The following is a 140,214-nucleotide window of genomic DNA, read 5'->3' as shown; positions in this document are numbered from 1 at the left end:
TAAGGTGTGCAGGGATCCCTCATGAGGTGTGCAGCGGGGTTACATTTGAGGGGGTGTTTTACTCTTCTCAGCACAGCAAAGGGTCACTCGGTCGAGGTTTTGCAAAGCTGGCAGAAAGCCTCTTGCAAAGCCTTGGGCCCGGTCTGTGGGCACAGTGGGCAGGCGGAGCCCATCCCCTGGGGCCAGGCCGGGCTGCTCAGGCCGGGCCGGGCTAGGCCAGGCTCGGCCCCCCCCCGGCCCCGGCAGGGAAGGGCCGCGGCCCTGGGCTCTGATGAGGCTGCTGAGCTCCGCCCTGGCCCTGTGCTGCAGCCCAAGACATTTACAGCCAGGGCCGTGCAACGGGGCTGGATCTTGTATGAAATGGGCCCTCAGCAAGGAGCTGCTGGGCCTCCTGGCTGTGTCCCTTTGTGCTCCCAGTGCTTCTGGTCTGCTTGGGCTGGGAAACTTGTCCATCATGCCTCTGTGTCTGTTTCCTGTCATTCCAATGCACAGCCCTTTCCCGCTGCTTGGCATTTAAATACTCGGATTATTTTATTGGATAACTTACATCTTGCACTTCATGATGGTATCGGTAATAAATGAAAAGGCCAAATCATGGATAATAACGTTAATTTTTATTTTCGGGACTGAAATATGGTCTCAGCCACAATCAAAGGGACAGCGTCAAGCCCGGTATTGGTGATGGGTGAACCCTGATCCAACCTCTATCGCATGGGATCCCCTCCATTCACGAATGTCATCTCTGTTGGGCAGGTTTTATACAGCTTTTTCCACCTGAGGCAGAGGTTCCTCTATCCTTTCCCTTGCTTCACATATGCATGCAGTCTCCTTTTTCTGTGCAGGGCTGGTCAATACTTTTTCTGGGAAGTGATGAATGCTAATACTGAGTTAGGGGTACCTGGATTGCTATCATGTTTGAAGATACTTACCGAGTATTTATTGCTTTTGGGTGTTTCCTGGATAGTCCAGGGAATGGCTCATCTCCATACTAGCAACATCCTTTCGCTTGCTAAGTAGGCTCTCTTCCCTTGCTGCCATCTGGGGTTTCACAACTTTGTGTGGCCGTCTATGCCTTAACTCTCTGTGGTTTTAGGCTTTAAACATTTTTGTTACAGACACAATTTTATTCACAACTTTTTTAAAATGTATATTTTATATAAGCATGAATTATCTTATACCACATATTACAATGACATTAAATTGTGCAAATTAGATTCTGTTCTATCATGCGTTTCTGGAACACATTTCCAAGCCTTCCAGCTGCAGAACAAGGGGAGTTGTCTCTGGCTTTCATGACAAAATTGGCAGGTTTTTTGCAATTCCAGTCCTTAAGAAACAACTTTTTGTGTGCATTAACATTCGAGGGGCTGCTTTCAAAGACAGATAAAAACCCACAAAGAACCAGCAAACCTGCCAAACAACATACTAAAAAAAAGGACTTTTTCATGCAGCTGGGAGAAGCTGCAGCCAGGCCAGGCTGGGAAACAGCCCTGCTGGGCGTGGAGGCAGCAGCGGGGCAGCCAGGCTGCCATGGATCCTTTCCTGCTCTGCCGGGCACGGCGTGTCCAGATGTGCAGCCAAAGCCCCCGGCTTCTGAGCCCCAGGACAAGGCTGAGGGAAATGCACCCACCACGCTGGCTGTCCACATCACTCCATTTTCGTTCCAGATGTTGGGATTTCTTCAGGGGTTTACTAGCTCCTCCAGGTTTGTTCTTCCTTCTCAGGGGGCCTTAAGAGAAGTGTTATAAATGATCAAATTGAGAGCCAAACTTCCAAGAAAATTTAGCAATGATTTTTTACTTTGTCAGTGAGACCGATTTTCGATAATCAAAAAACACCACAGCCAAGGGTCAGCGTCGGGCCCTGGTTCGGCGCTGGGTGAACACACAGATCTGACCCCCGAATGTCAGAGTCTCCCCTGTTCAGAAAAGCTTCCTCGAGCAGCAAGTTCATTCGCTTTCTTGGGTAAAACTGCCCATTGCCGAGTGCCCATTGCTATCCTGAGGGAAAGTTTGGAGGGGACCAGCTACTAGGTGGTTCGATGAGTCTTTCGCCCCCAGACCCGGGTGGGACGACCGATTTGCACGTCAGGGCCGCTACGGACCTCCACCAGAGTTTCCTCTGGCTTTGCCCTGCCCAGGCATAGTTCACCATCTTTCGGGTCCCAGCACGGACGCTCACGCTCCACCTGCCCGGCCCCGCGAGGGGTCGGCGGGCGAGATGGGCCGGTGGTGCGCCCGGGGCTGCCAGGCGCGACCCGCGCCCCGGGATCCCACCTCAGCCGGCGCCGCCAGCCCTCACCTTCATTGCGCTGCAGGCTTTTGACAAGGGCCCCTGACACAGGGCACAGCGGGAAGGGATCCATGGCAGCCTCGTGGCCCCGCTTCTGCTTCCACGCCCTGCAGGGCTGTTTCCCAGCCTGGCCTGGCTGCAGCTTCTCCCCAGCCTCTGCAGGAAGGCATTGGGCATCAGCTCACAGGGAGCCCAAACTGCACCACAGACCATGCACACCCTGAGATCCCCTGCAATTTCCCAGTCTCCAGGCAGATCAGGTGTAGCGGCTTTTTCGGTGAGGGAGGGCCCTGGCCCAGCCCCTATAACCTGGCCATTTTCCTGATCCTTATCTATGACTTGACAAGTATTGTCTCCTGAAGCTGCCACCTCCTGGAGTGTTTCCATTTGATCCATTTGTCCTTTTTCCTTTCTCAAGCGATGGAGCAAAAATCCATGCAGATGGGGCCATATCCTATAGGAAGCATTGGCTTTGGGCCAGACTCTGATGCAGAAAAGGAGGAGATGCCAGACATGGGCACAGGTACAGGAGGCAATTGCTGTGCTGGGCTCATCCCTTGGCAGGGCTCTGTGGCAGCAGCTTTTCCCCCAGGGCCTGCCCTTGCACGGCACAGCAGCAGCCAAAGCTGGAGGTGCCTCTGGAGGCTTGGAGGCCTCTGGAGCTGGTTCACAGCCCCGGGGAAAGGGACTCGTGCACCAACGTCCCTCCCGCTGCAGCTGCTCCGGAGCCGGCCCGGAGTGCCCAGAGGCCCAAGGCACAGGAGCAGCCCCGAGCAGGAGCCCTGCCGCGAGCCCAGGGCCAGAGCCAGCCTTGGCTCCCGACTGGGCAGGGGCTGCACTGGGTCCTGACAGGGCCTGACTCTGTCCCCTGGGGCTGGGGGAGCTGTCATGGGGCAGGGAGGGCCAGGGCTGGCAGTGGCTGCTCAGGGATGGGTTTGGCCCGTGTCCCTCCAAGCAGCGACTGCCCAAGCAGCTGTGCTGCCCCCGGGCTCCCCTCCCGGCCTGCTGGGCTTTGTTGGGTGGCATAGCCTGTGCCAAGGGGCGGCAAGGTGCCTGCAGGCCCCAGCTCTGGGGGAAAGGGAGAACGTCCTGCCCGCATGCACCGTGCTGCCAGCTCAGCAGTGCAGCACAGCATGGGCTCACGCTCCCCTTTGCTCCCCCAGACGTTGTCACTGAAGCAGGAATATATGCCCCAGATCCAGTGCGCCTCCCAAGAATTCTCTGCCCCCAGGATGCGTGCAGGAAGTGTATGATAGGCACAGTGGTGATAGTGTTCACTGTGCCACTTGTGCTGATAGGCTGCTATCTTGGCATTCACAAGCTGTATGAGATCAGACGGTCAGTTGCTGATTTTTCTCCACACTTTTCTTATAACTTGATCCATAGCATTGGTAGCCTGACTCGTAATCATGCTGCTGTGGAGTTGTGGCCAGTCCATGGTTGTTCAAAGAACCCTCTGCTGAGGGTTCTGCTGCTGCCCAGAGCTTTCATTAGCCTCTTAATTGCTGGGCCTTGTCCTGGGGGGCCCGCTGGGGCTGCAGCCAGTGCTGGCTCCCAATGAGACTGCCTGGCCCAGAGCAGCGCTGGGGGCACAGGGCAGAGGCACAGCAAGGTTGGGAGGAGAAAGAACAGGGACGAGATTGCCCTTGAAAGGCAGAGGCGCTCTGGGGCCCGCTCCTGGCCAGGGAGCCTGCCCAGAGCCGTCCCCTGCTCGCTGGGGCCTTGAGGGGCAGCTGGGCAGCTGGGCCAAGCTGTGCCAGCAGCTCCAGCCGTGCTGGGGAGCCTTGCCAGCTCTGTGCTCTGCTGTGCACGAGGCTCTCTGTGTGCCACTGGCAGCTGGGGCCTCAGCCACCTCCTCTCTCCACAGTCGCGCTGCTGCACCTCTGTAAAGCAGCTGAAGGACAGTGGCAGGAGCTCACACCCAGATAACTTGAACAGCTCCTCGAGCAGTGATGAGAACCTGGGTAGCCCCATCAGAAGCCCTCAGAGGACAACCACAGAACAGCTGCCATCTAGGAGGAAACAGCCTGTGGAAATCCCAGTGACACCTCCGCTCCCTGCAGGAATCCCTGAGCCTCCTCCGCTCCTCAGTGAGATCTTCAATATGACTCCACCCCCTCCCAGTCCATCCTAACCTGTGCCACGACCCTAAAACCAGTTCAGCACCTTCCATACCCAGCTGAGTCCAACCACGTCCCACACCTCCCAAAATCATCTGACCTGTCCTCCAAATGACACTGAAGGTGCTTCCCTCTGCCACCTCCCGTCTCCATTCCAGAGCTTTGCCCAGGTCTTCTGTTGCAATAAAGAGATGGAGCTGTCAGCCCAGTGTCCTGGTGGTAGCAGCAGCAAAGCCCCCCCGGCAGCAGCACAGGCTGAGCTCCATGGACAGGAGCAGCCGTGGATGGCCACGGTGTGGGCAGGCAGGAGCCAGGCAGGGGCTGCTGTGAGCAGAGGCGGGGCCCCGAGGGCTGGGGGAGCCCATGCTGAGCGTGCCTGGGCTGAGGGCACATTTCCTTGCCTGGCATGATCTGGGCCTGGAGCTCCTCCAGTGGCATGCCCAGGAAAAGAGGGAAGCCATCAAGAGCATCTCCAGTGACACAGTCTGACCAGCAATGCCAGCAGGCAAAACAAAGTTTTTGCTGAGCAGTGGCCCTTTGATGAAGCAAAATATTTACAATCAGGTCAGTCACATTTGTTCAGATGGGGGTACACTCTTGGGAAACAGCTGAGGCCATGAGGTCACAGCAGGCTCAAGGGTCACAGCAGGCTGAGATCACAGCAGGCTCTGAGGTCACAGAGGTCCCAGACCCAGTGGTTGCACAGCAGCACGAGGAGCAAGCAGTCAGTCCTTGAGCACAACTGTTACAGCAGCAGTGGCGGTGGCAGCAGTGGCGGTGGCAGCAGTGGTGCTGGCATTGGGACAGCGGTGTCAGGACAGCGGTGGCAGCAAGAGCTGCGGGACTGGCAGAGGGCAAGGCACCATGGCCCTTGCTCTGCGCCTCTTCCTCCTGCTCCTCCTGGCCGTGGCCCTGCCTGCCAGGGCTGCCCAGGCTGCTCCGCTGCAAGCGCGGCGAGCAGGTGAGCCGGCAGCCTGGCTCCCCTTTGCCGGGACAGCGCTCCCTGCTCCCCGGGAAGCGCTGGGGATGGTTTTCCCCAGGCCTTTAGGGAGGGTTTTCATCTGGGGGAGGGAGAGAGCCTCCATGGGCCTGGGACTGGCCCTGTTTCCTCTCTAGGGATGTGTCACAGGGCCTGCAAAGAGGGTGGAGAGTGACCAGGAGCCAGCCCAGAGCTCTCCAGGCCCCTGTGCAGCTTTGGCCTTCTCCATTGACATCTGGCTCCCATGGCCTTCCCGACCCCCTTGCAGGGCCCATTTCCCAGAGGCAGAAGGGGATGCCAGCACATCATGGAAATAGCTTGGGTCTTTGCTCCCTTCTAGATTTGGATCATGACTTTGATGATTTGGAAGTCTTGTTGAATGATACTTTGAATGCCTTGAAGAATTCTGGAGGCAAGTTCTGAATTTCCCTTTTTACTGACATAATAATCACTGTCCAAGTGGCAAGAGCTCACTCATCTGCCATTTTCCTTAAGGTTAAGTCAGGACTGAAGAATTCTGAAATCTTGCTCTGCTCCCTTTTGGAGCCCCTAGTGATCCCACAGGGTCGCTGTCAGTGGGAGGAAGGAGCATTTAGCTGTCCATCCTCCTCCCGTGTGCAATGGCAGTGTGTCCTTCCGTGTGCTCTGTGCAGCCATGGAGAACAGCAGAGAGGGCAGGGGCCAGACCCAGAGCTGTGCCCCGGGGCTGAGCCTTGCCTGCAGCCTCAGGATCTCCCGCAGTGCCACAGGAGCTGTTTTGTCCTGCCTTTCTTTGCAGCTGAACCTGTGGGTGAAGGTGGTGCAGCTTCCCAACCCACGTCCAGGATTGAGCCTCTGGGACATGGTGAGGGTAGGTCAAGGCCTTTCCCCCTTTGAGAGCTGCCACCTCAGAGCCCAAAGCTGGGCCAGGGGGGCATGGCTGCAGGTGCCAGGAGAGAGCCATGCACGTGTGTGCCCTCGCCCTGCGCGATCCCCTCACGGCTCCTGCGGCTCAGTGGTGCCCGTGCAGCTGAGCAGAGATGGCAGAAGCTTCTGTGGCTGTTGAGTTACAGGGGTGTCTGCAGGGAGGACTTTTCCTGCTCCTTTGCTGATTCCGACAGAGAAGCCTGGCTCCCATCGCAGGGGTGAGTAGTGTGTCCCTGTGATGCCACAGGCTGAGCCCTGCTTTTGTGAGATCCATTCATGGGAAATAGGAAATATTTCTCTTAAGGTCCCCTGAGAAGGAAGAACAAACCTGGAGGAGCTAGTAAACCCCTGAAGAAATCCCAACATCTGGAACGAAAATGGAGTGATGTGGACAGGCAGCGTGGTGGGTACATTTCCCTCAGCCTTGTCCTGGGGCTCAGCAGCCGGGGCCTTTGGCTGCACATCTGGACACGCCGTGCCCGGCACAGCGGGAAGGGATCCATGGCAGCCTGGCTGCCCCGCTGCTACTTCCACGCCCTGCAGGGCTGTTTCCCAGCCTGGCCTGGCTGCAGCTTCTGCCCAGCCTCTGCAGGAAGGCATTTGGCATCAGCTGACAGGGAGCCCCAGCTGCAACATGGGCCTCAGATCCCCTGCAGTTTCCCTGTCCCCATGCACATCTGAAGGGGCAGCTGTTTGGAGTACCGAGGGCCCTGGCCTACTGAAAATGCTGATAGAGATTTCCTGATTGTTAACCATGTCTTTGACAAGCATTGACTCCTGAAGCTGCCACATCCCCAATGGGGAACAGCCCCACCTGATCCAGCTGTCCCTTTTCCTTTCTGCAGAGATGGAAGGACAGTCTGTGCAGAAGGATCAGTTTCCCAGTGGAAGCAGTGGTTCATTGACAGCCTCTGCTGCAGGAAGGGAGGCGATGCCCGGCCCAGTGCCAGGAGGTAATTGCTGTGCCTCTGGGCCTGAGCCCTGCTGAGGCTTGAGCTGCCCTCTCTGCTGCTTGGCACTGCGGGCACAGCCCGGACAAGACTGGCACAGCCCAGAGGAATTATCCCGAGCAGCCTCAGGGCACTCAGCTACTGAGCTGTCCTGCTGGGCTCCCTCCGTGGGAGACACGTCCCGAAACCTGGGAGTGGCTGCACGGGGTGCCCATGGTGGGGAAAGGGCAGAGGGGGAGAGCAAGGCTCCAGTGGGTCCTGAGAGGGTCTGGCTATGTGCCCTTGGGCTGGGGGATTTGTCCCAGGGCAAAGAGGGATGCAGAGATAGAAGAAGGTAGGAAGGGAGGGAGAAAGGGCAGGAGGGTCAGAGGGACAGGGGGATTACTGTGGCACTGCCTGCTGCAGTTTTCCCAGTGCTATAGCAAGAGTTGCAGCTGTGGGAGTGAGAGCACCCAGAGTCCAGGGCAGTTTCAGCTCCCCCAACCAGGGATGTCACACAGGGCATGGAAAGAGGGTGGAGAGTGACCAGGAGCCAGCCCAGAGCTCCCCAGGCCCCTGTGCAGCTTTGGCCTTGTCCACTGACATCTGGCTCCCACAGTGTTACCCGACCCCCTTGCAATGCTCATTTCCCAGAGGCAGAAGGGGATCCCAGCACACCCTGAAATTGTTCTCATCTGTGCTCTGTTCTAGATGAGCTTGCTGCAAAGGCTTCTCCATTAGATTGGTTGAATATAGTTTTGAAGCCGTTGGAGCCTCCTGCAGGTATGTTCTCACTGTCCCACCAGGGAATAATTGTTGACAACCTGGCAGGAACCTGGTAACAGAAGCTTCTGTGGCTGTTGTGTTACAGATGTGTCTGCAGGGAGGTCTTTTCCTGTTCCTTTACTGATTCCTACACAGATGTCTGGCTCCCATCGCAGGGGTGAGCAGTGTGTCCCTGCTGACCCCACAGGCTGAGTCCTGCTTTTGTGACATCCATTCATGGGAAATGGAACCATGTTTTTTGAAGGTCCTCCAACAGAAAAGAACAAAGCCCCAGGACACAAGAAACCCCATGAGCCAAAGAACGTCCTGAAAGAAATGGTGACAGAACTGCAGAAAGGGAATGGTGAGAGCGTTTCCCTCAGCCTTGTCCTGGGGCTCAGCAGCCGGAGGCTTTGGCTGCACATCTGGACACGCCGTGCCCGGCACAGCGGGAAGGGATCCATGGCAGCCTGGCTGCCCCGCTGCTGCTTCCACGCCCTGCAGGGCTGTTTCCCAGCCTGGCCTGGCTGCAGCTTCTGCCCAGCCTCTGCAGGAAGGCATTTGGCATCAGCTGACAGGGAGCCCCAGCTGCAACATGGGCCTCAGATCCCCTGCAGTTTCCCTGTCCACAGGCAAATCAGAAGGGGCAGCTGTTTGGAGTGCCGAGGGCCCTGGCCTACCCAAAATGTTGATAGGGATTTCCTGATTTTACTGATTGTTAACCATGTCTTTGACAAGCATTGACTCCTGAAGCTGCCACATCCCCAGTGGGGAACAGCCCCACCTGATCCAGCTGTCCCTTTTCCTTTCTCCAGAAGCAGATGGAGAGTCTGGGCAGAAGGAAGCATTTCCTGGAGGAAGCAGTGGCTCATTGGCAGCCTCTGCTGCAGGAAGGGAGGCGATGCCCGGCCCAGTCCCAGGAGGTAATTGCTGTGCCTCTGGGCCTGAGCCCTGCTGAGGCTTGAGCTGCCCTCTCTGCTGCTTGGCACTGTGGGCACAGCCTGGACAAGACGGGCCCAGCCCAGAGGAATTATCCCGGGCAGGCTCAGGGCACTCGGGTACTGAGCTGTCCTGCTGGGCTCCCTCTGTGGGAGACACGTCCCGAAACCTGGGAGCGGAAACCTGGGAGAGCACCCAGAGTCCAGGGCAGTTTCAGCTCCCCCAACCAGGGATGTCACACAGGGCATGGAAAGAGGGTGGAGAGTGACCAGGAGCCAGCCCAGAGCTCCCCAGGCCCCTGTGCAGCTTTGGCCTTGTCCACTGACATCTGGCTCCCACGGCCTTACCCGACCCCCTTGCAGTGCTCATTTCCCAGAGGCAGAAGGGGATCCCAGCACACCCTGAAATTGTTCTCATCTGTGCTCTGTTCTAGATGAGCTTGCTGCAAAGGCTTCTCCATTAGATTGGTTGAATATAGTTTTGAAGCCGTTGGAGCCTCCTGCAGGTATGTTCTCACTGTCCCACCACGGAGTAATTGTTGAAAACCTGGCAGGAACCTGGTAACAGAAGCTTCTGTGGCTGTTGTGTTACAGATGTGTCTGCAGGGAGGACTCTTCCTGACCCTTTGCTTATTCCTACACACAAGCCTGGCTCCAAACGCAGGGGTGAGCAGTGCATCCCTGCTGACCCCACAGGCTAACCCCTGCTTTTGTGGCATCCATTCATGGGAAAGGGAACCACTTTCTGTTAAGGTCCTCTGAGAGGGAAGAACAAAGCCCCAGGACACAAGAAACCCCATGAGCCAAAGAACATCCTGAAACAAATGGTGACGGAACTGCAGAAAGGGAATGGTGAGAGCATTTCCCTCAGCCTTGTCCTGGGGCTCAGCAGTCGGGGGCTTTGGCTGCACATCTGGACATGCCGTGCCCGGCACAGCAGGAAGGGATCCATGGCAGCCTGGCTGCCCCGCTGCTGCTTCCACGCCCTGCAGGGCTGTTTCCCAGCCTGGCCAGGCTGCAGCTTCTGCCCAGCCTCTGCAGGAAGGCATTGGGCATCAGCTGCTACACAGCCCAAACTGCACCAGGGATCCCCTGCAATTTCCTGGTCCCCAGGCACATCCTGAGGTGTGGCTGCTTTGAGGAGGGAGGGCCACAGGCAGCCCCAAGGGCCTGGGGGATCAGGATTTCCCTGGTCCTTATCCATGTCGTGGACAAGTATTGCCTCCTGAAAGGCCACCTCCTGGATGTGCAGTGATTCCATCTGATCCCACTGAGCCTCTTCCTTTCTCAAGGGATGGACAGAGGGGCTCTATGGAAGGCGGCATTTCCTGCAGGAAGGGAGGCGATGCCAGGCCCAGTCCCAGGAGGTAATTGCTGTGCCTCTGGGCCTGAGCCCTGCTGAGGCTTGAGCTGCCCTCTCCTCTGCTTGGCACTGCGGGCACAGCCCGGACAAGATGGGCACAGCCCAGAGGAATTATCCCGATCGGGCTCAGGGCACTCGGGTACTGAGCTGTCCTGCTGGGCTCCCTCCGTGGGAGACACATCCCGAAACCTGGGAGCGGCTGCACGGGGTGCCCATGGTGGGGAAAGGGCAGAGGGGGAGAGCAAGGCTCCAGTAGGTCCTGAGAGGGCTTGGCCATGTGCCCTTGGGCTGTGGGAGCTGTTCCATGGGCAGGTGGGCAAGCAGGAGGGAGGGACAGAGGTTGGGAGCAATAGCTGTGGCACTGCAGATTTCCCCAAGCATTTAGTGAGGGTTTCCTGTGTGCGAGTGAGAGAGCCCCAGGGCTCTGGGCTGCTCCAGCTGCCCCCTCCAGGGATGTTGCACAGGGACTGCAAAGTGTCTGGAGAGTGACCAGGAGCCACAGGCTCCCACAGCCTTACCCACGCCCTTGCAGATCCCAATACCCCAAGGCAGAAGGGGATCCCCGCACACCATGGAAATGGTTCTGTAGGATCTGTGCTCCCTTCTCAATTGGGATCATGACTTGGATTATTTGGAAATGCTGGTAAATGGTGGTTTGAAGACCTTGCCAGATGCCGGAGAGAAGTTCTCAATGTACCCTTCCTGACAGAATAATCAGTGTCTATGTGGCAAGAGCTCACTCATGTGCCATTTCATTTAAGTTCCTCTGAAGGTTGATCAGTTCTGGAAAACTTGGCCTGCTCCCTTCTGAAGCCCTGAATGATCCCACAGGATCGCTGTCAGTGGGAGGAAGGAGCATGTAGCTGTCCACCTTCCTCCCGTGTGCAATGGCAGTGTGTCCTTCCGTGTGCTCTGTGCAGCCATGGAGAAGAGCAGAGAGGGAAGGGGCCAGGCCCAGGGCTGTGCCCCGGGGCTGAGCCTTGCCTGCAGCCTGAGGATCTCCTGCAGTGCCACGGGAGCTGTTTTGTCCTGCCTTTCTTTGCAGCTGAACCTGTGGGTGAAGGTGATCTGAATTCCCAACCCACATTCAGGATTGAGCCTCTGGGACATGGTGAGGGTAGGTCAAGGCCTTTCCCCCTTTGAGAGCTGCCACCTCAGAGCCCAAAGCTGGGCCAGGGGGGCATGGCTGCAGGTGGCAGGACAGAGCCATGCACGTGTGTGCCCTCGCCCTGCGTGATCCCCTCACACCTTCAGCTCAGGCCTGGCAGCTATGTGGAGGAGGGTGGGTCCTGGCCCAGCCCCAAAAGGCCAGATGGATTTTAAATCTTATCCACATTTTTGATAAGCATGATGTCCTGAAGATGCCACCAAAAGAAATCAGGAATTGTTCCATCTGATCCAGCTGTCCTTTTTCCTTTCTCAAGTGATGGAGCAAAAGGGAGGACAGAAGGAGGTGTTTCCCCAAGGAAGCAGAGGCCAATTGGCAGCCCCTGTTGCAGGAAAGGAGATGCCAGACATGGGCACAGGTACAGGAGGTAATTGCTGTGCTGGGCTCATCCCTTGGCAGGGCTCTGTGGCAGCAGCTCTTCCCCCATGGCCTGCCCTTGCACGGCACAGCAGCAGCCAAAGCTGGAGGTGCCTCTGGAGGCTTGGAGGCCTCCGGAGCTCGTTCACAGCCCCGGGGAAAGGGGACTCGTGCACCAATGTCCCTCCCGCTGCAGCTGCTCCGGAGCCGGCCCTGAGTGCCCAGAGGCCCAAGGCACAGGAGCAGCCCCGAGCGGGAGCCCTGCCGCGAGCCCAGGGCCAGAGCCAGCCTTGGCTCCCGACTGGGCAGGGGCTGCACTGGGTCCTGACAGGGCCTGACTCTGTCCCCTGTGGCTGGGGGAGCTGTCACGGGGCAGGGAGGGCCAGGGCTGGCAGTGGCTGCTCAGGGATGGGTTTGGCCCGTGTCCCTCCAAGCAGCGACTGCCCAAGCAGCTGCGCTGCCCCCGGGCTCTCCTCCCGGCCTGCTGGGCTTTGTTGGGTGGCACAGCCTGTGCCCAGGGGCGGCAAGGTGCCTGCAGGCCCCAGCTCTGGGGGAAAGGGAGAACGTCCTGCCCGCATGCACCGTGCTGCCAACTCAGCAGTGCAGCACAGCACGGGCTCACCCTCCCCATTGCTCCCACAGGTGCAGCCGGCCCCACCACACGTGTTCCTGATTCCCAGAAGGGGCTCGGAAGGGGTTTCTGTAAGGGAACAGGCTGCTGGATAGGAGTAATTGCAGGCCTGCTTGTTTTGGAGCTTATCTTCATCTTATGCTGTGTCCAAATTTGGACTTACTGGAAGAGAAAAGGGTGAGTGTTTTGTTCATCTTTCCCTCAGACAGCTTATTTTGAAAGTCTAATGTTGTAGACAGGAAATGTACCCAGAGAGGCTGTTGTGGAGTTGTTGCCAGTCTGTGATTGTCCAAAGAACTCTGCTGAGGGTTCTGCTGCTGCCCAGAGCTTTCATTGGCCTCTCAATTGCTGGGCCTTGTCCTGGGGGCCCCGCTGGGGCTGCAGCCAGTGCTGGCGCCCACTGAGGCTGCCTGGCCCAGAGCAGCCCCAGGGGCACAGGGCAGAGGCACAGCAAGGTGGGGAGGAGAAAGAGCAGGGACGAGATTGCCCTTGGAAGGCAGAGGCGCTCTGGGGCCCGCTCCTGGCCAGGGAGCCTGCCCAGAGCCGTCCCCTGCTGGCCGGGGCCTTGAGGGACAGCTGTGCAGCTGGGCCAAGCTGCGCCAGCAGCTCCAGCCGTGCTGGGGAGCCTTGCCAGCTCTGGGCCCTGCTGTGCACGAGGCTCCCTGTGTGCCACTGGCAGCTGGGGCCTCAGCCACCTCCTCTCTCCACAGGAGCGCCTCTGCAGCTTCAGAAGAACGGCCAGATAACTCAGCCAGGGGGAACTGGACCGGTCATCTCGCATCTCCGTGCCCCTGTCCATTGTCCCTTCCAAGGCTGCATTATAAGCTTATTACTGGGGAGATGCTGCTGCCACCATCACCCAGAGCAGGAGTCTCTGTCCCCAGTGGTGCTGGCCCTGGTGTCCAGCCAGGCCAGCAGGTGCAGGCCTCCTGCCAGGGAATGGCCTGAGTCCAGCAATATTTTTGGCCTTCATCTCAGGTGTCTCTGTGCTACCACCAGTGCTGGCGGAGTTGCTTGTCTGGGCACAGCCAGGGCTGGGCAGGCAGCAGCTGGGCACGGGGCTCCTGAGTAAAAGCAACCCCATTTTGTCTTCGTTTTCCATTTATACACAGCAGAAGATTTTAGAAATATTCAGAAACATTTTTTGTAGAAAAATATCCCCAAATATTTCTTCCCCTTTTTCCCATTGTAGTTTAGGATTTTTTAAAGTAGTTTTAGAATTCTGAAAAATTTGGAACACTTTTACACTTGCCGAATAAAAAATAAAACTGCATTTAATTGGTAATCTTTACTCTTAGAAGAACTAAGTCATCACAAGACACCCAGCCTACTGGAGAGGCTCTTTTCCCTCTGGAGATTTCTACCTAGTGACAACAACGGACTTAAAACCCTTTCCCTGATATTTTCTGGGATTTCTGACAAGCTCATCTCTCAGTCTTCTGAGGCAAACTTTGAGCACGGAGGGAATTTCCTGCTGTGCAGGAGGGTCTCTGTGTGCCAGCTACCACTTGGGCCTTTTTTGCAGAGATAAAGGAAACTCCACAACTTTGTGAAAGTTGTAAAGCCGGTATGTTTATTACAGTGCTGGATGCGTGTGGAGATTCATCTCCTTAAACGTCACGCGTGCCTCTGGGAACTCCAGATCCTTTTTTATCCCCCTCTCAAATACATATGCATCCAATTTCACAATAGGTTCATATGTATTCATTTTTACAAATTTGGTGTGACATTTACTGCTAGTTAATCTTTATCAGAAAGAATTCCTAGGTCAGGTTGGCCTGTTCTCATAGCAGTTCCTCTGTCTCTCTGTCCCCCCCTTATCTCTGTCCTTCACTGAAGCAGTTTCTCTGAGCCTAGGCTTTTTACCAGAACAGGCAGTCAGACTAAACAGCTATGTTTTCAAACTACAGACTTAACTCAAAGATGTACATTTCACCTAAATCAAAATGGATTTCTACTCTGGAAAATTTCTACTCTGTCTCTTTTCCCCCCTTTCCTAGAAAATAAGAAAATTCTTTTACTTAATGCAAATCCCTACGACAATAAGTGTCTCTTAATGCTTTACCATGTACGTTTGATAAGGAGGTTAACACAGCTGTTTGCTGTAGTATTCTCCAATTTCAAATTAGCAATGTAATGGATAACCCTAAACTTACTCCAACTAATATTAACAAAAGTACAATGGGATGACACAACTTATTAAGGATTATTGCAGTTGGTGACCGCCCAAAGATCACATCCCAGCAGTGATGATCTGCATTTTCTTTTATTCTTTGCAGAATTCTGGTTATTTCTTTTGTATCATGTTGGACAGTAATTAAGGTTTTCTCTGCTTTCTGGAATTTCCTTCAAGATCTCCAGTAGGTCTTGGTGCTTAATAATTGTTTTACCAATGTAAGGTCCATCCCAGTAGGAGTAGGTGATAGTCTGTGTTACATTGTGTAATTGGTTTTAATCAACTGGTGGGATGTCACTGGGGCCACGTACGAAAAATCACACCCGATAATCTTAACAACATTACAAATACAAAAATTTAAATTATTTCTGCTAGACAAAATAACATTGTTGTTATTAATTTTTACAGCAGCACAAGCAGTTCTCAAGCACGCACAACCTTTACCAGTATATACGCGCACAGTTTTCTGATCAGTGACTGGATGAATCTCAAAGTGGCAAATACTCTGTTCAGTGTCTAGACACACATCTTGGGCATTAATAGTATTGCTTCCACAAATGAATCCTAGTTGTTCCCTAGTAATGCAGGATTCTAAGTTTACTGTTTGCCACTTTTCATTCACCTTTCGTGCCCACACCCTATGTTCTGAAGGGTAGAGCACAGTTTTTTCATGATTTAATCCTAGTGCAATGGTGGGGTGGATGACATAAACGGTGGCTTTATGTATGGTAAGCACAAAGGCAGTGGCCACATTAGAAGCAGGATCATAGGTGACATTTAGCATAGTCCACCAGGATTGAAACTTCCTTTCAAAATCAATCACATTATCCCAGACAACGTTCCGTATTTCAGCTGGAAAATTACCTTCACCCCCTTCCCGTATGATCAGAGCTGCTGTTGCCTGTATCTCTAACTGTGCTTGTATACAACGGAAAGCTAAAGACACATTATCTTGAACTGTACTAAGTGCTTCTACTATTAACTTGTGGTCTATGTCCCTGGTCTTTTCTCACTTTGGCAGTACTTTTGAAATCTGCCACTGGCTAGTTCCTAATGCCAATAGAGATGACTGTAAAGGCTGCTTCAATTTTGCTAGGCCACCTGCTGCAGTGGCCAGCTTATTCATCAGTATTTCTGAATCAATTCCATTTAATACTCTCAATCCTTTCCTTAATATCTCAGTTAGATCTTTTCTTATTCTGCTCCTGAGGTATACCTGTCTTTGTAACCACGTTGTCCAGCCCTCAAAGGATGTTCTCAGGAAAGAGGAGCAGGCTGGTTGGATTTTTGAGATGTTAATTTGCATTAGCAACTCAACACGTTTGAGAGACCATTCTGGATTGAACAACAGTTGTTTTCACTTACATTCTTCACTGCGTAGGGGCCTATTTCATACACTTCAGGTTCAAGTTTGGGTTGGGTCTGAACTATTTGATTACTAGTGTGGGTTGTATAAGGTCCTGCTGTTGTAAAAAGTGCAGTGTCTATTCAAAATTTAAATGAGAGCTTGATAGCATCTCGAGCTTAAAGGCAGGTCACTTCTACAGGCTGTATCAAGGTGAAATTACACCAACAGTCAGATTCACTTAGGCTATCACAAACTTCTTGGTGCCTGTATACGGGGAGGTTGAGACACTAATTTCACCTGGTCTCTCATAAGCCGTCCCATTGACTACCTAGCGCTCGCTTTGGATTTCTTCTCTCTTGATCTCTTGAAGTGTCTACAGTTCTCATTCTTGCCACTCTTGCTCCTCATACACCTGATCTTCATGAATTACTACAGTGGATAGGTTTAGCTCTTCTATCTCAGAAAGTTCTCTCATGGATTTAGTATACAGATTAAAAGCTTGGGACCAAAGCCATTCAGCATCGCTTTGAATAGAGGTACTCTCTAATTCTAAGACTCTAGTTATAATTATATACAAAACAATTCTGTAAATGAAATGACAAACTACCCCTGGCTGCAATATACTCATTTTGCCTGAGTAAGTTTTAATCTCAGTTCATTGTTTCTTGATGACACTCTCTAAGGGGCTTCTGGGGCTTTCTTCACTCGAGAGTGATGGATCCAGGCATTCTGCTCCTTGATCTTGATTGCGGTGAAGGTGGTGAGAAGCACTTGCAGTGGTCTCTCTCACTGTGGTTCCAAAGTCTTTTCTGCAAGAGGCTTAACATGTACATGATCTCCAGGCTGTATGTTATGTACTGGTCTATCTAGTTCTTTGCTCCGAGTTCTAGCCACGTGTTTCTCAATTTCTCTGAGCTGTTTGCTTAAAGCCACCATGTAGGTGCCCAGTGTTATCTCTCCAATGTGTGTGGACATTCTCTTTTGTATTCCCCGTGGTCTTCCATAGAGTATTTCAAAAGGACTCAGCTTTTCTTTAGCTCGAGTTTTAGTTTGAATTTGCAATAGTGCCAGTGGAAGAGCTTGGGGCCAGGGTAGATTAACTTCCTTCCCCAGTCTTACAATCTCCTGCTTAATCAAATGATTCATTTTCTCCACCTGGCTGCTTGATTGGGGGCGGTATGGAGTGTGAAGTTCTCGATCTATGAATCTATGCCCAGGTGGCTAGTAAACTGTTGCACTATTTTGGAAATGAAATGTGATCCTCTATCTGAGGATATTGTGGCTAGAGCTCTGAAGCATACTATTATTTCTTGTAATAATACCCCGGTCACCTCTCGAGCTTTGACAGTTCTGGTGGGGAATGCTTCTGGCTACCCTGAAAATGTATCTGTCAATACTAATAAGTACAGATACCCCCCTTTCCTTGGGTGTTCTGAAAAGTTAATTTGCCACTACTGTCCAGGCCCATGGCCTCTCTTAATTTGACCGCTGTCCAGGTTTAGAGCAAATTTGGGAGAGAATCCCCCAAAGGAGCTCCGGTAGGAAAGCAGATCCAATTGGTCCCTCCCCCCAACTGGTCCAGGAAGAAAATACCTCCTTGGAGAAAGGTGGAAAAAACCTGTTTATTAAACAATAAAACCTAAACAATATCAAACAATAAAATCCCTTGCCACTCCAAAAGAGATGACAAACTGAGAAAGTCCCTCCCCGGGTTGCAGCTCAGCTCACTCAGGCTCTGATCAGTCCCTCCGGTGCTGGAAATGTCGCAGGCCAGGCCCGGCCCGGTGGGCCACAGATGCAGCTGCCGGTGCTCCCCTGGGTGTTCAGTCCAGAAGTCCAGAGCAGGTTTCAAGAGGTCCAAGGAAAAGGGAAAAAAACAAAAGTCCAGGGAACTTCTTTGCCTCAGCTAGCTAAAACTAACTAAAAGCAAAAGAGAGCTCTGTCCCGCTGTCTGTCCATCTGCAGACAACAACAGTCCAGGAGCAGGAATGTGGAGGAGTGAGGGCAGTGTCTGAAAAAAACTGCCGCTTCTTCTCTCCCCCCCCTTCACTCTCTGGAACACTCTTAAAGGTGCAAAACTTATTATTCAACATAAACAGAATGAGACGATTGGGAATAAAGCATCATATAGTCAACCCAGGACATTCCACCCTTTACCCCCATATCGTCTGCTTACTACTAAAACTAATATAAATTCTAACTCTACAAACACATACATTATACATCCATTATACAGCTATACACTGACAATGGTAATAACATTCAGCAAACAGTGATATTTACACATAGGTTTCACCCAACAATCAGGTCTCCCTGAGGTACACATCGTGTTCTTCTATCTTTTTGCATTATCCACCATGTGCAACCTGGTCCCCGAGCAAAAACAACCCCACAAATGGGTTTGTCTGTATTCGAGGCAGAATTAATCCAAACTGTCTTCCCTAACAAACCTCTGACATGCACCACTGGGACTTTGTCTCCATCTACTCTATGCAAAGGCTCAGATTGGGCAGGGCCCACTCGGTGAGTAGAGCCTCGGGTGTTAACTAACCAGGTGGCTTTTGCCAGATGCTGCTCCCAGTTTTTGAAAGATCCCCCACCTCATGCTTTCAATGTGGTTTTTAACAGTCCGTTGTACCTCTCCACTTTGCCTGCAGCTGGTGCATGGTAGGGGATATGGTACACCCACTCAATGCCATGTTCCCTAGCCCAGGTGTTGATGAGGCTGTTCTTGAAATGAGTCCCATTGTCTGACTCAATCCTCTCAGGGGTGCCATGTCTCCACAGGATTTGCGTTTCCAGGCCCAGGATGGTGTTCCGGGCCGTAGCATGAGGCACAGGGTGGGTCTCCAACCATCCAGTGGTGGCTTCCACCATGGTCAGCACGTAGCGCTTGCCCTGGCGTGTCTGGGGCAGTGTGATGTAGCCAATCTGCCAGGCCTCCCCATACTTGTACTTGGACCACTGCCCACCGTACCATAGGGGCTTCACTCCCTTGGCCTGCTTGATGGCAGCACACATCTCAGAGTCATGGATGACGTGAGAAATACTGTCCATGGTTAGATCCACCCCTGGGTCTTGTGCCCACTTACAGGTGGCATCCCTGCCCTGATGGCCTGAGGCATCATGGGCCCATCGAGCTAGGAATAACTCTCCTTTATGTTGCCAATCTAAGTCTATCTTTGACACCCCTATCTTTACAGCCTGATCTACCTGCTCATTGTTTTGGTGATCCTCATTGGCTCTAGTCTTGGGAACATGAGCATCTTCATGGCAGACCTTCACAGGTAGCTTCCCTACCCTGGTAGCAATGTCTTTCCACTCATCAGCAGCCCAAATTGGTTTCCCTCTATGCTGCCAGTTGGCCTTGTTCCACCTCTCCAGCCATCCCCACAGAGCGTTGGCTACCATCCATGAATCATTATAAACGTAGAGCTTTGGCCACTTCTCTCTCTCAGCCATGTCCAGGGCCAGTTGAACAGCTTTGAGTTCAGCAAGTTGGCTTGATCCACCTTCTCCTTCAGTTGCCTCTGCCACCTGTCCTGTGGGGCTCCATATGGCTGCTTTCCACTTCCGGTTCATTCCCACAATGCGGCAAGAACCATCAGAAAAAACAGTGTATCATGTATCTTCTGCTGGCAGTTGGTTGTATGGTGGAGCTTCTTTAGCCTGTGTCACTTCTTGTTCCCCTTCATCAGCAAGACCAAAGTTTTCACCTTCCAGCCAGTTTATTTCTGGAATCCCAGGGCGATTCAGGTTTCCAATATGGGCGCGCTGTGTGATAACAGCAATCCACTTGCTCCATGTGGCACTGGTGGCATGGTGCGTAGAGGGAACCTTTGCTTTGAACATCCACCCCAGCACCGGTAGTCGGGGTGCCAGGAGGAGTTGTGCTTCCATGCCTATTACCTCTGAGGCAGCCTGGACTCCTTCATAGGCAGCCAAGATTTCTTTCTCTATTGGAGTATAGTTGGCTTCAGACCCTCTGTAGCTTCGACTCCAAAATCCCAGTGGTCAGCCTCGAGTCTCCCCAGGCACCTTCTGCCAAAGGCTCCAGGACAAGCCATGGTTCCTGGCTGTAGAGTAGACCACGTTCTTCACCTCTGGTCCCATCCTGACTGGGCCAAGGGCTACTGCATGAGCGATCTCCTGCTTGATCTGGGCAAAAGCTTGTTGCTGCTCAGGGCCCCAGTGGAAAGTGTTCTTCTTACGGGTGACCAGGTAGAGAGGGCTCACGATCTGACTGTATTCGGGAATGTGCATTCTCCAAAAACCGATGGCACCTGGGAAAGCTTGTGTTTCTTTCTTGCTGGTTGGTGGAGACATTGCTGTGATCTTGTTGATGACATCGGTGGGGATCTGACGCCATCTGTCTTGCCACTTCACTCCCAGAAACTGGATCTCTCAGGCAGGTCCCTTGACTTTACTCTTCTTGATGGCAAAGCCGGCTTCCAGCAGAATCTGGATGATTTTCTCCCCTTTCTCAAACACTTCTGCTGCTGTCTTCCCCCACACAATGATGTCATCAATATATTGCAGATGTTCTGGAGCCTCACCCTTCTCCAGTGCAGTCTGGATCAGTCTATGGCAGATGGTGGGGCTGTGCTTCCACCCCTGGGGCAGTCGGTTCCAGGTGTACTGCACGCCCCTCCAGGTGAAGGCAAACTGAGGCCTGCATTCTGCTGCCAGAGGAATGGAGAAAAATGCATTGGCAATGTCTATAGTGGCGTACCACTCTGCTGCCTTGGACTGCAGCTCGTGCTGGAGTTCCAGCATGTCGGCACAGCAGCGCTCAGCTCACTTCATTCAAGGCACAATTGTCCACAGTCAATCTCCATTTTCTGTCAGAATTGCACACAGGCCAAATGGGGCTGTTGAAGGGTGAGTGGGTCTTCCTCACCACCCCATGGCTCTCCAGCTCACGGATCATTTTGTGGATGGGGATCACAGCATCTCGATTCGTTCAATACTGTTGGTGGTGCACTGTTGAGGTGGCAATTGGTACTTGTTGCTCTTCCACCTTCAGGAGACCTACTGCAGATGGATTTTCTGACAGTCCAGGCAAGCCGTTCAACTGCTTGACACCCTCTGTCTCTATAGCAGCTATTCCAAATGCCCATCTGGGTCCCTTTGTGTCTTTGAAATACCCACTTTGGAGGAAGTCTGTGCCCAAAATACATGGGGCCTCTGGGACAGTCACAAGAGGGTGTTTCTTCCACTCATTTCCAGTCAGGCTCACCTCAGCTTCCACCAAAGTAAAATCCTGTGATCCCCCTGTCACACCAGCAATAGAAACAGACTCCGTCCCCACATGTCTCGATGGGATTAATGTACATTGCGCACCAGTGTCAACCAAAGCTTTGTATTCTTGTGGTTCAGATGTGCCAGGCCAACGAATCCACACAGTGCAAAAACCACGGTTTTCCCTAGCCTCTACCTGGCTAGAGGCAGGGCCCCTCTAAGCCTGGTTATCCTTCTTTCCCTGGGCATATGCCTTGGAGGGTCCTTCAAGGGGATCAAAAATATTGTCATTATCATCATATGTGACAGTTTGGTTACTGGCCACTGGAGCTGCTTCCCTTTTGGAACTTCCTCTCTGAGTCTTCAGTTCATGCACCCGTTGTGCCAGAGCAGCAGTAGGTTTTCCGTGCCATCTCCCCATGTTTTCTCCACAATCACACAGGTAGAACCACAGCTCAGCTCGTGGGGTGTACCTTCTCTCTCCATCTGGGGAACGTCTGCCTTGGATACCAGAACCTCTGATCTGTACTGCCGAGATTTGGAGAAAGCCCTCTTTAATCTCCTCCCTCAGTTTCTTGTGACCCTCCTCCATCTTGTCTTCTAATTTTTGCAGACATGTTTCCACCATCATTCCTTGGTCAATGACAGGATCCTGTGACGGGGATCCCAAATGCCTCGCTTCAGTGCCATCCAGAATTGTAGCCTCGCCTGCAGCATCCCAGAGATGGACTAGCCAACTAATTATGGATTCATCAGGTCGTCTGGTGTAATCCTTAGGCCACGAAGGTCCTTTAGGGAATAAGACTCAATATTGGCTTCTGATGCTGTGTTAGTTGCGTTAACTTTGGCTTTTGTATCAGTTGGTGTTGAGGGTCCTTCCCCTGGATCATCATCATCAGTCACTGGCCGATTGGTTTTGCTTGTGTGCTTTTTTCCTGCAGCAACTGCCAGTGGCTTAGGCTCACTATTTGGTTTAGCTGCTGGCTTCAAGCCTGGGGTGACTGTGGTAGCTGCTGCTTTATCTCCCTGCCCCCCTGCCTCTGTCTGCTGCCCTACAGTATCTAACAGAGTGCAATAAGCATAGGCCAGGGCCCAGCTTATTGCAGTTTGCCTTTTCTCCTTAGAATCATCATGGCACTTCTCTTTTAGGTATTTCCCCACCTCAGCTGGGTTCTGAATTTTTTGCCATGGAAAATCCTAGTCTACAGGATCAGAAAATTCCTTCAGGGTTTGGCCTATATTTTCCCATTCTCCACATCACTCAGGATTTTTCACGCCTGCATCTGCTTCAAGGGTCAAGGGTCTCACCAACTGCTCTGGATATCTCAGCCCTCATTCTAGAGAAGCTGCAGACCATATAGAGGAAGCTTACCAGATTACCAGAAAGATGGTCTCTTTAACATTCAGGGGAAACTGAACATTCTCAAAAAGTGACATAACAGATCCAAAGGAGAAGAAGGAAAGGAAAGGCTGAAAAGCCTTATTCCCGGCTCCTCCTCTAACAGACTGGGTGCTATTACTAATAAATTCCCAAAACATACTACTGGAATTGGGATGCAGGGTAGGACGAAGAAACCATAAACAATAAATATTGTAAACAGATGCCAGTATCTTGGTAAACACTTTATAAATCATTATCACCAAGGCCAGCACAAAAGCTATTCCAATCCGTACCCCTCTACTGCAAAAATGACATGTTATGGACAATAATCCTAGTGACCAGAAAGGTACTGAAACCTCAAAAAGGTCTAGAGCCCAGAGCCACATGAAGGCCTCCACCCCAAGAGACATTACGAATTCAAGCAGCATGGCTACTGACTGCTTTAACTCACTAAAGAGCGAGCACAACCAACACACAGTCAATAGAGCTTTTTTCCACTTTTTGAGCCACGCATTGGGCGCCAATAGATGTATTTGTCCAGGTTTAGAGCAAATTTGGGAGAGAATCCCCCAAAGGAGCTCCGGTAGGAAAGCAGATCCAATTGGTCCCTCCCCCCAACTGGTCCAGGAAGAAAATACCTCCTTGGAGAAAGGTGGAAAAAACCTGTTTATTAAACAATAAAACCTAAACAATATCAAACAATAAAATCCCTTGCCACTCCATAAGAGATGACAAACTGAGAAAGTCCCTCCCCGGGTTGCAGCTCAGCTCACTCAGGCTCTGATCAGTCCCTCCGGTGCTGGAAATGTCGCAGGCCAGGCCCGGCCCGGTGGGCCACAGATGCAGCTGCCGGTGCTCCCCTGGGTGTTCAGTCCAGAAGTCCAGAGCAGGTTTCAAGAGGTCCAAGGAAAAGGGAAAAAAACAAAAGTCCAGGGAACTTCTTTGCCTCAGCTAGCTAAAACTAACTAAAAGCAAAAGAGAGCTCTGTCCCGCTGTCTGTCCATCTGCAGACAACAGTCCAGGAGCAGGAATGTGGAGGAGTGAGGGCAGTGTCTGAAAAAAACTGCCGCTTCTTCTCTCCCCCCCCTTCACTCTCTGGAACACTCTTAAAGGTGCAAAACTTATTATTCAACATAAACAGAATGAGACGATTGGGAATAAAGCATCATATAGTCAACCCAGGACAACTGAGTTTCGGCCTTGCGGTATTTTTGGGGTTAGTCTGGAGGCAAGGATATCACTGTTCGTTTACTGAGTAATAGTGGCATATAAATTCTTGGCACTGATTCTTTCAATCAGATATGCATTTCAGAAAGCCTGTGGAAACTACTACTTAAAAGTCAACACTTTATTTTGATGCACTCTGTATCACTGGCAGCCTTGGTCATTCTGGGAAAGGAGCCACACTTTATAAAAGCTTTTAAGTAGTTAGGCCCCAGTGTGTTTTCTGGTGCTCTTCTTTCTTTCACTAGTGATCACAAAAATGGGAAGGGATTACTGGCTCTCTTTCAATGGCAGCCCACCCCTTGTGGCTGCATGTCTCTTTTGATTAGTATTATTATATTTTGGCTTACTTTTGAGGGAAATCTGTCCATAATTCCTCCACTTTTTGCTGCTTTCTTTGCCTCTCCATGCACTAGCTCATTTCCTTCATCCAATTCTGAGCTCACTCTCTGGTGTGCCTTAATATGCCTTTTCAGGCAGCTGAACTGCTTCCAGCAGCTGGATTGTCTCTTCTTTTTCTGTGAGGTTAGCAGTCCCCTCTCTTTCTAGATGGCTCCATGTGCATGCACGACTCTGAATGCATGCCTCGAGTCTGTATAGATGCTTATTTTCTTTTCCTTTTGCTGTTTCTAAGGCATGGGTCAGTGCATTTATCTCGGCCTTCTGTGCAGAGGTACCTGTTGGTAAGGGTCCAGACTCTATTACTTCTCTGCAGGTAGTCACTGTGTATCCAGCATGTCGCTTTCCACTGGCAACGTGGCTCCTCCCTTCAGTGAACCAGGTCTCTGCATGGTCCAGAGGAGTGTCTTTCAAGTCTGGGCACCTGGAGTAAGTAGCTTCAATGATCTCCAGGCAATTGTGGTGTACTGCTTCTCCTTGATTTCCACCAAGAAAAGAAGCTGGGTTGACAATATTAGTCACCACTATCTCTACATCATCTTGCTCTACCATGATGGCCTGGTATTTCAGGAACTTCTGTGGTGAAAGCCAGAGGCCACCCTTTACTTCCAGTACTGTGGACACTGTGTGGGACACTAGCACAGTCATTTCTGTCCCAGGGTAAACTTGCGGGCCTCTGGAATATTCAGCACGACTGCTGCTACAGCCCTGAGGCAACCTGGCCATCCCTTGGCTGTTGCATCTAGTTGCTGGGAGAAGTCAGCAACTGCCCTCCGGTATGGACCCAAGTCCTGAGCCAATATTCCCAGGGCAATTCCCTGTCTTTCACGGGAAAACAGAAAGAATGGTTCACTTACATCTGGAAGTCCCAAAGCTGGAGCTGACATGAGGGCACTCTTTAGCTGCTGAAAGGCCCGTGTGCGTTCCTTTGTCCACTGGAGATCTCTGTTTCTATCGGCAATAAGAGCATAGAGGGGTCTGACGAGCAGTCCATAATTATAAACCCACAGCCGGCACCACCCTGCCATGCCTAAGAAGGTTTGGAGTTCCTTTATTGTCTGGGGTTTTGGGGTTTGGCATATGGCTTCCTTGCGAGCCTGCCCTAAAGTCCGTTGCCCAGCACTCACCTCGTACCCCAGGTAGATGACTTGCTCTTTCACTGCCTGTGCCTTTTTCTCTCATACTCTGTATCTTTGGAATCTTAGGAAATATAAAAGGCCTACTGTCCAGGCCAGTCATGCTTCTCTCGTCTGAGTGGCTACTAGAAGATCATCCACGTACTGCAACAGCCTCCCTTCTTCCTGTGGAGCTTCCCAGGACTCTGGATCTTTGCAAGTTGTTCTCTAATCGGAGTGGGGAAATATTTTGAAGCCTTCAGGCACATGGGCCATGTGAGCTGGGTTTTCCACTGCTTTTAGGGCTTTCTCATTTGATTGCAGAAATTTTCTGGCTGGCTTCATGGAGGCAAAAGAAGGCATCTCTCAGGTCTAAAACAGGTTAGCTCAGGTGTTAAACAAGTTAGGAAAGTGTATGGATTTGCTACTACAGGGTATAAATTTTTGTTATCTTACGGACAGCTCTCAATCTAGTACTATCAATTATTGGGCTGATTTCTTCCCTACCTTCTTTTTGAAGGAATACTACTTAATTCTCACTGGTTGACTTCTTTCTTTAAGCTTGATTACTATGGGGGGGCATTTTTCACCTTCCCTGGTACAGCAGAGGCCTATACCCCCAAAAATACTTATTTACTTATTCTAATATCTCTTTACTAATGTCTTTTTTAATTTCAATTGCTGTTAATGTTAAGCTTAACATCTGTATAACATTTGCCTCCAGAGTAACCTCTCTATTTGAGAATGTTTAGTGAATTGGTCATATACAAAAGCTTCTAAGTACACATGTTACTTTAAAGGTTTGCAAAAGTATGCCTTCTCAGTCTGGCCAATTGTTCCCCACACTACAACATAAACATTCTCCACAGGTACTAAAGCTTTATTTAAAACTGAATATATGGCCTCTGTATCAACTAAAATTCCATCCTTTTCTTTTCTTCTGGTCTCACTGCCTCTTGCAGAGGGGTCTGTTACCTCCTAGTTCTGGATGAAATTGAACGGCCAGGAGGGGGATGGGTGTGAGTGGGCATACCTTTGGACCTGAGTCCTCTTCCCTTTTGGGGAGGTCGTCTTTATCCTTCCTCCCTTACCTTAGGAGGAGCCTTTAACGAATCATATGTACTCAATTTGCAAATTGTAATTGCTTTGCGTTTCAGCATGATAATCTTTGTCTGACTTCATACATTGCTATCTTACGCTGCATGCTGAACAACACGTTTGATTTGCCTTCTCTTTGCTTTGGTTTTTTTTTTTTTTTTTCTAAGAGCTACACTAGTAGGTCAGAGGGAGCTCTGAACCCACAGTTACTCTGCTATTCTGGGTGATTTTTTAAAGCAAAAAACACATCAGCATACGGGACTTTACCTTCTCATTTTAAAACAGCATTAACTGCAATAAGGTATTATAAATCTTTTCATTGTCTGAGCCGCCCCTACTGGCAGCCTTCTCCCAGTGAGCTCTTTTCAAAAGGGGCTAGTTCAGGAACCTCTTTACTCTGGTTAGTTCTCATTATCTCCTTCTCTCTATACTATCTTGTTTCTACCCAAGCCTCACAGTGTTTTTTCTCAGTTTTTCTTCACACACAGACCTCCAGGAGGCAGGTATCAGATGTGATTCTCACACATAAGCTTTAAGATCTCAGGTTCTGAATTGGCTTGATCAGCAACCTTTAATTTATACTTAAGACACAGAACAGTAATACTAGTGCCTCTCACAAACTCTGCATTGCATATAAGGTGCCAGCCTCTCAAAGCACCAAAAACTCACGGGAATTGCCTGCAGGCTATCCCGTTTATCACTTTGGCGTTTATCACTTAACCTCTACGGCAGGTTGTTCTCAGTCTAAACTTACTATATTACCCACTGAAGTCCCATAAACTCATTCATCTCTTCTATCTAAACTCTGTTTTACAAAATCTCAGTCTTTTCTAGTTCTCTTCTTACACAATCTAATTAAAGCATTGTTTCTACTGACTGTTTCTACTTTCCTGCCTTGCAAAAGGCTGTGCTCGTTACAGCAAAAACTCTGATATGCCTACAAACACAGACACACAAACACACAGCTCTTATCTCAAATTCACTAGAGCCAGGGCTTGAATTGCTGTGGGGGGGAATTATTGGAATTCCTTTAATCCGCTTTACCACAGTTAAACATAAATCACCATACCATAGTTCTTCTGTGTAAAAGGCTACACTTGTTGCAAAGAAAATCTTAAAATCTCCACAAACACCACTATACAATCCAAGACTCAAATTACTACAATGTGGGGGAAGAACTACACAAAATCACTGGGAAAGGGCCTATCTCTCAAAGTGCCCACTTTTCTCAACACAGCACAGCATACAATAATTCAACATTTACCCACATCAGCTTTCTCTGGACTCAATCAAAATAACAGCGCACAGTAAAATTCCAGAGGTCAAGTCCAAACTACCAGGGCAAAGAAACTCCCTGAGCTCGTACTCACGGTTAAGATGTGCCAAATCTACACAAATCACCACATTTAAACACAATAAATGTCCTCACTGATGCTTCTCCACTTGTTCTACTTCTCCGCGGGGCACTCCCTGCCCCCAGAGCCTGCCTCAGCCGGCGCCTCAAGCCTCACCCGGCCGCTTCTAACACGGGTAGAACTCACCCCTCGCACCATGGGTGAACTCATTGTTCGCTCTCTCTTTCATACGCCACACACTCGCACGATTACAAACACATTAACATTAACCACGCAATGCATTGACCATACAATGATACAGTGTCCAGACCCCACACAGACACACAGGTTCACTCAACCCACCCTCAGGGTTGCTAGCGGCCCCTCTATCAGAGGGTGAACCCCTGTCTCTAGTCCAGCCACTCAATTGGCTGCAAGCACAGGCTGAGCACTCAGATGTCTCTGAGTGACTTATTCAGCCATCCTATCTCTCTTTTCCCTCTGGGGCCCTTTGATATACATACCGTATTCCCCGCACAGCAGCAGGTCCTTGTCTGTCTCCGCAGCAGGCAAGCCGAGACAAGTGGCGCTCCTCCGGGAAAATCCCGGGGCACGCCTTGGAGGTCCGTCTATCCCTTCTGCCCCTGTGGGGACAGAGACGGTCCCATCTGGGTCACCAGAATGTTTTGCAGAGATAAACAAAACTCCACAACTTTTGTGAAAGTTGTAAAGCCGATATGTTTATTACAGCGCTGGACGCATGCGGGAATCCTTCCCCTAAAATGACATGCCTACTTCTGGGAACTTCAGGTCTCTTTTTATCCCCCTCTCAAATACATATGCCTCCAATTTCACAGTAGGTTCATACATATTCATTTTTATGAATTTCGCTTGACGTTTGCTGCTAGTCCTTCTTTATCAGAAAGAATTCTTAGGTCAGGTTGACTTGCTCTCACAGCAGTCTCTCTGTCTCTTTCTATCACCCTCTGTCTCCCCGCTCTTAACTCTGTCCTTCACTGAAGCAGTTTCTCTGAGCTTAGGCTTTTGCAGTCAGACTACACAGCAAGCTACATCCTTAAAGATGTAAATTCTATGTAAACAAAAATGGATTTCTACCCTGGAAAATTTCTACTCCCCTCACTCCCATGGCTTTACCCATCCCCATGGTAGTGACAAGTGACAAGTTCCCTAAGGCACAAGGTAATTCCAGCACACCATGGAAATGGGTCTGATCTGCACTCCTTTCTAGATGAGGGTGCTGGGTCAGCTTCTCCAGGAGCTGCGATGGAAGATGGTTTGGAACCCTTAGGAGCACCTTCATGTAAGTTCCCAACTTTCCATCAAAGAATAATTATTGTCAACCCGGCAGGAACCAGGTGACAGAAGCTTCTCTGGCTCTTGAGTTGCAGGTGTGTCTGCAGGGAGATCTTTTCCAGCTCCTTTGCTGGTCACTGCTCCTAAGCCCAGCTCCCATTGCAGGGGTGAGTAGTGTGTCCCTGCTGACCCCCCAGGCTGAGCCCTGGTTCTGTGGGATCCACTCCGGGAGAAATGGAAATAATTTCTCTTAAGGTCCTCTGAAAGGGAGGAACAAACCAACAAAACAGAATAAGCCCCTGGGGAATCCAAACAACTGGACCAAATCAGGAATGAACTGTAGAGATGCCGTGGTGGGTGCATTTCCCTCAGCCTTGTCCTGGGGCTCAGCAGCCGGGGGCTTTGGCTGCACATCTGGACACGCCGTGCCCGGCAGAGCAGGAAGGGATCCATGGCAGCCTGACTGCCCCACTGCTGCTTCCACGCCCTGCAGGGCTGTTTCCCAGCCTGGCCTGGCTGCAGCTTCTCCCCAGCCTCTGCAGGAAGGCATTGGACATCAGCTGACAGGCAGCCCAACCTGTACCCCAGGCCATGCAAACCCAGAGATCCCCTGCAATTTCCCAGCCTCAAGCAGATCAGGACAGAGAAGGGAGGGCCCTGTGGCAACCTCAAGAGCCCTGGCCTTTCCCTGATCCTTATCCACGTCTTTAGTAGTACTTCTTGAAGAGGCCACCTCCCCAGTGGGGAATGAATGGTTCCACTTGATCGAACTGTCCCGTTTTGTTTCTCCACAAATGGACCAAAAGGCTTTGCTGAAGGCAGCACTTCCTGGAGGAAGCTGTGGCCTGTGCCAGCCACCGATACATGAAGGGAGGAGATGCCAGACAGTGCCACAGAAGGTGATTATTGTGCCAGGCGCAGCAGTGACTGCCCAAGCAGCTGTGCTGCCCCCGGGCTCTCCTCCCGGCCTGCTGGGCTTTGTTGGGTGGCACAGCCTGTGCCAAGGGGCGGCAAGGTGCCTGCAGGCCCCAGCTCTGGGGGAAAGGGAGAACGTCCTGCCCGCATGCACCATGCTGCCAGCTCAGCAGTGCAGCACAGCACGGGCTCACGCTCCCCATTGCTCCCACAGACGTGGTCACTGAAGCAGGAATATATGCCCCGGATCCAGTGCGCCTCCCAAGAATTGTCTGCCCCCAGGATGTGCACAGGAAGTGCATGATAGGCACAGTGGTGATAGTGTTCACTGTGCCACTTGTGCTGATAGGCTGCTATCTTGGCATTCGCAAGCTGGTTGAGAAGAGACGGTCAGTTGCTGATTTTTCTCCACGGTTTTTTATAACTTGCTCCATAGCATTGGTAGCCTGACTCGCAGTCATGCTGCTGTGGAGTTGTGGCCAGTCCATGGTTGTCCAAAGAACTCTGCTGAGGGTTCTGCTGCTGCCCAGAGCTTTCATTGGCCTCTTAATTGCTGGGCCTTGTCCTGGGGGGCCCGCTGGGGCTGCAGCCAGTGCTGGCGCCCACTGAGGCTGCCTGGCCCAGAGCAGCGCCGGGGGCACAGGGCAGAGGCAGAGCAACTTCTCAACAGTGTTTGGGCAGCACAGTTCAGGACAGGACAGTGCTTATTGAGTAGCTCATGTAAAGTTTCATGGCAACAGTGCTCTTGCAGGATAAGCAAATTTGCTCCAGTTCAGTGTTAAAAGAAATCCAACCTGATGAAGGTTTGGCTTTGGCCGTGAGACTTTGCTCTTTGTGTGAGCCCTGTTCTGGATTGATTCCCAATCAGTCTTGGAGCCAGTTTTGGGTGAAGGCTCATCCCAGCCCTGAGCCTTGGCAGTTCTGGCCTCAAAGGGACAGCTGAGGCTGCACTGCAAATGACTGGGCTCCATTATCAAAGGGCTTTGAGAAATTTAAATTACTGTGTTATTTCTAAGTGGTTTTGTTTATGAAATTCATTCACTTTTTCTAAACTTAGTTTTGAAAATAACTTCTTTTCCTGTGCTTTTTCCAGTTATTTGATATAGTGAATTATGCCATGATTATCTCATGGCTGAATTAATAGACTGTAAGTACTACAAAATGAAAAAATTTTATACTCTTCTGTCTGTGGTATTCACATGCCCTCTGAACACAGAGAATCTGTGAGAGAAGCAGACAAAAGAATGATCAAAGCAATTCTTATCTTATTTGCCACTTCTGTGTTTGTGCTCATATGGAATGTCTTCTGGAGATTGTTTGCCCAAGGTCATTGCTTGATTGATTCTGGCAGAATTGTTTATGTTCAATAGCCTATCAGGTCCAAGCTTTGTCCAGACTCTCGGGAGACAGTCAAGAGTTTTTTAGTAGTTAGAAGTTAGTATAGTATAGTATAGTATAGTATAGTATCTCTCTAATATAGTTGTAATGTAATATAGTATAGTTTTATTAAGGCAGGTGTTGAGCATTCCAAAGCCTTGGAATCAGATGCCAATCATTCCCAGATTTGGGGTTGCCTGATACTCTATGTCTTTCACAGACTCATGAAACTTATTTTGTTTGATGTGACCAACAGAAGAGTTTTGCTTTGCTTTTAATTCAAACAAGCAGCAGAGCTGGAACCTGTTGAGAAGAGTTGCTTCACAGCTAAAGCAAACAGCCAGGCTTCTTGTTTTCCAGCTCTGGGCAGGAAGACCAAAATCTCTCAGCAGTAAATACTCCAGACAAGTAACTGCTATAGACTAGGGATTTGGGCTCTTTGCTCCCTAAGCCCTGAGTTCCTCAGAGCTGCAGCTCCCTGTTCTCTTTGCAGACAGGGGCTGGCTATGGATGACAGTCACATCTCTGGCCTGGTGCACACCAGGTCCACACAGGAGCTGAGGGATCACCCTTGCACACCCCATCCTGGAAGAACCGAGTTCATTGATGAATCTGACACGGTTTGATGCATGGCAGCAAAAGAAGGCAAAATAAAGGCTGGAATTGGTACCATTCCAACTGCTTTTCATTTTGTCATGTGTAATGCAGACAGGAACTACAAGTTTCCTATTCATGCACAATTTGCTGTCTGAGAGTGAAACAGAGATTTTTGAAGTTCACCTTAGTTAGCAATATGAATTAAGCATTTTAATTTTAGCTTGTAGAATTATGTGCTGAATTTTAACCTTTTATTTGAGAAGCCTCTGCCATGATACAAAGGGCATAGGAAAATGCAAATATCTGAAGCTTCTTGCATCAAGAACACAACTGGGAGAAGACCTAGGGATGCAACAAACTCAGATAAAGGGACTCCTCTGTCTCCAAGCTGATCAAGGCTGACAGAGGTACTCAGATAAGCCCCAAGGGACCAAAGCACATGCGCAAAAGAGAAAAGTTCAGAAGTTCAGTCATGAGGAAGACCACAATCTTCGGCCTCAGAGATCACTGAGAGACCCCCGTGTGACCACCACAAGGCATGCCCAGATTACCATGCGAGGCGAGGACAGGCAGGGCCAGGGGTTGAATATGCATGGCAAGGTTGTGCAATGTAATGAATATGGAACATCTTTGAGAATAAAGATGTGGGTCACACCAAGGCTCAGGGCACAAGTTTTCATGAGAGCTGTCTCGCTTGTGCTGGGTGCTGACAATACATACCCACTTCACAACTACATCAGACTGTGGAGTCATTTATTCCGCATATTGCCTAAAGAACACTCAGTTCTCAAAGTCACAGGGCCTTGAAGGTCTGTGTCTGAGATGACTTTAAAAACAAATACAACCTTCATGTGCAACACCTGTCTATCAACACTTCACAATACAAATGACAAGCTGATTTTTGCTGTTAAGTGGATAAAAAAACCCCAAAAAACAAAAGCAAAACTGTGACCAAATAAAACAGGAAAACAAAACAACCACCAAGAAAAACAAAAAACTAAACCAACACAAAAATCCCCACAAATCCAGAAAAAGATAAAAATCAGGTGAAGGAGGCAGAGATCCAAGAGCAACAAATGGGCAGAGGAACTACAGAACTACAGAAAGGACAGACAATAAGAAAGAATGGATAATAAGTGGCTTTGGCACCAAGGCACCCAGGGGATCTGAGATACTGTTCTCACCCTTCTGAAAACAATCTGACATCAAAATAAACTGAAATACAATGATAATGATTCTGATAATGGGAATCTCCATGTTTAGCTTTCATAAATCCATTGTGTGTGAGTTCTGTTTTCCTTGTTAAGTCAGATCATCTGGCAAGGGCGCTTTTCTGTCCAAAGAAAGACACTGCAGTGGAAAAGGTGGCCAGCTGGAAAACATTAAAAACAAGAGCTACAAATAAAGTAGTGTTTAAAAAATATGTTTTTTGGTAGGTTTGCTGTTTGTTCATGGGGATTTTGTCTGTCTTTGAAAGCAGCCCCTTGGATGTTAATGCACACACCGAGTCCTTTCTAAAGGGCTGTCTTTGCAAAAAACCCTGCCAATTTTATGATGCAAGACAGAAACAGACTCCCTTGGACTACAGCTGGAAGGCTTGGAAATGTGTTCCAGAAAGTCATGGTGGGACAGAGTCTGATTAACACAATTTAATGTCATGAAGTGCAAGATTGTGAAATACCAAGCTGTGTTATGCGTCAGGTACATACAGGCAACGTGTGTATCTGTCATTGTGATATGCGTAGAAACCAACCATGGGACAGTTATAAAGACAAATTCTAACCATAACTGAGGAAAGTAAAGCATGGAAAAAGGCCTTTGAACCTATCTTTTGTTCACAATTAGCCTTTAGAAGTCTTAAGTTGATTTAGGAGCATTTGAATTAAAGCATTAAGGGTGTTACTGTTTGACATGAACTTTGCGCTTGTAGCTAAGCCTTAAAAGAGTTCTGCAATATTAACCTTTTGACATATAATTTTAGAATATTGCTTGTAGTAAGGATCTTTGAAACTATAGCTTTAGAATATATACAAAGGAAGCATGCTTATCTCAGGCCTTACCAAAACAGTGAAAAGCAGCTTGAGAAAAGAAGATGAACATCAACTCAAGGATTAATAGTTTTGACCAAGGGAAGCTGGACATCAGGGTCATGAGATTTATAGTCCTTGCAATTAAAAGTTGGACCCACATCTGGAGAGCTGGACCTCACCAGATGGGATACTTCTTCCTTCTTTCAGAAACCGGACCACCACCACCTAGAATACACATTTTCTGGGATACATCCTGAGAAAAACTAAATCACAATAGTGTATAGAATTGTGACATAAAAATTGGGAATAGAAACTGCTGAGAAATTATGAGTACCTCTATAAATATCAGTAAGCCTCAAGTGTCGGTGTGCAGTGGGAGGGAAAACTTCCCCCACTGTACCCAGCACTGTATTGCTCATACTTTACCATATTAATTAATAAATTGATTGCGGCTGGAATATTGGTCTAGTCAAGCTTCTTATTTATAACAAGGTGTAAGTTATCCAATAAAATAATCCAAGTATTTAAATGCCAAGCAACAGGAAAGGGCTGTGCATTGGAATGACAGGAAACAGACACAGAGGCATGATGGACAAGTTTCCCAGCCCAAGCAGACCAGAAGCACTGGGAGCACAAAGGGACACAGCCAGGAGGCCCAGCAGCTCCTTGCTGAGGGCCCATTTCATGCAAGAGCTGGCACTCAGAATATTAAATAAATTAAAAACAAAAGGGTGGGGTGATAGTGGAGCCCTGGAAAATGTTAAAAATAGTCTTTGAAAATATTGGGCTTTGTGTTTTCTCAGATCACTGCACCTGCGTAAGCAGTATGATAAAAGATATAATTGTTAGATGTGGTGATTGTTTAGTAATTAAATATAATTCTTATATAACCACAAGAAGAATCGTGAGAAACTATGTTGGAAATTTAAAGGGGGCTATGTTTAGCTGAAATCTGTGTATACAACAGAACAATATAAGTTTATTAATTAACATGAAAGTTATGTAATGATAGAGTATAAAACATGTTCACCTCAAATGTATGTTCGGAATCAGATTTTGGTGGAAACTACCCCGATTCCCAGAGCTCTTAAATAAAAAGCACCGCATATAATCGCTTATGTGATTATGTGGTTTTGAATGCTAACAGGGGGAAGGCAGCAGTGAGGTGGCCTCACAGGTTCAACTCTGCACTCTGCTTTTGGCACCAGCATTATCCAAGTTCCTGTACTTGTTTTCCTGGAGAATTTGCAGTCAACAGAGCTTCAGTCCCTTTGATCAAATCAGTCTTAAGAGCAGCTCCGGGCTGGGTCAGTCATTTAGACTCGAGCACTGACTGGGGGCCAGGCAACAAAAGAACATTAGCTGCAGGCCACCCATACAGCTTCTCATATTAATGAGAACAAAACCTTTAGTTTTGCAAACTCAGGGATGGTGGGGGGATCTTTGCACCATCAGGCGGAGGTACAAGGCTCTGGATCCTCCGAAGGAACAGAGCCAGCCCCCTTGAGTGGGAGAAGGCGCGGCCTCAGTTGCAGCCCCGGGTGCCTCCTGTGGGCCAGGGCACGGCCCTGGCTGTAAATGTCTTGGGCTGCAGCACAGGGCCAGGGTGGAGCTCAGCAGCCTCATCAGAGCCCAGGGCCGCGGCCCTTCCCTGCCGGGGCCGAGCCTGGCCCAGCCCGGCCCGGCCTGAGCAGCCCGGCCTGGCCCCAGGGGATGGGCTCCGCCTGCCCACTGTGCCCACAGACCAGGCCCAAAGCTTTGCAAGAGGCTTTCTGCCAGCTTTGCAAAACCTCGACCGAGTGACCCTTTGCTGTGCTGAGAAGAGTAAAACACCCCCTCAAATGTAACCCCGCTGCACACCTCATGAGGGATCCCTGCACACCTTAGGAGAGGCCATCAATACTCCTTTGTGCTTCATGAGGGATCCCTGCACCCCTCAGCAGGGACCTCAAAATATCCCTGTGTGTCACATGAGCTCCAGGCCCAGATGACCCCAGGGAAGGAAATGTGCCCTCAGCCCAGGGACGCTCAGCATGGGCTCCCCCAGCCCTCGGGGCCCCGCCGCTGCTCACAGCAGCCCCTGCCTGGCTCCTGCCTGCCCACACCGTGGCCATCCACAGCTGCTCCTGGCCACGGTGCTCAGCCTGTGCTGCTGCTGGGTGGGCTTTGCTGCTGCTGCCACCCAACACTGAGGTTAGAGCTCCATCTCTTTCTTGCAACAAAAAGCTGGACAAAGCTCTGGAATGGGGAGGGGGGGTGAGGGACAGAAGCACCTTCAGTGTCATTTGGAGGGCAGGTCAGATGATTTTGGGAGGAGTGGGACGTGGTGGTCTCAGCTGGGTATGGAAGCTGCTGAACTGGTTTTGGGGCTGCGGCACTGGTTGGGAGGGACTGGGAGGAGGCGGAGGCACATTGAAGATCCCAGTGGGGAGTGGAGGAGGCTCAGGGATTTCTGCAGGGAGTGGAGGTGGCACTGGGATCTTCACAGGCTGTTTCCTCCGAGATGGCAGCTGTTCTGGAGTTGTCTTCTGAGAGCTTCTGATGGGGCTGCCCAGGTTCCCATCACTACTGGAGGAGCTGTTCAAGTTATCTGGGTGTGAGATCCTGTCATTGTCCTTCAACTGCTGAGGAGACATGTGACTGTGGAGAGAGGAGGTGGCTGAGGCCCCAGCTGCCAGTGGCACACAGGGAGCCTCGTGCACAGCAGGGCCCAGAGCTGGCAAGGCTCCCCAGCACGGCTGGAGCTGCTGGCACAGCTTGGCCCAGCTGCACAGCTGTCCCTCAAGGCCCCAGCGAGCAGGGGACGGCTCTGGGCAGGCTCCCTGGCCAGGAGCGGGCCCCAGAGCGCCTCTGCCTTTCAAGGGCAATCTCGTCCCCGCTCTTTCTCCTCCCCACCTTGCTGTGCCTCTGCCCTGTGCCCCTGGGGCTGCTCTGGGTCAGGCAGCCTCAGTGGGAGCCAGCACTGGCTGCAGCCCCAGCGGGGCCCCCAGGACAAGGCCCAGCAATTAAGAGGCCAATGAAAGCACTGGGCAGCAGCAGAACCCTCAGCAGAGTTCTTTGGACAACCATGGACTGGCAACAACTCCACTGCAGCCTCAATGGGAATGTTCCCTGACTACCAGCAGCATTTAAAGAAGCTGGAGGGTAGAGATCAGCAACTACTTACCATTTCTTTCCCTTCCGCCACCGGAACCCAACACAGCACAGCACCATGGAAATGGGCACAGTGAACAGTGTCACTACCGTGCCTATCATGCAAGACCTGCACACATCCTGGGGGCAGAAAAGTCTTGGGGTGTTCCGTGGATTCTGGGCGTTTGTGTCTGACTTGCCAAGCACTTCTGTGGGAGCAAGGGGGAGCGTGAGCCCGTGCTGTGCTGCACTGCTGAGCTGGCAGCACGGTGCATGCGGGCAGGACGTTCTCCCTTTCCCCCAGAGCTGGGGCCTGCAGGCACCTTGCTGCCCCTGGGCACAGGCTGTGCCACCCAACAAAGCCCAGCAGGCCGGGAGGGGAGCCCGGGGCCAGCGCAGCTGCTTGGGCAGTCGCTGCTTGGAGGGACACGGGCCAAACCCATCCCTGAGCAGCCAGTGCCAGCCCTGGCCCTCCCTGCCCCGTGACAGCTCCCCCAGCCCCAGGGAACTGACTGACAAAAAGTCTACAGCCAGCAAAGACATTGTCCCAGTGGTTGTCTGCTGCTCTTCTTCCCTGCTGTTGGTCCCAGAAACATCCCTCACACTGCTGTAAATGCCCACACATGGGCTGAGCAGCCCCTATGCTTTTCCACTCTGCCCTCAGAAATTTTGCAACAAATCCACCAATAACTTCCAGGTTACCTCTGTGAGTTGCACACAACAGTTTCCATCATTTTTTCCCAATACCTGGAAGTTCCTGTATATAGTAATGGTCTTGAGGATCTCTGATTCTTTTCAGTGGTTTTTTTTTTGTATTGAGACAGATGAAACAGCCTTATTGGTTTTAGTTTTGGAAGGTCTGGTGTTTTTCTTAGTGTGATGGTTTACATAATATATTCATGTAAACATATTTTTATTTGGTTTTTTTTTGTTTCCCAAGCACTTTTTCTGACAAACTCTAGTTCACATCTTAGTCAATGTTCTATATGTGAACAACTTTGAATCTCTTTTTATAGGAATATAAGATCTCAGAAAGCTGTCTTTTTAATTTTGATGACACTCTTTCTCCCCCCTCCCAGATTTTAAAATAATCCTTTTGGAAACATCCCTGAGGATAGGTAGAGTTACTTGGCAAATGCTTGGCTTAACCTGGGAATGGATTATTACTATTAGTGCTATAAACCTCCATTGCTTCAAGCTTCACAGCCACAGTCCTGATTTGTGGCTCAATGCATGGATGCCTGTCTGAATTAAAACAATGTTTGTGAGGCAGCTGAAGAGCTAAGACCTCAGACATTGAAATTCCTGGGAGGAGGAGAAGGAAGAAAGGATAAAATCATGTTTCAAAGGCTGTTTTTTCACTTCTAGTGTGCCAGAAGTATGGTAGACTACACGTGTGTCTTCAAGTGTCATGTAATTCCAGAACAACTCTCTACAGTGCCAGACACCAGGACAAATTACTCAAAACTTTGCCTCCCAATGCATCAGCTTTAATTCTAGTGAGAGGTAGGCCTTAATTCCAGTCCGTTTAGAGCAAATCCACAAAGCAATCTTGCCACTGTGTGAATAGCAAGAAGAATTTTCTTGTGAACAGATGAATATGTCCCGCTCAATCATGAACAAAATTTGCCTTGACTTGTAAGCAAGCAGAAAAGGAGCAATGCAGTATTTGGGTTTCATCCAGTGATAAATGGGACAAGAGGCATTAACAACTTACCTGTTTTACAGAACACAAGTACTGATACAGCCAAAAATGCACCCATATGAAGGGAACTTCAGGACATTCCTTTATTTCTTAACAAGGAATGGGCAGCCAAATGCTGGCATTTATCTGAACTGGAAGCTTTGGATGCACATGGCTGGCTCATGTGCAGCCTCTCATCTAGCAGCACCCCCAAGTCCTTCTTGGCAGGGCTGCTCTCCATCCCTTCATGGCCCAGCCTGTGAGATCACCGGGGCTGGGACTGTGTCACAGCCCTTGGACACAGCAGCTGGGCAGGATGAGCTCCCTCCCAAAGAAGGCAGATCCCACTCCCCACACAACTCCACCCTGGCCATGAGGTCACTGCAGGCTCAGGGGGTCACAGCAGGCTGAGGTGCCAGCAGGCTCTGAGGTCACAGAGGTCCCAGACCCCGTGGTTGCACAGCAGCACGAGGAGCGAGCAGTCAGTCCTTGAGCACAACTGTTACGGCAGCAGCGGCGGTGGCAGCAGTGGTGCTGGTATTGGGACAGTGGTGTCAGGACAGCGGTGGCAGCAAGAGCTGCGGGACTGGCAGAGGGCAAGGCACCATGGCCCTTGCTCTGCGCCTCTTCCTCCTGCTCCTCCTGGCCGTGGCCCTGCCTGCCAGGGCTGCCCAGGCTGCTCCGCTGCAAGCGCGGCGAGCAGGTGAGCCGGCAGCCTGGCTCCCCTTTGCCGGGACAGCGCTCCCTGCTCCCCGGGAAGCGCTGGGGATGGTTTTCCCCAGGCCTTTAGGGAGAGTTTCCTCTGGGGGAGGGAGAGAGCCTCCTTGGGCCTGGGGCTGGCCCTGTTTCCTCTCCAGGGATGTGTCACAGGGCCTGCAAAGAGGGTGGAGAGTGGCCAGGAGCCAGCCCAGAGCTCCCCAGGCTCCTGTGCAGCTTTGGCCTTGTCCATTGACATCTGGCTCCCATGGCCTTACCCGACCCCATTGCAGTGCCCAGTTCCCTGAGTCAGAAGGAGATCTCATCTCACCATGGAACTGGTCTGATCTGTGCTTCCCACTAGATCGGGATCATGACATGCGTGCCCAATCAGATGATGGCTTGAAACCCCTGGAAAATGCTGGAGGCAAGTTCTTAGTCTGCCTTTCCTTACAAAATAATCCAGTTTCCATGTGTAAGAGCTCACTCATGAGCACTTTCCATTAACAAAATCTTAGGGTTTAAAGAATCTGTAAATCTTGCCCTGCTCCCTTCTGTGATCCCACAGGATCGCTGTCAGTGGGAGGAAGGAGCATTTAGCTGTCCATCTTCCTCCTGTGGGCAATGGCAGTGTGTCCTTCCGTGTCCTTCCCTGTGCTCTGTGCAGCCACAGAGAAGAGCAGAGAGGGAATGAGCCGGGCCCGGGGCTGTGCCCCGAGGCTGAGCCTTTCTCAGCTCCTTTGCCGGCCCCAGGGAGCCTGAGCTGCTCCTGTTGACACTGCCAAGCCCTGGCCCTGCCTGGGGCTGGGTTTGGAGCTGCTGGCAGCTCCAGGGAGTCCTTTCTGCCCTGACTGCCCCACAAGGGGCTCCTTCCCTCCCAATGTGGGGCCACTGCAGGCACGAGGTCCCCCTGGCCCTACTCCTGAGTGGAAGGCAGAGCCGAGGGAGTGCCTTGGAGGGCACGAATCACCCAGGTGCCCTCACTGCCACTCAGGCCTGAAGGAGAAATGGAACAACTTTCTATTAAGGTCCTCCTAGATGGAACAAGCAAGACACAAGAGACAGCAAGTCACTGGAGGCAGCCAAAATTCTGGAGCAGATGCTGAGTGACCTGGAGAGGCGCCGTGGTGGGTGCATTTCCCTCAGCCTTGTCCTGGGGCTCAGCAGCCGGGGGCTTTGGCTGCACATCTGGACACGCCGTGCCCGGCACAGCAGGAAGGGATCCATGGCAGCCTGGCTGCCCCGCTGCTGCTTCCACACCCTGCAGGGCTGTTTCCCAGCCTGGCCTGGCTGCAGCTTCTCCCCGGCCTCTGCAGGAAGGCACTGCGCATCAGCTGACAGACGGCCCAAACAGCACCATGGGCCATACATGCCCTGAGATCCCCTGTAATTTCCTGATCTAAAGGTAGATCAGGAATGGGAGCTGTTTGGATAAGGGAGTGTCTTGGCCAATCCCAAAACTTTTTGTGATTTCCTGATCCTTATCCATCATTTTGACAAGCATTGCCTCCATAAGATGCCAACTCCCAGAAAGGAGACCATCAACATCAAATCCAGCTGTCCCTTTTCCTTTCTCCAGAGATGAACCAAAAGGCTGTACTGAAATCAGCATTCTCTGGAGGAAGCAGTGGCTCATTGTCAGCCTCTGCTGCAGAAAGGGAGGCGATGCCAGGCCCAGTCCCAGGAGGTAATTGCTGTGCCTCTGGGCCTGAGCCCTGCTGAGGCTTGAGCTGCCATCTCTGCTGTGTGTCAATGCCTGCCCTCCAGGGATGTGTCACAGGGCCTGCAACAAGGGTTGAGAGTGACCAGGAGCCAGCCCAGAGCTCCCCAGGCCCCTGTGCAATTTGTCATGTCCATTCACATCTGGCTCCCACGGCCTTACCCGACTGCATTGCAGTGCCCAGTTCCCTAAGGCAGAAGGGGATCCCAGCACACCATGGAAATGGGTCTGATCTCTGCTCCCTTCTAGATGAGGGTGCTGGGACAGCTTCTCCAGCAGCTGCAATGGAAGATGGTTTGAAACTTTTGGGAGCTTCTGCAGGTATGTTTTCAATGTTCCCCTCAAAGAATAATCATTGACAACCTGGCAGGAACCAGGTGACAGAAGCTTCTGTGGCTGTTGGGTTACAGGTGTGTCTGCAGGGAGGCCTTTTCAGGCTCCTTTCCTGGTTGCTGCTCACAAGCCCAGCTCCCATCGCAGTGGTGAGTAGTGTGTCCCTGCTGACCCCCCAGGCTGAGCCCTGCTTCTGTGGGATCCAATCCTGGAGAAATGGAAATACTTTCTCTTAAGGTCCTCTGAGAGGGAGGATAAAACCTACAAAACAGAGTAAGTCCCTGGAGGAATCCAAGTAACTGGACCAAATCCTAAGTGACCTGGAGAGGCGCCGTGGTGGGTGCATTTCCCTCAGCCTTGGGGAATGGCTCCACCTGATCCAGTGGTCCCTTTTTATTTCTCCAGAGATGAAACAAAAGTCTTTGCTGAAGGCAGAACTTCCTGGAGGAAGCAATGGCCCCGTGCCAGCCGCGGATACAGGAAGCGAGGAGATGCCAGACAGTGCCACAGAAGGTGATTGCTGTGCCAGGCTCAGCCAGGCTGAGCTGTCCTGCTGGGGTCCCTCCCTGTGAGACACGTCCCGAAACCTGGGAGGGACTTCATGGAGTGCCCATGGTGGGGAAAGGGCAGAGGGGGAGAGAAAGGCTCCATTGTGTCCTGAGAGGGCCTGGCTGTGTGCCCCTGGGGCTGGGGGAGCTGTCACGGGGCAGGGAGGGCCAGGGCTGGCAGTGGCTGCTCAGGGATGGGTTTGGCCCGTGTCCCTCCAAGCAGCGACTGCCCAGGCAGCTGCGCTGCCCCCGGGCTCCCCTCCCGGCCTGCTGGGCTTTGTTGGGTGGCACAGCCTGTGCCCAGGGGCGGCAAGGTGCCTGCAGGCCCCAGCTCTGGGGGAAAGGGAGAACGTCCTGCCCGCATGCACCGTGCTGCCAGCTCAGCAGTGCAGCACAGCACGGGCTCACCATCCCCATTGCTCCCACAGACGTGGTCACTGAAGCAGGAATATATGCCCCGGATCCAGTGCGCCTCTCAAGAATTGTCTGCCCCCAGGATGTGCGCAGGAACTGCATGATAGGCACAGTGGTGATAGTGTTCACTGTGCCACTTGTGCTGATAGGCTGCTATCTTGGCATTCGCAAGCTGGTTGAGAAGAGACGGTCAGTTGCTGATTTTTCTCCACGGTTTTTTATAACTTGCTCCATAGCATTGGTAGCCTGACTCGCAGTCATGCTGCTGTGGAGTTGTGGCCAGTCCATGGTTGTCCAAAGAACTCTGCTGAGGGTTCTGCTGCTGCCCAGAGCTTTCATTGGCCTCTTAATTGCTGGGCCTTGTCCTGGGGATCCTGCTGGGGCTGCAGCCAGTGCTGGTGCCCACTGAGGCTGCCTGGCCAGGAGCAGCCCCAGGCACACAGGGCAGAGGCAGAGCAAGTTCTCAACAGTGTTTGGGCAGCACAGTTCAGGACAGGACAGTGCTTATTGAGTAGCTCATGTAAAGTTTCATGGCAACAATGGTATTGCAGGACAAGCAAATATTCTCCAGTTTAGTGTTAAAAGAAATCCAACCTGATGAAGGTTTGGCTTTGGCCATGAGACTTTGCTCTTTGTGTGAGCCCTGTTCTGGATTGATTCCCAATCAGTCTTGGAGCCAGTTTTGGGTGAAGGCTCATCCCAGCCCTGAGCCTTGGCAGTTCTGTCCCCGAAGGGACAGTTGAGGCTGCACTGCACATGACTGGCGTTCAGGGCTCCATTATCAAACGGCTTTGAGAAGTTAAAATTTCTCTATATTTTCTACATGGGTTTCTCTATGAAATTCATTCACTTTTTCTAAACTTACTTAAAAAAAAAATTCTTTTCCAGTGCTTTTTCCAGTTATGGTATATAGTGAATTATGCCATGATTATCCCATGGCTGAATTAGAAGACTGTAAGTATTATAAAATGGAATAATTTTTACACCCTTATGTCTTTCACAGACTCCTGAAACTTATGTTGCTTTGATGTGACCAACAGAAGATTTTTGCTCTGCTTTTAATTCAAACAAGCAGCAGAGCTGGAACCTGTTCAGATGAGTCTCTTCATAGCTACAGCAAACTGCCAGGGTTCTTTATTGAGGAATATAAAATCTGTATTTTATGTATATACTTGTCTTGGTTTGGAAAGACAGGTGCCTGCTAAGGAAGGCAGGAGCCTCCCCCTTCCCTCTCTGCTCTTCTCCGTGGCTACACAGAGCACATGGAAGGACACACTGCCACTGCACACAGGAGGAGGATGGACAGCTAAATGCTCCTTCTTCCCATTGACAGCAATCCTGTTGGATCCTTCAGGGCTCCAGAAGAGAGCAGGGAAAGATTGCCAGATTCTTAAAACCCTGAGATTATGTTAAGGGACAGGGCTCATGAGTGAGCCCTTGCCACATAGACACTGATTATTTTGTCTAGAAAGGCACACAGAGAACTTGCCTCCAACATGCCCTAGAATTTTCAAACTGTCATTCACCATCTTTTCCATATAAACCATGTCATGATCCCAATCTAGAAGGGGCCACAGATCAGACTCATTTCCATGGTGTGTTGGGATCCCCCTCTGCCTTTGGGAACTGGGCACTGCAAGGGGGTTGGGTAGGGCTGTGGGAGCCAGATGTCAATGGACAAGGCCAAAGCTGCACAGGGGCCTGGGGAGCTCTGGGCTGGCTCCTGGTCACTCTCCATCCTCTTTGCAGGCCCTGTGACACATCCCTGGAGAGGAAACAGGGGCTGCCCAGGGCCCAAGGAGGCTCTCTCCCTCCCCCAGAGGAAACTCTCCCTAAAGGCCTGGGGAAAACCATCCCCAGCGCTTCCCGGGGAGCAGGGAGCGCTGTCCCGGCAAAGGGGAGCCAGGCTGCCGGCTCACCTGCTCGCCGCGCTTGCAGCGGAGCAGCCTGGGCAGCCCTGGCAGGCAGGGCCACGGCCAGGAGGAGCAGGAGGAAGAGGCGCAGAGCAAGGGCCATGGTGCCTTGCCCTCTGCCAGTCCCGCAGCTCTTGCTGCCACCGCTGTCCTGACACCGCTGTCCCAATGCCAGCACCACTGCTGCCACCGCCACTGCTGCCGCAACAGTTGTGCTCAAGGACTGACTGCTCGCTCCTCGTGCTGCTGTGCAACCACAGGGCTCTGGCACTTCTGTGACCTCAGAGCCTGCTGGGACCTCATGGCTGGGGCAGGATTTTGTTGGAATGGATCTCAAGAGGTGCCCTTCCAGCGAGGAGAGGATGTCCCTCCCTGTACCTCTTTGCAATCTCGGGTTTTATTAACAAGAAGTGAATTATACAACATTGGATAAGTGAGACTTTTCATGGTTCTACATACAACAGCAATGTCAAGTCCAAAATTCAGCTCATGTTGGTGATTCCCACTATTGCAGGCACCAGCAGCCCTGCCACGCTGACACCGAGTCTCTGCTGTGCATGGTGCTGCCCTTTGACCGATATTTAAAATGTGAAGACCTTCATTCCAAAGCTTACAAAAATAATACAACACATGACATCAGGGTAGCTGCAGGCTTTAGGGGACACCCAAACCCACTGCACATCATATGGGTGTCCTCAGCCACCCTAAAATCCCCCTGTGTGCCTCACAAGAGACCCCCGAGCCCTGCTCAATTTTTCAGATGCCCCTGTACACCTTTGGACATCCATTAAATTCCCTGCACAACTTCTTGGTGTCCCCAGTCCCCTGCACAGCACAGAGGTTACCCAAGGCCCCTGCATGCCTTTAGAGGGATGCAAACATAACACTCAGGGAGCAGCAACAGTGCTGAGCTATCTTCTGTGTGTGTGAGTTCACCATGTGTCCCTGGGTGAACAGATGAGGCCTGGGGGGAAAACCCCACTCTGCTCATAAGAGATCCTGGGCTGCCACAGGCCCAGTCTCTGTTGGGCTCTGAGCTCATCCCTCAGGCTATGAAGGAATTCCTTCAGAGTCCAGCCTCTTTCCATTGCTCTCAAGGCAAGCACCTACTGATGGCTTCCCTCTTTTACTGGGCATGCCACTGGAGGTGCTCCAGGCCCAGATGACCCCAGGGAAGGAAATGTGCCCTCAGCCCAGGGACGCTCAACATGGGCTCCCCCAGCCCTCGGGGCCCCGCCGCTGCTCACAGCAGCCCCTGCCTGGCTCCTGCCTGCCCACACCGTGGCCATCCACGGCTGCTCCTGGCCACGGAGCTCAGCCTGTGCTGCTGCTGGGTGCGCTTTGCTGCTGCTACCACCCAGAACTTGGGCTGACAGCTCCATCTCTTTATTGCAACACAAGAGCTGATTCGGGAAGTGCTGCAGTGCCGATTTCTTCAGCCCGACTGGCTGCCAACACCAACACCCAGAGTTGGCCGCCCCCAGCAAACTGTCAGCTCTGGGCTTTGGCTGTAGGGCACAGCTGCTTGACAGCACGGGTGGACTGCCTTGGGGGTAGGGACAAGGAACAGGGAGACGTATTCTGTAGGTTTAGTCCCTGCAGAGTCAGCGACACAAAGACACTGAATTAAAGGCATACACCGATTCCTAAACTGAAGAGGTCCCTGGGGTGGATACAATCTTTAGCCAATTGGGACAAACTGAGGGTGGAGCAGAAGGCGGGGAATACAATGTTTAAACCAATAGGGGATTACAGAGGAAGAGGAAAACTTAAACAAACCAATAGGGTTTCAAAGGATACCAAATGGATAGGGAAGTTTCTAGAGAAAGGGGCAGGCTTGGGGAGGGATTGACATTCAGTGGGAGGCGGAACAGGGAACAAAAGGGCAGGTCTTTGGGGAGATGGACAACTAGGGCAAAACCAACAACACAGGGGGATAGGAGCAACCCATTGCTAATAAAATATAGTATAACAATACCAAATAAGGGGGAGTTATCAAACTAACTATTAGGACCAAAATACAGTCAAAAACAGGCAACGCAACAGGGAAGCTCGCAGTCAGGGCTCTGTTGAGCACTTCCAAATCCTTTCCTGGCATCAATAGAAGGCCAAACTTGCCCTTATCCCAAGCAAACAGAGTGTTCCCCAACAGCAACCCCTTCTGAACCCCTATGAAAAATGTGTATTTTATGATTGACTTTTTGCAAATATTAAAATGAATACTGTATGTGTTATGTTAGAAACTTATGCTGTATTGATTTTCTTAAGTAGTGTTTTAAATATAGTTTTAGGTTTAACAGAATATTAAAAGAGGAACTACGCTATGTAAGATACTTGTTTTAAAGAAAGGACTCGCGGCGAGATAGAAGGCACAGAACACTGAAACTTTCAGAGAAAAAGAATTTATTGCTCTCCTATCAAAAGAAACTAACTTCTTCCTGTCTCACTCAGCCCTCAAGAAGCCGGTTAGGATTAAGACAGAGAAGTTGGCGATGACCAGACAGAATCCTGTGTTTGAATCGAATTTATGCATCATATATGAGATGTATGAATATGAAGCAGGTTATTGTTTTTAAGGGTTAATCCTCTGTTAATGTGTGTCCTTTTTCGGGCTTATGCTGCCCAGAAAATAGGTACCCAGATGTCTGTAATTCTTTGTCTCTATTTTCTCTTATTGTCCTAATCCAAATTGTCCAAAATTTTTATCATTCTAATTATATTGCTATTTTTATAACCCTTTTATTACTATTAAACTTTTAAAATTTTAAGAACATGTGATTGCCATTTTTCACACCCCTTCTGGGAATCAGGAGCATGTGCTGTGGTTCCAGCTGCACCTGTGGGAGCAATGGGGAGCGTGAGCCCGTGCTGTGCTGCACTGCTGAGCTGGCAGCACGGTGCATGCGGGCAGGACGTTCTCCCTTTCCCCCAGAGCTGGGGCCTGCAGGCACCTTGCCGCCCCTGGGCACAGGCTGTGCCACCCAACAAAGCCCAGCAGGCCGGGAGGGGAGCCCGGGGGCAGCGCAGCTGCTTGGGCAGTCGCTGCTTGGAGGGACACGGGCCAAACCCATCCCTGAGCAGCCACTGCCAGCCCTGGCCCTCCCTGCCCCGTGACAGCTCCCCCAGCCCCAGGGAACTGACTGACAAAAAGTCTACAGCCAGCAAAGACATTGTCCCAGTGATTGTCTGCTGCTCTTCTTCCCTGCTGTTGGTCCCAGAAACATCCCTCACACTGCTGTAAATGCCCACACATGGGCTGAGCAGCCCCTATGCTTTTCCAGTCTGCTCTCAGAAATTTTGCAACAAATCCACCAATAACTTCCAGGTTACCTCTGTGAATTGCACACTACAATTTCCTTCATTTTTTCCCAATACCTGGCATTTCCTGTATATAGTAATGGTCTTGCGGACCTCTGATTCTTTTGAGTCTTTTTTTTTTGTATTGAGACAGATGAAACAGCCTTATTGGTTTTAGTTTTGGCAGGTGTGTTTTCTTTCTTAGCATGATGGTTTACTTATTATCTACATGTAAACTTATTTTTATTTTTATTTTTTTGTTTCCTAAGCAATTATTTTGACAATCTGTCATTCACATCTTAGTTAATGTTCCACATATGAACAATTTTGAATCTCTTTTTATAGGAATATAAAGATCTCAGCAAGCTGTATTTTTAATGTTGATGACACTCTGGCTTCTAAGCCACAGTCCTGATTTGTGGCTCAATGCATGGATGCCTTTCTGAATTAAAACAATGTTTGTGAGGCAGCTGAAGAGCTTAGACCTCAGACATTGAAATTCCTGGGAGGAGAGAAGGAAGAAAGGATAAAATCATGTTTCAAAGGCTGTTTTTTCACTTCTAGTGTGCCAGAAGTATGGTAGACTACACGAGTGTCTTCAAGTGTCATGTAATTCCAGAACAACTCTCTACAGTGCCAGACACCAGGACAAATTACTCAAAACTTTGCCTCCCAATGCATCAGCTTTAATTCTAGTGAGAGGTAGGCCTTAATTCCAGTCCGATTAGAGCAAATCCACAAAGCAATCTTGCCACTGTGTGAATGGCAAGAAGAATTTTCTTGTGAACAGATGAATATGTCCCGCTCAATCATGAACAAAATTTGCCTTGACTTCTGTAATATGTGTTAGAAAGAATCCATGCTATCAAAGAATGTATTTTATAAAGATTGTGAAATCCAAACCAGTCTCTGACCACAAGCAGCCTGAGGGGCAGAGGTCTATTCAAACTTTGAAATTCCTGAAGGCAGCAGGATACGATCGGCATTTAGCTTATGAACAGACGCACCCAGCGCGATGATCACCGCCATCCTGAGCCTTCAGAAGAGGCCTAAGAGCGATCATCGCCCTGTTGATAACATGGATCAAGATAGCCAGGGACGCCAGGAAGATTCATGTGAATACGTGGCTGCCCTGAACTCGATCAACGCCGCCTATATCGACCAGGAGATGGCGATTGTCCAGCTGTGCACAGTGAAAGAACCAACCATGAATATGCAGAGTTACAAAAGAAACTTGGACTCCTTGGCCTCGGGCACAATCAACTGTATAAAACACCCCCGCTAGAAGGGGCTCTCTTGAACGAGGGGGGGTCCGATGCGATAGAGGTTGGATCCAGGTTCAGCTGAACCCGGGCTCAGGCTCGATGCTGTCTCTTTGGCTGTGGTGGTTTTGAGGGCTGTATTTTGGTCGCGGAAAAAGTTAAATAAATCTTTCCGCATTTTTTGGCTTTCGATTGATCATTTATAACACTCTGAAGCAAGTAGACAAGGAGCAATCCAGTATTTGGGATTTCTCCGGTGATAAAATGGGGAGAGAAGCTGTAACAACTTACCTGTTTTACAGAACACAAATACTGATACAGCCAGTAATGCACCCACATGAAGAGATCTTCAGGACATTCCTTTATTTCTTAACCAGGAATGGGCAGCAGAATGCTGACATTTATCTGAACTGGAAGCGGTGTTCCTCTCCTCTTTCTCCTTTATTGGAATTACCAATATTGCTGACGGTACGTTCCTTGGCTTGTTTGGCCCCTGCAGCTGAACCAAATAGCAGCAGCTGTGGTGTTTCACCCCAGAGACACTTTTGGCCAGCTGGATGTTGCAGCTGGGCCCGTGGGGACAAGTCCAGACATGCCGGGACTCCGGTGGCGGCGGGATGGAGCTTCCTCCTGTGGAGGGTCTGCTCCTCAGGTTTCCCTCTGCCGGAGAAGCTTTAAGGTGGGAGTGAAGGAAAGGAGTCGGTTCTGATGGAGGGTTTTAATCCAGAGCTTTATTCTGGCTCACAGGCCACTGAATCCAGCAACTGCTCCAACAGAACTCCTGGTCTGCATGGTTGCTCACCCTTTTACCCGAGGGAGGGGAGGAGGGAAGGGATAGGGAGCCCACCAACCTGGTACAGGAGAGGAGGTCTCAAGGGACAAAGGACACCTGGATGGCCCAATGCCCCCCTGCCCAGGGTAGAGGGAATCCTTTGAATCTGCCAATCACTCAATCCCCTTCTGGAAGTCCAGGATTGACAGACAGTGCTTGGCAGGGGTCAGGGTGGGGAAAGGAGGGATGCTTGACACACCTGGGAGGGAATCTTCAGGGGAGAAACCCGGGGTTCTGGGGTAAACCATGCAATCACACTGCAACACTCCTTGAGCACACTGTCTGTTATTTGCAGACTTCACTGCCCAGCCATTGAATCCTCTCAGGGCCAATTGCTAAATGACTCAACTACCAAAATACAGGTGCCACATCATCACCCCAGCACTAGTCCAGCACTGCTTTGATGGTGCACAGGAGCACAGAATGGCTTGGCTTGGAAGGGACATTTAAAGGCCATCTAGTCCAATGCCCTGCAGTGAGCAGGGAGACCTTTAAGTAGGTCAGGCTGCTCAGAGCATGAGCTTGAATGTCTGCAGGGATGGATATTCACCTCTCTGGGCAACCTGTGCCAGGCTTTCAAAACCTCCAGTGAAAAAAATGGGTTTCTTTTGTCCGGTCAGAATCAACCATCTTTTAGATTAAAGCCATTCGCCCTCGGTCTGCTCACAGAAGGGTCTATTAAAGTTCTGTCCCATCTCTTTTACAAGCCCCCTTAAGGTACTAAAGGCAGCAATCAGGTCTCCCTGGAGTCTGCTCTCTGCCAGGCTGAACACCGCCCGCTCTCCCAGCCTGTCTCCAAAGCAGAAGGGCTCCAGCCCTCAGAGCATTTTGTCCCTCCTCTGGACCAGATCCAACAGGACCATGTCCTTCCTGTGTGGGGAACCCAGGGCTGGATGCAGTACTCTGTCATGGTAGAGACGGAGACAAAACAAAGCAACACATTCCATTTCCAGAAGGCTTCAAACCCTGTTTTTATTCTAGCATGCATGCTTGTTCTACATTCTTACAAAGCTCCTAAGTTTACACTTTACTCACTGGTCATGAGAGACAAGCAAAATGCTTCTTGGAATAGGCAGTTGCAAGTTTCACTTATTTATCCTGCTTTCCTTCTTGGTTTCTATGTCAACAACCTTGGTAGGGAATTCTTTCAGGGGTAAACATGGATCCTCTTGTCAAACTTCTCAATGGCTCCCAGAGGTCTCTGTAAAACCTCTTCCACAGTACTCCAGGTGGGGTCTCACCAGAGCAGAGGGCTGGAATCACCTCCTTCAAGCTGCTGGGCACTCTCCTTTGGATGCACATGGCTGGCTCATGGAAAATCCGCGTCATCAACAAGTGGCTAAAGGGTTGGTGTCATTGGCAAAATTTTGGGTTCTTTGATCATGGGGAAACTTTTACAGCATCTGCTCTGCTAGAACCAGATGGGGTACATCTCTCTGTTAAGGGCAAAAGGTTTTTAGCTCATGAACTGGCAGACCTCATTGAGAGGGCTTTAAACTAGGTTTGAAGGGGGAAGGAGAAGCAGCTGAGCTATCTGGAAGCAGGCCCAAGGGTTGCAAGGCTAAGTCAGGGGTGAAGTCAGTAGCCCAGCTGAGGTGCATGTATACCAATGCACACCGCTTGGGCAACAAACAAGAAGAGCTGGAGGCCATGGTGCAGCTGCAGAGCTATGATGTAGTTGCCATCACAGATACATGGTGGGATGACTCACATAGCTGGAGTACTGCACTGGATGGATACAAGCTCTTCAGAAGAGACAGGAAAGGAAAAAGAGGAGGAGGGGTGGCCCTTTATATTAAGCAGACTTTCGCTGCCATAGAAATTGAAACTAAGGAAGATGGAGTTGAATGTCTATGGGTAAGAATTAAGGGGAAGGCCAACAAGGCTGACACCCTACTGGGAGTCTGTTATCGTCCACCTAACCAGGAAGAAGAGGTAGATGACTTATTCTGTAAGCAGCTAGGTAATGTTTCAAGATCATCAGCCCTTGTTCTTGTGGGTGACTTCAACCTGCCAGACATCTGCTGGGAACTTAATACAGCAGTAAAGAGGCAGTCCAGGAAATTCTTAGAATGTATGGAGGACAACTTTCTGTTGCAGCTGGTGGGTGAACCCACCAGGGGAGGGGCTATGTTAGATCTGCTGTTTGCAAATAGAGATGGGCTGGTGGGAGATGTGGTAGTTGGAGGTGGCTTGGGGCAGAGTGATCATGAAATAATAGAGTTCTCAATATTTGGTGAAGTCAGGAGGAGCACCAGTAAGACTCTTACACTGAACTTCCAGAGGGCAGACTTTGGCCTGTTTAGGAGACTTATTCAGAGCGTCCCTTGGGAAACAGCCCTTAAAAACAAAGGAGTTCAGGAAAGGTGGGCATGCCTCAAAACAGAGATCATGAGGGCACAGGAACAGGCTGTCCCTGTGTGCCGAAAGATCAGTCAACGGGGTAAACTTGTCCAGCCTGGCTGGGCAAGGAGGTTTTGGAGGTACTTAGGAATAAAAAGAGGATGTATCAGCGTTGGAAGGAGGGTCAGGTCTCTAAGGAAGTATTCAAGAAGGCTGCTGGAGAAAAAATTAGGGAGGCCAAAGCTCATTTTGAACTTAGAATGGCGACTTCTGTAAAGGATAATAAAAAATGTTTTTACAAACACCTGAATGCTAGAAGGAAGGGTAAGACCAGCCTTTGTTCTTTATTGGACAAGGGAGGGAAGTTAGCATCTGCAGATGAGGAGAAGGCAGAAGTGCTTAATGCCTACTTTACCTGAGTTTTTAGTGGGAAGATGACTTGCCCTCAAGACACCTGCCCGCCTGGAATGGTTGATGGTGTCAGGGAGCAGAATGGTCCCCCCATTATCCAAGAAGAGGCAGTCAAAGAACTACTGAAATGCTTGGATGTTCATAAATCTATGGGACCAGACGGGATCCACCCCAGGGTAATGAGAGAGCTGGCAAATGAGCTTGCCAAGCCACTCTCCATCATTTACCAGCAGCCCTGGCTCACTGGTGAGGTTCCGGATGACTGGAAGCTGGCCAATGTGATACCCATTCACAAAAAGGGTGCAAAGGAGGATCCTGGTAATTATAGACCAGTCAGCCTGACCTCAGTACCTGGCAAGATAATGGAACAGTTTATATTAAGTGCCATCAGACAGAATTTACAGGATGGCCAGGGTATCAGACCCAGTCAGCATGGGTTTAGGAGGGGTAGGTCATGTTTGACCAACCTGGTCACCTTTTATGACCAGGTAACCCACCTAGTGGATGCAGGCAAGGCTGTAGATGTTGTTTATTTGGATTTCAGCAAGGCCTTTGACACTGTCTCCCACAGCATACTCCTAGACAAGCTGGCAGCCCGTGGCTTGGACAGGAGCACTCTTTGCTGGGTTAGGAACTGGCTGGATGGCTGGGCCCAGAGAGTGGTGGTGAATGGTGCTGCATCCAGCTGGCGGCCGGTCACCAGTGGTGTCCCTCAGGGGTCTGTGCTGGGGCCAGCTCTGTTTAATATATTTATTGATGACATGGATGAAGGTTTAGAGTCTTTTATTAGCAAATTTGCAGATGACACTAAGCTGGGAGCGTGTGTCGATCTGTCAGAGGGACAGAGGGCTTTGCAGAGGGACTTGGAATGGTTGGATGGATGGGCGGAATCCAATGGGATGAAGTTCAATAAGTCCAAGTGCCGAGTCCTGCACTTTGGCCACAATAACCCCCTGCAATGTTATAGGCTGGGGATGGTGTGGCTGGACAGTGCCCAGGCAGAAAGGGACCTGGGCGTGCTGCTCGACAGCCAGCTGAACGTGAGCCAGCAGCGTGCCCTGCTGGCCAAGAAGGCCAAGGGCATCCTGGCCTGAATCAGGATTAGTGTGGCCAGCAGGAGCAGGGAGGTCATTCTTCCCCTGTACTTCGCACTGGTGAGGCCACACCTTGAGTATTGCGTCCAGTTCTGGGCCCCTCAGTTTAGGAGGGACGTTGAGATGCTTGAGCTTGTCCAAAGGAGAGCAACGAGGCTGGTGAGGGGCTTGGAACACAAGCCGTATGAAGAACAACTAAGGGAGCTGGGGTTGTTCAGCCTGGAGAAAAGGAGACTCAGAGGTGACCTTCTCACTCTCTTCAACTTCCTGAAGGGTGACTGTGGTGAGCTGGGGGTCGGTCTCTTTCTCCGGGCAACAATAGACAGAACAAGAGGACACAGTCTCAAGCTGTGCCAAGAGAGATACAGGCTAGAATTAAGGAGGAAGTTTTTCACAGAAAGAGTGGTCAAATACTGGAATCATCTACCCAGGGAGGTGGTGGAGTCACCATCACTTGATGTGTTTAAAAAAAGACTGGATGTGGCACTTGGTGCCATGATCTAGTTGAGGTGTTAGAACATGGGTTGGACTAGATGATCTTGAAGATCTCTTCCAACCTAGAAATTCTGTGATTCTGTGATTCATCTAGCAGCACCCCCAAGTCCTTCTTGGCAGGGCTGCTCTCCATCCCTTCATGGCCCAGCCTGTGAGATCAGCGGGGCTGGGACTGTGTCACAGCCCTTGGACAGAGCAGCTGGGCAGGATGAGCTCCCTCCCAAAGAAGGCAGATCCCACTCCCCACACAACTCCACCCTGGCCATGAGGTCACTGCAGGCTCTGAGGTCACAGAGGTGCAAGAGCCCCATGGTTGCACAGCAGCACGAGGAGCGAGCAGTCAGTCCTTGAGCACAACTGTTGCGGCAGCAGCGGTGGTGGCAGCAGTGGTGCTGGCATTGGGACAGCGGTGTCAGGACAGCGGTGGCAGCAAGAGCTGCGGGACTGGCAGAGGGCAAGGCACCATGGCCCTTGCTCTGCGCCTCTTCCTCCTGCTCCTCCTGGCTGTGGCCCTGCCTGCCAGGGCTGCCCAGGCTGCTCCGCTGCAAGCGCGGCGAGCAGGTGAGCCGGCAGCCTGGCTCCCCTTTGCCGGGACAGCGCTCCCTGCTCCCCGGGAAGCGCTGGGGATGGTTTTCCCCAGGCCTTTAGGGAGAGTTTCCTCTGGGGGAGGGAGAGAGCCTCCTTGGGCCTGGGGCTGGCCCTGTTTCCTCTCCAGGGATGTGTCACAGGGCCTGCAAAGAGGGTGGAGAGTGGCCAGGAGCCAGCCCAGAGCTCCCCAGGCCCCTGTGCAGCTTTGGCCTTCTCCATTGACATCTGGCTCCCATGGCCTTACCCGACCCCATTACAGTTCCCAGTTCCTATAGGCAGAGGAGGGATCCCAGCACACCATGGAAAAGTTCTGATCTTTGTTCTCTTCTAGACTGGGACCATGACATGGCTTATATGGAAAAGCTGGTGAATGACAGTATGAAGATTCTAGGGCATGTTGGAGGCAAGTTCTCTATGTGCCTATCCTGACAAAATAATGTATGTTCCTGAGGAAAGAGGTCGCTCGTGTGCCCTTTCCCGTAACATGATCTCAGTGTTTAAAGAAACTGGAAAACTTGCTCTGTTCCCTTCTGCAGCCCTTCTATGATCCCACAGGGTCGCTGACAGTGGGAGGAAGGAGCATTTAGCTGTCCATCCTCCTCCCATGGGCAATGGCAGTGTGTCCTTCCGTCTGCTCTGTGCAGCCACGGAGAAGAGCAGAGAGGGAAGGGGCCGGGCCCAGGGCTGTGCCCCGGGGCTGAGCCTTTCTCAGCTCCTTTGCTGGCCCCAGGCAGCCTGAGCTGATCCTGCTGCCACTGCCAAGCCCTGGCCCTGCCTGGGGCTGGGTTTGGAGCTGCTGGCAGCTCCAGGGAGTCCTTTCTGCCCCGACTGCCCCGCAAGGGGCTCCTTCCATCCCAGTGTGGGGCCACTGCAGGCACGAGGTCCCCCTGGCCCTGCTCCTGGGTGGAAGGCAGAGCCGAGGGAGTGCCTTGGAGGGAACCAATCACCCAGGTGCCCTCACTGCCACTCGGGCCTGAAGGAGAAATGGAACAACTTTCCATTAAGGTCCTCCTAAATGGAAGAACCAAGACATAGACAAGAAATCCCTGGAGGCAGCCAAACATCTGGACCAGATGCTGATTGACCTGGAGAGGCGCCGTGGTGGGTGCATTTCCCTCAGCCTTCCCCTGGGGCTCAGCAGCCGGGGCCTTTGGCTGCACATCTGGACACGCCGTGCCCGGCACAGCGGGAAGGGATCCATGGCAGCCTGGCTGCCCCGCTGCTGCTTCCACGCCCTGCAGGGCTGTTTCCCAGCCTGGCCTGGCTGCAGCTTCTCCCAGCCTCTGCAGGAAGGCATTGGGCATCAGCTGACAGGCAGCCCAAACTGCACCATGGGCAGCCGTACATGCCCTGAGATCCCCTTCAATTTCCCAATCTTCAGGCAGATCAGGTGTAGGGGCTTTTTCTGATGAGGGAGGGCCCTGGCCCAGCCCCTATAACCTGGCCATTTTCTTGATCCTTATCCATGACTTGACAATTCTTGTCTTTTGAAGCTGCCACCTCCTGGAATACTGAATTGTTCCATTTGAAGCATTTGTCCTTTTTCCTTTCTCAAGCGATGGAGCAAAAATCCATGCAGATGGGGCCATATCCTATAGGAAGCATTGGCTTTGGGCCAGCCTCTGATGCAGAAAAGGAGGAGATGCCAGACATGGGCACAGGTACAGGAGATAATTGCTGTGCCATTCTCATCCCTTGGCAGGGCTGTGTGGCAGCAGCTCTTCCCCCAGGGCCTGCCCTTGCATGGCCTGGCAGCAGCCAAAGCTGGAGGTGCCTCTGGAGGCTTGGAGGCCTCTGGAGCTCGTTCACAGCCCCGGGGAAAGGGGACTCGTGCACCAATGTCCCTCCCGCTGCAGCTGCTCCGGAGCCGGCCCTGAGTGCCCAGAGGCCCAAGGCACAGGAGCAGCCCCGAGCGGGAGCCCTGCCGCGAGCCCAGGGCCAGAGCCAGCCTTGGCTCCCAACTGGGCAGGGGCTGCACTGGGTCCTGACAGGGCCTGACTCTGTCCCCTGGGGCTGGGGGAGCTGTCATGGGGCAGGGAGGGCCAGGGCTTGCAGTGGCTGCTCAGGGATGGGTTTGGTCCATGTCCCTCCAAGCAGCGACTGCCCAAGCAGCTGCGCTGCCCCCGGGCTCCCCTCCCGGCCTGCTGGGCTTTGTTGGGTGGCACAGCTTGTGCCCAGGGGCGGCAAGGTGCCTGCAGGCCCCAGCTCTGGGGGAAAGGGAGAACGTCCTGCCCGCATGCACCATGCTGCCAGCTCAGCAGTGCAGCACAGCACGGGCTCACACTCCCCTTTGCTCCCACAGAAGTGCTTGGCAAGTCAGACACAAACGCCCAGAATCCACGGAACACCCCAAGACTTTTCTGCCCCCAGGATGTGCGCAGGTCCTGCATGATAGGCACGGTAGTGACACTGTTCACTGTGCCAATTTCCATGGTGCTGTGCTTTGTTGGGTTCCGGTGGTGGAAGGGAAAGAAACGGTAAGTTGTGCTTATCTCTACACTCCAGCTTCTTTGAAGGCTGCACAGAGGCAGAGAATATTCCTAGTGAAGCGGAGTTGTTGCCGGTCCATGGTTGTCCAAAGAACTCTGCTGAGGGTTCTGCTGCTGCCCAGAGCTTTCATTGGCCTCTTAATTGCTGGGCCTTGTCCTGGCGGCCCCGCTGGGGCTGCAGCCAGTGCTGGCTCCCACTGAGGCTGCCTGGCCCAGAGCAGCCCCAGGGGCACAGGGCAGAGGCAAAGCAAGGTGGGGAGAAGAAAGAGCAGGGACGAGATTGCCCTTGAAAGGCAGAGGCGCTCTGGGGCCCGCTCCTGGCCAGGGAGCCTGCCCAGAGCCGTCCCCTGCTGGCCGGGGCCTTGAGGGACAGCTGTGCAGCTGGGCCAAGCTGTGCCAGCAGCTCCAGCCGTGCTGGGGAGCCTTGCCAGCTCTGGGCCCTGCTGTGCACGAGGCTCCCTGTGTGCCACTGCCAGCTGGGGCCTCAGCCACCTCCTCTCTCCACAGTCGCGCTGCTGCCGCTCCAGCATCCCGGCCAAGAAGGCGTGCCTCTCCCTCGCCCCCAGAGAGCCCAGAGACCGTCGGCTTTGACAGCTCTCACCCGAGGCCTCGGCAGCAGCTGTTGCCCAAGAAAGCAGAGCACCAGCCCTCCGTGCCTCCCCCACGGCCCCCCAGCCCGGCCGTGAAGCGGAAGCCTTCCGAGATCCCCCCACCTCCTCCCCTCCCGAGCCCGCCGCCCTGGTCCAGCTAGGACTGCAACTGGGCCAGCCACGTAGGGCTTGGCCCACCAACAGCTTGGGCACCTGCTCTGCTCTACAATTAGCACGTGTTACCTATGGGCAACAGCCAGAGTCAGTTTTCATACTCTTGGGCCTTCAACAGGAAGGGCTGAAGATTCTTCCCATGCCCTTTCTCATCCTTTACCACTTTGATTTTCATACAGCTGGGAGCTGGTTGCATCTCTTAAAGACTTTATTAGCTCTGCATGTTTTACCTTACCTGTCAGGGAAAACAAAAAATAAAAAAAATTCTTCAGTTTAGATTTCATTTTTAGTGAATGGCTTGGCTCTCACATTTTGAACAGTTAATTTTCCATGGTACTTCTTCCCTTTTCCTTACTATCCATAAAATTCATCTGGACATAAAAATCACCAGAATTACTGAGATTTACCTCAAAGCCCAGAGGGGAATCTAGCACAAAATATTCTCCCTGTGTACTGCACAACAAGAAAGATTCAGAGGAAAATACAGTGGCAGCTGAGGCTCGTGGCCCTCCCAGAATACTGAGCCTGTAGAGGAGGCAGACAGCCCTGGCAGTGGCTGAGGGGACTTTTCCTCACAGACTCCTCTGAAAGTGTGTCACTCCAGGAGGGGAAAGCCTTTAAACCTGTGCCTTACCTTCCTCCTGTGCTAAAATGTAAGGCTCCTCCTGAGCTACAAACAATTCTCCATTCCTCAACAAAGCTACTCATGTTCTTGACTTCTCTTAAAGAGCAAAAGCAAATGTGCTCATCAGAAATTTCTCATCAAAGCCTGTTTGCAGAGAAACCCCACCATATGTGAGAAAATAGTTCTTAGCATCAGTTCACTCAAAAGAAAGGCAACCCTGAATTGAGCAGCGCTTTAAATCAACTTGAATTCTCTTTCCTCACCTATCAGTTGGATTTGCTCCTTTTTTGTCCTAGAGAGAACATTAGAACAATTTGCTCTTGACAGGATTCCTTGGATGGCTCCCAAACTGGTGGCTGCTCACCACGCCTTGCCTGGGCTCTCAATGCAGCCTGTTAGCAGCACCTGACTTTGCCACCCTGTTCAGCCCTTGGGAACGGCTGGTGCCACGGTCCCCTCTGGTGCCACGGTCCCCTCCTGGCTCGTGGCATGTCCCTGCTGGTGGAGGAGCCCTGCTCGGTGCTGCTACCTGTGTTCAGCAATGCCTGCGGGAGCTGGTGGAGGACATGCGTGCCGCCCTGCAGAGCAGCGATGCGCGGTGCCTGGCGCTGCAGGTGAGTCCGGGCCGGCCTCTGCACCGGCCTCCCGGGGGCGGCTCGGCTGCCCCGAGTGCTTCAGGAGAGATGCTGCTCCTGGAGGGTCTGTGTTTATAACCCCTCCACTGCCAGACTGAGACCGAAGCTGCTCCTTCATCCTCGGCATTAACTTTTTAGCAAAGCTTAGTTACAGGGAGGCTTTAAGGAGAAATGTATGGCACCGGTCTACCATTAAATATAGCTGTGATGAGCACTCTTGTTAAAAGTGTCGGGGAGTTCACCTTAACAAACCCACGCGTACAATGCTGCTGCTTCTACTGCATGTGCAGTCAGCATGTGCTGATACCACATGCTGGATGTGCACCAGTGCAGGGTTTTTCCTGAAGTGAGAAAGAACTTTTGGATTGCCACCTGCACAAGCACAAGCAGTGTCTCAGTCAGAAGTGCCTATAGGAAATATTAGAAGGATGTTTTCCTCAGAGTGTGGTCACAAGAGTTCAGAGTTGGAGCCAGTTCTGCAGGCAGGCTGATGAATAGTCTGGGGCTCCTCTGCACAGCCCCATTAATTCCAGGGCTGGATTCTGCTGGTTCTGCCGTACTGGCTCGAGTGATTCACATACACACTTAACAGCAGTTCAATTCCTCTGGCATGAAATAGCTTGGAACAGGCAGAGCAGGGAAGGGCAGCATGGACCCATTGTGCTGGCAGGGCTCACCAGGTGTGATTTGATACTAACACAGCACTCCCAGAACTCTGCTCCACCTGTGACACTTCCACCTGCAGTAGATGACTGTTGCCTTCACAATGTCCAGCAAGGTAGGTCAGAGACATTTTTACCATTTTCATCTAAAAAAGACAAAGGAAATCAGCAGCAAACACAAAGTCACCACTCAGAGGTCCCAGGAAGAATGAAAATGACAAAGAGGAGAGCTGCAGAACACCCCCAGCTCCTCCCTGCTCTTTACCCTGAACACAACTTCATTGGAAATATCTTTTTCAGCACACTGTCTGACTCCAGAGTACAGACCCATAGTAATGACATGAAAGCTACACAGAAACTTGTGCAATAACATGAGAAGGGTGTAGTTTGAAAATTAAATGCATGGCTAGGTATTAAAAACAACTTTCCAGAGATTGTTTCCTTCTCTCTGTATTTGGCAAAGGTCAAGTAGCTTTAGTTGCTGATCAACTCTATGGGATTGAAAAAAAACCAAACCAACAAAGCACAATCCAACCACTTTCAGTCTTCATTAAAACCCATCAATTTCTCCCTGCTTTGTGCTCCTGGTCATTACAGGTGGGACTGCGGAAGAGCCATGCCAGCCATACAGGAGAAGGACCCTGCTTCATAGGGAGGAAGAGACCATTAACACAGAAGCACTCCCAGACCAAGTGCCTCCAAGATGTCCTGGAGGAAATGGAGCTCATGCGGAGCTCCAGGGATGGGCAGATTGAAGAAGCCATCAGGTTCAGCCAGGAGCTGGAGAAGGAGCTGAAGAGCTCTCAGGAAGCTCTGGTCAGCCTGGAAGATTGCAACCGTAACCTGAAGAGGGAGCAGGCAGAGATGAAGAGGAAGGTGGAAGAGGCCAGACACGCTGTCCTGAACAGTCTTGGCAAAGTGAAGGAGCTGGAAGTGAGAGCTAAGGAGGTGCCACATCTGCAGATACACATCCAGCAGCTGGAATCACAACTGCAGCACTACAGGTAGGTTGGAGTCTGACAAAAAGTGCCTATAAAATCACAGTCTTGGGGCACAAGTGAGTTTGAGAATCTCTGGTTGGGGCTTATTAGATGTCTCCAGAGGGAAATTAGAAGCTGCTCATCCATTTTCTTGGTAGGGGTCTTTAGGAGATCTGGGAGTCTTCCAGGCCAAAGTCTGGGTGCTGATCTACAGAGAGCTGAAGATACTCCTCAGACACACAACAGCTGAACTCAGCATAGTAATGCTTCAGGAAAGCCCCAGCACAAATTGCTGACAGTCCTTCAAAAACCATTTCCAACACACTTTTTTTGCTGCCTTTCCTGGTCCTTAGGTCCCATCCCAAGCCAGCTGTAATCAGATGGCTGACGCTCCATTCTGCATAAAAGCTCTTCAGCCTGTCCTAGGAATTGGGGAAAAGCACATAAGGACAACTTCTGGCCAGTGGTTTGAAACTTGCTGTGACTTCATTGCTTCTCCACTGAGAGAACAGGTAATAGAGGAGAAAAGCTGAAACATTCCTAAACCCACAAAATAACAGAGTGGGAATCTCAAACAAAAAACATCAGCCAACTAAACCCCACTTTTGTAATAGCATAAACAAATCCCTCCAGAAGTCAGAGAGTTGGTCACAAATTTAATAGTCCACTGCTTTTGTTGCTTCTTATCTCAGACCAAACGTGGACTCACCGGTGGGTATTAAGTGTTAGTCATTTCTGCCCAAGTTTCAGACTGACCTATGGAATAAAATCTAGTTTATATTTTCACTGACCCAAAGCAAAACCAGTATTTCTAGACATATTTTTGCTTAGACTACTAAATCTAGTATTTTAATAAATTGCATCTTCTGAAGTCCTTGTCTTTTCCTAAACTCACACTTCCTCTGTTTGCTCATAAGAAGAATTCATAGTGAGTTATTTGTGGCATCCTAGCTATTGTAGTGTTTTATGAAGTGAGGAAATTCTAAAATTAACCATTTTATCCAGTGTCTTTCTGTCAGCATTGTGTATGTTAATACATGCATAGTTGCAGAAGATCAAAGAAAATAGAAGCATTTCTAAACATCTATAGGATTTAAAAAGCACTGCGAGGGCACGTAACGTTCAAGGTGACTGTCAGGGGTCTCTGGATGAATGACACAACTCCTGGTGCTAAAAGGGATCGCACAGCTTGTCAGGGCTGTCACCTTCTCCTTGGCATGAGCCCCAAAGATTTAAGATGGATTCTTGTCCTATGGAATTGCTTTTCCAAAGTATGATGAAGGATAAAAAAGATCACCTTGAAACAGGTTAAAGGCAATAAACAATGTCCACTGGCCTTGCAGAGCAGGAACTTCACGGGTTGCATCAAAACAAAGACTGTGAGTTTAGAAATGTAAATTATATGTTCCTTGTAAGATAACCTTCATTTGTAATACTTCTTTTTAAGTTGCATGCTAATTTAAAGTGAGTGTCAAGCTCAGGAATGGTGCTGGACTGACCATTTGGGAACTACACCCCTTTTTTAGCCCTGTAGCACATTTAGCAGAGGCCCAGGCCAGCTTCCACCCTTTGAGATTCTCTGTTGGCCACAAAGCACCTGCACCTCCCCATCCAGTGAAACAGCTCTCGGTGTAAAGAGTTTAACTTAGAGGTGCATAATGATAATTGGGACTTGCATGCCTGGGCTCATATTCCATAACACATGGAATCCCATCACTCCACGTGTTCCCAGAGTGGCACAGAGGTGGTGAATAAGCAGTGCAGAGCTGTGTGTTAGGCTGGGGAAAGGGTTCAGCAGCAGCTCTGCCCCACACAGCCTTGGCTGTCCCAGCTTGTCCCACTCCCTCTGCTGGCTCACACTGGTGCTCAGGCAGCCCAAAGGCCTCCTGCTCCGAGAGAATCACCTTCTCCTGACGTGCAGGAGCCCCCATCCATGGGTGTGGCTCGGGTGAGCTGCTGGGAGTGCTTGGCGAGGGGAAGAGATGGGTTGGCTGAGGCGTGGAGAGGGAGGGACAGCTGGGAATCCACAGGGTTCTGTCTGTCACTTGGCAAGAGCGTCACTTGTCCTGTGGCTTAAGTCAGGTTGTGTTTCAGTTTGTGTCACTTGCCCTGTTGGTTTAAGCCTGGCTGTGTTTCAGTTGCTGTTACCTGTACTGTTTAAGTCTGCCTGTGTTTCAGTCACCTTTCCAGTGAGCAGTTTTCTCCCCTGCCAGCTGCCACCCAGAGTTTGTCAGCAGGGTCTGGATTTGGCAAGAGCTAATGCTGCAAGGTAGTGCTAGAGAGGAATGGGGAGAATTTGAGTGTTTTGCAGAAGGCACTGACAATTGCAGATATCTCTCCTGAGAATTCACCCTAACTGGCTTGCTGAGCCACAGGTTTCCTCCAGCTAAAGTCCAGTTTCTTCCAGAGAGGATCATGTTCAAGAACGAGTCCAATCTATGAGCTTTGCACACTGCTCCTGTTTATAGTTTCATATTTATCAAGGAAATGCTTTCTTCTTTTAGGTTCAGATTTTAAAAGCTCTTTTAGCATCTAAATCCCTCTTCTAGACCTTCATCTGAGACCTACTTGCAATCACTTAGATCTGAAATCCCAACCATGACCTTAAGTTATGATCCCTAATGCAGGAAACAACAGTTTGCATTTAGTCAAGAAAGTGTTTAAGTACCTGCAAGTGATTAAATGTTGTCCTAAACTGGAGTGTGTAATTATAATCACCTATTCTGATTTCATATTCCAGATTCATATTCCTGCAATCTGTATGACTTGAACATGAACTTTTTCTGCGTGCACAGGTTCCTGTGCCAGGGTTTGAACTGCCCCTGTGACATCACTGGCTTCCTAAACCAGCCTAGTTGACCAAATAGTTCATAATTCTTTTCTTCAGGTGCCCATCCTGATCTTCCTACTCTGATGAATGTCTCAGGTTTCTGTCTGGACTATCTTTCAGTTTTTCTTTTTGAAGCCCCGTCAAGTTAGTGAGTCAGCTCAACTTTAAGGGTAAATCTCAATAAATTCCTTCCTGGAAAGCTTGAGTTCAGTTCAATTCAGAGGAAAAAGCCATCACAAGAAATTGTATACTTACCATGGGTATTGTATCAAAAGGGTGTAATTGCCAGTGCCTGATGACAGGAGAGTTTAGGAAGTCAGGCAAGTCCCATTTGTATGCAGTGCCCAGGGAGCTATTCCCAGAGGACAAATCATTAACCACTATTCCCTAAACTCCCTTTTTTCCCCCACTAAGTTCAGATGCAGCAGAAGGTGACCCCATCCATGTATTCTAATAAAATCTCATGATTTCTAAGCATTATTTCTAAAAATACCGCACATTAAAATATTACTACAGTAAAAATGTCACATCTACTGCTTCTTTCAGCCATTGAGCCATTTGCCCTGTCAGAAAAGGAAATTGGATTGGTTTGACATGAAATTGTTCTTGCCAAATATGAGTTGGCTTTGTTTTCTATACTAGATTGGAGGTGGCTTAGAAATTGATTACCTAATAAAGTGTCCATATTCTTTTTAAGAGCACTGGAGGTGTCTTGGTTTGAAAAGACAGGTATTTGCTAAGGGAAGCAGGAGCCTTCCTTGAAATGGAAATGTCGACCCCTCCCTTTGAATTATTATAATTTTGAAATTAAAAGGCTCTCAGGTAAAAATATGGGAATAGGAATAACAGTTCTTTACCGGGAAAAATAAAAATTCAAATGTAATAGTACATTAAAAAAATCCAAAACCCACTGCCAGAGTCAGACCATGCCCTGACCCCTGTGTGTCAGGGAGGTGGCACAGCCCCATCCCATGGGGGCTCAGCCCTCCTGCAGTGCCAGCTGTGGCTCTGCTGGAGCAGGGATCCTGCACAAGGGGGGAGTTTTCCTCTGCAGCTCCAGGGCTGCTGGAGATGGGCCTGGGCTCCCTCTGGCAATGCAGTGGAGAAGAAAGCTGCTCCTCTGGGAATGCAGTTGGAAAAAGGCTGCTATGCTGTTCCTAATCTCTGATTCTATATGGATAGGAATGCTTGGCTCCTCCCCTGGGCAGAGCTTCTCCCTATGGGATGATGGAATTTGATCAGCCATGAAGGGACACTCACTGGCCCATGAACAGAAAATATCTCCTGGAAGAGATAAAGAAAACTGCCCCATGAACAGCAGATACCTGCCCCACCTCTGACAGATGGCAAATAGAATACCCACTTATCTTACAACCAGGACAGGGAGGCACCTCCAGCTCTCTTGTCCAGCAGCACCATCAGGACACTGAGTTGCCAGTGTCCAGGGAGGTTTTGCTGTCACCCTGAGGGACACCACTGGTCACTGACATCCATCGGGCCTCTGAGCCATTGACCACAACCCCCTGGATGTGACCAGCCAGGCAATTCCTCATTCTCCAAACTGTGCCTCCATCAGATCCACAGCTCACCAAAGGAGGGACAAGGATGCTGGGCAGGGCTGATGTGTCCAGGGCATTACACAAGTCCAGAGTGGTGGCATCTCCAGCTCTCACCTTGTGCACTGAGGCAGCCGCTCCATCATGGAAGGCCTCTGGCTTGGTCAGGCAGCACAGACCCACCCTGTGCTCCTCAAGGTTTCCTTTGGCATATCCAAACATTGAAGAGGTTGGGTGGTTTTACCCCCCTGTTTTATTGACTGTGTTCTTTGAGGACCACAAGAGGAAGCAGAGCCTTAAATTGCACATGAAGAGCAAATGGTGAAGTAAAGGTTCCACCTTTCCTATGAAACCAAAGGGCTGTGCTAGCCATGGCCTCCCCAAGGTGCCAAACTTCCAGCTGGGAAGCTGCTGACAGGAGGGAATGTGGCACTTGTTTCCAGCCAGAGATCACTCACTCCCCAGCATCCTGGGCTGTGGCTGACTGTTGTGTTGTGTTATTATGCTCCCCCGGTTTAAGCTGGAATGTTCTGTTACCCCCTTTTTCTGTATAGTGGTTCTGTCTGGAATTCCCCCTCTTTCCCAGTTATCTGTCCATCACTGGTTACCCTGGAAACCCGTGCCCTTTCTGTCACCCCCAAATACCCCCCTTTTATCCAGAATCTTCGATGCTATACATGGAATTATTGGGTCGGGGACCGGGGTCCCACCTTTGAGCTCTCTCGCTTGGCTACCGGTTCTGTCACTCTGATAAAACCCGCGCTCACGGTGGGCCCCCATTCGCTGCCTGTCTGAGCTCTCCCCATCCCGTTTCTCCTATGTAACACGTGTATTCCCTCCCCCCGGGCCCTTCTGTCCGGCGGCTTCCCCTGGGTGTTACCCTGCGTTCTGGAATAAAACTTGGACTGGCCCCGGTGAGGGGAGGCTCTCCCCATCCCTGTCTGTGGTCCCGTGCCTTTTTGTCCACCTCTGGCAGAGCGAGCCGCCGAGCCAGCGCGCCACTGTCGACGGAGCGGCTCCCGCGCGCCGAGGCGAAGAGAAACCACGCACTCCTCCCGCTCCGTCTGCTGGCTGGCGGGGACGGCGGCTCAGGCGGGACTTTTAAAGCCACGGCTACCACAGCTGACAGTGCCTGAGGAGCCCAGAAATCCTTGGATGTGATCTCCTGTGCCAGTGCCCAGATCACAGAGCAGTGAGCTCAACTTGGGGACGCAGGCCCAGCCCTTGGGCACAACTACCAGGCAGGACGAGCTCACTCCGCAAGAAGGAAAATTCCAGCCATGAGGTCACAGCAGGATTGTGAGGTCATAGCAAGCTCTGGGGTCACAGCAGGATTGTGAGGTCAAAGGAGGCTCTGGGGTCACAGAGCCCTGTGGTTCTACAGCATCACAATGTCCAGCCCCTAAGTCCTGTCGCTGGCATTGGGACAGCAGTGTCAGGACAGCGGTGGCAGCAAGAGCTGTGGGACTGGCAGAGGGCAAGGCACCATGGCCCTTGCTCTGCGCCTCTTCCTCCTGCTCCTCCTGGCCGTGGCCCTGCCTGCCAGGGCTGCCCAGGCTGCTCCGCTGCAAGCGCGGCGAGCAGGTGCGCCGGCAGCCTGGCTCCCCTTTGCCGGGACAGCGCTCCCTGCTCCCCAGGAAGCGCTGGGGATGGTTTTCCCCAGGCCTTTAGGGAGGGTTTCCTCTGGGGGAGGGAGAGAGCCCCCATGGGCCCTGGGCAGCCCCTGTTTCCTCTCCAGGGATGTGTCACAGGGCTTGCAAAGAGGGTGGAGAGTGACCAGGAGCCAGCCCAGAGCTCTCCAGGCCCCTGTGCAGCTTTGGCCTTCTCCATTCACATCTGGCCCCAACGGTCTTATCTGAACCAGTCTCATTAAGAGAACTACCTTGCTTTAAGGTCCTCTAAGAGCTTAGTGTCACGATCCATCCTTACGAACGGGGCTTGTCATGGTTCGTGGATTTGATCTCAGGAAGCAAAAATCCGACACGGCACAGGGGGTTTGCAGTAGTAATCAAAACAAATGCACCTTTATTGAGTGACCGCAGCAAAATGCGATAGAGGGGTTAAGGGAGAGAAAAATATAGAGAAAGAGAGAGAAAAGAGAGAGAGAAAGAGGAGGATATAGCTACCAAACCTAGAGACAAAGTCCTTTGGTCCAGTGCAGTCGAGGATCCGCCTATTACTTTGGGAATCTCTAGCTAACTCAGAGGTTTTTATTATGATAATTCTATTGAAAATTGTGAGGCGGGGGGGAAGAAATACATTAAGGAATAGATGTAACAGGTAGTCCATGTTCTCAGCAGTAAACGAGAACCATTGTTTTCGTGGTTCAGTGGTCACAACCTGCAGGCAAACATCTCGCTTTGGTCAGCTTGCCTCCCCCACACACCTCCCCCGACTGGGGGTTTCTGTCCCAGTCTTTGGAAGGAGGAGAGGGGACTTTTCACATAGAGGTTTCATGTCTCAGTCCTTGATGGAGAGGCTTCTTACATCTCAGTCTGTCTGTCACGGTGGTTGTAAAACAGGTGAGGGTCTTCTGTGGGAGACCACCCGAAACTCAGGAGAAGTCCAGCCAGGCCGAGAGGTGGGAGAGCTTCCAAAGCTATTGTTGCAAAAAGGGCAGGGTGCCCCCTTCTTTGGGCTCAGTGTAGCATACAGCAAACAACACCTGTCAAAACAGTAACTTAGCACTGTGCTCTCAGGTCTCAGGGCCTTTGGTGTGTGACATTCTCCTACACCGCTAGACAAGGGGGGGGGTCTTCTCTTCAGTGGTCCTCAAATGACGATCGTGAGGCAGATGAGGGAAAATTCAGACAGACTCGCACACCTAGAAGGAAGTCACAGAAGACAAGAAATCCTTGGAGGCAGCCAAACCCATGGACAGGATGCTGAGTGACCTGGAGAGGCGCCGTGGTGGGTGCATTCCCTCAGCCTTGTCCTGGGGCTCAGCAGCCGGGGCCTTTGGCTGCACATCTGGACACGCCGTGCCCGGCACAGCGGGAAGGGATCCATGGCAGCCTGGCTGCCCCGCTGCTGCTTCCACTCCCTGCAGGGCTGTTTCCCAGCCTGGCCTGGCTGCAGCTTCTGCCCAGCTTCTGCAGGAAGGCATTGGGCATCAGCTGACAGGGAGTCCAAACTGCACCACGGGCCTGAGATCCCCTGCAATTTCCCCTGCAATTTTCTCTGGGTAGATCAGGAGTGGTGGCGGTTTGGAGAAGGGAGGGGACTGGCCAATCCCAAAAGCTCATCTGATTTCCTGATCTTTGTCCATGATTTTCACCAGTATTAGCTTCTGAAGGTGGCACCTCCCTGATGGGGAATGCGGAACTGCATTAAATTCGAGGGTTTTGGGAAAGCTGCAAAAGGCAGGCCTCAGAGACAGCAGAACTGTGATTAGAGCTAAGCAGTAGCCATAAGATTGGTCAGCAGAAAAATTATGTAAAGTAGAAAAGTAAGGACAAATAGAACAATGGTTTGTGTATTAACGCTTGTCTAGAATAACTCCCTAAGATGCTGAAAAGTATATCTAACAAAATAGTAGGAAGTTCTAAGCATCATAATGGAGCTCTGTGCATTGTGTTTTCAGGCTTACAAGTGGTTATTGCATTAGAAATAAGCAAGTATTGTTTTAACCAAAGGTACGTGTGCTTATAGCGGCTGGATGGAACTACTGTCAGTATGCTTTTGCTTTGTGTGATTGGTCAAAAAGCTTTTAAAGTAAGTTTGTGGGAATCCATAAAATCAGAGGGTTTTAGGAAGGTGATAAAAAGACAGGCCTCAGATACAGTGGAATTGTCAACAGTGCTAAAACAGCAGAAAAAATATCTAAGCTGTAGAGAAGACATGAGAAATAGAACAACAGAGGTGTGTAGTTTGGCTTTCTAAGTTGCAAAAAGTTTATCTAATGGATACTAAGAAGGTTAAGTTTATGAATAGTGCTCTATGAGTTGTCTCTTATAAACAAGCATCGTATTCGAGAATAAGCAACCATTGTTTTAACCAAAGCTATGTGTGTTTAAGATGATTAGATAGAACTACTTGTCAGAATGCTTTTGCTCTATGGAATTGGCAAAGACGGCTATATTGTATGTTGTAACACTAAGATTTTTTTGGCCTGCCGCCTGAACAGTGAGCTGTTAGCATCACTCCATTGCCATAACCATGTAATGAGACTGATGCTGAAAAATAAAGAGCTCAAGACACTTGTCACAGTAGCCCCGTCCATTCATGTCTGTATATAAATTGCTGGAGCACATAAGTTGTAACATTAAGTTCTTTCTCAGCAGCCTGGAATATGCAATGATGGCATCTTCCCACTGTCATAACCATGTAATGAGGCTGATGCTGGAAAATAAAACAGCTCAAGACACATTGCTAGCAGTCCCGTCCTGTTCATAATTTCTACATAGCCCCTGGCCAACGATGGGGAACAGTCCCATCTGATGCAGCTGTGGCTTTTCCTTCTTAAGCGATGAACCAAAAGTCTGTACAGAAGTTGGCTGTTCCAGGAAGAAGCAGTGGCTCTACTGCAGGAGGGCAGGCAGTTCCAGGCACTGGCACAGGAGGTGATCGCTCCAGTGTGTCCTGACAGGGCCTGACTCTGTCCCCTGGGGCTGGGGGAGCTGTCACGGGGCAGGGAGGGCCAGGGCTGGCAGTGGCTGCTCAGGGATGGGTTTGGCCCGTGTCCCTCCAAGCAGCGACTGCCCAAGCAGCTGCGCTGCCCCCGGGCTCCCCTCCCGGCCTGCTGGGCTTTGTTGGGTGGCACAGCCTGTGCCAAGGGGCGGCAAGGTGCCTGCAGGCCCCAGCTCTGGGGGAAAGGGAGAACGTCCTGCCCGCATGCACCGTGCTGCCAGCTCAGCAGTGCAGCTCAGCACGGGGTCACGCTCCCCAATGCTCACACAGGTGCAGCCGGCCCAACCACACGTGTTCCTGATTCCCAGAAGGGCCCTGGAAGGGGTTTCTGTAAGGGAACAGGCTGCTGGATAGGATTAATTGAGGGCCTGCTTGTTTTGGAGCTTATCTTCATCTTATGCTGTGTCCAAATTTGGACGTACTGGAAGAGAAAAGGGTGAGTGTTTTGTTCATCTTTCCCTCAAACAGCTTCTTTTAAAAGTCTAATGTTGTAGACAGGAAATGTTCCCAGAGAAGGTGCAGTGGAGTTGTTGCCAGTCTGTGATTGTCCAGAGAACTCTGCTGAGGGTTCTGCTGCTGCCCAGAGCTTTCCTTGGGCTCTTAATTGCTGGGCCTTGTCCTGGGGGGCCTGCTGGGGCTGCAGCCAGTGCTGGCTCCCACTGAGGCTGCCTGGCCCAGAGCAGCCAAGAAGCACAGGGCAGAGGCAAAGCAAGATGGGGAGGAGAAAGAGCAGGGACGAGATTGCCCTTGGAAGGCAGAGGCGCTCTGGGGCCCGCTCCTGGCCAGGGAGCCTGCCCAGAGCCGTCCCCTGCTGGCCGGGGCCTCGAGGGACAGCTGTGCAGCTGGGCCAAGCTGCGCCAGCAGCTCCAGCCGTGCTGGGGAGCCTTGCCAGCTCTGGGCCCTGCTGTGCACGAGGCTCCCTGTGTGCCACTGGCAGCTGGGGCCTCAGCCACCTCCTCTCTCCACAGTCGTGCTGCTGCACCTCTGGAAAGCAGCTGAAGGACAGTGGCAGGAGCTCACACCCAGACAACTTGAACAGCTCCTCGAGCAGTGATGAGAACCTGGGTAGCCCCATCAGAAGCCCTCAGAGGACAACCACAGAACAGCTACAATCTAGGAGGAAACAGCCTGTGGAAATCCCAGTGACACCTCCGCTCCCTGCAGGAATCCCTGAGCCTCCTCCGCTCCCCAGTGAGATCGTCAATATGACTCCACCCCCTCCCAGTCCATCCTAACCTGTGCCACAACCCTAAAACCAGTTCAGCACCTTCCATACCCAGCTGAGTCCACCACATCCCACTCCTCCCAAAATCATCTGACCTGTCCTCCAAATGACACTGAAGGTGCTTCCCTCTGCCACCTCCCGTCTCCATTCCAGAGCTTTGCCCAGGTCTTCTGTTGCAATAAAGAGATGGAGCTGTCAGCCCAGTGTCCTGGTGGTAGCAGCAGCAAAGCCCCCCCGGCAGCAGCACAGGCTGAGCTCCATGGCCAGGAGCAGCCGTGGATGGCCACGGTGTGGGCAGGCAGGAGCCAGGCAGGGGCTGCTGTGAGCAGCGGCGGGGCCCCGAGGGCTGGGGGAGCCCATGCTGAGCGTGCCTGGGCTGAGGGCACATTTCCTTGCCTGGCATCATCTGGGCCTGGAGCTCCTCCAGTGGCATGCCCAGGAAAAGAGGGAAGTCATCAAGAGCATCTCCAGTGACACAGTCTGACCAGCAATGCCAGCAGGCAAAACAAAGTTTTTACTGAGAAGTGGCTCTTTGATGAAGCAAAATATTTACAATAAGGTCAGTCACATTTGTTCAGATGGGGGTACACTCTGGGGAAACAGCTGAGGCCATGAGGTCACAGCAGGCTCAAGGGTCACAGCAGGCTGAGGTCACAGTTGGCTCTGAGGTCACAGAGGTGCCAGAGCCCCGTGGTTGCACAGCAGCACGAGGAGCGAGCAGTCAGTCCTTGAGCACAACTGTTGCGGCAGCAGTGGCGGTGGCAGCAGTGGTGCTGGCAGCAGTGGTGCTGGCATTGGGACAGCGGTGTCAGGACAGCGGTGGCACAAGAGCTGCGGGACTGGCAGAGGGCAAGGCACCATGGCCCTTGCTCTGCGCCTCTTCCTCCTGCTCCTCCTGGCCGTGGCCCTGCCTGCCAGGGCTGCCCAGGCTGCTCCACTGCAAGCGCGGCGAGCAGGTGAGCCGGCAGCCTGGCTCCCCTTTGCCGGGACAGCGCTCCCTGCTCCCCGGGAAGCGCTGGGGATGGTTTTCCCCAGGCCTTTAGGGAGGGTTTCCTCTGGGGGAGGGAGAGAGCCCCCATGGGCTGGGGCTGGCCCTGTTTCCTCTCCAGGGATGTGTCACAGGGCCTGCAAAGAGGGTGGAGAGTGACCAGGAGCCAGCCCAGAGCTCTCCAGGCCCCTGTGCAGCTTTGGCCTTCTCCATTGACATCTGGCTCCCATGGCCTTCCCGACCCCCTTGCAGGGCCCATTTCCCAGAGGCAGAAGGGGATGCCAGCACATCATGGAAATAGCTTGGGTCTTTGCTCCCTTCTAGATTTGGATCATGACTTTGATGATTTGGAAGTCTTGTTGAATGATACTTTGAATGTCTTGAAGAATTCTGGAGGCAAGTTCTGAATTTCCCTTTTTACTGACATAATAATCACTGTCCAAGTGGCAAGAGCTCACTCATCTGCCATTTTCCTTAAGGTTAATTCAGGACTGAAGAATTCTGAAAATCTTGCTCTGCTCCCTTTTGGAGCCCCTAGTGACCCCACAGGATCGCTGTCAATGGGAAGAAGGAGCATTTAGCTGTCCATCCTCCTCCCGTGTGCAATGGCAGTGTGTCCTTCCGTGTGCTCTGTGCAGCCATGGAGAAGAGCAGAGAGGGCCGGGGCCAGACCCAGAGCTGTGCCCCGGGGCTGAGCCTTGCCTGCAGCCTCAGGATCTCCCGCAGTGCCACAGGAGCTGTTTTGTCCTGCCTTTCTTTGCAGCTGAACCTGTTGGTGAAGGTGGTGCAGCTTCCCAAACCACGTCCAGGATTGAGCCTCTGGGACATGGTGAGGGTAGGTCACGGCCTTTCCCCCTTTGAGAGCTGCCACCTCAGAGCCCAAAGCTGGGCCAGGGGGCCATGGCTGCAGGTGCCAGGACAGAGCCATGCACGTGTGTGCCCTCGCCCTGCACGATCCCCTCACCGCTCCTGCGGCTCAGTGGTGCAGCTGAGCAGAGATGGCAGAAGCTTCTGTGGCTGTTGAGTTACAGGAGTGTCTGCAGGGAGGACTTTTCTTGCTCCTTTGCTGATTCCGACAGAGAAGCCGGTCTCCCATCAAAGGGGTGAGAAGTATGTCCCTGCTGACCCCACAGGCTGAGCCCAGCTTTTGTGAGATCCATTCATGGGAAATGGAAATATTTCTCTTAAGGTTCCCTGAGAAGGAAGAACAAACCTGGAGGAGCTAGTAAGTCCCTGAAGGAATCCCAACATCTGGAACGAAAAGGGAGTGATGTGGACAGGCAGCGTGGTAGCTGCATTTCCCTCAGCCTTGTCCTTGGGCTCAGCAGCCGGGGGCTTTGGCTGCACATCTGGACACGCCGTGCCCGGCACAGCGGGAAGGGATCCATGGCAGCCTGGCTGCCCCGCTGCTGCTTCCACGCCCTGCAGGGCTGTTTCCCAGCCTGGCCTGGCTGCAGCTTCTCCCCGGCCTCTGCAGGAAGGCATTGGGCATCAGCTGACAGGGAGCCCCAGCTGCAACATGGGCCTCAGATCCCCTGCGGTTTCCCTGTCCCCATGCACATCTGAATGGGAGCTGTTTGGAGTACCGAGGGCCCTGGCCTACTGAAAATGCTGATAGAGATTTCCTGATTGTTAACCATGTCTTTGACAAGCATTGACTCCTGAAGCTGCCACATCCCCAATGGGGAACAGCCCCACCTGATCCAGCTGTCCCTTTTCCTTTCTGCAGAGATAGAAAGAGAGGCTGTGCAGAAGGAACAGTTTCCCAGAGGAAGCAGTGGCTCATTGTCAGCCTCTGCTGCAGGAAGGGAGGCGATGCCAGGCCCAGTCCCAGGAGGTAATTGCTGTGCCTCTGGGCCTGAGCCCTGCTGAGGCTTGAGCTGCCCTCTCTGCTGCTTGGTACTGCGGGCACAGCCCGGACAAGACGGGCACAGCTCAGAGGAATTATCCCGATCGGGCTCAGGGCACTCAGCTACTGAGCTGTCCTGCTGGACTCCCTCTGTGGGAGACACGTCCCGAAACCTGGGAGCGGCTGCACGGGGTGCCCATGGTGGGGAAAGGGCAGAGGGGGAGAGCAAGGCTCCAGTGGGTCTTGAGAGGGTCTGGCTATGTGCCCTTGGGCTGGGGGATTTGTGCCAGGGCAAAGAGGGATGCAGAGATAGAAGAAGGTAGGCAAGGGGGGAGAAAGGGCAGGAGGGTCAGAGGGACAGGGGGATAGCTGTGGCACTGCCTGCTGCAGTTTTCCCAGTGCTATAGCAAGAGTTGCAGCTGTGGGAGTGAGAGCACCCAGAGTCCAGGGCAGTTTCAGCTCCCCCAACCAGGAATGTTTGGGTCACACAGGGCATGGAAAGAGGGTGGAGAGTGGCCAGGAGCCAGCCCAGAGCTCCCCAGGCCCCTGTGCAGCTTTGGCCTTGTCCACTGACATCTGGCTCCCACAGCCTTACCCAACCCCCTTGCAGGGCCCATTTCCCAGAGGCAGAAGGGGATCCCAGCACACCCTGAAATTGTTCTCATCTGTGCTCTGTTCTAGATGAGCTTGCTGCAAAGGCTTCTCCATTAGATTGGTTGAATATAGTTTTGAAGCCGTTGGAGCCTCCTGCAGGTATTTTCTCACTGTCCCACCACGGAATAATTGTTGACAACCTGGCAGGAACCTGGTAACAGAAGCTTCTGTGGCTGTTGTGTTACAGATGTGTCTGCAGGGAGGACTTTTCCTGTTCCTTTACTGATTCCTACACAGATGCCTGGCTCCCATCGCAGGGGTGAGCAGTGTGTCCCTGCTGACCCCACAGGCTGAGCCCTGCTTTTGTGACATCCATTCATGGGAAATGGAAACGTGTTTTTCAAAGGTCCTCCAACAGAAAAGAACAAAGCCCCAGGACACAAGAAACCCCATGAGCCAAAGAACGTCCTGAAACAAATGGTGACGGAACTGCAGAAAGGGAATGGTGAGAGCATTTCCCTCAGCCTTGTCCTGGGGCTCAGCAGCCGGGGCCTTTGGCTGCACATCTGGACACGCCGTGCCCGGCACAGCAGGAAGGGATCCATGGCAGCCTGGCTGCCCCGCTGCTGCTTCCATGCCCTGCAGGGCTGTTTCCCAGCCTGGCCTGGCTGCAGCTTCTGCCCAGACTCTGCAGGAAGGCATTTGGCATCAGCTCACATGGAGTCCAAACCGCAGCGTGGGCCTCAGATCCCCTGCGGTTTCCCTGTCCGCAGGCAAATCAGAAGGGGCAGCTGTTTGGAGTGCCGAGGGCCCTGGCCTACCCAAAATGTTGATAGGGATTTCCTGATTGTTAACCATGTCTTTGACAAGCATTGACTCCTGAAGCTGCCACATCCCCAATGGGGAACAGCCCCACCTGATCCAGCTGTACCTCATCCTTTCTCCAGAAGCAGCTGGAGAGGCTGGGCAGAAGGAACAGTTTCCCAGAGGAAGCAGGGGCTCATTGTCAGCCTCTGCTGCAGGAAGGGAGGCGATGCCAGGCCCAGTCCCAGGAGGTAATTGCTGTGCCTCTGGGCCTGAGCCCTGCTGAGGCTTGAGCTGCCCTCTCTGCTGCTTGGCGCTGCGGGCACAGCCCGGACAAGACGGGCACAGCCCAGAGGAATTATCCCGAGCAGCCTCAGGGCACTCGGGTACTGAGCTGTCCTGCTGGGCTCCCTCCGTGGGAGGCATGTCCTGAAACCTGGGAGCGGCTGCACGGGGTGCCCATGGTGGGGAAAGGGCAGAGGGGGAGAGCAAGGCTCCAGTGGGTCTTGAGAGGGTCTGGCTATGTGCCCTTGGGCTGGGGGATTTGTGCCAGGGCAAAGAGGGATGCAGAGATAGAAGAAGGTAGGCAAGGGGGGAGAAAGGGCAGGAGGGTCAGAGGGACAGGGGGATAGCTGTGGCACTGCCTGCTGCAGTTTTCCCAGTGCTATAGCAAGAGTTGCAGCTGTGGGAGTGAGAGCACCCAGAGTCCAGGGCAGTTTCAGCTCCCCCAACCAGGGATGTCACCCAGGGCATGGAAAGAGGGTGGAGAGTGGCCAGGAGCCAGCCCAGAGCTCCCCAGGCCCCTGTGCAGCTTTGGCCTTGTCCATTGACATCTGGCTCCCACAGTGTTACCCGACCCCCTTGCAATGCTCATTTCCCAGAGGCAGAAGGGGATCCCAGCACACCCTGAAATTGTTCTCATCTGTGCTCTGTTCTAGATGAGCTTGCTGCAAAGGCTTCTCCATTAGATTGGTTGAATATAGTTTTGAAGCCGTTGGAGCCTCCTGCAGGTATGTTCTCACTGTCCCACCACGGAATAATTGTTGACAACCTGGCAGGAACCAGGTGACAGAAGCTTCTGTGGCTGTTGTGTTACAGATGTGTCTGCAGGCAGGACTTTTCCTGACCCTTTGCTGATTCCAACACAGATGCCTGGCTCCCATCACAGGGGTGAGTAGTGTTTCCCTGCTGACCCCACAGGCTAAGCCCTGCCTTTGTGGCATCCATTCATGGGAAAGGGAACCACTTTCTGTTAAGGTCCTCTGAGAGGGAAGAACAAAGCCCCAGGACACAAGAAACCCCATGAGCCAAAGAACGTCCTGAAACAAATGGTGACGGAACTGCAGAAAGGGAATGGTGAGAGCATTTCCCTCAGCCTTGTCCTGGGGCTCAGCAGCCGGGGGCTTTGGCTGCACATCTGGACACGCCGTGCCCGGCACAGCGGGAAGGGATCCATGGCAGCCTGGCTGCCCTGCTGCTGCTGCCACGCCCTGCAGGGCTGTTTCCCAGCCTGGCCTGGCTGCAGCTTCTGCCCAGCCTCTGCAGGAAGGCATTGGGCATCAGCTGCCCCGTAGCCCAAACTGCACCAGGGATCCCCTGCAATTTCCTGGTCCCCAGGCACATCCTGAGGTGTGGCTGCTTTGAGGAGGGAGGGCCACAGGCAGCCCCAAGGGCCTGGGGGATCAGGATTTCCCTTATCCTTATCCATGTCGTGGACAAGTATTGCCTCCTGAAAGGCCACGTCCTGGATGTGCAATGATTCTATCTGATCCCACTGAGCCTCTTCCTTTCTCAAGGGATGGACAGAGGGGCTCTATGGAAGGTGGCATTTCCTGCAGGAAGGGAGGCGATGCCAGGCCCAGTCCCAGGAGGTAATTGCTGTGCCTCTGGGCCTGAGCCCTGCTGAGGCTTGAGCTGCCATCTCTGCTGCTTGGCACTGCGGGCACAGCCCGGACAAGATGGGCACAGCCCAGAGGAATTATCCCGGGCAGGCTCAGGGCACTCGGGTACTGAGCTGTCCTGCTGGGCTCCCTCCGTGGGAGACACGTCCCAAAACCTGGGAGCAGCTGCACGGGGTGCCCATGGTGGGGAAAGGGCAGAGGGGGAGAGCAAGGCTCCGGTAGGTCCTGAGAGGGCTTGGCCATGTGCCCTTGGGCCGTGGGAGCTGTTCCATGGGCAGGTGGGCAAGCAGGAGGGAGGGACAGAGGTTGGGGGCAATAGCTGTGGCACTGCAGATTTCCCCAAGCATTTAGTGAGTGTTTCCTGTGTGCGAGTGAGAGAGCCCCAGGGCTCTGGGCTGCTCCAGCTGCCCCCTCCAGGGATGTTGCACAGGGACTGCAAAGTGTCTGGAGGGTGACCAGGAGCCACAGGCTCCCACAGCCTTACCCACGCCCTTGCAGATCCCAATACCCCAAGGCAGAAGGGGATCCCCGCACACCATGGAAATGGTTCTGTAGGATCTGTGCTCCCTTCTCGATTGGGATCATGTCTTGGATTATTTGGAAATGCTGGTAAATGGTGGTTTGAAGGCCTTGCCAGATGCTGGAGAGAAGTTCTCAATGTATCCTTCCTGACAGAATAATCAGTGTCTATGTGGCAAGAGCTCACTCATGTGGCATTTCATTTAAGTTCCTCTGAAGGTTGATCAGTTCTGGAAAACTTGGCCTGCTCCCTTCTGCAGCCCTGAATGATCCCACAGGATCGCTGTCAGTGGGAGGAAGGAGCATTTAGCTGTCCATCCTCCTTCTGTGTGCTCTGTGCAGCCATGGAGAAGAGCAGAGAGGGAAGGGGCCAGGGCCAGGGCTGTGCCCCGGGGCTGAGCCTTGCCTGCAGCCTGAGGATCTCCTGCAGTGCCACGGGAGCTCTTCTGTCCTGCCTTTCTTTGCAGCTGAACCTGTGGGTGAAGGTGATCTGAATTCCCAACCCACGTTCAGGATTGAGCCTCTGGGACATGGTGAGGGTAGGTCAAGGCCTTTCTCCTGGGAGAGCTGCCAGCTCAGAGCCCAAAGCTGGGCCGGGGGGCATCACTGCAGGTGCCAGGACAGAGCCATGCACGTGTGTGCCCTCACCCTGCGCGATCCCCTCACACCTTCAGCTCAGGCCCTGCAGCTATGTGGAGGAGGTTGGGTCCTGGCCCAGCCCCAAAAGGCCAGATGGATTTTTAATCTTATCCACATTTTTGATAAGCATGATGTCCTGAAGATGCCACCAAAAGAAATCAGGAATTGTTCCATCTGATCCAGCTGTCCTTTTTCCTTTCGCAAGTGATGGAGCAAAAGGGAGGACAGAAGGAGGTGTTTCCCCAAGGAAGCAGAGGCCGATTGGCAGCCCCTGCTGCAGGAAAGGAGATGCCAGACATGGGCACAGGTACAGGAGATAATTGCTGTGCCAGGCTCATCCCTTGGCGGGGCATTGTGGCAGCAGCTCTTCCCACAGGGCCTGCCCTTGCACGGCCCGGCAGCAGCCAAAGCTGGAGGCGCCTCTGGAGACTTGGAGGCCTCCGGAGCTTGTTCACAGCCCCGGGGAAAGGGGACTCATGCACCAACGTCCCTCCCGCTGCAGCTGCTCCGGAGCCAGCCCTGAGTGCCCAGAGGCCCAAGGCACAGGAGCAGCCCCGAGCGGGAGCCCTGCCGCGAGCCCAGGGCCAGAGGCAGCCTTGGCTCCCGACTGGGCAGGGGCTGCACTGGGTCCTGACAGGGCCTGACTCTGTCCCCTGGGGCTGGGGGAGCTGTCACGGGGAAGGGAGGGCCAGGGCTGGCAGTGGCTGCTCAGGGATGGGTTTGGCCCGTGTCCCTCCAAGCAGCGACTGCCCAAGCAGCTGCGCTCCCCCTGGGCTCTCCTCCCGGCCTGCTGGGCTTTGTTGGGTGGCACAGCCTGTGCCAAGGGGCGGCAAGGTGCCTGCAGGCCCCAGCTCTGGGGGAAAGGGAGAACGTCCTGCCCACATGCACCATGCTGCCAGCTCAGCAGTGCAGCACAGCACGGGCTTACCCTCCCCATTGCTTGCACAGGTGCAGCCGGCCCCACCACACGTGTTCCTGATTCCCAGATGGGCCTTGGAAGGGGTTTCTGTAAGGGAACAGGCTGCTGGATAGGAGTAATTGCAGGCCTGCTTGTTTTGGAGCTTATCTTCATCTTATGCTGTGTCCAAATTTGGACTTATTGGAAGAGAAAAGGGTGAGTGTTTTGTTCATCTTTCCCTCAAAAAGCTGATTTTGAAAGTCTAATGTTGTAGACAGGAAATGTTCCCAGAGAAGCTGCAGTGGAGTTGTTGCCAGTCTGTGATTATCCAGAGAACTCTGCTGAGGGTTCTGCTGCTGCCCAGAGCTTTCCTTGGGCTCTTAATTGCTGGGCCTTGTCCTGGAGGCCCCGCTGGGGCTGCCGCCAGTGCTGGCTCCCACTGAGGCTGCCTGGCCCAGAGCAGCCAAGAAGCACAGGGCAGAGGCAAAGCAAGGTGGGGAGGAGAAAGAGCAGGGACGAGATTGCCCTTGGAAGGCAGAGGCGCTCTGGGGCCCGCTCCTGGCCAGGGAGCCTGCCCAGAGCCGTCCCCTGCTGGCCGGGGCCTTGAGGGACAGCTGTGCAGCTGGGCCAAGCTGCGCCAGCAGCTCCAGCCGTGCTGGGGAGCCTTGCCAGCTCTGGGCCCTGCTGTGCACGAGGCTCCCTGTGTGCCACTGCCAGCTCGGGCCTCAGCCACCTCCTCTCTCCACAGGTGCAGCCATGCATCTTCAGAAGAGGAGCCTAAAAACTTAGACAAAGTGCTCCCTACCAGTTATTCCAGCTGTCCACGTCTGCCCCTATCTGCCCTGCCGTGGCTGCAGCACCGTTATGAGGCCTTCCCAAAACCCACGCCTCCTAAACGAGACCCTCTGCCCCTGAGCCCCCTGGTCCTGTTCCCTGGCCAGGAGTGAAGCTGAGCTGCCCCTGTCTGCCAGGGCAGGGCTTGGCCCACATTTTATTTCTCAATAAAGAAATGGAGTTGTCAACAGATGTGTCTGGGTGGTAGCAGCAGCAAAGCCCACCCAGCAGCAGCACAGGCTGAGCTCCATGGCCAGGAGCAGCCGTGGATGGCCACGGTGTGGGCAGGCAGGAGCCAGGCAGGGGCTGCTGTGAGCAACGGCGGGGCCCTGAGGGCTGGGGGAGCCCATGCTGAGTGTCCCTGGGCTGAGGGCACATTTCCTTCCCTGGGGTCATCTGGGCCTGGAGCTCATGAGACACACAGGGATATTTTGGGGTCCCTGATGAGGGGTGCAGGGATCCCTCATGAAGCACAAAGGAGTATTGCTGGCCTCTCCTAAGGTGTGCAGGGATCCCTCATGAGCTGTGCAGCGGGGTTACATTTGATGCGGTGTTTTACTCTTGTGAGCAGAGCAAAGGGTCACTCGGTCGAGGTTTTGCAAAGCTGGCAGAAAGCCTCTTGCAAAGCCTTGGGCCCGGTCTGTGGGCACAGTGGGCGGGCGGAGCCCATCCCCTGGGGCCAGGCTGGGCTGCTCAGGCCGGGCCGGGCTGGGCCAGGCTCGGCCCCGGCAGGGAAGGGCCGCGGCCCTGGGCTCTGATGAGGCTGCTGAGCTCCACCCTGGCCCTGTGCTGCAGCCCAAGACATTTACAGCCAGGGCCGTGCAACGGGGCTGGCTCTTGAATGAAATGGGCCCTCAGCAAGGAGCTGCTGGGCCTCCTGGCTGTGTCCCTTTGTGCTCCCAGTGCTTCTGGTCTGCTTGGGCTGGGAAACTTGTCCATCATGCCTCTGTGTCTGTTTCCTGTCATTCCAATGCACAGCCCTTTCCCGCTGCTTGGCATTTAAATACTCGGATTATTTTATTGGATAACTTACATCTTGCACTTCATGATGGTATCGGTAATAAATGAAAAAGCCAAATCAATAATAATAATGTAATTTTTTATTTTCGGGACTGAAATACGGTCTGAGCCACAATCAAAGGGACAGCGTCGAGCCGGGTATTGGTGATGGGTGAACCCTGATCCAACCTCTATCGCATGGGATCCCCTCCATTCACGAATGTCATCTCCGTTGGGCAGGTTTTATACAGTTTTTTCTGCCTGAGGCAGAGGTTCCTCTATCCTTTCCCTTGCTTCCCATATGCATGCAGTCTCCTTTCTCTGTGCAGGGCTGGTCAATGCCTTTTCTGGGAAGAGATGAATGCTGATGCTGGGTTAGGGGAACCTGGATTGCTATCATGTTTGAAGATACTTATGGAGTATTCATTGCTTTTGGGTGTTTCCTGGATAGTCCAGGGAATGGCTCATCTCCATAGTAGCAACATCCTTTCGCTTGCTAATTAGGCTCTCTACACTTGCTGCCATCTGGGGTTTCACAATTTTGTGTGGCAGTCTATATCTTAACTGTCTGTGGTTTTAGGCTTTAAAGATTTTTGTTACAGGCACAACTTTATTCACAATTTTTTTTCATGTATATTTTATATAAGCATGAATTATCTTATACCACGTATTACAATGACATTAAATTGTGCTAATTAGACTCTGTCCTATCATGAGTTTCTGGAACACATTTCCAAGCCTTCCAGCTGCAGAACAAGGGGAGTTGTCTCTGGCTTGCATGACAAAATTGGCAGGTTTTTTGCAATGCCAGCCCTTTAGAAACAACTTTTTGTGTGCATTAACATTCGAGGGGCTGCTTTCAAAGACAGATAAAAAACCCACAAAGAATCAGCTTACCTACCAAACAACATATTAAAAAAAAAGTACTTTTTCTTGCAGCTGGGAGAAGCTGCAGCCAGGCCAGGCTGGGAAACAGCCCTGCAGGGCGTGGAAGCAGCAGCGGGGCAGCCAGGCTGCCATGGATCCCTTCCCACTGTGCCGGGCACGGCGTGTCCAGATGTGCAGCCAAAGGCCCTGGCTGCTGAGCCCCAGGACAAGGCTGAGGGAAATGCTCCCACCAAGCCCCCCTCCAGGTCACTCAGCATCCTGTCCATGGGTTTGGATGCCTCTAGGGACTTATGTCTCCTCTATGTTTGTTCTTCCTGCTCAGGGGACCTTAAGAGAAATATTTCCATTTCCCATGAATGGATGCCACAAAAGCAGGGCTCAGCCTGTGGGGTCAGCAGGGACATACTTCTCACCCCTGCGATGGGAGCTCGGCTTGCGTGCAACATCCACCAAAGGGCCTGGGAAAGTCCTCCCTGCAGACACTCCTGTAACTCAACAGCCACAGAAGCTTCTGTCATCTCTGCTGATCTGCACGGGCACCACTGAGCCGCAGGAGCTGTGAGGGGATCACGCAGGCCGAGGGCACACACGTGCATGCCTCTGTCCTGGCACATGCAGCCATGCCCCCCTGGCCCAGCTTTGGGCTCTGAGGTGGCAGCTCTCAAAGGGGGAAAGGCCTTGACCTACTCTCACCATCTTCCAGAAGCCCAGTAATAGGTATGGGTTGGGAATCCAGATCATCTTCATCAACAGGATCATCTTCATCAACAGAATCATCTTCACCATAAGGTTCATCTGCAAAGAAAGGCAGGACAGAACAGCTCCTGTGACACTGCTGAAGATTCTCCTTCAGGCCCAAGTGGCAGTGAGGGCACCTGGGTGATTGGTGCCCTCCCAGGCACTCCCTCGGCTCTGCCTTCCACTCAGTATCTGCAGATGTGGCACCTCCTTAGTTCTCACTTCCAGCTCCTTCACTTTGCCAAGACTGTTCAGGACAGCGTGTCTGGCCTCTTCCACCTTCCTCCTCATCTCTGCCTGCTCCCTCTTCAGGTTACGGTTGCAATCTTCCAGGCTGACCAGAGCTTCCTGAGAGCTCTTCAGCTCCTTCTCCAGCTCCTGGCTGAACCTGATGGCTTCTTCAATCTGCCCATCCCTGGAGCTCCGCATGAGCTCCATTTCCTCCAGGACATCTTGGAGGCACTTGGTCTGGGAGTGCTTCTGTGTTAATGGTCTCTTCCTCCCTATGAAGCAGGGTCCTTCTCCTGTATGGCTGGCATGGCTCTTCCGCAGTCCCACCTGTAATGACCAGGAGCACAAAGCAGGGAGAAATTGATGGGTTTTAATGAAGACTGAAAGTGGTTGGATTGTGCTTTGTTGGTTTGGTTTTTTTTCAATCCCATAGAGTTGATCAGCAACTAAAGCTACTTGACCTTTGCCAAATACAGAGAGAAGGAAACAATCTCTGGAAAGTTGTTTTTAATACCTAGCTATGCATTTAATTTTCAAACTACACCCTTCTCATGTTATTGCACAAGTTTCTGTGTAGCTTTCATGTCATTACTATGGGTCTGTACTCAGGAGTCAGACAGTGTGCTGAAAAAGATATTTCCAATGAAGTTGTGTTCAGGGGAAGAGAGCAGGGAGCAGCTGGGGGTGTTCTGCAGCTCTCCTCTTAGTCATCTTCATTCTTCCTGGGACTTCTGAGTGGTGACTTTGTGTTTGCTGCTGATTTCCTTTGCCTTTTTTAGATGAAAATGGTAAAAATGTCTCTGACCTACCTTGCTGGACATTGTGAAGGCAAAAGTCATCTACTGCAGGTGGAAGTGTCACAGGTGGAGCAGAGTTCTGGGAGTGCTGTGTTAGTATCAAATCACACCTGGTGAGCCCTGCCAGCACAATGGGTCCATGCTGCCCTTCCCTGCTCTGCCTGTTCCAAGCTATTTCATGCCAGAGGAATTGAACTGCTGTTAAGTGTGTATGTGAGTCACTCGAGCCAGTACGGCAGAACCAGCAGAATCCAGCCCTGGAATTAATGGGGCTGTGCAGAGGAGCCCCAGACTATTCATCAGCCTGCCTGCAGAACTGGCTCCAACTCTGAACTCTTGTGACCACACTCTGAGGAAAACATCCTTCTAATATTTCCTATAGGCACTTCTGACTGAGACACTGCTTGTGCTTGTGCAGGTGGCAATCCAAAAGTTCTTTCTCACTTCAGGAAAAACCCTGCACTGGTGCACATCCAGCATGTGGTATCAGCACATGCTGACTGCACATGCAGTAGAAGCAGCAGCATTGTACGCGTGGGTTTGTTAAGGTGAACTCCCCGACACTTTTAACAGGAGTGCTCATCACAGCTATATTTAATGGTAGACCGGTGCCATACATTTCTCCTTAAGGCCTCCCTGTAACTAAACTTTGCTAAAAAGTTAATGCCGAGGATGAAGGAGCAGCTTCGGTCTCAGTCTGGCAGTGGAGGGGTTACAAACACAGACTCTCCGGGAGCAGCATCTCTCCTGAAGCACTCGGGGCAGCCGAGCCGCCCCCGGGAGGCCGGTGCAGAGGCCGGCCCGGACTCACCTGCAGCGCCAGGCACCGCGCATCGCTGCTCTGCAGGGCGGCGCGCATGTCCTCCACCAGCTCCCGCAGGCTGCCGTTCTCCTCCTCCAGCGTGGCGATGCGGTCCTCGGCCCGCTCCAGCGCCACGATCTCCTCGCAGCACTCTCGGGAGCAGGGCCCCGGCGGCCGCCGCTCGGCGCTGCCCGCGGCTCCGCGGCCGGCGGGGTCGGTGCGGCGGCGGCGTCGGGGGCTGCGCAGGCGGATCTGGGTCTCGATGTGCTCGCTCTCCCGGCCCAGCGGCAGCCGCGGCCCCGCGCGGGTGCTGAAGTGGCCGCAGAGCCGCGCGTGGAACTGGCGGAAGGTGAGCTCGGCCGAGAGCCCGTCCCACAGTCCCGTGCACTCCTCGGGCTCCGCCGCCTCCTCCAGCCCCAGCACCTGGCACAGCGTGCGGAAGTCCTCGCCGGGGATGCGGCCCGAACCGTCGCAGTCCAAGTGGTGGAAGATCTCCTGCAGGTACTGGTCCAGGCCGGTGGCCAGCACGACGATCTCGTTCTCCACGCCGTGGTCCAGCCCGTAGTGGTAGGCGAGGGCGCTGACCAGCCACTGCGTGCGCCGGGCCGGCCGCCCGTAGGGGTCCCAGCCCTCAGCCGGCTCCATCGCGCCCGCCCGGCCCGCGGTGCTGCCCGAGCATCCTGAGCTCCCGCCCGGCTGAGCGCTCGGCCCCGGCCCGTGGCGGGGCGGGACGGGCGGGGCGGGGCCGCCGCCGCTCCAGCGCCGCTCGCCGAGCGCCCGGCTCGCCCCGCAGCGGAGCCGCATCCACCTTTGTCCCGCACGAAAAGGGATTCCAGCAAAGCGGCCGGGTGCCACCCTGCTCCGTTGGTCTGCCAAGCCTTCTCCCCAAGTGTGTTTCTCATTTCTTAACTCATTTCTCCCTTCCGCTTTCTCTTTAGCACAAGCAACACAATAACATCGTACAATCCACTTTGACAAGTCAGGCTTGTGAACCGAGTCCGTGCCTCCACTAAATTAAAACCCCAATGTGCGTGAAAGCCGACCTTCTGTTCGCTCAGACCCGCTCACCTCTGCAGATGAGGTTACTTTATGGTCTTGCTGGGTGGGTTTTAAGAGATCTGGGATAGAGGTGAGTAAGTGTTAAACTCGTTCACATGAGCTGCCCAAAGCAGTGACTTTAGTCTCTCTTTGGCTGGGGAGTAGGACTGGCGTTGCTGAACGCAGGCAGCAGCACCGAGCAGGGCTCCTCCACCAGCAGGGACATGCCACGAGCCAGGAGGGGACCGTGGCACCAGAGGGGACCGTGGCACCAGCCGTGTCCAAGGGCTGAACAGGGTGGCAAAGTCAGGTGCTGCTAACAGGCTGCATTGAGAGCCCAGGCAAGGCGTGGTGAGCAGCCACCAGTTTGGGAGCCATCCAAGGAATCCTGTCAAGAGCAAATTGTTCTAATGTTCTCTCTAGGACAAAAAAGGAGCAAATCCAACTGATAGGTGAGGAAAGAGAATTCCAGTTGACTTAAAGCGCTGCTCAATTCAGGGTTGCCTTTCTTTTGAGTGCACTGATGCTAAGAACTATTTTCTCACATATGGTGGGGTTTCTCTGCAAACAGGCTTTGATGAGAAATTTCTGATGAGCACATTTGCTTTTGCTCTTTAAGAGAAGTCAAGAACATGAGTAGCTTTGTTGAGGAATGGAGAATTGTTTGTAGCTCAGGAGGAGCCTTACATTTTAGCACAGGAGGAAGGTAAGGCACAGGTTTAAAGGCTTTCCCCTCCTAGAGTGACACACTTTCAGAGGAGTCTGTGAGGAAAAGTCCCCTCAGCCACTGCCAGGGCTGTCTGCCTCCTCTGCAGGCTCAGTATTCTGGGAGGTCCACGAGCCTCAGCTGCCACTGTATTTTCCTCTGAATATTTCTTGTTGTGCAGTACACAGGGAGAATATTCTGTGCTAGATTCCCCTCTGGGCTTTGAGGTAAATCTCAGTAATTCTGGTGATTTTTATGTCCAGATGAACTTTTTATGGATAGTGAGGAAAAGGGAAGAAGTACTATGGAAAATTAATTGCTCAAAATGTGAGAGGCCAAACCACACTAAAAAGGAAATCTAAACTGAAGAATTTTTTTTATTTTTTTTTTTCCCTGACAGGTAAGTTAAGCATGCAGTGCTGATAAAGTCTTTAAGAGATGCAACCAGCTCCCAACTGTATGAAAATCAAATCTCATCAAAGGATGAGAAAGGGCATGGGAAGGATCTTCAGCCCTTCCTGTTGAAGGCCCAAGAGTATGAAAACTGACTCTGGCTGTTGCCCATAGGTAACACGTGCTAATTGTAGAGCAGAGCAGGTGCCCAAGCTGTTGGTGGGCCAAGCCCTGCGTGGCTGGCCCAGTTGCAGTCCTAGCTGGACCAGGGTGGCGGGCTCGGGAGGGGAGGAGGTGGGGGGATCTCGGAAGGCTTCCGCTTCACGGCCGGGCTGGGGGGCCGTGGGGGAGGCACGGAGGGCTGGTGCTCTGCTTTCTTGGGCAACAGCTGCTGCCGAGGTCTCGCGTGAGAGCTGTCAAAGCCGACAGTCTCTGGGCTCTCTGGGGGCGAGGGAGAGGCACGCCTTCTCGGCCGGGATGCTGGAGCGGCAGCAGCGCGACTGTGGAGAGAGGAGGTGGCTGAGGCCCCAGCTGCCAGTGGCACACAGGAAGCCTCGTGCACAGCAGGGCCCAGAGCTGGCAAGGCTCCCCAGCACGGCTGGAGCTGCTGGCGCAGCTTGGCCCAGCTGCACAGCTGTCCCTCAAGGCCCCGGCCAGCAGGGGACGGCTCTGGGCAGGCTCCCTGGCCAGGAGCGGGCCCCAGAGCGCCTCTGCCTTTCAAGGGCAATCTCGTCCCTGCTCTTTCTCCTCCCCACCTTGCTTTGCCTCTGCCCTGTGCCCCTGGCGCTGCTCTGGGCCAGGCAGCCTCAGTGGGAGCCAGCACTGGCGGCAGCCCCAGCGGGGCCCCCAGGACAAGGCCCAGCAATTGAGAGGCCAATGAAAGCACTGGGCAGCAGCAGACCCCTCAACAGAGTTCTCTGGACAACCATGGACTGGCCACAAGTCCACTGCAGCCTCTCTGTTTCCTGAATGTTGTCTGACTAAGTGCAGCCTTTAAAGAAGCTGGAGGGTAGAGATAAGTACAACTTACCGTTTCTTTCCCTTCCACCACTGGAACCCAACAAAGCACAGCACCATGGAAATTGGCACAGTGAACAGTGTCACTACCGTGCCTATCATGCAGGACCTGCGCACATCCTGGGGGCAGATAATTCTTGGGGTGTTCCGTGGATTCTGGGCGTTTGTGTCTGACTTGCCAAGCGCTTCTGTGGGAGCAATGGGGATGGTGAGCCCGTGCTGTGCTGCACTGCTGAGTTGGCAGCACGGAGCATGCGGGCAGGACGTTCTCCCTTTCCCCCAGAGCTGGGGCCTGCAGGCACCTTGCCGCCCCTTGGCACAGGCTGTGCCACCCAACAAAGCCCAGCAGGCCAGGAGGGGAGCCCGGGGGCAGCACCGCTGCTTGGGCAGTCGCTGCTTGGAGGGACACGGGCCAAACCCATCCCTGAGCAGCCACTGCCAGCCCTGGCCCTCCCTGCCCCATGACAGCTCCCCCAGCCCCAGGGGACAGAGTCAGGCCCTGCCAGGACCCAGTGCAGCCCCTGCCCAGTTGGGAGCCAAGGCTGGCTCTGGCCCTGGGCTCGCGGCAGGGCTCCCGCTCGGGGCTGCTCCTGTGCCTTGGGCCTCTGGGCACTCAGGGCCGGCTCCGGAGCAGCTGCAGCGGGAGGGACGTTGGTGCACGAGTCCCCTTTCCCCGGGGCTGTGAACGAGCTCCAGAGGCCTCCAAGCCTCCAGAGGCACCTCCAGCTTTGGCTGCTGCCGGGCCATGCAAGGGCAGGCCCTGGGGGAAGAGCTGCTGCCACACAGCCCCGCCAAGGGATGAGAATGGCACAGCAATTGCCTCCTGTACCTGTGCCCATGTCTGGCATCTCTGGCTTTCCTGCATCAGAGTCTGGCACAAAGCCATTGCTTCCTATAGGATATGGCCCCATCTGCATGGATTTTTGCTCCATCGCTTGAGAAAGGAAAAAGGACAAATGCTTCAAATGGAAACACTCCAGGAGGTGGCAACTTCAGGAGACAATACTTGTCAAGTCATGGATAAGGATAAGGATAAGGCCAGGTTATAGGGGCTGGGCCAGGGCCCTCCCTCACCAAAAAACCCCCTACACCTGATCTGCCTGGAGAATGGGAAATTGCAGGGGATCTCAGGGTGTGCATGGCCTGTGGTGCAGTTTGGGCTGCCTGTCAGCTGATGCCCAATGCCTTCCTGCAGAGGCTGGGGAGAAGCTGCAGCCAGGCCAGGCTGGGAAACAGCCCTGCAGGGCGTGGAAGCAGCAGCGGGGCAGCCAGGCTGCCATGGATCCCTTCCCGCTGTGCCGGGCACGGCGTGTCCAGATGTGCAGCCAAAGCCCCTGGCTGCTGAGCCCCAGGACAAGGCTGAGGGAAATGCACCCACCACGGCGCCTCTCCAGGTCACTCAGCATCTGGTCCAGATGTTTGTCTGCCTCCAAGGATTTCTTCTGTGATCTGTCTTGGCTGTTCCATCTAAAAGGACCTGAATGGAAAGTTCCATTTCTCCTTCAGGCCTGAGTGGCAGTGAGGGCACCTGGGTGATTGGTGCCCTCCAAGGCACTCTCTCAGCTCTGCCTTCCACTCAGGAGCAGAGCCAGGGCGACCTTGTGCCTGCAGTGGCCCCACACTGGGAGGGAAGGAGCCCCTTGTAGGGCAGTTGGGGCAGAAAGTACTCCCTGGAGCTGCCAGCAGCTCTAAACCCAGCCCCAGGCAGGGCCAGGGCTTGGCAGTGTCAACAGGAGCAGCTCAGGCTCCCTGGGGCCGGCAAACGAGCTGAGAAAGGCTCAGCCTCGGGGCACAGCCCTGGGCCCGGCCCCTTCCCTCTCTGCTCTTCTCCGTGGCTGCACAGAGCAGACGGAAGGAGACACTGCCATTGCCCATGGGAGGAGGATGGACAGCTAAATGCTCCTTCCTCCCACTGACAGCGACCCTGTGGGATCACAGAAGGGAGCAGGGCAAGATTTCCAAACCCTGAGATTATGTTAAGGGACAGGCCTCATGAGTGAGCCCTTGCCACATGGACACTGATTATTCTGGCAGGAAAAGTACACAGAGAACTTGCCTCCACCATGCCCTGGATTCTTCATACTGTCATTCACCAGCTTTTCCATATAAGCCATGTTCTGGTCCCAGTCTAGAAGAGAGCAAAATCAGAACTTTTCCATGGTGTGCTGGGATCCCCCTCTGCCTATGGGAACTGGGTACTGCAATTGGGGCGGGTAAGGCTATGGGAGCCAGATGTGAATGGACAAGGCCAAAGCTGCACAGGGGCCTGGGAAGCTCTGGGCTGGCTCCTGGTCACTCTCCACCCTCTTTGCAGGCCCTGTGACACATCCCTGGAGAGGAAACAGGGGCTGCCCAGGGCCCAAGGGGGCTCTCTCCCTCCCCCAGAAGAAACCCTCCCTAAAGGCCCAGGGAAAACCATCCCCAGCGCTTCCCGGGGAGCAGGGAGCGCTGTCCCGGCAAAGGGGAGCCAGGCTGCCGGCTCACCTGCTCGCCGCGCTTGCAGCGGAGCAGCCTGGGCAGCCCTGGCAGGCAGGGCCACAGCCAGGAGGAGCAGGAGGAAGAGGCGCAGAGCAAGGGCCATGGTGCCTTGCCCTCTGCCAGTCCCGCAGCTCTTGCTGTCACCGCTGTCCTGACACCGCTGTTCCAATGCCAGCACCACTGCTGCCACTGCCGCTGCTGCCGCAACAGTTGTGCTCAAGGACTGACTGCTCGCTCCTCCTGCTGCTGTGCAACCATGGGGCTCTGGCACTTCTGTGACCTCAGAGCGTGCAGTGACCTCATGGCCGGGGTGGAGTTGTGTGGGGAGTGGGATCTGCCTTCTTTGGGAGGGAGCTCATCCTGCCCAGCTCATCCTGCCCATCCTGTCCAAGGGCTGTGACACAGTCCCAGCCCCGCTGATTTCACAGGCTGGGCCATGAAGGGATGGAGAGCAGCCCTGCCAAGAAGGACTTGGGGGTGCTGCTAGATGAGAGGCTGCACATGAGCCAGCCATGTGCATCCAAAGGAGAGTGCCCAGCAGCTTGAAGGAGGTGATTCCAGCCCTCTGCTCTGGTGAGACCCCACCTGGAGTACTGTGGAAGAGGTTTTACAGAGACCTCTGGGAGCCATTGAGAAGTTTGACAAGAGGATCCATGTTTACCCCTGAAAGAATTCCCTACCAAGGTTGTTGACATAGAAACCAAGAAGGAAAGCAGGATAAATAAGTGAAACTTGCAACTGCCTATTCCAAGAAGCATTTTGCTTGTCTCTCATGACCAGTGAGTAAAGTGTAAACTTAGGAGCTTTGTAAGAATGTAGAACAAGCATGCATGCTAGAATAAAAACAGGGTTTGAAGCCTTCTGGAAATGGAATGTGTTGCTTTGTTTTGTCTCCGTCTCTACCATGACAGAGTACTGCATCCAGCCCTGGGTTCCCCACACAGGAAGGACATGGTCCTGTTGGATCTGGTCCAGAGGAGGGACAAAATGCTCTGAGGGCTGGAGCCCTTCTGCTTTGGAGACAGGCTGGGAGAGCGGGCGGTGTTCAGCCTGGCAGAGAGCAGACTCCAGGGAGACCTGATTGCTGCCTTTAGTACCTTAAGGGGGCTTGTAAAAGAGATGGGACAGAACTTTAATAGAACCTTCTGTGAGCAGAACGAGGGGGAATGGCTTTAATCTAAAAGACGGTTGATTCAGACCAGACAAAAGAAACCCATTTTTTTCACTGGAGGTTTTGAAAGCCTGGCACAGGTTGCCCAGAGAGGTGAACATCCATCCCTGCAGACATTCAAGCTCATGCTCTGAACAACCTGACCTACTTAAAGGTCTCCCTGCTCACTGCAGGGCATTGGACTAGATGGCCTTTAAATGTCCCTTCCAAGCCAAGCCATTCTGTGCTCCTGTGCATCATCAAAGCAGTGCTGGATTAGTGCTGGGGTGATGATGTGGCACCTGTATTTTGGTAGTTGTGTCATTTAGCAATTGGCCCTGAGAGGATTCATGGGCTGGGCAGTGAAGTCTGCAAATAACAGACAGTGTGCTCTTGAAGAAAGAGGAGAGGAACACGACTTCCAGTTCAGATAAATGCCAGCATTTGGCTGCCCATTCCTGGTTAAGAAATAAAGGAATGTCCTGAAGATCCCTTCATGTGGGTGCATTATTGGCTGTATCAGTACTTGTGTTCTGTAAAACAGGTAAGTTGTTAACGCTTCTTGCCCCATTTATCACTGGATGAAACCCAAATACTGCATTGCTCCTTTTCTGCTTGCTTCCAAGTCAAGGCAAATTTTGTTCATGGTTGAGTGGGACATATTCATCTGTTCACAAGCAAATTCTTCTTGCTATTCACACAGTGGCAAGATTGCTTTGTGGATTCGCTCTAATCGGACTGGAATTAAGGCCTACCTCTCACTAGAATTAAACCTGATGCATTGAGAGGCAAAGTTTTGAGTAATTTGTCCTGGTGTCTGGCACTGTAGAGAGTTGTTCTGGAATTAAATGACACTTGAAGAGACACGTGTACCATACTTCTGTCATACTAGAAGTGACAAAACAGCCTTTGAAACACGATTTTATCCTTTCTTCCTCCTCCTCCTCCTCCCAGGAATTTCAGTCTCTGAGGTCTTAGCTCTTCAGCTGCCTCACAAACATTGTTTTAATTCAGACAGGCATCCATGCCTTGAGCCACAAATCAGGACTGTGTCTGTGAAGCTTGAAGCAATGTAGGTTTATAGCACTAAAAGTAATAATCCATTCGCAAGGTAAGCCAAGCATTTCCCAAGTAACTCTACCTATCGTCAGGGATGTTTCAAAAAGGATCATTGTAAAAGCTGGGAAGGGGGAGAAAGAGTGTCATCAAAATTAAAAAGACAGCTTTCTGAGATCTTTCTATTCCTATAAAAAGAGAGTCAAAATTGTTCGTATATGGAACATTGACTAAGATGTGAACAACAGATTGTCAAATAATTGGGGAACAAAAAAAACATAAATAAAAATAAGTTTTCATGTAGATAATAAGTAAACCATCATGCTAAGAAAAAAACCAGACCTGCCAATACTAAAACAAATAAGGCTGTTTCATCTGTCTCAATACAAAAGAATTGCTGAAAAGAATCAGAGATCCTCAAGACCATTACTATATACAGGAACGTCCAGGTATTGGGAAAAAATGGAGGAAACTGCAGTGTGCAATTCACAGAGGAAACCTGGAATTTACTGGTGGATTTGTTGCAAAATTTCTGAGAGCAGACTGGAAAAGCGTAGGGGCTGCTCAGCCCATGTGTGGGTATTTACAACAGTGTGAGGGATGTTTCTGGGACCAACTGCAGGGAAGAAGAGCATCACACAATCACTGGGACAATGTCTTTGCTGGCTGTAGACTTTTTGTCAGTCAGTTCCCTGGGGCTGGGGGAGCTGTCACGGGGCAGGGAGGGCCAGGGCTGGCAGTGGCTGCTCAGGGATGGGTTTGGCCCGTGTCCCTCCAAGCAGCGACTGCCCAAGCAGCTGTGCTGGCCCTGGGCTCCCCTCCCGGCCTGCTGGGCTTTGTTGGGGGCACAGCCTGTGCCCAGGGGCAGCAAGGTGCCTGCAGGCCACAGCTCTGGGGGAAAGGGAGGATGTCCTGCCCGCATGCACCGTGCTGCCAGCTCAGCAGTGCAGCACAGCACGGGCTCACGCTCCCCATTGCTCCCACTGGTGCAGCTGGAACCACAGCACATGCTCCTGATTCCTAGAAGGGGTGCGAAAAAAGGCAATCACTTGTTTTTCATATTTTAAATATTTAAATAGTGAGACCATGGTTATAAAAATAGCGATATCATTAGAGTGATAAAAATTTTGGACAATTTGGATTAGGACAATAGGAGACAGTAGAAAGAAAGAGTTACGGTCATCTGGGTACCTATTTTCTGGGCAGCATGAGCCCGAAAAAGAACATATGTTAACGGAGGATTAACCCTTAAAAACAATAACCAATTGCATATTCATACATCTCATACATGATGCATAAATTCGATTCAAACACAGGATTCTGTCCGGTCATCCTCAACTTCTCCCTCTTAATCCTAACCGGCTTCGTGAGGGCTGAGCGAGGCAGGAAGAACTTAGTTTCTTCTGATAGGTCAGCAATAAATTCTTTCTCGGGGAAAGACTTCGATGTCCTGTGGCAACTATATTTACAAAAAGCCAATCATAAAATACGAATTTTTCAGAGGAGCTCAGAATGGGTTGCTGTTGGGGAACACTCTGTTTGCTTGTGTGATAAGGACAAGTTTGGCCTTCTACTGATGCCAGGAAAGGATTTGGAAGTGCTCAACAGAGCCCTGACTGCGAGCTTCCCTGTTGCATTGCATGTTTTTGACTGTGTTTTGGTCCTAATAGTCAGTTTGATAACTCCCCCTTATTTGGTATTGTTATAGCATATTTTATTAGCAATGCGTTGCTCCTATCCCCCCTGTGTTGTTGGTTTTGCCCTAGTTGTCCATCTCCCCAAAGAGCTGCCCTTTTGTTCCCTGTTCCGCCTCCCATTGAATGTCAATCCCTCCCCAAGCCTGCCCCTTTCTCTAGAAACTTCCCTATCCATTTGGTATCCTTTGTAACCCTATTGGTTTTTTTAAGTTGTCCTCCTCGGCTGTAATCCTCTATTGGTTTAAACATTGTATTCCCCGCCTTGTGTTCCACCCTCAGTTTGTCCCAATTGGCTAAAAATTGTATCCTCCCCAGGGACCTCTTCAGTTTAGGAATCGGTGTATGCCTTTAATTCAGTGTCTTTGTGTCGCTGACTCTGCAGGGACTAAACCTACAGAATATGTCTCCCTGTTCCTTGTCCCTACCCCCAAGGCAGTCCACCCGTGCTGTCAAGCAGCTGTGCCCTACAGCCAAAGCCCAGAGCTGACAGTTTGCTGGGGGCGGCCCACTCTGGGTGTTGGTGTTGGCAGCCAGTCGGGCTGAAGAAATCGGCACTGCAGCACTTCCCGAATCAGCTCTTGTGTTGCAATAAAGAGATGGAGCTGTCAGCCCAGTGTCTGGGTGGTAGCAGCAGCAAAGCCCACCCAGCAGCAGCACAGGCTGAGCACCGTGGCCAGGAGCAGCCGTGGATGGCCACGGTGTGGGCAGGCAGGAGCCAGGCAGGGGCTGCTGTGAGCAGCGGCGGGGCCCCGAGGGCTGGGGGAGCCCATGCTGAGCGTGCCTGGGCTGAGGGCACATTCCCTTCCCTGGCATCATCTGGGCCTGGAGCTCATGAGACACACAGGGATATTTTGGGGTCCCTGCTGAGGGGTGCAGGGATCCCACATGAAGCACAAAGGAGTATTGCTGGCCTCTCCTAAGGTGTGCAGGGATCCCTCATGAGCTGTGCAGCGGGGTTACATTTGATGGGGCGTTTTACTCTTCTCAGCACAGCAAAGGGTTACTCGGTGGAGGTTTTGCAAAGCTGGCAGAAAGCCTCTTGCAAAGCCTTGGGCCTGGTCTGTGGGCACAGTGGGCGGGCGGAGCCCATCCCCTGGGGCCAGGCTGGGCTGCTCAGGCCGGGCCGGGCTGGGCCAGGCTCGGCCCCGGCAGGGAAGGGCCGCGGCCCTGGGCTCTGATGAGGCTGCTGAGCTCCACCCTGGCCCTGTGCTGCAGCCCAAGACATTTACAGCCAGGGCCGTGCAACGGGGCTGGCTCTTGCATGAAATGGGCCCTCAGCAAGGAGCTGCTGGGCCTCCTGGCTGTGTCCCTTTGTGCTCCCAGTGCTTCTGGTCTGCTTGGGCTGGGAAACTTGTCCATCATGCCTCTGTGTCTGTTTCCTGTCATTCCAATGCACAGCCCTTTCCCGCTGCTTGGCATTTATATACTCGGATTATTTTATTGGATAACTTACATCTTGAACTTCATGATGGTATCGGTAATAAATGAAAAGGCCAAATCAATAATAAAAATGTTAATTTTTTATTTTCGGGACCGAAATATGGTCTCAGCCACAATCAAAGGGACAGTGTCAAGCCCGGTATTGGTGATGGGTGAACCCTGATCCAACCTCTATCGCATGGGATCCCCTCCATTCACGAATGTCATCTCTGTTGGGCAGGTTTTATACAGTTTTTTCCACCTGAGGCAGAGGTTCCTCTATCCTTTCCCTTGCTTCACATATGCATGCAGTCTCCTTTTTCTGTGCAGGGCTGGTCAATGCTTTTTCTGGGAAGTGATGAATGCTGATACTGAGTTAGGGGAACCTGGATTGCTATCATGTTTGAAGATACTTACCAAGTATTCATCGCTTTTTGGTGTTTTCTGGATAGTCCAGGGAATGGCTCATCTCCATACTAGCAACATCCTTTCGCTTGCTAATTAGGCTCTCTTCCCTTGCTGCCATCTGGAGTTTCGCAACTTTGTGTGGCAGTCTATATCTTAACTGTCTGTTGTTTCAGGCTTTAAACATTTTTGTTACAGACACAATTTTATTCACACCTTTTTTTAAATGTATATTTTATATAAGCATGAATTATCTTATACCACATATTACAATGACATTAAAATGTGCTAATTAGACTCTGTCCTATCATGAGTTTCTGGAACACATTTCCAAGCCTTCCAGCTGCAGCCCAAGGGGAGCTGTCTCTGGCTTTCATGACAAAATTGGCAGGTTTTTTGCAACGCCAGCCCTTTAGAAACCACTTTTTGTGTGCATTAACATTCGAGGGGCTGCTTTCAAAGACAGATAAAAAACCCACAAAGAACCAGCAAACCTACCAAACAACATACTAAAAAAAAGGACTTTTTCATGCAGCTGGGAGAAGCTGCAGCCAGGCCAGGCTGGGAAACAGCCCTGCAGGGCGTGTCCAGATGTGCAGCCAAAGCCCCCAGCTGCTGAGCCCCAGGACAAGGCTGAGGGAAATGCACCCACCACGCTGCCTGTCCACATTACACCATTTTCGTTCCAGATGTTGGGATTCCTTCAGGGACTTATTAGCTCCTAAAGGTTTGTTCTTCTTTCCCAGGGGGCCTTAAGAGAAGTGTTATAAATGATCAAATTGAGAGCCAAACTTCCAAGAAAATTTAGCAATGATTTTTTACTTTGTCAGTGAGACCGATTTTCGATAATCAAAAAACACCACAGCCAAGCGTCAGCGTCGGGCCCTGGTTCGGCGCTGGGTGAACACACAGATCTGACCCCCGAATGTCAGAGTCTCCCCTGTTCAGAAAAGCTTCCTCGAGCAGCAAGTTCATTCGCTTTCTCGGGTAAAACTGCCCATTGCCGAGTGCCCATTGCTATCCTGAGGGAAAGTTTGGAGGGGACCAGCTACTAGGTGGTTCGATGAGTCTTTCGCCCCCAGACCTGGGTGGGACGACCAATTTGCACATCAGGGCCGCTACGGACCTCCACCAGAGTTTCCTCTGGCTTTGCCCTGCCCAGGCATAGTTCACCATCTTTCGGGTCCCAGCACGGACGCTCACGCTCCACCTGCCCGGCCCCGCGAGGGGTCGGCGGGCGAGACGGGCCGGTGGTGCGCCCGGGGCTGCCAGGCGCGACCCGCGCCCCGGGATCCCACCTCAGCCGGCGCCGCCAGCCCTCACCTTCATTGCGCTGCAGGCTTTCGACAAGGGCCCGACTGGCACACGTGCTAGACTCCTTGGTCTGTGTTTCAAGACGGGTCGGGTGGGTAGCCGACATTGCAGTGGACCTTTGGGCGCCCGGACCTCTAATATTCTGTCCGAGGCAGAGATGACCTGTTGCTGTTTGTTTTGGGTTTGTTCTGTTCTCCCCCATTGTTATGCTAAAGGGTCCTGTCCCGATTCAGGTAAATGTCAATCTCCGAACCCCTCCCCAGTTTCCATAGTTGCGGTATGTATCCTTTTAGTTCTCCACCCTCGGTTGCCTGTCTGTCACCCCTGCCTCTTTTTCCAGAAACTTCTGGCCAGGTTGTCGGGAGATTGGCTTAGGGACCGGGGCCCCTCCCTTAGTTATGTATGATTGGTTTTGTCATTATGTCAATCTTCAATGTATCCTTCCCTTCTCGCTCCTGATTTGTTAGCACCCTCCCCTCCCACTTTCCTTATAAACCGAGGTTTTCGCCTCCTTGGGGCTCTCAGCCTCGGGACTCGTTGGGGATGTTTGGTCCCTCTGGGGCCTAATAAACCCGATTGCACCTAGAGACTGAGAGATGCCTCTTCTTTCTCCTGCGTGTTGGAGTTTCAGCAGCCAACGTCCACAAGGCAGTTTATTGCCTTAGGCGTGGTACCTGGCGTCGAGTTGGGGAAGCGCCCCATCGGCTGGAGACGGGCTGGTCACCTAGCCTGGGCGTGCTCTACTGGCCACACCGCTCCAATGACTGAATGTTCCTTTGTGTCTCTTCACTTGCAGAACAGGGGTTTTACATGTGCAGAGGTAGACCAAAGTCCAATCCAGGTGTCTAGATGTTGTCAGGGAACTTCATGGAAGCCGGCATTCACATGTAACAGGGTGGCGCCCGCCAATCATCGTGGTAGATATAATCTTCAAAGTGATAATCAATCTTAGGTGGTCCTGGCGACCCAGGGAAGCCGGTGATTATAACTCTGGAAGTGTCCATTCTTACATTAAAGAACCAGATGTTATCTAAATGTTCTCTGGGAACTAGATGAATATTAATGAGACACTGCTCCCTGCCAAAGGGGTCAAAGACATAGTTTGGATCTTAGAATATTTTATACATTAATAGCATGAATTATCTCTATCATATACTACAGAAGTATTTCTGTTTCCCAGGAATGGATCCCACAGAAGCAGGGCTCAGCCTGTGGGGTCAGCAAGGACACACTACTCACCACTGCGATGGGAGCTGGGCTTGTGAGCAGCAACCAGGAAAGGAGCCTGAAAAGGCCTCCCTGCAGACACACCTGTAACCCAACAGCCACAGAAGCTTCTGTCACCTGGTTCCTGCCAGGTTGTCAATGATTATTCTCTGAGGGGAACATTGACAACATACCTGCAGGAGGCTTAAGAGGCTGGAAGTCCTCATGGAGCCAAGCTGCTGGAGAAACCTTCCTAGCATGCTCATTTAGAGGGGAGCAAACATCCAAGCCCATTTCCATGGTGTGCTGGGATCCCCCTCTGCCTTTGGAAACTGGGCCCTGCAGGGGAGTCGGGTAAGGCCATGAGAGCCAGATGTGAATGGACAAGGCCAAAGCTGCACAGGTGCCTGGGGAGCTCTGGGCTGGCTCCTGGTCACTCTTCACCCTCCTTCCCTGCCCCTGGAGAGAAAACAGGGCCGGGCCCAGGGCCCATGGGAGTTCTCCCCCTCTCTGCACGATGCCCTCACCACTCCTGCGGCTCAGTGATGCCCGTGCAGCTGAGCAGAGATGACAGAAGCTTCTGTGGCTGTTGAGTTACAGGAGTGTCTCCAGAGAGGACTTCTCCAGCTCCTTTCCTGGTTGCTGCACACAAGCCCAGCTCCCATCACAGGGGTGAGTAGTGTGTCCCTGCTGACCCCACAGGCTGAGCCCTGCTCTTGTGGCATCCATTCATGGGAAATGGAACTATGTTGCTCTAAGGTCCTCCAATGGGAAAGAACAAAGCTACAGGACACAAGAAACCCCATGAGCCATGCAAAATCATGCAGCAAATACTGAAGAAAATGCTTCAGGCAGGACAAGGTGCATTCCCTCAGCCTTGTCCTGGGGCTCAGCAGCCGGGGGCTTTGGCTGCACATCTGGACACGCCGTGCCCGGCACAATGGGAAGGGATCCATGGCAGCCTGGCTGCCCCGCTGCTGCTTCCACGCCCTGCAGGGCTGTTTCCCAGCCTGGCCTGGCTGCAGCTTCTGCCCAGCCTCTGCAGGAAGGCATTGGGCATCAGCTCACAGGCAGCCCAAACTGCACCAAGGGCATGAGATGCCCTGCAATTTCCCAGTCTCCAGGCTGATCAGTAAGGGTGGGTGTTTTGATGAAAGTGTGCCCTGGCCTCTCCAGAAATTTTGTATGATTTCCTGATACTAAACCATTTCTTTCACAAGTTCTGGGTGCTGAAGATGCCACCTTCCCATTGTGGAACAGTCCCACCTGATCCAGCTGTGCCTCCTCCTTTCTCCAGAAGCAGATGAAGAGGCTGCACTGAAGGAACTATTTCCCAGTGGAAGCAGTGGCTCATTGTCAGCCTCTGCTGCAGGAAGGGAGGCGATGCCAGGCCCCGTGCCAGGAGGTAATTGCTGTGCCTCTGGGCCTGAGCCCTGCTGAGGCTTGAGCTGCCCTCTCTGCTGCTTGGCGCTGCGGGCACAGCCCGGACAAGACGGGCACAGCCCAGAGGAATTATCCCGAGCAGGCTCAGGGCACTCGGGTACTGAGCTGTCCTGCTGGGCTCCCTCTGTGGGAGACACGTCCCGAAACCTGGGAGCGGCTGCACGGGGTGCCCATGGTGGGGAAAGGGCAGAGGGGGAGAACAAGGCTCCAGTGAGTCCTGGGAGCGCCTGGCTATGTCCCCGTGGGCTGGTGGAAGTGTCCCAGAAGAAGGAGGCACAGAGGTTGGGAGGAGTGGAGGGAGGGAGTTTGCGTGGAATATTTGCAGCACTGCCTGCTGCAGGTTTCCCCAGGGATGAAAGGAGGGTTTCCTTTGTACAACTGAGAGAACCAAAACGGGCCCTTGGCTGCTCCAGCCACCACACCAGGGATGTTACAAAGGGCCTGCAAAGAGGGTGGAGAGTGACCAGGAACCAGCCCAGAGCTCCCCAGTCCCCTGTGCACTATGGCCTTGTCCATTCACATCTGGATCCCATGGACTTATCTGACCCCATTGCAGTGGCCAGTTCCCTGAGGCAGAAAGGGATCCCAGCACACCATGGAAATGGGGCTTATCTGTGTTAATTTCTAGACTGGGAGCAGGATATGGATTATGTGGAAGCCCTGCTGGATTATGGCTCGAATCTCTTGGGAAATGCTGAAGGCAAGTTCTCAATGTACCTTTCCTGACAGAATTTGCAGAGATCAGGTGGCAAGAGCTCATACCTTTGCCCTTTCGCTTAAGACCATCTCAAGGTTGACGGATTCAGGAAAATATGTCCAGCTGCCTTCTGGAGCCCTGAGGGATCCCACAGGATTGCTGTCAGTCGAGGAAGGAGCATGTAGCTGTCCATCCTCCTCCCGTGTGCAATGGCAGTGTCTCCATCCGTGCGCTCTGTGCAGCCATGGAGAGGAGCAGAGAGGGCAGGGGCCAGGCCCAGGGCTGTGCCCCGGGGCTGAGCCTTGCCTGCAGCCTCAGGATCTCCTGCAGTGCCACAGGAGCTGTTCTGTCCTGCCTTTCTTTGCAGCTGAACCTGTTGCTGAAGGTGATCTGGCTTCCCAACACATGTCCAGGACTGAGCCTCTGGGAGATGGTGAGGATAGGTCAAGGCCTTTCCCCCTTTGAGAGCTGCCACCTCAGAGCCCAAAGCTGGGCCAGGGGGGCATGGCTGCAGGTGCCAGGACAGCAGACAAAGCTGGAGGCGCCTCTGGAGGCTTGGAGGCCTCTGGAGCTGGTTCACAGCCCCGGGGAAAGGGGACTCGTGCACCAACGTCCCTCCCGCTGCAGCTGCTCCGGAGCCGGCCCTGAGTGCCCAGAGGCCCAAGGCACAGGAGCAGCCCCGAGCGGGAGCCCTGCCGCGAGCCCAGGGCCAGAGCCAGCCTTGGCTCCCGACTGGGCAGGGGCTGCACTGGGTCCTGGCAGGGCCTGACTCTGTCCCCTGGGGCTGGGGGAGCTGTCATGGGGCAGGGAGGGCCAGGGCTGGCAGTGGCTGCTCAGGGATGGGTTTGGCCCGTGTCCCTCCAAGCAGTGACTGCCCAAGCAGCGGTGCTGCCCCCGGGCTCCCCTCCTGGCCTGCTGGGCTTTGTTGGGTGGCACAGCCTGTGCCCAGGGGCGGCAAGGTGCCTGCAGGCCCCAGCTCTGGGGGAAAGGGAGAACGTCCTGCCCGCACGCACCGTGCTGCCAGCTCAGCAGTGCAGCACAGCACGGGCTCACACTGCCCATTGCTCACACAGGTGCAGCTGGCCCCACAGCACGTGTTCCTGATTCCCAGAAGGGGTGTGAAAAATGGCAATCACATTTTTTTATATTTCAAAAGCTTAATAGTAATACAATAGTTATAAAAATAGCAATATCATTAGAGTGATAAAAATTTTGGACAATTTGGATTAGGACAATAGGAGACAGTAGAAAGAAAGAGTTATGGTCATCTGGGTACCTATTTTCTGGGCAGCATGAGCCCGAAAAAGGAAACACGTTAATGGAGGATTAACCCTTAAAAACAATAACCAGTTGCATATTGATCCATCTCATTTATGATGCAAAAATTCCGTTCAAACTCAGGATTCTCTCTGGACATCGTCAACTTCTCCCTCTTAATCCTAACCGGCTTCGTGAGGGCTGAGCGAGGCAGGAAGAAGTTAGTTTCTTCTGATAGGTCAGCAATAAATTCTTTCTCTGTGAGAGATTTTGGTGTCCTGTGGCAACTATATTTGCAAAAAGCCAATCATAAAATACGCATTTTTCAGAGGAGCTCAGAATGGGTTGCTGTTGGGGAACACTCTGTTTGCTTGTGTGATAAGGGCAAGTTTGGCCTTCTACTGATGCCAGGAAAGGATTTGGAAGTGCTCAAAAGAGCCCTGACTGCGAGCTTCCCGGTTGCGTTGCCTGTTTTTGACTGTATTTTGGTCCTAATAGTCAGTTTGATAACTCCCCCTTATTTGGTATTGTTATACTATATTTTATTAGAAATGGGTTGCTCCTATCCCCCCTGCATTGTTGGTTTTGCCCTAGTTGTCCATCTCCCCAAAGACCTGCCCATTTGTTCCCTGTTCCGCCTCCCATTGAATGTCAATCCCTCCCCACACCTGCCCCTTTCTCTAGAAACTTCCCTATCCATTGGGTATCCTTTGAAACCCTATTGGTTTAAGTTGACCTCCTCCCCTGTAATCCTCTATTGGTTTAAACATTGTATTCCCCGCCTTGTGTTCCACCCTCAGTTTGTCCCAATTGGCTAAAAATTGTATCCTCCCCAGGGACCTCTTCAGTTTAGGAATCGGTGTATGCCTTTAATTCAGTGTCTTTGTGTCGCTGACTCTGCAGGGACTAAACCTACAGAATATGTCCCCTGTTCCTTGTCCCTACCCCCAAGGCAGTCCACCCGTGCTGTCAAGCAGCTGTGCCCTACAGCCAAAGCCCAGAGCTGACAGTTTGCTGGGGGCGGCCCACTCTGGGTGTTGGTGTTGGCAGCCAGTCGGGCTGAAGAAATCGGCACTGCAGCACTTCCCGAATCAGCTCTTGTGTTGCAATAAAGAGATGGAGCTGTCAGCCCAGTGTCCGGGTGGTAGCAGCAGCAAAGCCCACCCAGCAGCAGCACAGGCTGAGCTCCATGGCCAGGAGCAGCCGTGGATGGCCACGGTGTGGGCAGGCAGGGGCCAGGCAGGGGCTGCTGTGAGCAGCGGCGGGGCCCTGAGGGCTGGGGGAGCCCATGCTGAGCGTGCCTGGGCTGAGGGCACATTTCCTTCCCTGGGGTCATCTGGGCCTGGAGCTCCTCCAGTGTCATGCCCGGGAAAAGAGGGAAGCCATCAGTAGGTGCTTGCCTTGAGAGCAATGGAAAGAGGCTGGGCTCTGAAGGAATTCCTTCATAGCCTGAGGGATGAGCTCAGAGCCTGACAGAGACTGGGCCTGTGGCAGCCCAGGATCTCTTATGAGCAGAGTGGGGTTTTCCCCCCAGGCCTCATCTGTTCACCCAGGGACACATGGTGAACTCACACACACAGAAGATGGCTCAGCACTGTTGCTGCTCCCTGAATGTTATGTTTGCATCCCTCTAAAGGCATGCAGGGGCCTTGGGTAACCTCTGTGCTGTGCAGGGGACTGGGGACACCAAGAAGTTGTGCAAGGAATTTAATGGATGCCCAAAGGTGTGCAGGGGCATCTGTAAATTGAGCAGGGCTTGGGGGGGTCTCTTGTGAGGCACACAGGGGGATTTTAGGGTGGCTGAGGACACCCATATGATGTGCAGTGGGTTTGGGTGTCCCCTAAAGCCTGCAGCTATCCTGATGTCCTGTGTTGCATTATTTTTGTAAGTTTGGGAATCAAGGTCTTCACTTTTTAAAAATGGACCAAGGGGCAGCATAGTGCACAGCAGGGACTCGATGTCAGCGTGGCAGGGCAGCTGCTGCCTGCAATAGTGGGAATCACCAATGTGAGTTGAATTTTTAACTTGACATTGCTGTTCTATGTATTACCACGAAAAGTCTCACTTGTCCAATATCGTATAATTCACTTCTTGTGAATAAAAAATACCAAGATTGCAAAGAGGTACAGGGAGGGACATCCTCTCCTCGCTGGAAGGGCACCTCTTGAGATCCATTCCAAAAAATCCTGCCCCAGCCGTGAGGTCACAGCAGGCTCTGAGGTCACAGAAGTGCCAGAGCCCCGTGGTTGCACAGCAGCACGAGGAGTGAGCAGTCAGTCCTTGAGCACAACTGTTGCGGCAGCAGCGGTGGTGGCAGCAGTGGTGCTGGCATTGGGACAGTGGTGGCAGGACAGCGGTGGCAGCAAGAGCTGCGGGACTGGCAGAGGGCAAGGCACCATGGCCCTTGCTCTGCGCCTCTTCCTCCTGCTCCTCCTGGCCGTGGCCCTGCCTGCCAGGGCTGCCCAGGCTGCTCCGCTGCAAGCGCGGCGAGCAGGTGAGCCGGCAGCCTGGCTCCCCTTTGCCGGGACAGCGCTCCCTGCTCCCCGGGAAGCGCTGGGGATGGTTTTCCCCAGGCCTTTAGGGAGAGTTTCCTCTGGGGGAGGGAGAGAGCCCCCTTGGGCCCTGGGCAGTCCCTGTTTCCTTTCCAGGGATGTGTCACAGGGCCTGCAAAGAGGGTGGAGAGTGACCAGGAGCCAGCCCAGAGCTCCCCAGGCCCCTGTGCAGCTTTGGCCTTGTCCATTGACATCTGGCTCCCATGGCCTTACCCGACCCCCTTGCAGGGCCCAGTTCCCATAGGCAGAAGGGGATCCCATGGAAATGGGTTTGAGTGTTTGCTTCCCTCTAGATGATCTTGCTTGGAAGGTTTCTCCAGCAGCATGGATCCATGAAGATTTGCAGTCCCATAAGCCTCCTGTAGGTATGTTGTCAATGTTGCCCTCAGAGAATAATCATTGACAACCTGGCAGGAACCAGGTGACAGAAGCTTCTGTGGCTGTTGGGTTACAGGTGTGTCTGCAGGGAGGCCTTTTCAGGCTCCTTTCCTGGTTGCTGCTCACAAGCCCAGCTCCCATCGCAGTGGTGAGTAGTGTGTCCTTGCTGACCCCACAGGCTGAGCCCTGCTTCTGTGGGATCCACTCTTCTGACATGCAAACACTTCTCTTAAGGTCCTCCAAGAGGGAGGAACAAGCCTGGGGGAGACAGTAAGTCTCTAGAGGCATCCAAACCCATGGACAAGATGCTGAGTGACCTGGAGAGACACCATGGTGGGTGCATTCCCTCAGCCTTGTCCTGGTGCTCAGCAGCCGGGGGCTTTGGCTGCACATCTGGACACGCCGTGCCCGGCACAGCAGGAAGGGATCCATGGCAGCCTCACTGCCCCGCTGCGGCTTCCACGCCCTGCAGGGCTGTTTCCCAGCCTGGCCTGGCTGCAGCTTCTGCCCAGCCTCTGCAGGAAGGCATTGGGCTTCAGCTGACAGAGAGCCCCAACAGCACCATGGGCCTGAGATCTCCTGCAATTTCCCGGTCTCTTAGCACATCTGGAGGGGCAGCTATTTGGAGGGGGGAAGGCCCTTGAGCAGCCCCAATAACCTGATCTTTGTGCTGCATCTTATCCATTACTATGACAAGTATTGCCTCCTGAAGATGCTACCTTCTCATTGGGAACAGCCCCACCTGATCCAGCTGTCCCTTTTCCTTTCTGCAGAGATGGAAGGACAGGCTGTGCTGAAGCCTCAGTTTCCCAGGGGAAGCAGGGTCTCATTGGCAGCCTCTGCTGCAGGAAGGGAGGCGATGCCAGGCCCAGTGCCAGGAGGTAATTGCTGTGCCTCTGGGCCTGAGCCCTGCTGAGGCTTGGGCTGCCCTCTCTGCTGCTTGGCACTCCTGGCACACAGCATTACCTGAACCCCTCTCAGTGCTGGGTTCCCTATAGAAGGGGATCCCAGCGCAGCATGGAACCGTTCCCATCTCTTCTCCTTTCTAGACTGGGATCGTGACTTGCATCATTTGGAAAGGCTGGTAAAGCAGGGCTTAAGGACATTGGAGCTTGGTGAAGGTAGGCTATCAGCAACCCTTTCCTAACAGGGTAATCACTGTCCAAGTAATATTACTGCATCATTTCCCTTAAGATCGTCTGAAGTTTGATGGATTCTGGAAATCCTGGCCTCCAAATTTCTGCTCTTGTGCCCATCAGTGGGAGGAATCCATCCTCCTCCCGTGTGCAATGGCAGTGTGTCCTTCCGTGTGCTCTGTGCAGCCACGGAGAAGAGCAGAGAGGGAAGGGGCTGGGCCCAGGGCTGTGCCCCGGGGCTGAGCCTTTCTCAGCTCCTTTGCCAGCCCCAGGGAGCCTGAGCTACTCCTGCTGCCACTGCCAAGCCCTGGCCCTGCCTGGGGCTGGGTTTGGAGCTGCTGGCAGCTCCAGGGAGTCCTTTCTGCCCTGATTGCCCCGCAAGGGGCTCCTTCCCTCCCAGTGTGGGGCCACTGCAGGCACAAGGTCGCCCTGGCTCTGCTCCTGAGTGGAAGGCAGAGCCGAGGGAGTGCCTTGGAGGGAACCAATCACCCAGGTGCCCTCACTACCACTCAGGCCTGAAGGAGAATCTTCAGCAGTGTCACAGGAGCTGTTCTGTCCTGCCTTTCTTTGCAGATAATCCTGTTGATGAAGATAATCCTGTTGATGAAGATGATCCTGTTGATGAAGATGATCTGGATTCCCAACCCATACCCATTAGTGTGTATCTCGGAGATGGTGAGGGTAGGTCAAGGCCTTTCCCCTGGGAGAGCTGCCAGCTCAGAGCCCAAAACTCGGCCAGGGGGGCATGGCTGCAGGTGCCAGGACAGAGCCATGCACGTGTGTGCCCTTGCCCTGTGCGATCCCCTCACTGCTCCTGCGGCTCAGTGGTGCCTGTGCAGCTGAGCAGAGATGGCAGAAGCTTCTGTGGCTGTTGAGTTACAGGAGTGTCTGCAGGCAGGACTTTCCCAGGCCCTTTGGTGGATGTTGCACGCAAGCCCAGCTCCCATGGCAGGGGTGAGTAGTGTGTCCCTGCTGACCCCACAGGCTGAGCCCTGCTCTTGTGGCATCCATTCATGGGAAATGGAAATATTTCTCTTAAGGTCCCCTGAGAAAGAAGGAGAAACCTGGAAGAGCTAGTAAGTCCCTGAAGAAATCCCAACATCTGGAACAAAAACGGAGTGATGTGGACAGCCAGCGTGGTGGGTGCATTTCCCTCAGCCTTGTCCTGGGGCTCAGCAGCCGGGGGCTTTGGCTGCACATCTGGACACGCCATGCCTGGCACAGCGGGAAGGGATCCATGGCAGCCTGGCTGCCCCGCTGCTGCTTCCATGCCCTGCAGGGCTGTTTCCCAGCCTGGCCTGGCTGCAGCTTCTCCCCAGCCTCTGCAGGAAGGCATTGGGCAGCAGCTGACAGGCAGCCCAAACTGCACCACGGGCCTCAGATCCCCTGGGATTTCCCGGTCTCTGGGTAGATGCAGAGAGGCAGCTGTTTGCAGGAGGGAGGGCCCTGGAGCTGGTCCAAACCCAGGGCATTTTCCTTGTCCTTTTCCATGTCTTTGTCAAGTATTGCCTGGAGCAGAAGGGCACAGCCCAGAGGAATTCTGGCATGCAGGCTCAGGGCTTCGGGTACTGAGCAGTCCTGTGCCAAGGGGCAGCAAGGTGCCTGCAGGCCCCAGCTCAGGGGGAAAGAGGAAGCGAGAACGTCCTGGCCGTATCCACCGTGCTGCCAGCTCAGCAGTGCAGCACAGCACGGGCTCACGCTCCCCATTGCTCCCACAGATGCAGCTGGCACCTCAACACGTACTGATAACATCTGGAGAAGAGTTTTCTGCTGGGAAAGAGCTTGTTTGATTAAGTTGATGGCCATTGTGGCTGGTGCAGCACTTTGCGTGGTGATTTGCTGTGCAGGAATCTGGTATTGCTGGAAGAGAAAATGGTGAGTGTTTTGTGATTCTCTACCTGAAACAGCTTCCTTTAAAGGCTGCTCATAGGCAGGGAACATTCCCAGTGAGTCTGCTGTGGATTTGTGGTCAGTCCATGGTTGTCCAAAGAACTCTGCTAAGGGTTCTGCTGCTGCCCAGTGCTTTCATTGGCCTCTTAATTGCTGGGCCTTGTTCTGGGGGGCCCGCTGGGGCTGCAGCCAGTGCTGGCTCCCACTGAGGCTGCCTGGCCCAGAGCAGCGCCAGGGGCACAGGGCAGAGGCACAGCAAGGTGGGGAGGAGAAAGAGCAGGGACGAGATTGCCCTTGGAAGGCAGAGGCGCTCTGGGGCCCGCTCCTGGCCAGGGAGCCTGCCCAGAGCCATCCCCTGCTGGCTGGGGCCTTGAGGGACAGCTGTGCAGCTGGGCCAAGCTGCGCCAGCAGCTCCAGCCGTGCTGGGGAGCCTTGCCAGCTCTGGGCCCTGCTGTGCACGAGGCTTCCTGTGTGCCACTGGCAGCTGGGGCCTCAGCCACCTCCTCTCTCCACAGGAGCACCTCTGCAGCTTCAGAAGAGGAGCCTAAAAACTCAGACAAAGTGCTCCCTACGAGTTATTCCAGCTGTCCACGTCTGCCCCTATCTGCCCTGCCGTGGCTGCAGCACCGTTACGAGGCCTTCCCAAAACCCACCCCTCCTAAACGAGACCCTCTGCCCCTGAGCCCCCTGGTCCTGTTCCCAGGCCAGGAGTGAAGCTGGGCAGCCCCTGTCTGTGCCAGGGCAGAACTTGGCCCATATTTTATTTTTCAATAAAGAACTGGAGTCGTCAACAGATGTGTCTGGGTGGTAGCAGCAGCAAAGCCCACCCAGCAGCAGCACAGGCTGAGCTCCATGGCCAGGAGCAGCTGTGGATGGCCACGGTGTGGGCAGGCAGGAGCCAGGCAGGGGCTGCTGTGAGCAGCGGCGGGGCCCCGAGGGCTGGGGGAGCCCATGTTGAGCGTCCCTGGGCTGAGGGCACATTCCCTTCCCTGGAATCATCTGGGCCTGGAGCTCATGAGACACACAGGGATATTTTGGGGTCCCTGCTGAGGGGTGCAGGGATCCCTCATGAAACACAAGGAGTATTACTGGCCTCTCCTAAGGTGTGCAGGGATCCCTCATGAGCTGTGCAGCGGGGTTACATTTGAGGGGGTGTTTTACTCTTGTCAGCACAGCAAAGGGTCACTCGGTGGAGGTTTTGCAAAGCTGGCAGAAAGCCTCTTGCAAAGCCTTGGGCCTGGTCTGTGGGCACAGTGGGCGGGCGGAGCCCATCCCCTGGGGCCAGGCTGGGCTGCTCAGGCCGGGCCGGGCTGGGCCAGGCTCGGCCCCGGCAGGGAAGGGCCGCGGCCCTGGGCTCTGATGAGGCTGCTGAGCTCCACCCTGGCCCTGTGCTGCAGCCCAAGACATTTACAGCCAGGGCCGTGCCCTGGCCCACAGGAGGCACCCGGGGCTGCAACTGAGGCCGCGCCCTCTCCCACTCAACGGGGCTGGCTCTTGCATGAAATGGGCCCTCAGCAAGGAGCTGCTGGGCCTCCTGGCTGTGTCCCTTTGTGCTCCCAGTGCTTCTGGTCTGCTTGGGCTGGGAAACTTGTCCATCATGCCTCTGTGTCTGTTTCCTGTCATTCCAATGCACAGCCCTTTCCCGCTGCTTGGCATTTAAATACTCGGATTATTTTATTGGATAACTTACATCTTGCACTTCATGATGGTATCGGTAATAAATGAAAAGGCCAAATCAATAATAATAATGTAATTTTTTATTTTCGGGACTGAAATATGGTCTCAGCCACAATCAAAGGGACAGCGTCAAGCCCGGTATTGGTGATGGGTGAACCCTGATCCAACCTCTATCGCATGGGATCCCCTCCATTCACGAATGTCATCTCTGTTGGGCAGGTTTTATACAGTTTTTTCCACCTGAGGCAGAGGTTCCTCTATCCTTTCCCTTGCTTCACATATGCATGCAGTCTCCTTTTTCTGTGCAGGGCTGGTCAATGCTTTTTCTGGGAAGTGATGAATGCTGATGCTGGGTTAGGGGTACCTGGATTGCTATCATGTTTGAAGATACTTACCAAGTATTCATCGCTTTTTGGTGTTTTCTGGATAGTCCAGGGAATGGCTCATCTCCATACTAGCAACATCCTTTCGCTTGCTAAGTAGGCTCTCTTCCCTTGCTGCCATCTGGAGTTTCGCAACTTTGTGTAGCAGTCTATACCTTAACTCTCTGTGGTTTTAGGCTTTAAACATTTTTGTTACAGACACAATTTTATTCACAACTTTTTTAAAATGTATATTTTATATAAGCATGAATTATCTTATACCACATACTACAATGACATTAAATTGTGCTAATTAGACTGTCCTATCATGAGTTTCTGGAACGCATTTCCAAGCCTTCCAGCTGCAGAACAAGGGGAGCTGTCTCTGGCTTGCATGACAAAGTTGGCAGGTTTTTTGCAATTCCAGTCCTTAAGAAACAACTTTTTGTGTGCATTAACATTCGAGGGGCTGCTTTCAAAGACAGATAAAAAACCCACAAAGAACCAGCAAACCTACAAAACAACATATTAAAAAAAAAGTACTTTTTCTTGCAGCTGGGAGAAGCTGCAGCCAGGCCAGGCTGGGAAACAGTCCTGCAGGGTGTGTCCAGATGTGCAGCCAAAGCCGCTGGCTGCTGAGCCCCAGGACAAGGCTGAGGGAAATGCACCCACCTTGTCCTGCCTGAGGCATTTCCTTCAGTATTTGCTGCATGATTTTGCATGGCTCATGGGGTTTCTTGTTTCCTGTAGCTTTGTTCTTTCCCATTGGAGGAACTTAGAGCAACATGGTTCCATTTCCCATGAATGGAGCCACAAAAGCAGGGCTCAGCCTGTGGAGTCAGCAGGGACACACTACTCACCCCTGTGATGGGAGCTGGGCCTGTATGCAACATCCAACAACGGGCCTGGGAAAGTCCTCCCTGCAGACACTCCTGTAACACAACAGCCACAGAAGCTTCTGTCATCTCTGCCTATCTGCACGGGCGCCACTGAGCCGCAGGAGCATTGAGGGCATCGCGCAGAGCGAGGGCACACACGTGCATGGCTCTGTCCTGGCACCTGCAGCAATGCTAGGATATTGACACTGTTAGGAAAGGCACAAGGAGAACTTGCCTCCAGCATTCTCCAAGACTTTCAAGCCATCATCCAGCATGGCATCCAGAAAATGCAATTTGCGATCCCAATCTAGAAGGGAGCACATATCAGACCCAGTTCCATGGTGTGCTGGAGTCCCCCTGTACCTCTGGGAACTGGGCATTGAAGGGGGTCGGGTAAGGCCAGGGGAGCCAGATGTCAATGGACAAGGCCAAAGCTGCACAGGGGCCTGGGGAGCTCTGGGCTGGCTCCTGGTCCCCCCATTCTCTTTGTAGGTCCTGTACAACAACCCCGGAGAGGTGCCTGAACCAGCCCAGGTTGCACTGGGGCTCTCTCCCTGCCAGAGCTGCAACTCTTTCTAAAGCACTAGGGGAAAAATGCAGCAGGCAGTGCCACAATCATCCCTCCCTTCGTCCTGCCCTCTCTTCCTCCCTTCCTGTCATCCTCTCTCTCTCTATACCTTTTTCTTCTGGATTTGCTCTCCCAACAGAAGAGGACATAGCCAAGGCCTCTCAGGATCCACTGGAGCCTTGCTCTCCCCCTCTGCCCTTTCCCCACCATGGGCACCCCGTGCAGCCGCTCCCAGGTTTCGGGACATGTCTCCCACAGAGGGAGCCCAGCAGGACAGCTCAGTACCCGAGTGCCCTGAGCCTGCTCGGGATAATTCCTCTGGGCTGTGCCCGTCTTGTCCGGGCTGTGCCCGCAGTGCCAAGCAACAGAGAGGGCAGCTCAAGCCTCAGCAGGGCTCAGGCCCAGAGGCACAGCAATTACCTCCTGGCACTGGGCCTGGCATCGCCTCGCTTCCTGCAGCAGAGGCTGCCAATGAGCCCCTGCTTCCTCTGGGAAATGCTTCCTTCACTGTAGCCTCTACATCCACTTCTGGAGAAAGGAGGAGGCACAGCTGGATCAGGTGGGGCTGTTCCCCAATGGGAAGGTGGCAGCTTCAGGAGGCAATGCTTGACAAAGACACAAACTTGCTGGGTAGGCCAGGGCCCACTTTCATCAAAACACCCGCCCTTACTGATCAGCCTGGAGACTGGGAAATTGCAGGGGATCTCAGGGTGTGCATGGCCTGTGGTGCAGTTTGGGCTGCCTGTGAGCTGATGCCCAATGCCTTCCTGCAGAGGCTGGGCAGAAGCTGCAGCCAGGCCAGGCTGGGAAACAGCCCTGCAGGGCGTGGAAGCAGCAGCGGGGCAGCCAGGCTGCCATGGATCCCTTCCCGCTGTGCCGGGCACGGCGTGTCCAGATGTGCAGCCAAAGGCCCCGGCTGCTGAGCCCCAGGACAAGGCTGAGGGAAATGCACCCACCACGCTGGCTGTCCACATCACTCCGTTTTTGTTCCAGATGTTGGGATTCCTTCAGGAACTTACTAGCTCCTCCAGGTTTCTTCTTCCTTCTCAGGGGACCTTAAGAGAAATATTTCCATTTCCCATGAATGGATGCCACAAGAGCAGGGCTCAGCCTGTGGGGTCAGCAGGGACACACTACTCACCCCTGCCATGGGAGCTGGGCTTGCGTGCAACATCCACCAAAGGGCCTGGGAAAGTCCTGCCTGCAGACACTCCTGTAACTCAACAGCCACAGAAGCTTCTGCCATCTCTGCTCAGCTGCACGGGCGCCACTGAGCCGCGGGAGCCGTGAGGGGATCACGCAGGCCGAGGGCACACACGCGCATGGCTCTGTCCTGGCACCTGCAGCCATGCCCCCCTGGCCGAGTTTTGGGCTCTGAGCTGGCAGCTCTCCCAGGGGAAAGGCCTTGACCTACCCTCACCATCTCCTAGATACCCACTAATGGGTATGGGTTGGGAATCCAGATCATCTTCATCAACAGGATCATCTTCATCAACAGGATTATCTTCATCAACAGGTTCATCTGCAAAGAAAGGCAGGACAGAACAGCTCCTGTAACACTGCTGAAGATTCTCCTTCAGGCCTGAGTGGTAGTGAGGGCACCTGGGTGATTGGTTCCCTCCAAGGCACTCCCTCGGCTCTGCCTCCCACTCAGTATCTGCAGATGTGGCACCTCCTTAGCTCTCACTTCCAGCTCCCTCACTTTTCCACGACTGTTCAGGACAGCGTGTCTGGCCTCTTCCACCTTCCTCTTCATCTCTGCCTGCTCCCTCTTCAGGTTACAGTTGCAATCTTCCAGGCACACCAGAGCTTCCTGAGAGCTCTTCAGCTCCTTCTCCAGCTCCTGGCTGAACCTGATGGCTTCTTCAATCTGCCCATCCCTGGAGCTCCGCATGAGCTCCATTTCCTCCAGGACATCTTGGAGGCACTTGGTCTGGGAGTGCTTCTGTGTTAATGGTCTCTTCCTCCCTATGAAGCAGGGTCCTTCTCCTGTATGGCTGGCATGGCTCTTCCGCAGTCCCACCTGTAATGACCAGGAGCACAAAGCAGGGAGAAATTGATGGGTTTTAATGAAGACTGAAAGTGGTTGGATTGTGCTTTGTTGGTTTGGTTTTTTTTCAATCCCATAGAGTTGATCAGCAACTAAAGCTACTTGACCTTTGCCAAATACAGAGAGAAGGAAACAATCTCTGGAAAGTTGTTTTTAATACCTAGCTATGCATTTAATTTTCAAACTACACCCTTCTCATGTTATTGCACAAGTTTCTGTGTAGCTTTCATGTCATTACTATGGGTCTGTACTCAGGAGTCAGGCAGTGTGCTGAAAAAGATATTTCCAATGAAGTTGTATTCAGGGGAAGAGAGCAGGGAGCAGCTGGGGGTGTTCTGGAGCTTTCCTCTTAGTCATCTTCATTCTTCCTTGTAGTAGTAAGGGACAGGCGTTCGGAAGATTTGGGGCTGTGACGGAAAATTACAGGAATCCTTCTGCCCCCCTCCCCATAGATAAGGATCACCCTTAGAATGTAGCCAAACAGGTAGCCCCCCTAACCTATGGATGCCAGTAACTTTCCACTCCATACTAACCCTAGAAAGTATAGCCAAACCCCTGTCTGACGTAGAGAAACCCCTTAGTCCATAAATACCCTTGAGACCCCTCAATAAACGCCTTTAACCGTCCACCAAATTGGTGTTAGGGTCCGTTATTGGCCCCGAAGGATCCCAAGGAGGAGATCGCCGTGCTGGACTCTGAAACCAGGTCATCGCGGCCTTCACAAGAAGGCAACATAGTGGTGCCGAAACCCGGGACGATGCAAGTCCAGGCAACGGGGGTACTCCTGGCCAGGGGACAGCATTCACAGCGCCGGAACGACTGTAACGAAGCAGGGGGACGCCCCGGGACCCGCGATTCGTATGGAAGCAATAGCGAAGGTCGTAAGTTTGATACATATGCAATGGGGAATCAAATGTGAACTCAGGAACTTTAATCTCGCTTTAACGAGACTCCTCGACCTTGGGGTCATTGATCAACCCACAGATATATTGCACTCTGAGCTGTGGCAGAAATGCACTGTCGCGTTAGCAGAGGACACAAAAGCCACAGGCAGCAGCAAAAGCCTGAAAGCGTGGGGGAAGGCAGAATCAGCCCTACGCAAAGCATTAGAAGAACGGGAGACGTGGAACGCTGCGCGTTCCTGTCTGTTAATCACGCCACAGCTGGGGGAGGGGGCGATAACGCGAAACTCCCCTGGTGGCGACCCGATTGAAAGCGGGGAGACGGGGGGGCCGGGCGCATCCCATCCCCCCCCGAGCCCAGAGCCCCTGGAGCCCCCGGGGGACCCCCTGACCCTTTCAGGGGACCCGCCGCGGCCCAAACCCCCCCTGGAACCCCCTGGAATGCCCGCGGGCCCCTCGCCTATCCCTTCCCCGCCGCTAGCCGACTTAGCGCAAGAAGCGGAGGGACTCGCGCAGTCCTTTTGGGAGGGACTGGCGGCAGAAGCCCGAAATATCGAGAAGGCAAGCGCACGGGCGGGTGGCGGAGGGGATCCACCACCTTTCCCGTTCGAATATGGTGCGGGTGGCCGGGAAGAGGGGTGGAGCCCGTCGGCCCGCGGCGGGAAGAACCCGAACCCAGCAGACACGCATGCGTGGGGGGGCGACAGAGGGCGGGCACTCGCTCGGGAGCCGCGCCCACTGCCGCCACCATATATGGGAGAGATCCCTCCCTGCGGGAGGCAGGGCGAGCCCAGGGGGCGGGAGCGGCACCGCCGCCGAGGGGAGGAGCGGGGCCGTAGCTGAACAAAACGGCAGGGGAGACCGGAAGTTCATTGGCAGTTGACTTCCGACTCTGAAGAGAACCACACCTTCCCAGACCGCTCTGCGGAGCCGACCGAGTCCAGCAGCGACTCAGAAGCAGAGAAAACAGAATCAATGCGGTTTCAGACGAAACCAAATAAAACTTTTAACACAGTCGGGAACCAGCCCCAATACGAAGGCACCGACTGGGGTAAAATCAAAATCGAATGCGCAGAATGGGCACCCGCAGCATCGGTGCATGCCTTCCCGGTGAGAATTACAGGACCCCAGGGGAACCAGCAAAGAACGTATACTCCCGTTAATTCCAAAGACGTTCAGACAATAGTAAAAGCTATCTCAGAAAAAGGAATTAACTCAGGGGTGGTTTCCACTCTCGTGGATGGTCTTTTTAGCAATGATGATTTACTCCCTTTCGATATAGTGCAAATAAGCCGTATGCTTTTTGATGGGGCGGGTTTGATAATATTTAAACAGGAATGGACGGACCAATGTGCAACCATGCTCGCTCAGACAGCGGGGGAAGGGCAGCCACTCCACGGGTCGAGTTTATCTAGGTTGTTGGGGAAGCACGACGAAGTAGCCGCACCCCAGCAACAAGCTGCGCAGCTTCGGATCGAGGAAGTCAGGGCGACTTCCCGGGCGGCCAGAGAAGCTATACGCGCCGCATCCAGGGTGGTGGACAGACCGACACCATGGTCGACCATCAAACAGGGGGAGAGTGAAGGCTTTACACAATTTGTCGACCGCCTTCAGGCTGCGGTGGACTCTTCTAATTTACCCGCTGTCGCAAAAGGCCCGGTGATAACCGACTGCCTCCGGCAACAATGTAACACCGTAACCAAAGATATATTGCGTTCCCTACCGGCCGGGGCCAGCCTGGCTGACATGATTAAGCATGTTGTGAGGGAAGAGCAGCTGACCCCATTTCAGGCAACCGTACACACCCTAACCAGTGTGATGGCCTGCGTCCAATGTGGTCAGTCAGGTCATGTCGCGGCAAACTGCCCCCAGCCAGCGCAGCTTCCCCACGCAACACCCCTGCCCCAGCAGCGCCCCAGAGGGGTCTGCTGGAACTGTGGGAAGAGAGGTCACCTCGTTAGGGACTGTAGATCCCGGCCCCGGGGAAACGGGAGGGGGGGGGCGTGCGGGCCATATTCAGCCCCCTCCCGCTATGGATGCAAGACGGCCCATCTATGCCAACCCACAGTGGGGCAGGGGATCTTCATACCCTAGGCTCCCACAGGAGGCAGTCAGTATCGCACCCCCGCCAGCGATACAATGGCAGAGCTATGCAGTACCACCAACCGTACCCTCACACCCACCACCATCACAAGCCACGCAAGCGCTACAGGACCAGCAGGGAACACCCCAGACCGGGACCCCTGGGTGGCCCTGGCCATGAAAATAGGGAAGGAACCCCTGAGGGTGTGGGGGACATGCCGCCTCTATGGCAGTCAGGACCCCCACATTGTAGGACTTCAGTTTTGGGTAGACACGGGATCAGACTGCACGATTCTCCCCCAGTCGCATTGGCCCAGGCATTGGCAGTTTAAGGAAGTCCCTCCAGTGAACGGGGTGGGGGGACAAACCCGGGCGTGGAAAAGCACCCAGCTGGCGGCTATAACACTTCACACAAACAAGGGACCAGAACAGACAGTAGCGATTTACCCCTACATTTTGCAAAACTCTCCGCCACTAATAGGAAGGGACATCCTTGCTATGCTAGGAGTCAAGATTACAAATTTATCATAAGGGCCACTGCTGTACACCCTCAGCTGCCGATCAAATTGACTTGGAAATCGTCAGATCCTATTTAGAGGGAGCAGTGGCCTTTGTCAGAGCCTCGAGTGGCAGCTTTGCTGGAACTGGTCAACTGTGAACTGCAAAAGGGTCACATAGAACCCTCCACCAGTCCGTGGAACACCCCTGTGTTTGTAATCCCCAAAAGGTCCGGAGAGGGTTATCATCTCGTCCACGACCTGAGAGAAGTGAATAAGACGATTCGACCCATGGGTCCAGTCCAGACACTGCTACCCATGAATTCAGCTATCCCCGAAGGACAGCCATGCGCAGTACTGGACATCAAAGACTGTTTCTTCTCGATACCCCTGCATCCGGACGACAGAGAACGCTTTGCCTTTTCCGTTGCGTTTCCAAACGGTAATCGGCCTAACCTCCGTTTCCAATGGAGGGTGCTTCCACAGGGCCTAATGGACAGTCCTGTTATCTGCCAGGTCACCGTGGACAGAGCACTGATGCCAGTCCGACATTCCTACCCTGCCGCAACCATCATCCAATACATGGACGACATCCTAGTCGCTGCACCATCGACGAGCCAGGTAGATCACCTGGTGTCTACAATCACAGAAACCCTCCGGGCCAACGGCTTCGAGATTGCAAGCGCAAAGGTCAAGAGAGGGCCCTGCGTGACCTTCCTGGGAGTGGGAATCACAAGCTCCTACGTGACTCCTCCCAAGGTAAGGATCAACCGGGATATCAGGACACTTCATGATGTGCAATGCCTGGTGGGATCGCTGCAGTGGGTCCGCAACGTCGTCCTGATCCCCCCCGAGGTCATGGACCCTTTATATGACCTCCTGAAGGGACAACACCCCTGGGAACCCAAGGAGCTGACACCGCAAGCAGCGAGCTCCCTCGATTTCATCGATCAGCAGATGTCCACTAGCACGCTGGCCAGGTGGAACCCGGCCATGCCCCTGGACTTATACGTCCACTTCACGCCAAAGGGCGGAGTGGGGGCACTGGCACAAGGGCCTTCCGAAAAGTCCCGGCCGATCCAATGGGTGGTCCTCGGGAGACCTGCTCGTGCATTCTCCCCAGGAATCGAATGCGTCGCTAACCTCATCAGGAAAGGCAGGAAACTCGCCTTGAGACACCTAGGAACTGAGCCGACAAGAATACACCTTCCCTTTCGCAAGCAACCGTCTGCGGAGTCACCCGCAATTTCAGAGCACCTAGCCCTTGCTCTCACCGGCTTCGGAGGAGAAATCTCCTACTCTGCAAAACCACCCTGGACTCGGCTGCTGACCATCTTCGACATAGACATACCGCCAAAGGTCAAGGACCGACCGCAACCAGGACCAACGGTCTTCACGGACGCTTCCTCCACGACTTCTACTGCAACGGCAGTGTGGCAGGCAGGAGAGCAATGGCATTGCATCAAAGCATGTGACCCCACATTGTCAGTGCAGCAACTGGAAGCAGCAGCAGTGGTCTTAGCGTGTGGACTTTTCAAAGATGAGCACCTCAATATAGTAACGGACTCTATATTCGTGGCAAGGCTTTGCCTAGCCATGGCAGGACCAGGTGTGTCAACATCTACAGCAGCCCTAATGCTGGAAGAAGCGCTCTCCTCACGACAGGGCACCGTATCCATCATTCATGCCAACAGCCACGACCCAATCAAAGGTTACTTCCAGACAGGCAACGACAAGGCGGACGCCGCAGCAAAAGGCAGGAAGCTCGTCAGCTGCATGAATCACTCCATATTGGGGCCAAGGCCCTGGCGAAGAGATGCGGGATTTCAACAGCGGACGCAAGACATGTGGTGGCCACCTGTCCTCACTGCCAGAAGTCACCCCTGTGGACCAGTGGAATTAACCCGAGAGGTCTCAAGCCTTCACAAATCTGGCAGTCGGACTTCACCTTGTGTCAACTGCTGAAGCCCCGAGCATGGCTTGCCATGACGGTGGACACTTTCAGCGGAATGATCGTGGCCACACAGCACCCCAAAACTAACTCTAAAGCCACAATTCAGCACTGGCTGACGGCCATGGCGTGGCTTGGCATCCCCAAACAAATCAAGACTGACAACGGTTCCAACTTCACCTCCAAACCCGTGCAAGAATTCGCCTCCAAATGGGGCATCACATTAGTACAGGGTATCCCATATAACAGTACCAGGCACAGTACCAGGGTCTGATTCGAGTGGGCGAATCAGACCCTGAAAACCAGGCTGGAGGTGTTGGCAAAAGCTGAGGGCTTTGCCAATTCTATTCCCCCGGGAGATCAGGCACACATACTAGCAACCGCTTTGCTAGCACTGAATCAATTTCCTAGGGGGGATGAAACAAACAGCCCCGTCCAAAAACACTGGGCCACCAGAGCGCTGGAGGAAGGCCCGCAGGTTGTAATTAGAAATGAGCTAGGCGAATGGGAACAGGGCTGGAGGTTGATGCTCACGGGACGAGGGTACGCAGCTGTCAAAAAGGACGGCAAAATTAGGTGGTGTCCACTTAGGTCGATCAAGCCCGACCTTCACAGTGGGCAAGACAGGGCTGATGAGAATTGTGAGTTTCTATTTATAGGACATGCTTATGGGTCGTCCCCGGGATGCGTACATTCCCCTTCCGGAGGAAAGTGACAGTCCACCAAGCTGCTGGACAGCGCCCGAGAGACCCGCACGGGTGAGACCCAAGCAACAACGGTGTTTCTGCGTGATTATGCTGTTGGGGCTTGTCGCCAGAGGGCAAGCCAGCCCAGACTACTACCCCCATCAGCCCTTCAGGTGGGTCATGCAACATCTTGCTGGAGACAAGATGCTCAGAGACATCACCACGCCAAACGCCCCGTCCTTCGTGCTTCACGTCACCGACCTGTTTCCAGAACAACCAAAGGTAGACCCCCATTCTTCACACGCCTCACACATGTACCTATCCTACTGGTGCCCAGCCTCAAACCCAGGAAAAAGTTATTGCAATCGCCCAGGGTGGGGACACTGTGGGCACTGGGGCTGTGAAACAATAGTTACAGACGCCAGGCCATCAGGACCTGGGTGGGACCCACAAGAGCCCGACAGATTCCTACAATTCACCTGGGCACCCGCAGGGCTGCAAAACACCCGTCTTCCTTCAGGGAAGTTTCTACCGAAACCAACATAAAGTCCCCAAATTCCGGAAATGCACTCACTATAACATGACAGTTTTGCAGCCGAATCACCCCAGCTGGGCCGTGGGCAAAGCATGGACAGTAGTCCTTCAAGGGTCAGGAAAGTGGGCGAATGTGCAAATTACCAGACTCCCACCGTCAGCACCCAGAGCAGCTGGGCCCAACAAAGTGATCAAAAGCACACAGAAAGGGAGAAACATGACCTACCCCAAAGCTTTGCCCACAAGGGTCACCGACGTCCCGACTGGCGATGAGGAAGCCTTCCAGATAGGCTGCTCAGCCAGGTCAGGCTCGGACCCAATCCTTCGCATGTTAGAAGCTACCTTTCTATCCCTGAATGAATCTAATCCTAACCTAACCGACTCCTGCTGGCTTTGCTACAATGTTAAACCCCCCTTTTATGAAGGAGTCGCTTTAGATACCCCCTTCAGCTATTCCACAGCCGATGCCCCTCGCCAGTGCAGATGGGACACACCCCGCAAAGGAATTACCCTGAGTCAAGTCACAGGTCAGGGCAGATGCTTCGGCAATGCAACCCTAGCTAAGCGGAAAGGCGACGTCTGCACCGAAGTAGTTGAGCCCGACAGGAAAAATAATAAGTGGGTAGTCCCATCCGCATCTGGGATGTGGGTTTGCCAGAGATCTGGAGTGAGTCCCTGCGTGTCTCTTGCCAAATTCGATAACTCTAACGACTTTTGTGTTCAAGTTCTGATCATCCCTAGAGTCCTGTACCACTCAGACGAAGAGGTGTACCACCTTTTCGAAGAAAACAGCCGGCTCCACAAGAGAGAAATATTAACAGGTATAACTATCGCAATGCTGCTTGGCCTAGGAGCGGCTGGAACGGCAACAGGTGTCTCAGCCCTAGCAACTCAACACCAAGGACTGTCCCAGCTGCAGATGACCATCGATGAGGACCTGCAGAGGATCGAGAAATCCATTTCCTTTCTAGAAAAGTCAGTCTCTTCGCTCTCAGAAGTGGTCCTGCAGAACAGGCGAGGACTGGATCTCCTGTTCATGCAGCAAGGGGGCCTGTGTGCTGCCTTGAAAGAGGAATGCTGTTTCTACGCTGATCACACAGGAGTCGTTAGAGACTCCATGGCAGAACTCCGAAACAGACTGGCTCAGAGACAGAAAGACAAGGAAGCTCAACAGGGCTGGTTCGAATCCTGCTTCAATCAATCACCATGGCTAACCACCCTAATTTCTACCCTAATAGGTCCATTGGCAATGCTGCTTTTAGCTATTACCTTTGGGCCATGCCTGCTGAACAAGCTAGTCTCATTTGTTCAGGCCCGCCTAGAACGGGCTAGCATCCTGTTCGTGGGACAGCAACAATTACTGTGAATTCAACAAGGAACACTGCCAGTCACGAGAGACTTGTCTGGCAGAAACTTACTCAGGTTTCCCAAGACCCTTTTCCCTAGTCAGATCTCAACCTCCTACCTCATTTCAGTGCCTATGTATAGGATTACCTCGTTCATTTGTGAAAGAGGGGGGGGAAGTGTAGTAGTAAGGGACAGGCGTTGGGAAGATTTCGGGCTGTGACGGAAAATTACAGGAATCCTTCTGCCCCCCTCCCCATAGATAAGGATCACCCTTAAAATGTAGCCAAACAGGTAGCCCCCCTAACCTATGGATGCCAGTAACTTTCCACTCCATACTAACCCTAGAAAGTATAGCCAAACCTCTGTCTGATGTAGAGAAACCCCTTAGTCCATAAATACCCTTGAGACCCCTCAATAAACGCCTTTAACCGTCCACCAAATTGGTGTTAGGGTCCGTTATTGGCCCCGAAGGATCCCAAGGAGGAGATCGCCGTGCTGGACTCTGAAACCAGGTCATCGTGGCCTTCGCAAGAAGGCAACACTTCCTGGGACCTTTGAGTGGTGACTTTGTGTTTGCTGCTGATTTCCTTTGCCTTTTTTAGATGAAAATGGTAAAAGTGTCTCTGACCTGCCTTGCTGGACATTGTGAAGACAACAGTCATCTACTGCAGGTGGAAGTGTCACAGGTGGAGCAGAGTTCTGGGAGTGCTGTGTTAGTATCAAATCACACCTGGTGAGCCCTGCCAGCACAATGGGTCCATGCTGCCCTTCCCTGCTCTGCCTGTTCCAAGCTATTTCATGCCAGAGGAATTGAACTGCTGTTAAGTGTGTATGTGAGTCACTCGAGCCAGTACGGCAGAACCAGCAGAATCCAGCCCTGGAATTAATGGGGCTGTGCAGAGGAGCCCCAGACTATTCATCAGCCTGCCTGCAGAACTGGCTCCAACTCTGAACTCTCGTGACCACACTCTGAGGAAAACATCCTTCTAATATTTCCTATAGGCACTTCTGACTGAGACACTGCTTGTGCTTGTGCAGGTGGCAATCCAAAAGTTCTTTCTCACTTCAGGAAAAACCCTGCACTGGTGCACATCCAGCATATGGTATCAGCACATGCTGACTGCACATGCAGTAGAAGCAGCAGCATTGTACGCGTGGGTTTGTTAAGGTGAACTCCCCGACACTTTTAACAGGAGTGCTCATCACAGCTATATTTAATGGCAGACCGGTGCCATACATGTCTCATTAAGGCCTCCCTGTAACTAAGGTTTGCTAAAAAGTTAATGCCAAGGATGAAGGAGCAGCTTCGGTCTCAGTCTGGCAGTGGAGGGGTTACAAACACAGACTCTCCGGGAGCAGCATCTCTCCTGAAGCACTCGGGGCAGCCGAGCCGCCCCCGGGAGGCCGGTGCAGAGGCCGGCCCGGACTCACCTGCAGCGCCAGGCACCGCGCATCGCTGCTCTGCAGGGCGGCGCGCATGTCCTCCACCAGCTCCCGCAGGCTGCCGTTCTCCTCCTCCAGCGTGGCGATGCGGTCCTCGGCCCGCTCCAGCGCCACGATCTCCTCGCAGCACTCTCGGGAGCAGGGCCCCGGCGGCCGCCGCTCGGCGCTGCCCGCGGCTCCGCGGCCGGCGGGGTCGGTGCGGCGGCGGCGTCGGGGGCTGCGCAGGCGGATCTGGGTCTCGATGTGCTCGCTCTCCCGGCCCAGCGGCAGCCGCGGCCCCGCGCGGGTGCTGAAGTGGCCGCAGAGCCACGCGTGGAACTGGCGGAAGGTGAGCTCGGCCGAGAGCCCGTCCCACAGCCCCGCGCACTCCTCGGGCTCCGCCGCCTCCTCCAGCCCCAGCACCTGGCACAGCGTGCGGAAGTCCTCGCCGGGGATGCGGCCCGAACCGTCGCAGTCCAAGTGGTGGAAGATCTCCTGCAGGTACTGGTCCAGGCCGGTGGCCAGCACGACGATCTCGTTCTCCACGCCGCGGTCCAGCCTGTAGTGGTAGGTGAGGGCGCTGACCAGCCACTGCGTGCGCCGGGCCGGCCGCCCGTAGGGGTCCCAGCCCTCAGCCGGCTCCATCGCGCCCGCCCGGCCCGCGGCGCTGCCCGAGCATCCTGAGCTCCCGCCCGGCCGAGCGCTCGGCCCCGGCCCGCGGCGGGGCGGGACGGGCGGGGCGGGGCCGCCGCCGCTCCAGCGCCGCTCGCCGAGCGCCCGGCTCGCCCCGCAGCGGAGCCGCATCCACCTTTGTCCCGCACGAAAAGGGATTCCGGCAAAGCGGCCGGGTGCCACCCTGCTCCGTTGGTCTGCCAAGCCTGCGCCCCAAGTGTGTTTCTCATTTCTTAACTCATTTCTCCCTTCCGCTTTCTCTTTAGCACAAGCAACACAATAACATCGTACAATCCACTTTGACAAGTCAGGCTTGTGAACCGAGTCCGTGCCTCCACTAAATTAAAACCCCAATGTGCGTGAAAGCCGACCTTCTGTTCGTTCAGACCTGCTCACCTCTGCAGATGAGGTGACTTTATGGTCTTGCTGGGTGGGTTTTAAGAGGTCTGGGATAGAGGTGAGTAAGCGTTAAACTCATTCACATGAGCTGCCCAAAGCAGTGACTTTAGTCTCTCTTTGGCTGGGGAGTAGGACTGGCGTTGCTGAACGCAGGCAGCAGCACCGAGCAGGGCTCCTCCACAAGCAGGGACATGCCACAAGCCAGGAGGGGACCGTGGCACCAGAGGGGACCGTGGCACCAGCCGTGTCCAAGGGCTGAACAGGGTGGCAAAGTCAGGTGCTGCTAACAGGCTGCTTTGAGAGCCCAGGCAAGGCGTGGTGAGCAGCCACCAGTTTGGGAGCCATCCAAGGAATCCTGTCAAGAGCAAATTGTTCTAATGTTCTCTCTAGGACAAAAAAGGAGCAAATCCAACTGATAGGTGAGGAAAAAGAATTCCAGTTGATTTAAAGCGCTGCTCAGTTCAGGGTTGCCTTTCTTTTGAGTGCACTGATGCTAAGAACTATTTTCTCACATATGGTGGGGTTTCTCTGCAAACAGGCTTTGATGAGAAATTTCTGATGAGCACATTTGCTTTTGCTCTTTAAGAGAAGTCAAGAACATGAGTAGCTTTGTTGAGGAATGGAGAATTGTTTGTAGCTCAGCAGAGCAGGTGCCCAAGTTGTTGGTGGGCCAAGCCCTGCATGGCTGGCCCAGTTGCAGTCCTAGCTGGACCAGGGCGGCGGGCTCGGGAGGGGAGCAGGTGGGGGGATCTCGGAAGGCTTCCGCTTCACGGCCAGGCTGGGGGGCCGTGGGGGAGGCACGGAGGGCTGGTGCTCTGCTTTCTTGGGCAACTGCTGCTGTCGAGGCCTCGCGTGAGAGCTGTCAAAGCCGACGGTCTCTGGGCTCTCTGGGGGTGAGGGAGAGGCACGCCTTCTTGGCCGGGATGCTGGAGCGGCAGCAGCGCGACTGTGGAGAGAGGAGGTGGCTGAGGCCCCAGCTGGCAGTGGCACACAGGGAGCCTCGTGCACAGCAGGGCCCAGAGCTGGCAAGGCTCCCCAGCACGGCTGGAGCTGCTGGCGCAGCTTGGCCCAGCTGCACAGCTGCCCCTCAAGGCCCCGGCCAGCAGGGGACGGCTCTGGGCAGGCTCCCTGGCCCGGAGCGGGCCCCAGAGCGCCGCTGCCTTCCAAGGGCAATCTCGTCCCTGCTCTTTCTCCTCCCAACCTTGCTGTGCCTCTGCCCTGTGCCCCTGGGGCTGCTCTGGGCCAGGCAGCCTCATTGGGAGCCAGCACTGGCTGCAGCCCCAGCAGGTCCTCCAGGACAAGGCCCAGCAATTAAGAGGCCAATGAAAGCTCTGGGCAGCAGCAGAACCCTCAGCAGAGTTCTTTGGACAACCATGGACTGACCACAAATCCATAACAGACTCACTGTTCTCTGAATGTTGTCTGACTAAGTGCAACCTTTAAAGAAGCTGGACTGTAGAGATCAGCAACAACTTACCGTTTCTTTCCCTTCCACCACTGGAACCCAACAAAGCACAGCACCCTGGCAATGGGCACAGTGAACAGCGTCACTACCGTGCCTATCATGCAGGACCTGCGCACATCCTGGGGGCAGATAATTCTTGGGGTGTTCCGTGGGTTCTGGGCGTTTGTGTCTGACTTGCCAAGCACTTCTGTGGGAGCAAAGGGGAGCGTGAGCCCGTGCTGTGCTGCACTGCTGAGCTGGCAGCACGGTGCGTGCGGGCAGAACATTCGCCCTTTCCCCCAGAGCTGGGGCCTACAGTCACCTTGCTGCCCCTTGGCACAGGCTGGGCCACCCAACAAAGCCCAGCAGGCCAGGAGGGGAGCCCGGGGGCAGCGCAGCTGCTTGGGCAGTCGCTGCTTGGAGGGACATGGACCAAACCCATCCCTGAGCAGCCACTGCCAGCCCTGGCCCTCCCTGCCCCATGACAGCTCCCCCAGCCCCAGGGGACAGAGTCAGGCCCTGTCAGGACCCAGTGCAGCCCCTGCCCAGTTGGGAGCCAAGGCTGGCTCTGGCCCTGGGCTCGCGGCAGGGCTCCCGCTCGGGGCTGCTCCTGTGCCTTGGGCCTCTGGGCACTCAGGGCCGGCTCCGGAGCAGCTGCAGCGGGAGGGACATTGGTGCACAAGTCCCCTTTCCCCGGGGCTGTGAACGAGCTCCAGAGGCCTCCAAGCCTCCAGAGGCACCTCCAGCTTTGGCTGCTGCTGTGCCGTGCAAGGGCAGGCCATGGGGGAAGAGCTGCTGCCACACAGCCCTGCCAAGGGATGAGCCCAGCACAGCAATTGCCTCCTGTACCTGTGCCCATGTCTGGCATCTCTGGCTTTCCTGCATCAGAGTCTGGCCCAAAGCCATTGCTTCCTATAGGATATGGCCCCATCTGCATGGATTTTTGCTCCATCGCTTGAGAAAGGAAAAAGGACAAATGGATCAAATGGAACCATTCCAAGAGGTGGCAACTTAAGAGACAATACTTGTCAAGTCATGGATAAGGATCAGGAAAATGGCCAGGCTACTCGGGGTGGGCCAGGGCCCTCCCTTACCGAAAAAGCCCCTACACCTGATCTGCCTGGAGACTGGGAAATTGCAGGGGATCTCAGGGTGTGCATGGCCTGTGGTGCAGTTTGGGCTGCCTGTCAGCAGATGCCCAATGCCTTCCTGCAGAGGCTGGGCAGAAGCTGCAGCCAGGCCAGGCTGGGAAACAGCCCTGCAGGGCATGGAAGCAGCAGCGGGGCAGCCAGGCTGCCATGGATCCCTTCCCGCTGTGCCGGGCACGGCGTGTCCAGATGTGCAGCCAAAGCCCCCGGCTGCTGAGCCCCAGGACAAGGCTGAGGGAAATGCACCCACCACGGCGCCTCTCCAGGTCACTCAGTATCTGCTCCAGATGTTTGGCTTCCTCCAAGGATTTCTTGTGTCCTCTGTCTTGGTTGTTCCATCTAAAAGGACCTGAATGGAAAGTTGTTCCATTTCTCCTTCAGGCCCAAGTGGCAGTGAGCGCACCTGGGTGATTGGTGCCCTCCAAGGCACTCCCTCGGCTCTGCCTTCCACTCAGGAGCAGGGCCAGGGGGACCTCGTGCCTGAAGTGGCCCCACACTGGGATGGAAGGAGCCCCTTGTGGGGCAGTCGGGGCAGAAAGGACTCCCTGGAGCTGCCAGCAGCTCCAAACCCAGCCCCAGGCAGGGCCAGGGTTTGGCAGTGGCAGCTGGAGCAGCTCAGGCTCCCTGGGGCTGGCAAAGGAGCTGAGAAAGGCTCAGCCTCGGGGCACAGCCCCGGGCCCAGTCCCTTCCCTCTCTGCTCTTCTCCGTGGCTGCACAGAGCACACGGAAGGACACACTGCCATTGCACACGGGAGGAGGATGGACAGCTAAATGCTCCTTCCTCCCACTGACAGCGACCCTGTGGGATCAACGAAGGGAGCAGGGCAAGAAATCCAGATTCTTTAAACCCTAAGATTATGTTAAGGGAAAGGGCTCATGAGTGAGCCCTTGCCACATGGACACTGATTATTTTGGCAGGAAAGACACACAGAGAACTTGCCTCCACCATGCCCTAGATTCTTCATACTGTCATTCACCAGCTTTTCCATATAAGCCATGTCATGGTCCCAGTCTAGAAAAGAGCAAAGATCAGAACTTTTCCATGGTGTGCTGGGATCCCCCTCTGCCTATGGGAACTGGGCACTGCAATGGGGTTGGGTAAGGCCGTGGGAGCCAGATGTGAATGGACAAGGCCAAACTGCACAGGAGCCTGGGGAGCTCTGGGCTGGCTCCTGGTCACTCTCCACCCTCTTTGCAGGCCCTGTGACACATCCCTGGAGAGGAAACAGGGGCTGCCCAGGGCCCATGGGGGCTCTCTCCCTCCCCCAGAGGAAACTCTCCCTAAAGGCCCGGGGAAAACCATCCCCAGCGCTTCCTGGGGAGCAGGGAGCGCTGTCCCGGCAAAGGGGAGCCAGGCTGCCGGCTCACCTGCTCGCCGCGCTTGCAGTGGAGCAGCCTGGGCAGCCCTGGCAGGCAGGGCCACGGCCAGGAGGAGCAGGAGGAAGAGGCGCAGAGCAAGGGCCATGGTGCCTTGCCCTCTGCCAGTCCCGCAGCTCTTGCTGCCACCGCTGTCCTGACACCGCTGTCCCAATGTCAGTACGTGGACATCCATCCCTACAGACATTCAAGCTCATGCTCTGAGCAGCCTGACCTACTTAAAGGTCTCCCTGCTCACTGCAGGGCATTGGACTAGATGGCCTTTAAATGTCCCTTCCAAGCCAAGCTATTCTGTGCTCCTGTGCAGAATCAAAGCAGTGCTGGATTAGTGCTGGGGTGATGATGTGGCACCTGTATTTTGGTAGTTGAGTCATTTAGCAATTGGCCACAAGAGGATTCAATGGCTGGGCAGTGAAATCTGGAAATAACAGACAGTGTGCTCTTGAAGAAAGAGGAGAGAAACACAGCTTACAGTTCAGATAAATGCCAGCATTTGGCTGCCCATTCCTGGTTAAGAAATGAAGGAATGTCCTGAAGATCCCTTCATGTGGGTGCATTATTGGCTGTATCAGTACTTGTGTTCTGTAAAACAGGTAAGTTGTTAATGCTTCTTGCCCTATTTATCACCGGATGAAACCCAAATACTGCATTGCTCCTTGTCTACTTTCTTCCAAGTCAAGGCAAATTTTGTTCATGATTGAATGGGACATATTCATGTGTTCACAGGCAAATTCTTCTTGCCATTCACACAGTGGCAAGATTGCTTTGTGGATTCGCTCTAAACGGACTGGAATTAAGGCCTACCTCTCACTAGAATTAAAGCTGATGTATTGAGAGGCAAAGTTTTGCGTAATTTGTCCTGGTGTCTGGCACTGTAGAGAGTTGTTCTGGAATTAAATGACACTTGAAGACACACGTGTAGTCTACCATACTTCTGTCATACTAGAAGTGAAAAAACAGCATTTGAAACATGATTTTATCCTTTCTTCCTCCTCCTCCTCCCGGGAATTTCAATGTCTGAGGTCTTAGCTCTTCAGCTGCCTCACAAACATTGTTTTAATTCAGACAGGCATCCATGCCTTGAGCCACAAATCAGGACTGTGTCTGTGAAGCTTGAAGCAATGTAGGTTTATAGCACTAAAAGTAATAATCCATTCCCAGGTTAAGCCAAGCAATTCCCAAGTAACTCTACCTATCCTCAGGGATGTTTCAAAAAGGATCATTGTAAAAGCTGGGAAGGGGGAGAAAGAGTGTCATCAAAATTAAAAAGACAGCTTTCTGAGATCTTTCTATTCCTATAAAAAGAGATTCAAAATTGTTCATATATGGAACATTCACTAGGAAGTGAATGACAGATTGTTGAAGTAATTGGTGAACAAAAAACCATAAATAAAAACCAGTTTACATGTAGATAATAAGTAAACCATCATGCTAAGAAAAAAACCAGACCTGCCAATACTAAAACAAATAAGGCTGTTTCATCTGTCTCAATACAAAAAAAAAAGACTCAAAAGAATCAGAGGTCATTAGGACAATTAGTATATACAGGAAATTCCAGGCATTGGGAAAAAATGAAGGAAACTGTTGTGTGCAATTCACAGAGGTAACCATGAATTTATTGGTGGATTTGTTGCAAAATTTCTGAGAGCAGACTGGAAAAGCGTAGGGGCTGCTCAGCCCATGTGTGGGTATTTGCAGCAGTATGAGGGATGTTTCTGGGACCAACAGCAGGGAAGAAGAGCATCACACAATCACTGGGACAATGTCTTTGCTGGCTGTAGACTTTTTGTCAGTCAGTTCCCTGGGGCTGGGGGAGCTGTCACGGGGCAGGGAGGGCCAGGGCTGGCAGTGGCTGCTCAGGGATGGGTTTGGCCCATGTCCCTCCAAGCAGCGACTGCCCAAGCAGCTGCGCTGCCCCCGGGCTCCCCTCCCGGCCTGCTGGGCTTTGTTGGGTGGCACAGCCTGTGCCAAGGGGCGGCAAGGTGCCTGCAGGCCCCAGCTCTGGGGGAAAGGGAGAACGTCCTGCCCGCATGCACCGTGCTGCCAGCTCAGCAGTGCAGCACAGCACGGGCTCACGCTCCCCATTGCTCCCACTGGTGCAGCTGGAACCACAGCACATGCTCCTGATTCCCAGAAGGGGTGCGAAAAATGGCAATCACATGGTTTTAATATTTTAAAAGTTTATTAGTAATACAATGGTTGTAAAAATAGCAATGTCATTAGAATGATAAAAATTTTGGACAATTTGGATTAGGAGAGTAGGAGACAATAGAAACAAAGAGTTACAGACATCTGGGTACCTATTTTCTGGGCAGCATAAGCCCTAAAAAAGAACACATGTTAACGGAGGATTAACCCTTAAAAACAATAACCTGTTGCATATTCATACATCTCATACATGATGCATAAATTCCATTCAAACACAGGATTCTATCTGGTCATCGTCAACTTCTCCCTCTTAATCCTAACCGGCTTCGTGAGGGCTGATCAAGGCAGGAAGAAGTTAGTTTCTTCTGATAGGAGAGCAATAAATTCCTCCTCTGTGAAAGATTTCGATGTCCTGTGGCTACTATATTTGCAAAAAGCCAATCATAAAATATGCATTTTTCAGAGGAGCTCACAATGGGTTGCTGTTGGGGAACACTGTGTTTGCTTGTGATAAGGGCAAGTTTGGCCTTCTATTGATGCCAGGAAAGGATTTGGAAGTGCTCAACAGAGCCCTGACTGAGAGCTTCCCTGTTGCATTGCATGTTTTTGACTGTGTTTTGGTCCTAGTAATCAGTATTACAACGCCCCCTTATTTAGTATTGTTATAGCATATTTTATTAGCAATGGGTTGCTCCTATCCCCCCTGTGTTGTTGGTTTTGCCCTAGTTGTCCATCTCCCCAAAGACCTGCCCATTTGTTCCCTGTTCCGCCTCCCATTGAATGTCAATCCCTCCCCAAGCCTGCCCTTTTCTCTAGAAACTTCCCTATCCATTTGGTATCCTTTGTAACCCTATTGGTTTTTTTAAGTTGTCCTCCTCCGCTGTAATCCTCTATTGGTTTAAACATTGTATTCCCCGCCTTGTGTTCCACCCTCAGTTTGTCCCAATTGGCTAAAGACTGTATCCTCCCCGGGGACCTCTTCAGTTTAGGAATCGGTGTATGCCTTTAATTCAGTGTCTTTGTGTCGCTGACTCTGCAGGGACTAAACCTACAGAATATGTCTCCCTGTTCCTTGTCCCTACCCCCAAGGCAGTCCACCCGTGCTGTCAAGCAGCTGTGCCCTACAGCCAAAGCCCAGAGCTGACAGTTTGCTGGGGGCGGCCCACTCTGGGTGTTGGTGTTGGCAGCCAGTCGGGCTGAAGAAATCGGCACTGCAGCACTTCCCGAATCAGCTCTTGTGTTGCAGTAAAGAGATGGAGCTGTCAGCCCAGTGTCTGGGTGGTAGCAGCAGCAAAGCCCCCCCGGCAGCAGCACAGGCCGAGCTCCATGGCCAGGAGCAGCCGTGGATGGCCACGGTGTGGGCAGGCAGGAGCCAGGCAGGGGCTGCTGTGAGCAGCGGCGGGGCCCCGAGGGCTGGGGGAGCCCATGCTGAGCGTGCCTGGGCTGAGGGCACATTCCCTTCCCTGGCATCATCTGGGCCTGGAGCTCATGAGACACACAGGGATATTTTGGGGTCCCTGCTGAGGGGTGCAGGGATCCCTCATGAAGCACAAAGGAGTATTGCTGGCCTCTCCTAAGGTGTGCAGGGATCCCTCATGAGGTGTGCAGCGGGGTTACATTTGAGGGGGTGTTTTACTCTTCTCAGCACAGCAAAGGGTCACTTGGCCGAGGTTTTGCAAAGCTGGCAGAAAGCCTCTTGCAAAGCCTTGGGCCCGGTCTGTGGGCACAGTGGGCAGGCGGAGCCCATCCCCTGGGGCCAGGCCGGGCTGCTCAGGCCGGGCCGGGCTGGGCCAGGCTCGGCCCCGGCAGGGAAGGGCCGCGGCCCTGGGCTCTGATGAGGCTGCTGAGCTCCACCCTGGCCCTGTGCTGCAGCCCAAGACATTTACAGCCAGGGCCGTGCAACGGGGCTGGATCTTGTATGAAATGGGCCCTCAGCAAGGAGCTGCTGGGCCTCCTGGCTGTGTCCCTTTGTGCTCCCAGTGCTTCTGGTCTGCTTGGGCTGGGAAACTTGTCCATCATGCCTCTGTGTCTGTTTCCTGTCATTCCAATGCACAGCCCTTTCCCGCTGCTTGGCATTTATATACTCGGATTATTTTATTGGATAACTTACATCTTGCACTTCATGATGGTATCGGTAATAAATGAAAAGGCCAAATCATGGATAATAACGTTAATTTTTATTTTCGGGACTGAAATATGGTCTCAGCCACAATCAAAGGGACAGCGTCAAGCCCGGTATTGGTGATGGGTGAACCCTGATCCAACCTCTATCGCATGGGATCCCCTCCATTCACGAAGGTCATCTCTGTTGGGCAGGTTTTATACAGCTTTTTCCACCTGAGGCAGAGGTTCCTCTATCCTTTCCCTTGCTTCACATATGCATGCAGTCTCCTTTTTCTGTGCAGGGCTGGTCAATACTTTTTCTGGGAAGTGATGAATGCTAATACTGAGTTAGGGGTACCTGGATTGCTATCATGTTTGAAGATACTTACCGAGTATTTATTGCTTTTGGGTGTTTCCTGGATAGTCCAGGGAATGGCTCATCTCCATACTAGCAACATCCTTTCACTTGCTAATTAGGCGCTCTACCGTTGCTGCCATCTGGGGTTTCACAACTTTGTGTGGCAGTCTATGCCTTAACTCTCTGTGGTTTTAGGCTTTAAACATTTTTGTTACAGACACAATTTTATTCACAACTTTTTTAAAATGTATATTTTATATAAGCATGAATTATCTTATACCACATATTACAATGACATTAAATTGTGCTAATTAGATTCTGTTCTATCATGCGTTTCTGGAACACATTTCCAAGCCTTCCAGCTGCAGAACAAGGGGAGTTGTCTCTGGCTTTCATGACAAAATTGGCAGGTTTTTTGCAATGCCAGTCCTTAAGAAACAACTTTTTGTGTGCATTAACATTCGAGGGGCTGCTTTCAAAGACAGATAAAAACCCACAAAGAACCAGCAAACCTACCAAACAACATACTAAAAAAAAGGACTTTTTCATGCAGCTGGGAGAAGCTGCAGCCAGGCCAGGCTGGGAAACAGCCCTGCTGGGCGTGGAAGCAGCAGCGGGGCAGCCAGGCTGCCATGGATCCTTTCCTGCTCTGCCGGGCACGGCGTGTCCAGATGTGCAGCCAAAGCCCCCAGCTGCTGAGCCCCAGGACAAGGCTGAGGGAAATGCACCCACCACGCTGCCTGTCCACATCACTCCATTTTCGTTCCAGATGTTGGGATTTCTTCAGGGGTTTACTAGCTCCAGGTTTGTTCTTCCTTCTCAGGGGGCCTTAAGAGAAGTGTTATAAATGATCAAATTGAGAGCCAAACTTCCAAGAAAATTTAGCAATGATTTTTTACTTTGTCAGTGAGACCGATTTTCGATAATCAAAAAACACCACAGCCAAGGGTCAGCGTCGGGCCCTGGTTCGGCGCTGGGTGAACACACAGATCTGACCCCCGAATGTCAGAGTCTCCCCTGTTCAGAAAAGCTTCCTCGAGCAGCAAGTTCATTCGCTTTCTTGGGTAAAACTGCCCATTGCCGAGTGCCCATTGCTATCCTGAGGGAAAGTTTGGAGGGGACCAGCTACTAGGTGGTTCGATGAGTCTTTCGCCCCCAGGCCCGGGTGGGACGACCGATTTGCACGTCAGGGCCGCTACGGACCTCCACCAGAGTTTCCTCTGGCTTTGCCCTGCCCAGGCATAGTTCACCATCTTTCGGGTCCCAGCACGGACGCTCACACTCCACCTGCCTGGCCCCGCGAGGGGTCGGCGGGCGAGATGGGCCGGTGGTGCGCCCGGGGCTGCCAGGCGCGACCCGCGCCCCGGGATCCCACCTCAGCCGGCGCCGCCAGCCCTCACCTTCATTGCGCTGCAGGCTTTCGACAAGGGCCCCTGACACAGGGCACAGCGGGAAGGGATCCATGGCAGCCTCGTGGCCCCGCTTCTGCTTCCACGCCCTGCAGGGCTGTTTCCCAGCCTGGCCTGGCTGCAGCTTCTGCCCAGCCTCTGCAGGAAGGCATTGGGCATCAGCTCACAGGGAGCCCAAACTGCACCACAGGCCATGCACACCCTGAGATCCCCTGCAATTTCCCAGCCTCTAGGCAGATCAGGTGTAGGGGCTTTTTCGGTGAGGGAGGGCCCTGGCCCAGCCCCTATAACCTGGCCATTTTCCTGATCCTTATCTATGACTTGACAAGTATTGTCTCCTGAAGCTGCCACCTCCTGGAGTGTTTCCATTTGATCCATTTGTCCTTTTTCCTTTCTCAAGCGATGGAGCAAAAATCCATGCAGATGGGGCCATATCCTATAGGAAGCATTGGCTTTGGGCCAGACTCTGATGCAGAAAAGGAGGAGATGCCAGACATGGGCACAGGTACAGGAGGCAATTGCTGTGCTGGGCTCATCCCTTGGCAGGGCTCTGTGGCAGCAGCTTTTCCCCCAGGGCCTGCCCTTGCACGGCCCGGCAGCAGCCAAAGCTGGAGGTGCCTCTGGAGGCTTGGAGGCCTCTGGAGCTTGTTCACAGCCCCGGGGAAAGGGGACTCGTGCACCAACGTCCCTCCCGCTGCAGCTGCTCCAGAGCCGGCCCGGAGTGCCCAGAGGCCCAAGGCACAGGAGCAGCCCCGAGCGGGAGCCCTGCCGCGAGCCCAGGGCCAGAGCCAGCCTTGGCTCCCAACTGGGCAGGGGCTGCACTGGGTCCTGACAGGGCCTGACTCTGTCCCCTGGGGCTGGGGGAGCTGTCATGGGGCAGGGAGGGCCAGGGCTGGCAGTGGCTGCTCAGGGATGGGTTTGGTCCATGTCCCTCCAAGCAGCGACTGCCCAAGCAGCTGTGCTGGCCCCGGGCTCCCCTCCTGGCCTGCTGGGCTTTGTTGGGTGGCATAGCCTGTGCCAAGGGGCGGCAAGGTGCCTGCAGGCCCCAGCTCTGGGGGAAAGGGAGAACGTCCTGCCCGCATGCAGCGTGCTGCCAGCTCAGCAGTGCAGCACAGCATGGGCTCACACTCCCCTTTGCTCCCACAGACGTTGTCACTGAAGCAGGAATATATGCCCCAGATCCAGTGCGCCTCCCAAGAATTCTCTGCCCCCAGGATGCGTGCAGGAAGTGTATGATAGGCACAGTGGTGATAGTGTTCACTGTGCCACTTGTGCTGATAGGCTGCTATCTTGGCATTCACAAGCTGTATGAGATCAGACGGTCAGTTGCTGATTTTTCTCCACACTTTTCTTATAACTTGATCCATAGCATTGGTAGCCTGACTCGTAATCATGCTGCTGTGGAGTTGTGGCCAGTCCATTGTTGTTCAAAGAACCCTCTGCTGAGGGTTCTGCTGCTGCCCAGAGCTTTCATTAGCCTCTTAATTGCTGGGCCTTGTCCTGGGGGGCCCGCTGGGGCTGCAGCCAGTGCTGGCTCCCAATGAGACTGCCTGGCCCAGAGCAGCCCCAGGGGCACAGGGCAGAGGCACAGCAAGGTTGGGAGGAGAAAGAACAGGGACGAGATTGCCCTTGAAAGGCAGAGGCGCTCTGGGGCCCGCTCCTGGCCAGGGAGCCTGCCCAGAGCCGTCCCCTGCTCGCTGGGGCCTTGAGGGGCAGCTGGGCAGCTGGGCCAAGCTGTGCCAGCAGCTCCAGCCATGCTGGGGAGCCTTGCCAGCTCTGTGCCCTGCTGTGCATGAGGATCCCTGTGTGTCACTGGCAGCTGGGGCCTCAGCCACCTCCTCTCTCCACAGTCGCGCTGCTGCACCTCTGGAAAGCAGCTGAAGGACAGTGGCAGGAGCTCACACCCAGATAACTTGAACAGCTCCTCGAGCAGTGATGAGAACCTGGGTAGCCCCATCAGAAGCCCTCAGAGGACAACCACAGAACAGCTGCCATCTAGGAGGAAACAGCCTGTGGAAATCCCAGTGACACCTCCGCTCCCTGCAGGAATCCCTGAGCCTCCTCCGCTCCTCAGTGAGATCTTCAATATGACTCCACCCCCTCCCAGTCCATCCTAACCTGTGCCACAACCCTAAAACCAGTTCAGCACATTCCATACCCAGCTGAGTCCACCACGTCCCACACCTCCCAAAATCATCTGACCTGTCCTCCAAATGACACTGAAGGTGCTTCCCTCTGCCACCTCCCGTCTCCATTCCAGAGCTTTGCCCAGCTCTTCTGTTGCAATAAAGAGATGGAGCTGTCAGCCCAGTGTCCTGGTGGTAGCAGCAGCAAAGCCCCCCCGGCAGCAGCACAGGCTGAGCTCCATGGCCAGGAGCAGCCGTGGATGGCCACGGTGTGGGCAGGCAGGAGCCAGGCAGGGGCTGCTGTGAGCAGCGGCGGGGCCCCGAGGGCTGGGGGAGCCCATGCTGAGCGTGCCTGGGCTGAGGGCACATTTCCTTGCCTGGCATCATCTGGGCCTGGAGCTCCTCCAGTGGCATGCCCAGGAAAAGAGGGAAGTCATCAAGAGCATCTCCAGTGACACAGTCTGACCAGCAATGCCAGCAGGCAAAACAAAGTTTTTGCTGAGCAGTGGCCCTTTGATGAAGCAAAATATTTACAATCAGGTCAGTCACATTTGTTCAGATGGGGGTACACTCTTGGGAAACAGCTGAGGCCATGAGGTCACAGCAGGCTCAAGGGTCACAGCAGGCTGAGATCACAGCAGGCTCTGAGGTCACAGAGGTCCCAGACCCAGTGGTTGCACAGCAGCACGAGGAGCAAGCAGTCAGTCCTTGAGCACAACTGTTTCGGCAGCAGTGGCGGTGGCAGCAGTGGTGCTGGCATTGGGACAGCGGTGTCAGGACAGCGGTGGCAGCAAGAGCTGCGGGACTGGCAGAGGGCAAGGCACCATGGCCCTTGCTCTGCACCTCTTCCTCCTGCTCCTCCTGGCCGTGGCCCTGCCTACCAGGGCTGCCCAGGCTGCTCCACTGCAAGCGCGGCGAGCAGGTGAGCCGGCAGCCTGGCTCCCCTTTGCCGGGACAGCGCTCCCTGCTCCCCGGGAAGCGCTGGGGATGGTTTTCCCCAGGCCTTTAGGGAGGGTTTTCATCTGGGGGAGGGAGAGAGCCTCCATGGGCCTGGGACTGGCCCTGTTTCCTCTCTAGGGATGTGTCACAGGGCCTGCAAAGAGGGTGGAGAGTGACCAGGAGCCAGCCCGGAGCTCTCCAGGCCCCTGTGCAGCTTTGGCCTTCTCCATTGACATCTGACTCCCATGGCCTTCCCGACCCCCTTGCAGGGCCCATTTCCCAGAGGCAGAAGGGGATGCCAGCACATCATGGAAATAGCTTGGGTCTTTGCTCCCTTCTAGATTTGGATCATGACTTTGATGATTTGGAAGTCTTGTTGAATGATACTTTGAATGCCTTGAAGAATTCTGGAGGCAAGTTCTGAATTTCCCTTTTTACTGACATAATAATCACTGTCCAAGTGGCAAGAGCTCACTCATCTGCCATTTTCCTTAAGGTTAAGTCAGGACTGAAGAATTCTGAAATCTTGCTCTGCTCCCTTTTGGAGCCCCTAGTGATCCCACAGGGTCGCTGTCAGTGGGAGGAAGGAGCATTTAGCTGTCCATCCTCCTCCCGTGTGCAATGGCAGTGTGTCTTTCCGTGTGCTCTGTGCAGCCATGGAGAAGAGCAGAGAGGGCAGGGGCCAGACCCAGAGCTGTGCCCCGGGGGTGAGCCTTGTCTGCAGCCTCAGGATCTCCTGCAGTGCCACAGGAGCTGTTTTGTCCTGCCTTTCTTTGCAGCTGAACCTGTTGGTGAAGGTGGTGCAGCTTCCCCACCCACGTCCAGGATTGAGCCTCTGGGACATGATGAGGGTAGGTCAAGGCCTTTCCCCCTTTGAGAGCTGCCAGCTCAGAGCCCAAAGCTGGGCCAGGGGGGCATGGCTGCAGGGGCCAGGACAGAGCCATGCACGTGTGTGCCCTCGCCCTGCGCGATCCCCTCACGGCTCCTGCGACTCAGTGGTGCCCGTGCAGATCAGCAGAGATGGCAGAAGCTTCTGTGGCTGTTGAGTTACAGGGGTGTCTGCAGGGAGGACTTTTCTTGCTCCTTTGCTGATTCCGACAGAGAAGCCTGGCTCCCATCGCAGGGGTGAGTAGTGTGTCCCTGTGATGCCACAGGCTGAGCCCTGCTTTTGTGAGATCCATTCATGGGAAATAGGAAATATTTCTCTTAAGGTCCCCTGAGAAAGAAGAACAAACCTGGAGGAGCTAGTAAACCCCTGAAGAAATCCCAACATCTGGAACGAAAACGGAGTGATGTGGACAGGCAGCGTGGTGGGTACATTTCCCTCAGCCTTGTCCTGGGGCTCAGCAGCCGGGGCCTTTGGCTGCACATCTGGACATGCCGTGCCCGGCACAGCGGGAAGGGATCCATGGCAGCCTGGCTGCCCCGCTGCTGCTTCCACACCCTGCAGGGCTGTTTCCCAGCCTGGCCTGGCTGCAGCTTCTCCCCAGCCTCTGCAGGAAGGCATTTGGCATCAGCTGACAGGGAGCCCCAGCTGCAACATGGGCCTCAGATCCCCTGCAGTTTCCCTGTCCACAGGCAAATCAGAAGGGGCAGCTGTTTGGAGTGCCGAGGGCCCTGGCCTACCCAAAATGTTGATAGGGATTTCCTGATTCTTAACCATGTCTTTGACAAGCATTGACTCCTGAAGCTGCCACATCCCCAGTGGGGAACAGCCCCACCTGATCCAGCTGTCCCTTTTCCTTTCTCCAGAAGCAGATGGAGAGTCTGGGCAGAAGGAAGCATTTCCTGGAGGAAGCAGGAGCTCATTGGCAGCCTCTGCTGCAGGAAGGGAGGCGATGCCAGGCCCAGTCCCAAGAGGTAATTGCTGTGCCTCTGGGCCTGAGCCCTGCTGAGGCTTGAGCTGCCCTCTCTGCTGCTTGGTACTGCGGGCACAGCCCGGACAAGACTGGCACAGCCCAGAGGAATTATCCCGATCGGGCTCAGGGCACTCGGGTACTGAGCTGTCCTGCTGGGCTCCCTCTGTGGGAGACACGTCCCGAAACCTGGGAGCGGCTGCACGGGGTGCCCATGGTGGGGAAAGGGCAGAGGGGGAGAGCAAGGCTCCAGTGGGTCCTGAGAGGGTCTGGCTATGTGCCCTTGGGCTGGGGGATTTGTCCCAGGGCAAAGAGGGATGCAGAGATAGAAGAAGGTAGGAAGGGAGGGAGAAAGGGCAGGAGGGTCAGAGGGACAGGGGGATTACTGTGGCACTGCCTGCTGCAGTTTTCCCAGTGCTATAGCAAGAGTTGCAGCTGTGGGAGTGAGAGCACCCAGAGTCCAGGGCAGTTTCAGCTCCCCCAACCAGGGATGTCACACAGGGCATGGAAAGAGGGTGGAGAGTGACCAGGAGCCAGCCCAGAGCTCCCCAGGCCCCTGTGCAGCTTTGGCCTTGTCCACTGACATCTGGCTCCCACAGCCTTACCCAACCCCCTTGCAGTGCTCATTTCCCAGAGGCAGAAGGGGATCCCAGCACACCCTGAAATTGTTCTCATCTGTGCTCTGTTCTAGATGAGCTTGCTGCAAAGGCTTCTCCATTAGATTGGTTGAATATAGTTTTGAAGCCGTTGGAGCCTCCTGCAGGTATGTTCTCACTGTCCCACCACGGAGTAATTGTTGAAAACCTGGCAGGAACCTGATAACAGAAGCTTCTGTGGCTGTTGTGTTACAGATGTGTCTGCAGGGAGGACTCTTCCTGACCCTTTGCTTATTCCTACACAGATGCCTGGCTCCCATCGCAGGGGTGAGCAGTGTGTCCCTGCTGACCCCACAGGCTGAGTCCTGCTTTTGTGACATCCATTCATGGGAAATGGAACCATGTTTTTTGAAGGTCCTCCAACAGAAAAGAACAAAGCCCCAGGACACAAGAAACCCCATGAGCCAAAGAACGTCCTGAAAGAAATGGTGACAGAACTGCAGAAAGGGAATGGTGAGAGCATTTCCCTCAGCCTTGTCCTGGGGCTCAGCAGCCGGGGCCTTTGGCTGCACATCTGGACACGCCGTGCCCGGCACAGCGGGAAGGGATCCATAGCAGCCTGGCTGCCCCGCTGCTGCTTCCACGCCCTGCAGGGCTGTTTCCCAGCCTGGCCTGGCTGCAGCTTCTGCCCAGCCTCTGCAGGAAGGCATTTGGCATCAGCTGACAGGGAGCCCCAGCTGCAACATGGGCCTCAGATCCCCTGCGGTTTCCCTGTCCACAGGCAAATCAGAAGGGGCAGCTGTTTGGAGTGCCGA

At 53.2% G+C, this 140,214-nt stretch overlaps 3 protein-coding genes across 3 annotated transcripts; 1 reads left to right on the top strand and 2 right to left on the bottom strand.

Annotated features, from left to right (window-relative positions):
* Positions 1-59,191: 59,191 nt before the first annotated feature.
* On the top strand, positions 59,192-66,436 carry LOC129125086 (EF-hand and coiled-coil domain-containing protein 1-like). The gene is made up of 3 exons (XM_054640335.2): positions 59,192-59,251; positions 60,532-60,938; positions 66,277-66,436. Exons 1-3 carry the CDS (start codon positions 59,204-59,206, stop codon positions 66,434-66,436), a joined length of 615 nt encoding a protein of 204 aa, XP_054496310.2. The 5' UTR covers positions 59,192-59,203.
* Positions 66,437-82,916: 16,480 nt separating this feature from the next.
* On the bottom strand, positions 82,917-85,343 carry LOC129125080 (EF-hand and coiled-coil domain-containing protein 1-like). The gene is made up of 2 exons (XM_077184777.1): positions 84,645-85,343; positions 82,917-83,363 (listed from the first exon to the last, which is right to left on the bottom strand). Exons 1-2 carry the CDS (start codon positions 85,278-85,280, stop codon positions 82,917-82,919), a joined length of 1,083 nt encoding a protein of 360 aa, XP_077040892.1. The 5' UTR covers positions 85,281-85,343.
* A 1,685-nt stretch (positions 85,344-87,028) lies between these two features.
* LOC143695043 (uncharacterized) lies at positions 87,029-123,575 on the bottom strand. Its single transcript, XM_077184776.1, has 6 exons — positions 122,834-123,575; positions 113,004-113,376; positions 112,768-112,875; positions 88,619-88,723; positions 87,803-87,977; positions 87,029-87,272 (listed from the first exon to the last, which is right to left on the bottom strand). Exons 1-6 carry the CDS (start codon positions 123,467-123,469, stop codon positions 87,029-87,031), a joined length of 1,641 nt encoding a protein of 546 aa, XP_077040891.1. The 5' UTR covers positions 123,470-123,575.
* Between the last annotated feature and the right edge of the window lie 16,639 nt (positions 123,576-140,214).

This window comes from Agelaius phoeniceus, chromosome 11, assembly GCF_051311805.1.
Source record: "Agelaius phoeniceus isolate bAgePho1 chromosome 11, bAgePho1.hap1, whole genome shotgun sequence".
Classification (NCBI taxonomy): domain Eukaryota; kingdom Metazoa; phylum Chordata; class Aves; order Passeriformes; family Icteridae; genus Agelaius; species Agelaius phoeniceus.
This window is presented reverse-complemented; position numbering and strand designations above follow the sequence as displayed.

What these genes read in the sequence shown, in the direction of transcription:
- LOC129125086 (XM_054640335.2), top strand. Translation starts at nt 59,204, where the DNA reads ATGCGTGCCGCCCTGCAGAGCAGCGATGCGCGGTGCCTGGCGCTGCAG. An exon ending in CGCGGTGCCTGGCGCTGCAG is followed by an intron (nt 59,252 to 60,531) that starts GTGAGTCCGGGC and finishes TGGTCATTACAG; the next exon opens with GTGGGACTGCGGAAGAGCCA. An exon ending in TCACAACTGCAGCACTACAG is followed by an intron (nt 60,939 to 66,276) that starts GTAGGTTGGAGT and finishes CACCTCTGGCAG; the next exon opens with AGCGAGCCGCCGAGCCAGCG.
- LOC129125080 (XM_077184777.1), bottom strand. Translation starts at nt 85,280, where the DNA reads ATGGAGCCGGCTGAGGGCTGGGACCCCTACGGGCGGCCGGCCCGGCGC. An exon ending in CGCGGTGCCTGGCGCTGCAG is followed by an intron (nt 83,364 to 84,644) that starts GTGAGTCCGGGC and finishes TGGTCATTACAG; the next exon opens with GTGGGACTGCGGAAGAGCCA.
- LOC143695043 (XM_077184776.1), bottom strand. Translation starts at nt 123,469, where the DNA reads ATGGAGCCGGCTGAGGGCTGGGACCCCTACGGGCGGCCGGCCCGGCGC. An exon ending in CGCGGTGCCTGGCGCTGCAG is followed by an intron (nt 113,377 to 122,833) that starts GTGAGTCCGGGC and finishes TGGTCATTACAG; the next exon opens with GTGGGACTGCGGAAGAGCCA. An exon ending in GATGCCAGACATGGGCACAG is followed by an intron (nt 87,978 to 88,618) that starts GTACAGGAGGCA and finishes TTGCTCCCACAG; the next exon opens with AAGCGCTTGGCAAGTCAGAC.